The sequence below is a fragment of the Anarhichas minor genome, unplaced genomic scaffold (assembly GCF_050575085.1).
Source record: "Anarhichas minor isolate MPS153535 unplaced genomic scaffold, ASM5057508v1 ptg000027l, whole genome shotgun sequence".
Classification (NCBI taxonomy): Eukaryota; Metazoa; Chordata; class Actinopteri; order Perciformes; family Anarhichadidae; genus Anarhichas; species Anarhichas minor.
In genome coordinates, this window is record NW_027466473.1 from 5,016,978 (window position 1) to 5,161,156 (window position 144,179).

At 40.7% G+C, this 144,179-nt stretch overlaps 3 protein-coding genes across 3 annotated transcripts; 1 reads left to right on the forward strand and 2 right to left on the reverse strand.

The window, feature by feature from the left end:
• The first annotated feature begins 7,732 nt into the window (after positions 1 to 7,732).
• On the forward strand, positions 7,733 to 79,943 carry dscama (Down syndrome cell adhesion molecule a). The gene is made up of 31 exons (XM_076101710.1): positions 7,733 to 7,853; positions 44,516 to 44,662; positions 46,122 to 46,400; positions 46,609 to 46,884; positions 47,887 to 48,183; positions 49,537 to 49,812; positions 51,172 to 51,450; positions 51,794 to 51,913; positions 53,873 to 54,052; positions 62,425 to 62,621; positions 63,199 to 63,295; positions 63,467 to 63,595; positions 63,796 to 63,963; positions 64,525 to 64,595; positions 65,679 to 65,922; positions 66,289 to 66,435; positions 70,900 to 71,055; positions 71,576 to 71,709; positions 72,871 to 73,024; positions 73,786 to 73,903; positions 74,035 to 74,198; positions 74,397 to 74,495; positions 74,654 to 74,842; positions 75,655 to 75,945; positions 76,553 to 76,729; positions 76,824 to 76,854; positions 76,941 to 77,056; positions 77,171 to 77,320; positions 77,949 to 78,146; positions 78,324 to 78,626; positions 79,564 to 79,943. Exons 1-31 carry the CDS (start codon positions 7,748 to 7,750, stop codon positions 79,941 to 79,943), a joined length of 5,673 nt encoding a protein of 1,890 aa, XP_075957825.1. The 5' UTR covers positions 7,733 to 7,747.
• A 31,332-nt stretch (positions 79,944 to 111,275) lies between these two features.
• LOC142959861 (interferon-inducible GTPase 5-like) lies at positions 111,276 to 118,431 on the reverse strand. The gene is made up of 6 exons (XM_076101352.1): positions 118,350 to 118,431; positions 118,129 to 118,150; positions 114,411 to 114,856; positions 114,085 to 114,253; positions 112,218 to 112,768; positions 111,276 to 111,898 (listed from the first exon to the last, which is right to left on the reverse strand). The coding sequence occupies exons 1-6, from the start codon at positions 118,429 to 118,431 to the stop codon at positions 111,276 to 111,278; spliced, it is 1,893 nt and encodes a 630-aa protein (XP_075957467.1).
• Positions 118,432 to 134,367: 15,936 nt separating this feature from the next.
• pcp4a (Purkinje cell protein 4a) lies at positions 134,368 to 139,059 on the reverse strand. The gene is made up of 4 exons (XM_076101353.1): positions 138,892 to 139,059; positions 138,647 to 138,698; positions 135,822 to 135,854; positions 134,368 to 134,501 (listed from the first exon to the last, which is right to left on the reverse strand). Exons 1-4 carry the CDS (start codon positions 139,057 to 139,059, stop codon positions 134,368 to 134,370), a joined length of 387 nt encoding a protein of 128 aa, XP_075957468.1.
• Between the last annotated feature and the right edge of the window lie 5,120 nt (positions 139,060 to 144,179).

A 144,179-nucleotide genomic window follows, 5' to 3' on the forward strand; every position in this document is an offset into this window, starting at 1 on the left:
ACACGCCCGCGTGCACTCTCCTTGACCAAAGTGCGTCTGGTGCCCTTGAGCTCCAAACGTATCAGCAGAGGCTCCACAACCGCGGAGGATCGCATTAGGAGTCACCTGCAAAATCCACGGTTCGAGGCTTCAGCACGCCCAGCCACCAATAGGTGCTGACATGTGGGACTGTGCCAAGCATTATTTCGCACTGCAAGAAGAAGGGACCTTCACTATCCCAACATCTCCCCCCTCCCCCCTCCCCTCTTCCTTGCTCTTCTTTGCTCAGACCAAAAACACAGGAAAAAAGAGAGTGCATCTATTATACATGTATGGGATTCATAATTGAACAATATCACTTTTTCCTCTTTGTGGTTTTGGCTCATGGAAAGCTGATGTCGATTAAGACAGGCTCTGCCACAGGCAGGCATATGGTGACTGCTAGTGTGTGTGTGTGTGTGTGTGTGTGTGTGTGTGTGTGTGTGTGTGTGTGTGTGTGTGTGTGTGTGTGTGTGTGTGTGTGTGTGTGTGTGTGTGTGTGTGTGTGTGTGTGGGCATGATAGGCATGGGAGTGTGTTAGTTTTCAGCATATACTATTGTAATGTGTGCGATGCCAAAGCCGTACCAAGAAGCCTGAGATAGAATGACTCGAAGGATTTGTACAGTTTGTACATTTGTGGAATTAAATATCGAGATAAGAAAGCAGCAACTTAATCCAAAAATCTCAGGAACCAACTTTAAAGAAAATGGAGGTATAGAAACAGCCCAATCATAGTTTTTCAGTGCGCTCAATAAGCAGCCGTGACATCTTAAGAGAATACTTCATTTTTAAAGTAAGATTCAGAAAGCCAGCACTATCAACAGAGACAGAAACCCTTTGAGATGCGGACCAAAGCGTTGCAGACTGCAGCCTTAATCTGCCAACCGGGCTGACGGCTCACCGACTATCGATAGGGTCCACATAAATCTTTCATCTCCCATTTCAAGACTCAGCCTGCTCTTGTTTTGATCTCACCCAGCATTATCAATAGATCCTCAAAAGTGCGGCCTCTTCAGTCTGCAAAAACAATGCATTTCACATCTCCGAGATGCGCATTTGTATGTGTTACATTTTACTATTCTATGACAGCCGTTAATGAGATTATTATTATTTAACGGTGCCGTACACAAACAGACTTGATGACAGCTAACAGCCTCCCACATACTGTCTCCTTTGCTTGCAAGCAAGCAGGATGATAAATTGGGCCGGTTTGTCTTGGGCTATTTATTTTCAACTGAATATTCATATCATATCCTGACAAAATACAAATTCTGTTTCTGTAATTTCTGCTTTATTAAATAATTGTGAAAGGAAATGAAGTGCAAGGAGTCAGTGTCTACCATTAAACAGATTTGAATGCGCTATTGGATAAGTGGTCCAAGTCAGGTAACGTAAATATTGAGAGTGGGAGCATTTCTAGTGCCTCCACAACCTTGTGACGGTTGAGCCGGCTGCTCGCAGCTAACTGTGATAACAGCGGTAACAGTGCAAACATGCACTCAAAGCACAGACATTACTCCACTATATCTTTACATAACTAATAGTTGTTTGCTGCTATATTAACGCTCTGAATAATAAATGTAGCACATTTTAAATCAAATCACTTTACTAGACAGCGCCCTTTGCTCTTAAACCAGGACACAGCAGAGTGTATTCTCTGTTTTCCAAACATTTTAGGGCTGCACTGCTTTTTCAGTCGCAGGGACTCGTGAAGGTCCAGTGGCTGGTAGAAACAGATGAGCAGCAGAGTCGGTCAGCGGGCAGCTGAGTGCAGTGTGACTTCCTCTCTGGCATGCGTAGTTTGTTTTGCACCTGCATCCCGGTGTAAAGGTGGAGCGGGTCAGAATGTGAGAGACGGGACCAGAGGAGCGTGAAAGAGAGATGAAGGTTACTAAAGAACGCAGACAGACGAAGCAGAGCTTGGAGAGAAAGACGGTGAAGAGAAAAGGAATAAGGATCAAAAGTATTCATTTGAAGGAGGCTGTGGGACACAACTGAGTCGGAGCATGTCTTTGACCTCTTGTCATGGCATCTCTCCTATCCTCCCTTTTCTTTACATCCTCTTCCAGTCTATCTCTGTTAATAGCAGCCCACTCGTCACCGTCGGAGTGCTTTCCAGCTTTCCCGCCTCCCCACTCAAACCCCGCCCTCGCTGTTTTCCTTGGCACTGTGCTGAAAAATACAAGCACTCCCACTGTATCTATTTGAACCGTTGGGATCTGGCATGGTTTTGGCAAGGAATCAGCCACCCAGAAGTGGGTGGTGGTGGTGGTGGTGGAGTTGTAGGGGGGTCTACATTTTTTATGAGTTGGTGCAAAGCGAATCGAGACAAAAGCAGTTAGGAGGCAGCCTCTCCTCTTCGCCCAGTCACCTTTCAAACACACTCAGACCGGAGGCTGCGTGATGGTTGTTTGTTTTGGTTCACAGCCACCATCGCACTGCTAGACACTGTTAAAACCTCCTGTTCTACTTCCACCATCAACAGCTGTTAATGGTGGGGTTCAAATACAAATCATGTGTTATTATTTGATCCTTTTAGGCACAAATAGGAGCTTTGAATTTCACCGCTACCTTTTTCACTGTATTTTTTTAAACTTTAAACTAAAAGGAGAAGACCTGTTTGTGGAACAAAACAGACAATGACTTAAAGAGATGAACAATGGATGTTCAGAAAAAACATATTTAACATTACTGTAATGTGAAATTATAATACACAGGTACACAACTGACTACTGCCAACCCATAGTTTCACTGTGACACAATCATACTTCATTAAGAAAGAAATATAAAGACGTTGTTTTTCTTAGCATGCATATTTAATGAACTAAGATAAGTCTTTAGATTATACAATTTGTGACAGTGGCTTTCAAAATCAATAAAAATCAGCTACTGCATAGTATAGTATGGATGATGTAGTGTATTGCTAATTGCCTGTAACTACAAGGATTCAAACGGTGTCACAATAACAGCCGCTTGCCAGCCACTCTGTCTGTTATGGAGCAACAGTCACACGGTGGCTCCCTGCTATTCCTAACAGATGCTGAGATTTTATGATCATCTTGATGGCAGATTTTCCTACTTGAGGAAACCACTGACAAGCTGTTACTCTGTGTTTACAAGTATATTAACTCTGGATAAGCTCTTTATGTATCATTATGGGTAGTGAGCCATTTAAAATGTCCCTTTTTTTGCCCGTACTTCACGATTTATGGCGTTTTCACCGATGCTTTTTTTGTATATGTGCTGCATTAGTGCAGCTACGTTAAACACGTTAGTTTAGCAAATGCATCATTTTGAGGAAATAAGAAATAATGATCAAAGTGATTTGAAGGTTGATGCTCAGAATGGACCCACGTTTGGTCTTTGCAACACATTCTAAAGGAACCCTTCAAACTGATGATTGATCGTTGTAAGAGTAGCTCGGTTAGTAACGTGATGTCATTTAAGACTACAGTTACTTATCTGCCTGTCAACTACAACACAGGATCGACTGACACAATGTACACACAAAATACAACCTCACATGCCCACTTGGACGCAAACACACTGTTGTCAGGTTACTCATGTATTGGTAAAATGACACCTGAATGTTTAAGGTTCAGGTTCTAGCGAGGCCAAACCGGCAATCAATAATAGAACAATCCTCCAGAACTGACATGTGGCTCCTCTGCCTTATCTCACCTCCTCTTGGATACGGAGCTACGGTCTTATAGCCGTCGACAGCTACAACTGTCTGCCTCTCAACACCTCCAGGCCTGGCCCTCAGAGCACCGCATGTGTGAAGTGAGTGCCGCTAGAAATGCGCGGAAACATGTGTACTCTGCAGTGTTTGTTTGTCTTAACAGGTTGAACGACCAGTGGGTGGAAGTGGCCGGTGATTTGAGCGCGCTCATTAGGAATTTATGAAGCGCTAAAATGTTGGGTCTCTGGGGAGGGGGGATTGGCAGCTGTCGCACAGGCAGGCTGGCGACAGGAAAGGGAGCGGGCCCACAACACAGAGAGCAGAGGCTGAAGAGATACAGTAGAGATGCCTGAAATATTTACAGTCGGTTTAAACTTTAAAGGTCCACCCTGTACATATGTTTATATTATAAATATTATCATTGTTTGTTCACTGTAGAATCATCATTTTAAAATAAGCGTTTTTTCCTTTGGTTTGCCCTGCAGATGTAACTCATCTCAATCATTTGTTTATCCATGAAAGATACTTTCATATTTTCATTGCAGTACCAATCTGCCATTGCCTTATAGAGACAGAATTTAATCAGATCTAATCTTTTCAAGCACAAGATTTTAATCACCAACTTCATAGCTAAAGTAGCTTTCGTGATGGCAGTGCTGCAGTAGACAAAACTCTACATTGGGGCCCATCAGTGTGATCGCCCTGAGAGACGTCTAAAGGGAGCCCACGCAAATAGAAATAACACAAAGAAATGAAGAAAACATAACTAGCATTAAGAAAAGAAATGCTGCATAGAAATTTTAAATTAGCAAATTGACAAAAACATACACTGATTTGACGGCATGCAGTAAATGTAAAAACAGATCTAGATATGAGGGCAAATCAATGTCAACAGCAAGCACAAACATCTCATTTGCGAGGTCTCATTTGTGCAACTCAAACAGCCACACACGTATATTACTTTTACCAACACTTTCACATTACTCCGCGCAGAATATCTCTGCTCACGCGAGCAAAATTGCAGCCTGCGAGAAAACAACCGTGCTCTGAGCGCGAGGAGCTAGGTACACCTAGCTAAAACCTATGCAGTCCAATACTGTATAATCACCCTATCAATCAACCTTCATTGCTATCATTTTTCAATGAAAACTGAAATCTATAACCTTCTAGAAAGTTTTCTGGTGTATTAGACCTCATTTGTGTTAATGAGGCGTTCCGACTAAACTGGCAACTGTTTTTTTTATAGTGTACACAGGCTAACATAGCCTGTATCATGCTAAGTCATAGAGTAAGTAATGACTACAGACATGCATGTTTAAAAAAGTGCTAAAGCTATCAATTTAGTCAGTCGATAAAAAATGATTGATTGCGTTAGATACCTGTCCCCCAGAAAAGAAGCAGGTATGAGATCACTTGTTTGTGCAGTGAGGAGGGATGCAGTTTGAAGGTTAAGTGTAGAGCCATTCAAGATATTAGCTACTACAACGGTACACAAAGAATCTTCCCGATTTTTAGAAATGTGCCACAAACGGGGGGCTGCAGTTACCTCGCATTGTTTAGTTCTTTATTTTTCTCCACCAAACACAACAGAGAAAATACTGGTTGTCCTCCATCCTTCCTTGGGATCCAGCCAGTATATATATCCTGGCTCCGTGCCAACACTGTGGGTTTTCCATTACAGCAAAGAGTTGCATTGTCAGTTTTTATCCAGCACAGTAACGTACTACAGGGGAAGTGCATCGCATTACATTGACTCGCTTCATTAGTTAAGATGACTTGGAAACATCCTCTGCTGCACACTGTGTAGGTGAACATGACAAATTGACTGCATATCAGCTTTTAGGACCTTTTTTTCATTATTATTTTATTTTTTATTTTGCCAATATCCTAATTGTAATTACGGAAACTGATCCTCAGTAAGTGTTTGACACCACGGCAATATCATTGTTACAGTGATAGATTACCTGTTTAGATCCAAGATGAAACCTTTTTGGATGCCACAGAAGCTGCATGACAGCTTTTAATTCGGATGAAAGCAGAGATGCAAATGAGTTTGACAAGAGAGAATGTATGGTTGTTCGGCCGTGCGAGGGCAAACACAAAAGCAGCGGAAAAGAGGATAAATAACACCTCTAAAACACCAAAATATCTTGTGAGCATTGCTGCTTACACTATGTGACATGGCCACTTCTATTGCACATGTGTTCAGGATGCTTGCTTAAACTTGAATAGTAATGTGTTTTTCCTCCATATGTTCACCAAGAAATGCCTCTGTTAAAAAATGACCCCTGAAGCCACTGACAACAAGACCTCTGTTGGGTTGTTTGCCCTCAGAGCTTTTCGCTCTGTGCAGAAAAGGATTGTGGATATGAATATTTGTGTGTGGTATGTCGGGCTGATAAATCTGCATATTTTTTATTTTTTACAATAAATGGGGATATATCACCAACCCACAAACTGTGAAATATGACGACCCAGTCAGTTTTTTTTATGGGCTGCCTCGATCAGAAAACGTGATTCAACAAGCCAATCAGATTTGGGTCCCCTTCATAAGTCACATGCATACTCTTTAGAATATACCCCCCCCCCCCCCCATCTGAGTATCTCCACACACGGCTTGAGAACTACCTATGCAAAGGTGTGCCATTGTTTTCTCCGGAGCCAATCAGAGCAGACAAAGCTTTTTTAGGAGAGGGTCTTAAAGAGACAGACGCTAAAACGGAGCATTTCAGACAGAGGGTGAATCCAGGTATATTCAGACAGACGCTATGAGAGAAATAAAGACTTTAACATGTTCTAGTAAAGACACATAATACAAGTATAAACCTAAGAATGAGCATGATATGTCCCCTTTAATTGAATAACAGTTGACATCGTTACATGTCGTGTTTTGTTTGACCAACAGTCCATAACCCCAAAATATTCACTTTACCATGATATAAAAAAAAAAAGTAAAGCTATAAATCCTTTCATGTGAGAGAATGGCTTTTTTTTTTTGCAATGTTTTCTTGAAAAATGACTGAAACCATTAATAGATTATCAAAATAGGTGCCCGTTATTATTATTATCTTTTTGAAATCTTATCGATAAATTGATCTATTGTCTCTAGTGTTCTGTGTGGTTTTCACACATGTGCATGTTTTAGACTCGGGGAGTGTGTGACTACAGACATGCATGTTGTGAAGGCGGGTCTGGCGCTCTGCCAGCTCTGTTATTTCACATCCATCGCTGCTCTCCCAGAGCTTTGCTGCAATGTCTCTCCATAGACAACAAGAGACGCACTCCTGCAGCCTCGCTCCACTGCAGTGAGCACAAACACAATGGTCAACCAGGGAAAAACACACTCGGCCAGAGATGCAGGATAGCACAAATCTGTCAGATTATATGATAGTTATTCTGTTATGTGGTGGGGTTTAACAATAGCGGGTACAGTTTGTCAGTTTAATTATTTAAAGACCTCTGACATACAATGTTCAAGTTTGATAGGAAGCTAAAAAAAACAACCAACGTATCTAACATTTCTGTTTTCAATCTCATTTCTCTCCCTGCAGTTTTCTGTGAAGATCTACGTTCCAGCTTATATTTTGTCAATGCATCTGTGCAAGAGGTAGTGTTTGCCAGCACCACAGGGACATCGGTGGCCTGTCCCGCCGCAGGCGTGTCCCCTGTCTCACTGCGCTGGTACCTGGCCACCAGCGAGGAGATCTATGATGTGCCAGGGATCCGCCATGTGCACCCCAATGGCACCCTTCAGATCTTCCACATCCCCCCTTCCAGCTTCAGCAAACTCATCCACGACAACACCTACTATTGCACAGCGGAGAACCCCTCAGGGAGAATCAGGAGCCAAGATGTCCACATTAAGGCGGGTCAGTTTCTCTGCTCGTGAATGTCTGCACTACTGCTTTGTTGCAATCGTGGTTGTATTATGAGGAGTAGCACGTTTTACTGTAGCTCAGTATTAGTCTTATGCGCAACACCTCTTTGTCTTCTCCTCCGCAGTCCTACGAGAGCCCTACACAGTCCGGGTGGAGGACCAGAAAGCCATGAGAGGCAATGTGGCGGTCTTCAAGTGCATTATCCCTGCCTCAGTGGAGGCCTACATCACCGTTGTGTCCTGGGAGAAAGACACATTGTCAATCAACGCTGAAAGTAAGTCTGTGTTTTTTGTTCCACAGTGTTTAGTCGCCGATGAGGATCTTGTTTGCTGAGTTGTGTTGAGCACTGTGACAGCAGAGGTGTGTTTGGTCCAAGCTAACTGTACGAATCTTCTGACGTGAACCCGCACAAAGGCCCTGCTTGTACCAGCCAGCCGGGCCCATTCTGTGTGTGTGTGTGTGTGTGTGTGTGAGCGCGTCCACGTCGGTCTGACTCAATGACGGTGAGGTCCCGGTCCCGCTCCTCTTCCTCTGCCTGGTCTTCCACGGGAGCTCAGGCTGCCAGCCATGTCACTTAGTCTCAGTGTATTGACCCATTTCTCCGGTTGATAGGAAGCACCGCAGCACTCCGATCATTCAAATCACTTAAATGGAACGCTCGCCTGCGTGATTGTTTCCCAGCCCTGGGGGGCAAATTCACTTTATGTGGGGCATTTAGCAAACTCAATAGACGGGGGCTAATGTCATTTTGCTTTTGGATGGAGGGCAAATGCTGGCTAGCGACTGCTTTTTTTTGTTTTTTTTGACGTTTCACATTTGTCCGATGAGGCGAAATCGGCCATGTTGAAATCTATAGCAATCTCTTAATTGTCCTTAAATGGATTTGCCGCGAGCGTGTTTTCAGATATGGCTATTTACAGGGATGGAATGTACACTGTAGGTTTTTCTCACTTTGAATACATTTGTGTGTTTGGATGTTATGAACTTATCACTGACTTGTCAAATAGTTTTACAGTATGGCTAAGAAGTTTGAATATTTCTGGAATGCTGGATGTTACAGAAAAAAAAAAAGAAAGAGGTCTGCACTGTCAAAACAAAACATGTTTATCTAGAGCCGTAAAAATCATCACATCTGCAGCCATCAGCCATGTAAACGCTGTCAGAAAAATCAGCCAGCCACCAATCCACTGCTCTTCTCCATGCTAAATAATGGATGACGGAAGCCTATGAATCCATGAGCAAATGGTCTTTATTCACGTCTCAGTGCACGCATCCTACTGACGCACCGTCCATTCCCCTCATCCTCTTCTACACACATTTTAAGTGCACTATGTGTGTGTGTCCATGTCTGTGAGTCTATATGCACACTACAGTGACTGACAGCTCAATGCAAGATGGCCTGACCCCTTCATCTCGATGACCGGGCTTCAATATTTTAATTTTTAATGAACAAAAACAATATCAACACTTGGGCTTTAAACAACAAAAAAAAGTGAAATATAGCTTTTCTGTGTTATCTATGAATAATTGAATTCGCTTTTCAGTTGGGAAGGTGTAGCATGGTGTGCAGCGGCCGTCAGACAGGCCCTCTGTGAGTCTCACTGGACGTAGACCTTTTTGAGCTGTTGCAGGGTAGACTAACAAAGCACCACTTAAAGAACCCTGGTGTCCATTAGAAAAGAATATGAAATTATGATGAAAAATGCATTCAGTCAGGACGTCCAATAAAGGTAACAGTGCAGTATAGCTGTCTGATACAGTGTTATTATACTGGTCTGGGGTTTGATGCTCTTGACTCTTGAACTTGGAAAAAAGATAATTTCTTCCAATGAGGCAACACAGTTTCATTTTTATAATGTATTTTCTCTTGTGTTTGTATAAAGAAACATTTTACAAGTTTAATTATTTCACCGAACTGGACACATTTTTCTCATTTCCACGAATACAATACTAAACTCTATCACTTGTTAGTAAAGATGGCTATTGTTTTGTATTCTATTCTATGCAACAACTTAACCAAAGTATGTGGAAACAAGGATTAGGTTTCAGTAGCTCTGCCTGTACAGCTAAACCGAGTCTTGGACTTATGAATCACTTTGTCCAATGAAATCACTTTAAAACCGGAAACATGTCTGGATTCAAGCAGTGACCAGTTTGTCTTAGCTGTGACTAACTAACAGAGTCAGTAACCAAACTCGGGATCCGACTGCGGCCTCCTGTTGGACCGGCACAGTTGAGCAGAAGCAGTAATCAGAAGTAGAGAATTGAATGGGTTAGTGGGGGAAATGAAAGGAAACAGGCAGTCGGATGGGATGGTTTCCATTTATTTCACAACGGAATGAAAGTAGTATTTTTAAACGTGAGATGGCTATCTTTAGCTTATATTAGTAGACATCTTGTTTTAACTCTTTATCACTTTGTAGTGCAGTTAAAAGCTCAGATTGATTTTACCATCATGGTGGGCTCATGTGGTTGTGGCAAGACTTCAGATTTGTTGCTGGAAAATCAAACCTTTCAGACAAACAATGAGTGAACGTTGCTGTATGGAAACACACAATGTACATTTAAAAGCTTCCCATACGACCAAAGTGCATTGTCAATGTCAAATAAATGTATTTTTATCCCAGATTACGTTTGTTTTTGACGTATCACAAGTACGTTTCTAGTCGTAGTCCACGGAAGTTAGTGTAGAGAGGTCGCTGGGGTAGATGAACACAGTAGACTTCTGATCATGTTCGTTGTTTCATTTACAAGTGTTTAAAACTGCTCCCATAATCAGGGAGGAAATACGCTCCCTGTGAAACCTAATTGAGAATGCAGTTTAGTTGAATGGTAATGTCATTTTGTTGTAGACATGGTTGAAAGGAAAAAACAATGGGCAGCCGTGAATTTGAGATGAGAGGTAATGTGTTTTGTGGTAATTTAGGTTTTCTACATTTTGTACTTCTTGATCACATAGGGTAGAGGATGTGTAAGAACATGTAAGCACATAATTGTGTTGATTCATAATACTGGTTATGGTATGTTGAGATGATTCTGACAAACTGTGACCTATACAGTATGTGTATAGTACGCCAGAGCTGTTTTGAAATGGCTGGTGTCGGTAATGGTGGAACCAAGCGGAGGACGGGTGTGGGGACCTGTCTGGTGGATGACCCGTGTCCTAAACTACAGTTGGCTGACTTGCCTTTCAAATATTATACATCTTGTAGCACTGTCTGCTATTTAAACAGATAAGAAGGCCCAGATGTGAAGGCCCACTGTGATAATCATTTTTATTAAAAAGCCTTGTACTTTAGTTACGGACCATGTCTGGTGGAAACGCGCTTACTTCCTGCCGGGTTGCTCTTTGGGATGCGTCGTGATGGACCGTGGCTGTCTGCGGCTGTGTTGCTGTGCAGGGCCATTCCCCAGGTGCAGCCTGCGTTGCAGTCACTGAGGAGGCCTTGTAGTCGTTTGCCTTGGCCTGATGCTGGCTGCTCTGCATTCAGCACCAGCAGGGCTTAGCGGCGGCCGACCCCCCCAGAACTACTGCAGAGACTCCCACACACACACACACACACACACACACACACACACACACACACACACATACAAACACACCCACACTGGGGCTTCTTTTCATGCAGCACACGAGCTTAGCACAAGGGCCGTCGGCCATCACACAGATTCTCTTTGCTCTGCTCAGTCCTCCCTCATCTCTTAGCCGTCTTTTTGTTTCTTTCACTATCTCATACACACATATATGAACTGTTACATTGTTAAACATGCCTTAGACGCCCTTCTATTTCTTCGTCAAGAAAAATGATTACAGGTTACCCACTTAATATATTAACCATCACCAGAACTGCTGGATTTGGTTGCATGTAGAGACAGTTTGTTTATGGATATTGCAGATTGCTCCAACGCTTTCAGCCCGGCCATTTGCTGAGCCATCTTGTGCATTTCACAGTTTCTTTCATGTGTGTTGACATTTGGGGATGTGTGTTGGGAGTTATTTCTGCAGCCAGCCTCGATTGCCCGCAGCCATTGGCCAGAGGGAGAAGAGCCAGCCACACTATATAGGTTTAATTGGCTGTGCATAATTGAAGTAAATATCAAGAGTTACCATCAAAAGGCTGCTGGCTATTATCATGTGTTTCCACAGTTCCCACTGTTTCTTCTCCATTCCTTCTCCTCCATTTTAAAGGCAGCTATGAAGCCAGCTGGTATGTAGCCATTAATGCCTGTGGGGTTAGGGTCGCACAGTTGATGGCCGTTGATGTAAGCATTGTAAACATGAGTTTATGGTCTCAATCGCTTTTTTCAAGTCTTTAATACAGCATGATGTTCATTTAGTAAATGATGGTCCATTTAGAGTCAAATAGAGCATACACCAGGGTATGTTTAGGGCGGGGCTACCTTGTGATTGGCAGGTCGCTACCATGGCGTTGTCCGGTCTGGGAGTTGTCCGTGTTTTTTTCCGTCTTTGTTTCTGTTTTTGGTCCTGTAAAACTGTCTTATCAAGTGTTCGGTTGTACTTAGCTCTACCCTCGTGTCACTTCTGGTTGCAAAAAAACAAGATGGCGATGACCAAATTGCTGTACTTGAGGCTTCAAAATGGTATTCCACAAACCAATGGGTGGCGTCTCAGCGACTACGTCTATTTCTTAGAGTCCATGCTAAGGATACAGTCAACTCTGAGATGGCTTGAGGCAGGCGTGTTGGGCCACGCTGTGTTGACAGTTAAAAATGTTATCAGCTAACATAAATGCTTCATTAACATGCAGCATACATAATATAAAAGAGAGGTATGTTACATTGAAATTATTTTCCTTCCTGCATCACAGCTCAAGTGTGTTTAAGAGGAATAGTGACTTTCCAGTACCACTGTTGCCCTACTGTAAATATTTGTCTAGTGGGTAGAATGGGAGGTAATCATTCGCTATGTATATATACTGTGTGTTGTAGCCAGAGGTAGCGTGGTGTAATAAATGTCTTTTGTTGGGAGCAGCCTTGAAGCTCCCTTGCTGTCAGTTTTGCCCTTTTCTTAGCATGCTACGTAGGAAGCGCAGCCATTGGCGCTGCACAACCTTGAGCTGGGGGCTGGGCTGGGTGGGTAATGGTTTTACTGGTCCCTCTGTGGTGGAGATGTAGAGGGAGAGGAGGTAAGGAGGGGGAGAGAAGAGAGAGGATTACTAACTCTCTCTCTCTGTCTCTCTCTCTGCCTTCCTTCCTCCCTCTCTATCCCTCACTCTGTCGACAGGCAGGGTTGGGACTCTGACGTGTGACAGGCTGAATGTTGAGTCTTTTTTTCCAGCTCTTGCCATTCCTTCCTTCCATGATTGGCTGGAGTATTGTTATTCACACAGAAAAATGGGTCAGGTGGCCTGTGGAGAACGGAGTGTTTGTGCGGACGGACAGCACAAATACGTGCACATGCATACCTACACATGCATCCCACACAGAGCTAGGATTATGCTCTGCAGCAGAGCGGCGGTGGCAGATAAATGACAGATAAATGAAAATAAATCCACGTTACGTGGTAAGCGTCTCTCGCGTTGAATTCAGTGTCCTCTCACAGGCTGCGAGCTGGTTCTCTCCTCACACCCAGTGGCAGGGGCTTAGTGAGATAAATAAAGGGTTGCACTGAAGGAAAAAAAAAAAAAAAAAAAATCAATACCTGTGTGCATGAATCTGGCTGCAGCTGCCACAAAGCATTATGGGAACATGACGGGTAGATACACTTGGGCTGGGCAGGTTGCAGGCAGCATGATAAGCTAGCTGGTGAAAAACAAAAAAAGACTTGATATGCAGCGAGCAGTGCATAGATAGATGTAAGTATTTATTCGTTATAAATATTCATATTGTAAGGGTGACCACCACTGTCACAAACGTTTAACAGTAATTCTTTTAAACCTAACCTGGGCAGCTACAATAATGGTTTATAGATTTGAATATTGTCTTCATAAGGCTTGATATAAGAAATATGAAATATAATAATCATTTTATTTATTCATTTCTAGCACCACAAAATCAAAGAAAATGTATAGATAAGAATATAAAAAAATCCGATCAAATAGAATGGTTTACATGTGTGAATTTGAGTGGGTAAATTGTGTAATAACTATAACTGTCCACACCTCCACAAATATAATATGAGTGGCTTTTTGGAAGCAAAACACAAGTAATAGTTAATTTGCTTCAATGCCTCCCTGCACAAATGAATGTCTAATAAGTCATGCGTATCATGATTGTGTCAGACTTCACATTGCAGTGAAGCAATATTTGGAATGCTATATTACAGCATTACAGGTAGAAAACACGACTGTGTATGATTCTGCAGTTTTGATTACATGCTTATCCAATGTCACAAAAGTCGCTAAGTGTCCGGCAGCACTGTAAGACATCAGCATTAAATACTCTCACTCTCACCAAGTCTCCCTCCACACAGCCTGCCGCTCCAGCCCCAGACTGACACAGATATTAGTTAAATTGGCTGATGCCCTTTCCATCTCTGTACCGCACTGGCGCTGCAATGATCACACTCCCACCTCCGTACTGTGCTGTTTGCTCACCAATAACCGCAATTTGTTCTTTATTAAACTCTCGGGGCTGGGAAACAATATTAGGGTGTGTGTGTGTGTGTGTGTGTGTGTGTGTGCACGCATGCGTATATATCTGAGCACAGGCAGGAGGAGGAGGGCCGGGGGAGAGATACTAAACACTGCTTAATCTTTGATAAACAGTGAGGTCTCCTTTGTGCCGGCGCAGTTTGGCACATCTTCTCCGGGCCGCTCAGCGCTGCGCCGGGGCTACAGCTTCCGGCTGCTTCCTCCGTAGGCTCCCAGACCTGGATGGAAGCCAGGTCATGCGTGGCTCCCTGCCAAGATACAGATTAGCTATAAGCGCAACACGAGCTAATCGCGGATGGAGCCGCCAATTAATTGGCACTTAGACATTCCGTGGACTGTATGGATTTGGGGGCAGGATGTTATCAGTGGATCTGGAGTGATTGGCATGGATGTCACTGGCGGTTAGATATGCTCACATGTCATATATTTGAGGAACATTTTTTTGTTGTTGCATGTGTGATAAGGCTGCAGCTGTATGTAAAGCACAAGCCCGAAAGCTGTTGAGAGTGCTGAGTTGGGCCTGTGTGTGTGTGTGTGTGTGTGTGTGTGTGTGTGTGTGTGTGTGTGTGTGTGTGTGTGTGTGTGTGTGTGTGTGTGTGTGTGTGTGTGTGTTCACAGGGAGGGATGTTGGATCACTTCCTGTCCGGGTTGGGGGGGGGGGGGGGGGGGGGGAAGCAACATGACATGGATGATGCATTAAGGCGTAAATGTCTTTGGAATGCAAGGTGACATAATGCAAGTTGCGGTTTTGGTGCATAGACGCTGATCAGAGATAGTCAGTTAAACATCCCTCTGTCATTATGGGACAGGGATTTTTCAGGCATTTAACCAATCCCCTCTCTGATGTGACATCACCTGAGGATGCCACATATAAAACAAACAAAACAGACTAAGTGTGGTGGACAGCTAGATGAGCGTCAGTCACGTCGCTGCAGAAACGCCCGTGTCGCTGAGCGCTACGTGATTGCTCTCTGTCAGCGATTTGAAAAATAAATAAAAGAGAAAGGTGATCCCCCACCGCCCAATTCTCCGTCTCATCCATGTTCAACCCTGCTGTACTTTGACGTCACAGAAAACAGTTTGCGGGGAAGACCTTTGACTGGCGACAGAAGACTGCTTGAAATCTCAGCATCATTGTAGGAACCTGCAGAGAGGCCGGTGTACATAGATACGTGTGTATTGTAGAGAGACAGAGATGGTATTGGTGTGTAGGAGGAGGAAAAAGAGGGTGGGCGGGGGGGCTGTGAATGGTTGCTCTTATCGCGTGCATGCAGCTGCTGCAGTGTCTTTGAGAGACCGAGGGGCTGTCCATGCATGCCACTCACTCTGCCTATTCACAGCCTCCCTCCCTCTCTATGTTCCCCTCTATCTCCCTCTCTCTTTCCCTTTTCTGTCCCCGTCTGTGCTGCATTTGACGGCGACGAAGTGTTTCGAAAGAAAGTGGGGGAAAAACATCACGACTCGAGCTTTAATGCAGACTCATGACATGCGAGCCCTCCGTTTTTTTTCACATCCTCACAACAAGGGACAAGCAAGAAATTAAATATTGGTTGACGTCGCCACGACTGACGTGCGTTTGTTTGTGCGAGGGCAACGCTGGCCCGGTGCCTCCCTTTGTTGACACACGTTTTTAACATTTCAATATATCACGGCTGTTTACGTCAGCAGGCCTCAAACGTAGCTCGTGCTGCTATGACAGAGATTTCTTTTTTCAGTTAAAGCAGATTGTTTTCTCTCCACAGAATCACCTTTGTCGCAAGTATGATGAGAATAATTTGTTGCATGACAATTAAGATACAAGCAAATAAAAGCAAAACTTGCACAGAGGTTCCAACCTTAGCCGTCCCACAAGTCAGTCAGAAGATAATAGGGATGAAGATTCCTCCCCCTGCTCCGCAATGCTAATCAAAACTACAAATAATGAAGTGAATTAATTCCGCGGTGCCAGTATAAAGGTGACCTGAGGAAAAGTATAACCGAGACGAGTCGCCGTGGGAATTCACCTTGATAGATGGACATCTCAGTGCGGCGTGCTGCACGCGTTGCTTCGTCTTTGCCCTGGTGCCCTGTCATGTATCACCACACTCCTGCTGCAGTATTTCTCGAGCTGGGATGTGTAACCTTGACTCTGAAATACAGAGTGGAGGAGCAGATGGTGAGAAAGGAGTATTAAGAATCACTTTGGACCAGCAGATCTGGGAGGCCTTGAGACGAGACAGACCATCCATGGGTTTATTTTAGGGGATTCATGGGAAGATTTTCCTTCTTTTTTGTTGTCTAACATTTCTTCACCATTATGGTATTAATCTATCAACTAAAACTGATTGAACTTCATTTTTGAGTTACCACGAATTAAAAGATAAATTATAATCGGACAGGCAATACAGATTTTTGAATTAACTATCGAAATAAAAGTTTTAAAATTTGATGTTTTAATATTTCTGACAGTATTTAAATGTTTAATCAACAAAATACCAAAAGCAAATTTGTTACATATTCAAGGCCAAAAAGAAATTGCAAAGCTGCATATTTTCAGTTTTTATAAAATGTAGGATTCATCTGGTTTATTAAACCAAAAATATATATATTTTAGGAATGTACTGAATTACTAAATCTTTATTTTTCTTTTAATAAAATTAAAACGGTGTACAGTGACATTTGTGTGTATTGTTGAGCTAATTATTGTGATAAAAACAAGACTTTCCTGTTATTTAAATGCAAGATTTTAAATAATTATGCAATATTTCGTTCAAGATGTATTTATATGTTTGAGCTGAACGGCTTGAAATATTTTCACTCTACATGCAAACTCCTGGTATTTAAAACATTAGAAGAAAACTTACTCTTTACATTATTTTGTCTAAACTGAGGAAACCTAATTCTTGGGAAATGCTTGCATAATCCTTTAGTTCCACTCAGCGACTATAGAGAGAGGTACAATACGGAGGGAGTCTGTGTAAAAATACTTCTGAGGACAAAGAAATGAAACTGATAAGTGAGCGAATAAAGGCTCCTTTGCATAATCAGAGTTAATTCACAATGAAGAATACAGAGTGAGCCTTCCGAAAGCTAAGAAACATGTTTCATTTGCATGTTTGGTGCCTCTGCTCTTTTCTGCAGCCGTCAAATATAATATCACAGGGTTAGTTTTCACACAGCTTTCCCTCTAACTTACTGACAAGAAGAGTGCAGATTTTAAATGCAACCTAACGAATCAAATCAAAATATTATGTTTATTTGTAAAGACAATCGAATACAACCTTTGTGTGCATGTGGCTCGTTGGACGGGCAGTGATGAACCTGAAATAGATTTTTCTCTTGCATACAGTAAATAGTCATGTTGTTGCTGAGGGCCTGAGTTGATGCTGTGAGCTCAGCCTGATTGGCTGGAGCTTGCTATGACTCGTCGTGCGTTTGGCCAATACGGTTTGCTCGGATTCCGCTCCTCTCCTCTCCCCTTTTTTTTTTTTTTACCCCCACCCTAAATAAATTGCCTGGAGAAATTGTACAAAAAAATTAGAGAAAGGCAGAGAGCCTTTCTCTAATTGAGAAGCTCATATTAGCTGTGGTGGAAGATAAGCCTCCTCTCTCTCAGCAGCTATTAAGCTCACTGTATGTTAGCCAGCTTCTTCTATTTATTCATTTTTTTCACTTTAGCTTGATTTCTCTAAGCTAGCGAGGTCACTTATACGTGTAGTTAACGAGTGTGTGTGTGTGTGTTTTATCTTTGTGTGTCCCAGGCATGTCTTGACAGGCTGCTGTACCTGCACACATGCAAAGCACTCCAAAATGGAGACCAGATCACGTGACCTTGTGCATCCATTTAGACACACGGGGGGGGGGGGGGGGGGGGGAGAGAGACACAGACACAGTTTTCTTCAGTCCATCAGCCGCGTTTACTAATTTTGGCACCCTCCTACACATAGGAGCACAAATGTATTAGAAGCATGTGTACTGTCTCTCACCATCATATATCCTGGGAGGTGAAATTGCCTTTCACACATTCATATATTCATGCAATCAAATATATATATATATATACATTTTCAAAAAGTATTTTTAATAAAGAAATAAAAAATCTTTTAAGTGTATAAAACGATACAAATTAAAAAGTGTGCGTTGCCCTCGGCATGCATGAGCGGGCCGACTTTCAGTAAGTGTGTCGTGCCTCAATTAATGTGTCCCAACATATGTTCTAATTGACGTCGTGGATAAACCTCTGCTTGGATTTATCGTGCCGCCTGATTCTTGGGGTGTAGACGTTGTCCCTGATTACATTGTGTCCTCTAGCGCCTTGATCCCTTTAGCCCCCCCCCCCCCCCCCCCCCCCCCAAAACCAGGATTACATTTCCACAGTGTAATCCCGGTTGGGCGGCAAGGGGGTCACACTGCTGCAACCCCCCCGATATGTCGATGCTGTGGGACTATTGGAGGGTGTGTGTGTGTGTGTGGGGGGGGGGGGGGGGGAGCAATCAAGTGGTGGTGTGCTGGCAATTTGTCAATCTTCCCGCAATAAGAGTGAGGAAAGAGGGAGACCAGTAAAAGGTTTGCTGCTGCTGCTGCTGCTGCTGCTGCTGCTGCTCTGGCTCACTGCCTCTTTCAGTCCGAGGCAGCCATTTTGTGTCCGTCAGTCTGTGTTGCTAGAACAGTGCTGGCTCTCCTCAGCTAACATTGAAAAGGACGAGCTGATGAACATATAGCACAATTGTTTTTTTTCTCTTTTTTTCCTAAAATGGCTTTTTTTTTTGCTTGGAAAGAGGACATTTAGAAGAGCGTATTGTTAATGTGGTGGAGGCCCTTTAGAAAGCCTACTGTATAGTGAAAGGACAAAGTGCAGCTGAATGCTTGGCTTGTATCAGTCTTATTATATAAGCTGTTTGTTAAGGGAAAGCATCAGATACATTGAAGCAGTCGTGAGACAATTCTGCTGCCTAAAATGAGCAAATCATGAAATAAAAAATATAGCATCCACTGTGTCCTACAAAGTTTAGCTGCAATTTATTTCATGTTACAGTATTATGTCTGTGTTTTGAGCTAGAGAGGGAGAGTCCTCCACTCTACGCACACACACACACACCTATCCTCTTTAGTGGCAGGTGCACCGCTCATCAGCAGCGATCATTCTCCTGAAGCTCAAATAGTTCCTCCTCTGTGTGAAAATAGCAGCGCTGTGGTGAGCATGTGCAGGGCCTGAGCAAACACGGCGAGTGTGTACGCGATCGCTCGGCCCATTCAAAGAGGCCCCATAATGGCCGGCTTGTTCCCAGCCTTGTTTGCCCTGTGTTTTGTGGCTTTGGCGTCTGGCAGATGGGCCATCGGGGATTATACCTTCTAATGAAGAGGGGTGGAGGGGTGGGGGAAGCTTCATTAAGAGTAATGATGTGACCGAGCAGAGGACAAAACTACAGGTGCTTCTCTGAACTTTGTGAAACTGCGTGTGTTGAAAGTTGACAGTTTCTATCTTAACAGTTTATTTGGTAATTTACAGGCGGTTTGATTTATAGTTTATAGCTTCTGTGATGCAGATTGCTTTGTTGTGAAGCTCTGAAGGGAGTTGCAGAGAAATGATTATTAGCTCATTAGCTTGCGCATGGCAGCATTAGCAAATCCCAACAAATTTCCGACTAACACAACATAAAAACACAAAAATAATGCTGAATTTATTCTACGTGAGACAGAGTTTCAGAGCTTATGTGTCTATTATAACATTTTATTTAGTTAATTTTACATTTACATCTACTTTATATTCTAATATAAAGGAGTTTCTGAGATAGTGACGTGGTGTCCCGGGGCCCACGGACTTATACTGGACACAGAGATGCACAATGACCAGCCTTCCAGCATGATTACACACAGCGTATGTCCAGACATGATGGCTTAATCCCTGACACCCGCCACCCCCTATGTCCATACACGCACACACGCAACCCCCCCCCCCCCCCGCCCTCCCCACACACACTCCCTTCAACATATGGAGATGGGAATTAGCGCAGCGGAAGGAAATAAATGAGTTAAAGCGGCCAGCAGCTTAGATCCCACAATATTTGTTCCTGGGTTACGCTTCTGTGAGTTTCTTTTCTCCTTTATTTAGCTCATGTTGTTCGGCAACAAAATAAGAACAACAACAACAAAAATCACACACTCACATTTTTGTTCCCAAGCACTTGATAAGCATTTACATCAGTGATTATGGATGAGTGCATGCAGAGAGGTGTGGTGTACATTGTTTTTGAAGATTCTCAATGTCCGGTGACCACACCTCCAACAAAGCCACAGCCTGACCCCGACGCGCTCCTCGCGTGACCCCAACCAACACGCCCCACCCCAGATTCAGCCCAGATCTCTCGTTAAATAGGATTAAGCTGGCTTTCTGCCATTCAGTGGCTTGGACAGGACTTCTTATCTCCTGTCTTCAGATGGCTGCCAGGAACAACAGAATGCACAGCGACCTACATTAAACAATGCCACCGCATGCAGGGTTTCTGCACCGGGCCTGTATCTTAGCTATTGTCTTCCTCATGCTGATTTCCATGGCTAAGTGTAGGTTACCAGGTCAATTACGTGGCTAATTGGGATCTCATGACTGGCCTCTGCTAAAAGCAATTCAGGCTCAAGCCAACAAATGTTTTGGTGCCGGCCATGGCCAGTCATGTATATATCTCTGTGTGTGCCTGTGTTGTCCAGGTTCACTTCTAAGCAAGCAGAGGTGTCGCACGCTTACTTTGTAAAGCTCATCTTAATTCCCTGCCCCCGCAACCCACCCCCCCCCCACCCTTACTCTAATAATGCACAGGGTTTGTCTATGTATTTAGCAGGACGGGGCACAGATAGATACTAGAGAGAGCAGCGGAGTCCACGTCCTCCAAAGTACATGTGACGTGTCTCTAGCACCCTCCCATACTCTCCCCCTCGAGGCAGGGACACCAATTCAGCGGCGTAAGAGGCTTTGTAGCCAAATCCCCAGTTGATCTTCATAAAGTTTGTGTCTTACAATTAAGTACAGATGGTTTGCAGCTGATTGTAAGGCTAGTAAATAACTCGGGCCTCTATTTTCGCCAGGGATTTGGTGGGGTAATCCCTCTCTCTGACAGTTTACCAGATTCAAATCAGTCTGGGCTTTGCTTTCCTTCCTCCACTTCTTCGACCTTTTTTTTTTCTCTCTCCCTCCTATCCCCCTCATTCTAACAAAAGCCCCTTATCCTCATTTGAATATGAGATCATTTAGTGGGAGCACACACATGACACGACTGTATCTAAGAACAGGGACGTGTGGGATTCAAGAATCTCACTCAATTACCCCTTAAAACCTCTTTCAATCCGAAAAGCCTGTAGCGTAGGTCGGAATCAGTGTTTACGGGACTGTAGACAGAAATCCAAGGACAGCGTGGTCCTCAGGAAGATTAGCAACTATTATGGCAGATGCTAATGGAAACCCAATAAGATCAACAAACCAATAGCAACCCTTATGTTCACACAAATATATTACTTTTACTTGTCTAAAAAACGGAGGGTCTACAAAGCAAATTCCATTTTTTAAACCGCTCCATTTGTATTTGTGACATTCTTTCCTTAAAAAGTCTTTTCAACTTGTTGGTTGTCACTGTATGCGCTGACTATCTAAACACAAGATATTCCCCCCCGGAGGAAGACCTACCAGTTAGCCAGTGTTTAGAATAATAATGTAAAGAGCTACAGGTTTATTATAATGGATTAAGACAGTGAAAACCTGGCCACTGGTCAGAAACAAAACAGGTTTTATATACTGCATATTAACAGTACCAAAGTACAAAGTGACATTATCAGTATTGCTTAGAATTCCACTATATCTTCATTGCTCCTATTATGCCTGTCGGTGTGCGTGGAGGACCCCTGTTAAGCAGATCTCTCTCATGGGACGGTGAGGAAGGCCGACCCTAATGAGGACGTAGTTACAGCGCTCGCACATCCTGAGAGAGCTGTGATCATCGGATGGAAAGAAAAGAACAACAAGCTCTCCCTCGGAAACAGCTTGACCCCGCTGCTCCTTGTTTCCCCCCCGTCCTGCCATTTCTATTATTCAAATATATTTATATCATTATTTATCTGCTGTTAGCGGAAGGAGGCGGCCCAGCAACACCTCATCTGCATAAGACAGTAGCTAACTGCCCCAGTAGCGCCTCGGGATACGAACAGATGGAAGTGTTTAGCAACCTTACCCACCTACCCATCCCACCCAAAACACACACACACACACGTACCAGAACCCACACCTCTTTTCCCCCACCTCTCCTCTACCCATTTTTCTCCCCGTGCACCCCTACCACTCACCAACCCCCCGCCAAATTTTCAGTTAACCTGTCAGTTCTCATCGCCCAAATTCAAGATGCCATATGCCTCGCTCTGACTTCTAACCCTCAACCCCCCTCCCCCCCGTCTCCTTCATGGTGACATGAAAGTCCCTCCTTGAAACACGAGGACGTCTCTCCTCTGCCGTTTGATTCAGAAACGCCTGGCTGAGATCACAGCGATCGCAGGCGTGTCGCTTGTCTCGTATAATAAAAGCAGTCACTTAGTGCCACGCGACACAGTGGAGCACATTCGCCGCTGCGGCATCAACGGGACTTTTGATGATCTACCTGGGTTACACAACAAATAACTTATGATGTGCCATCCTCCGTTTGTACGACGCTGTGTGTCGTAAAAGGGAGAAACTACTGTGTGCGGCATCTAACGCAGTACTCGTGTGGTCTCATCAGCTGGTTGAAGGAGGAATTTAAACGTTTGACTGATTGTTAAAACGAGTGCACAGTAAAAAAAAAAACTATGCATGCCCAGAAGCTTGTGTTACAACATCTAATAACTGTCTCCTCTCGGAGCCCTGGCAGTCCTGTCCAGTGAATTCCAGGCCATTTGCCCTTGCACAGAGGGCAGCTCCCAGCAGGCCTGGCCACAGTGACAGTTTGTTGTTGTTTATAAGGTCATCCCCACCATAGGGGGCAGCATATTCATTACACCCACCCCATGGCTCTGTTTGTCTCTGGCAGTCTGTTTCTCTGTGGGCTCCTGTCATAAGGTCAGAGGGTACTTACTTTCATCCTCCTCTTGTCTTCACAACGGGCCAGCAAAGTCATAACGCCTCTGGAAGGAGTTTTTAAAAGACAGGTTAATTGCCCTTATCTAAGCAAAAATGGAAAGTTTACACGACAGATGGGGCAAAATCTGTAATAATCCAGTTGTCCTGCATGCGGATGTAGCAAGATTTGGGCTGAAATTAGAACCAAGGATAATACATTTTCTCCTAGATTGATAGAAAATGGATCAGCTACTTTTTTGACAATTGAATACTAATTTAACACAGCCAGGGGTTGGTGTATACCTAAAAACCGCTATTGGAATGCATTGATCTTCAAGGTACAAGGTCCTTTTATTTGTCATTGAATAACACAGGGTTGTATGACAAACTGTAGTTTCTCCATCCCACCATCTGACTCTTCTTCACTCAATGCATTGAGCAAGTCTAATTTACATGTATGAAGCTCTCTCTCTGGCTCATAGTGAAGGTTAGCCGATGACTTATGACGCGGCTCTTTTACACATAGTAGTCGACATAAGTCGCTGCCATAGCGACACAGAATGTTTATTTAAACGTGCAAAAATTAATAGCGCGAAAATGGCTACATTCTAGGGGTATATTGAAGCGTCACTTTTCCCACTTCCTACAACCCTTACTCCCGGTGCCCTTGCTGAGACCACACCCATCGTCAACTCGACCTTCATTTCAACTGCACATCTGTAAAGTTTCGTGACTGTATCTTGCCCGGTTGCAACGTTATCGCGCTGACAAAATCTGCCCACAAACCATTTATTCCACAATTGTCACTTGAAGGCCACAGCGGTTGGTGTTCAACTAAAGTCACAAACTCTTGCTGCAGAGAGAGACGACGTAACTTTTGTTAAACAGCAGTCACTGTGGTCACAAGTGATATATGTTGAATAATAGTAACTGCTAGCATACTTTAACAGTAGCACAAGTAAAAACATCTAAGTGTCATCGTTTTAGCTTATTCATCAAGGAAGAATACCAAAGGTTTGATGGTTCCAGCCTCTGGGATCATTTCCTGCTTTTCCTCGTCTGCACATTAAAGCTAACTGAATGTCTTTGGATTTTGGACTGTTGGTCAGACAAACCAAGACAATTAGTGACTCCACCTTGGGTTTTCTGATGTTTTATAGAATAAACAATTATTGGACAAAGTAGCAAATTAATCGAAAATGAAAATAAATGTTAGTTGCAACCTTAATTGAAATAATTGACTATTGAGTCAAAATGTACAAAAGTGTGAAGTTTACTTTATTCATTTTAAAGCTCAAATCCAGCAGTTAATTCCCAACAATTAACGGCTGTAATTTATCAGCGGTAGATTTCAATCTGAGAGGCACATGCAACAGACTGAGGCGTGTATAGTGTTCTGAAAGGGAAGCACAGAGAGAGAGACACAGAGTAAGGAAGTGTCTGGGAGTAGCAAGCTAAGTGAGGTTGTTAGGAGGAAGCGCTGACAGTCCAATCCAGCGCAGCGACCATTCAAAAGACAGCTCCCTTTTGTTTCTGCCTCCTTTCTTCTGCCAGGGTTAGAAAAAAAAGAGGGTGAATCTCTCTGTGCGCAGTAACCCACTGACACCTCCCTCTGATCTGCCTCCTGCACTCCACCTCCTCCACCACAAGCCCACCCCTCCCTCTACTACATCCCTTCACCAGCACTCTCCTCTCTCCCTCCACCTCTCTACCCCCCCCCCCCCCTCCATGCATATGCCATTGCAAGAGTCACTCTCCTGGTTGCCACAGTAACCAGCTCACCTCTCTCTCTCTCTCTCTCTCTCTCTCTCTCTCTCTCTCTCTCCTCTCTCTCTCCCCATCTTTCTCCCTCTCACAATTCACCTATACAGGAGAATCTGTCTTAGTCCTTAAGAGGCAGAGCGAAGGGAAATTGGGGGGGGGGGATTGTACAATTGTCTTCCTTTCTACAATCCTTATCTATGCATGCATTGCAGAGACAGAAAACAGGGGAAAAAAACGTGGGGAAACCAACCATAGGGAAAAAAAGACGTGAAATAAAAGAGAATTATGAATAAGAATATCCACGAGACCAACACGTGTATAAACCAAACGGTCCTAGACTGACAACCTTTTTTTTTTCTCTGTCACAGTTACAGCACCAGGAGCATGCCCGCTAACCAGCGTCCTCCACCTGCTCCAGCCATATTTCCCCATCCCCCTCCATATCAGGCCCACCCCCCACCTCCTTCATCCCCCCTCTCCTCTGCCTTGTCGTCTGTGAGTGGCACTCAGGTGGTGGTGGTGGAGAGTCTGCCCATACAGCGTCATCCCTTTTTAGACAAGTCATTCAGCACATCTCCCTCTCTGTCTGTCTCCAAATGTGCCCAATGCCCAATTACACTGTCATTACCTCCTAATTACCCTGGACACAACAGCAACTGGTAGCACAATCACAAAGAGAGCAGAATGTAAATCAGCTACATTCGTTCTGACATTATTTGTGGGTCTCTCTCCCCCCCCCCCCCTCCACTGGGTGGTGGCATGTTAAATGTTCCCCTGCTGATGGTGGTAATTTAGAGCAATATGGTAATAGGGGTGCTGATGGCTATTTCTCCTCTCACCAGACGCTGTTTTAGTCCTTTCACGAGCTGTTGTCGGCTAAATTATATTGAAGGTTTAATTGGCTATTTTAGATCACAGTTGATGGATTCTAAAAAATCAGCTCAGTGATCACTGATTATCACTTTTCAGAGCATGCATCATAAATTAGACCATCATTGGTTCATGCTGTTTTATTCATATACGCTAAATAAGACTAGCTGGGAGCACTTGCTCCCTGCAAGGGCAGACACCCCCTAACGAAAATATATCACTATGGACATTCCCCAGTTGATTACTTACATTAAGACAATTCTTTTTTGCATTACAAGTTCTCTGAAATGGTATGTTTAATATGCAAATGAGGCATTAACTAATGGTCACTTTTGCTGTATTTAAGTTAGAATTACAAACGCAAATAGTCAAAGTAGTGATATAAACACCCAAAGGTGTATTTTAGATGTTTTCTTTCGACTAGTCTGAAAGAAGACATCTTATAGAAATAAAATAGCCCATAATCTCTCAATGGATCAGTGCATGGAAAACTATGCTTTTGCATGGGGCCTTAAAGGCACAGTCCATGATCTGTGCGCTATCATTGTCAAGTTAAGAGATCCTCTCCACCGATCACTGTTTTATCAATTTATTTAGTTTATTAAATGGTAACACAGCTCAGAGGAAACATATACCTTAATGATGTGGCTTTTCGTACCTTGAAACAAGTCAATTCAGTTGCTTGTTTGGGATCACACTTTGCCCTACCTAGCTGATGCCCATCGGAGTAAAGAATCCACCAGCCTGAACTGCTTTACTTTCCTGCAAGGCAGGACGTGTGTCTGTGTTTCACTGAAAGATAGAAGTCTAGCAACTCTTATAAACGTATATTTATTTAGTGTGTGTGGAATAGTCTTTCGCTATTCAGCCTCCATTTAGACTCCACATCCCTCTCTTTCCAACAAGTCTTCCAAATTAAAAAAATATCTGCTCACAAGAATGACACATTGTTATCTGACGAACCTCAGCAGGACATCATCAGTGTGTTCTCAAACTATCACAAGTCGGTTACATTTAAGGTAAAAACAGACGGTATCATTGAAAATCCTGATCCATTTAGTGTCACAGCTGCTGCACCTGCCCAAGCGTGCCTTTGTCCCTCTCTTTGGCTCCCTCGCTGCGCGTTCCTGTTGTCTCAGAAGACACTTCCTGATTCGGTGAAGTTTCATTTTGAGTGTTTCCAGGGATCGGAATTTGTCATAACGCCTCTTATTTAAAGTTGCAGTTCTTTAGACGTGCTACATTAGGTTTGGAATCTCAGACGGTGAAAATACATAATCCATTTTTAGCCGCTATGATTCTAAGGAAGGCCAGTCTATTGTTGTGCCAATCAACCACTGTGGTCCAGACTGAAAGATCTAAACAGCTGTTGGTAATTTGTGTTCTTCAGAGGATGAATCCCAATGACTTAAGTTATCTTCCTGACTTTCAATCTAGCACCCCCAGCAATGTTTTTTTATAAAACAACTACTTGATAATTTGTCATGTAATTTGGTAAAAATGTCCATGGTACTTAGACTACGTATCTTATTGACTTTTATGATCCCCTGATATTCCAAGTAGTACCACCAGCACGTCACAAATTTGTACTTACCTGTACTCATTGAAGTATTTCAGGCTGGCTTCATCCTGCATTCATAGCTATGCCTACGGAATATACTCAATTACTTCGGAAGTTATCCATGTGATCATTAAAGAGGAAGTATAAAGACCGCTGAAGCCGGCACAAAGAATGGTTGGGTCCAACAACCAGGGATCTTTCAGCCAGGAGACTGCTGTTTGTTCGCCGTGTGGAAAGAGAAGTCAATGTTGATTTATTTGTCACGTTACTTGCGTAACATACTTATGGCACTTCCAAGGTTATTTGAACCCAAACGACAATCTTTTCCGAAACCTAACTAATTATTTTTGTTGCCTAAACCTAACTGAGTTGTTTCACATAAAGACAGAAGTTTATTTTGAAAAGACTGAATGCATTTCACGAGCAGGAATCAACACGTGTTGCTGGCTTTTGTAGGGAAACGCACGAAAAAATGAGGAGTAACTTTTCATAAAATATCATACAAACAGTTACAAGGGGATACGTTGAGTATTTTTTTCATCGACGAGATTGATTGGCACAGAGCGTTTTACTTTGTTTATTACTTTGGTTTATGACCAAATACCTGAACTAATGACAAAAGCACAGCTGTCAGAGCTGCTAGCCTGGCTGTAGACTTTTTTTTGTTGGCGTGATTGCATCGTAGCACCAGAGACTGGTTAATGTTACAACGCTGGTCTTAAAAGTTCTTTAAAACACCGATCCTTCTCCTGAGTGTCCATCCATCCACCCGTCTGTCCCTCCTTCCTCCGCCCATGCAGGCATGTGTCTGATGTGTATGGGCTCCGTCAGCGTGCAGGCTTGTTTAACGAGGGCAGTGGGACAGCGTGGCACTAATTGCTGTGTGTGATTTATACCAGGCTGGGACCAGGCAGGAACACAGGCAGACGACGGCACTCTGAGAGCAGCTGCTTTGCCCAATATTTACTTAACCCTCCGCTGGCGGGCCTGGCACTGGTGCCACTGACGATGGGTCTGTGGGGAGTCATTTCGCTGCTTAGTGTTATGTGTAGCAGCAGGGTTGGGGCCATGTTTGGGGACAGGCTCAGAGTGGGGAGTGTGTGCCGTATGGGAAGTAGATTGGAGCAATTAGAGGGAAGAGTGTGATTGGTCTCCTGACAGTTTGGCCATCCAGGAGGAATTGTTGCTAGGTGATGTAATCACAACCGATTTGGAAAATAGTAGGATTTGGGTTTTTTTGTTACTGGATTCCTACTAATGACCAAATGCTAAATATTTTATAAAATATAACAGAAATTTTAAAAAGTATTTTGGCACAGAGTTTTTTTTCTTCGTGGATGAACAAAGGAGTTAATTGTAATTAGTAGCGCTTTGATTGTGGTCCTATATTGAGCAGCATGATTTGTACAGTGCTCACTCCTCTGTCATGTGTTAGCAGTGATAGACACTTCCATCCCACGCCTGTCTGCCCGGCTCATCTGGAGTGATAGTCTGAGACATCGTGGGGTTCGCATCCGCAGCTCAATTAGTCACACCTCAAATAAATTAGCAGCGGGAGGTGCCAACGTATTCTGATGTAATAGATCAGCTCAAGATCTTAAATGGTATCTAGATATTCGCACCCTGCGTGAGCTCCATGATCCATTCGCAACTGTGGAGAAACAAACAAACGAAGGCTCATGCTCGGTCCACGATCAACCACATGCGAGACTAAGACGACGGAAGGAAAAAAGAGGGCTGGAAAATAAAGGAGGGGGAGCCTGATTCTGTCTCCACAGCAACATTGATTGATATTCTTCAGGTGGAGCAGCTGTCAAGCGGCCTGACCACTGCAAGCTAATGCTCTGCGGGGAGAGAGCGAGGGGGGAGGGGGAGCAGGAGGGAAGGGAAACACCAAGGGAAAAAAAAGGGAAAAGATGAAAAGCAAGGAGACAGAAGGGACGGTGACAGAGACGGAGACGGGGAGGGGAGGGGAGGGGATGAAATTGAAAAGCCATGACATGAAGGGAAGGAAAGATATTTTTGTATTGTGATTTTGAGCCATTACAGAAAAGGTGGAGGCTGCCGTGAGAATTCGATTACATGGCGGTGCAGTGGTTTTGTAAACGAGGGGCGTGTCTCCATTCTCTCCTCTGGAGATGTAAAAGAGGATAAACGGTGTGGAGTCTCATATCGCTGATGTCAGTCAGCTGATATGCGTTCAGCTTTGGCCGTCCTCTTTGAATGTAGCTAACGTAATGTAGTCGTCCTATTTGTTGTGCTCATGTACAATATCACTCTGGTTGCCTGAAGTCCTTTGGCCTCAATTTACTCTTATCAACAGGACTCAACACTATGCAGATAAATGTCAAATGTGAAACTGGCAACCCTTACTGTCAAGCCCTGATTATGACTTTTTTTACTTATTACAATACTTGACATTTTTTCATTTAATTATTATTAGATTATGAGCAAATTGAGAAACAAAATTCTGTCTTCATCTTTTATTTGTTCAAACCTACAAACCTGTCTGAATCAGCAGAACACTGACGTTCACCAGGTCTTTGTGTCTGAAGGTGAGAGTGCAGATTCCTCTAAATCTGCATAGTCGTAAATATCCAGCTGGACTAAATAAATGAATGTTGGCCTCAGAGAAACAACCTTGTAATCTAAATGTTGCTACAGAAGTTGCTCAAAAGGCCAGTGCTGCTGAGAGAGCAGTGTGTGCTCGCAGGCCTGCCAGGAACCTTCCTCAATCTCTCACGGAGAACACATTTGTATTTGCAAATTTCCAAGTACATTCGTTATGCGTTGTCTGCCAAGAATTGTTTATCAGTTTACATCTGCAACCATAATTACTCCGACATGTATATGTAATTGATGTTCCAGAGGATCCTCATAAATAATGGCTGTTTTGCAACTACAGGTTGTCATCTTCATTAACCAGAAACATGTTGAAGCAGGTAAACCAGGCAGCAGTTTGTACAAACAACATAATGAGCTTGATAATCGGTTGTTTTTGAGATGCTTGAGTCTCTCTCCTCTCTGTCTTGCTCTCTCGCTTTGCATCTTTTTTCTGAGTAATAGTGAAATAAACTTACACAGACAACTACAGGAGAAAAACATTTACACTTTGAAGCACAACATAAATTCTTCAGTCCATATTCCAGCTTTGCATTGAAAAATGCTTAAGTCTGAAATATGCTATATTTTTTAAGCTTTGGACAGAAGTCACCAGAAGGGGGAAATGGTAAATTATTATTATTTTAAGGGCTTGGTGAAAGAAAACAAATTGTATTTTAAGAGTGTGAGTCAGTCACAGGGCTTGCATTGATCATTATTTACCACTGGTGGAATGTTTATGAAGTACATTTACTCAAGTGTTGTAATTAACTCCAGTTCGGAGGTACTTGTACTTTCCTTGAGTATTTAAATGTTCTGCTACTTTATACTTTTACTCCACTCCCTTTATCCGTCAGCTATAGTTACTTTGCAAATAACCATGTGTAATCAGCATTTAAAACACAATGCGTTGTAATACAATAAATTAAACCAGCCAACAGTATATAAAACAGCTAGAATTGGCTTCACCTCATACAGTTACATTAATATGCTGCTTTCCTGTTAATGTAACAGTAATAATAACAATATAATATGTTAGACTGTTTGGCCTCCATAGTGAGTCATTTCACACAGTGTCAGCTGATTCTACAGTAAGCCATCATTTTATTTCCATTCAATTCATTTATTTTCTGTGTCTAACACACTAACGAACCCAAATTCTGGGCCGTTACCAACGCCGCCCCAAGCAAATAAGATGGTAAAGAAAGTTGCCTTCTTATGTGGCAACGCTGACTAACGTTACTAAGCTCAGTTGAGTTTTTAAGTCCCAAATCTAGAACAACATTTGTCAGTACTAACCAATGATGCGGTGCTGGAGCCTGTGGTTTTATTTCAGCCATGCTCAAAATGTTAGCAGGGTTCAATTTAGGGATAAAATGAAGCATGCTAAATATTTGAACTGCAGTTATTTCCAGAACTTTCTATGAACGATTGCACTGTACATATACGAAGGCTATTAAGAGCTACATAAAACCCAGAACAGTTAGAACTGTGTTCTGCTTTCTCCCACTCATAAACATGCTGTTCTATACACATACAGATGATTGCACACTTCTCTTTCAAACAGCAATTGTATGCTTTTAATTTACTGATGTCGGCACACGGTGTTGATTAGTGTATGATTTTTTTAATCTGGGCTCATTTCACATGAAAACAACTCTATGCACTAATTACTCATTTATTTTAAGTGCCCGCCAAAATGTTGTAAATGCCCCAATTTCCTACACGGCTTCAACATATGTAAACATGTTGAATGCAGGACCCAGATCACAAGAGTTACCTCCCCATTGGATCCTGAGCACTGCTTACTGGGGAACTGTGTGGACAGCAAATGCTTAGCAGTGACATGTACATCTGATTCTATAGTGTTAGAAAAGCTTGCTGAAAATGTGTCAGCCTTAAAGTATATTGGTACATCACTGACATCACCATAGGGGTGTGACCATTTAGCCAGAAGGCCTCTTGAAAGGATGTAACACTGCGTGCCGTCTCTCTGCGTCACTCTATGAACTGAATGACTTTTTTTCAAATTGGGTTTATATGGGATGGATAGGGAATGGTGGTGTTGGTGATGTTTTGTGTTCTCTCATTTAAAAAAAAATATTATACACAAATAAATAAAATGATCTGAAAATACAATAATTATTTATTTCTTGATTTATATTAGTATTAGATAATAATTTTAATGCAAAATATACAGTCAACTTAGATATGATACACTATTACAGATTTAAGGCCCTGCATACACCCACACAGGTGTCTTTTTTTACAATGGCTAAATGGACTGGCAGGTTGGAGTTGTGCAAAGCTGCAGTATGATGGGATTTAAATCAGGGATATGAAACTCCTTGTATAATAATGCTCAAGTTGCAACTTCTCCCGCACCAAAATAAGAGGACAGTGAGAGAGATGTCTGCACGCCCACACCGTCTGAAGAAAAGGTCTAATCAGGCAAAATAAGTGACAATACTGTGAGGCTCCCCAGCACTTTATCCAATTGTGTGACTTAGCTCCACCTCAACCAGCTCCATCATAAGTATTTTTGATAATATATATAGTTGTATGTGTTTTAATAAATTAGACGATAGTTTTAAATAATGCACTAGTATGTTAGGACCAGGATAATGTCACTCGATTCAAACTAAACTCTTTAAACAAGCTGATTTGCATATGAGGTTAGTGAAATGATTTCGCTCGCAGACTATATGATTCTAATTGTATGACATAAAAAGGGTTTAACGGACTGAATACAAGAGAAAATGTCACGTCAAGATGTAGTTTCTGTAATGTTGCGGATGGAGGCTGCAGCTCCGGGGCCACGATCAGACAGGGTGACTCATTAGAGAGCTGCACTCCGTCCCGTCACTTCCTTCTACATAATCACTATAATGTGGTTTTACAGTCTTTTCATTTGTCAACTTTCATACCCACAGCATGTCGGAGTGGTTTTAACCTGTCTGGATTTTTTTTCCATTAGTACGTAAAATAACAGTTTGATCCATTAATAGATCAGCACTGTCAGTTTAATACAGTGCAGAGATGGCTTTTTTCTCAAATTGTGAATGAAATTGTCTTTAAAAGAGACTTCGTGTTTAATTGAACTGTCTGTATCCTGTCCATGCAGAGTCCTGATTGTCATTGGTGAATTTGTTTTTGAGATGGTTCCAGCTTCCTGTTTTAGTTGGTCTGTTGCTCCGCAGCATAGTTCAGCACCACGGAGAGCTCCACTCATCATGTCTGTAAGTGGAGTCTGGTTTCACCTTTAGATTTGACACAAAAACATTTAATTTTAACCACGAATGTCGTCTTATTTTTTTTTTTTTGGTGCAATTTAACTAAAATAGTTTTAAACAACACGTTTTTTGTTGCTTTTTAGGTTTTGCTTTGTTGTTTATTGAGGTCTTGAAAGTGACAAAAAGTTAAACAAAAAAACTGTACACATAAATAAAAGTTTAATGATTTACAGTAGTATTTTTATATAACTGCGAATGTGCTTGGTTCATTTTTCTCTTTCAACCATTATGCACAGTTGCAATAGTGCTTACATGATGACATAAGTTTGATTCTGGCTTATAAAGATTCAAAGATATTCACGTTTTATTTTGTAATTGTTAAGTGGATACTTGAATTATGATTTAAAATGTACTTGTCTGTCGCCTCGTTCATGCACAACTCAAGAGATCCCTGAAGCTGATGAAATACTGAACATACTGACAGATCCACAGCAAAACCCAAAGCATTGACTGCATGTAGACCATGTGTGTTGCTGTGTCTCTGTGCTGCTGGTCAAGCTGCTGCTACCAGGATTAAGCTGATAAAATGACATTCACAAACGAATGTGTCTACTGGGAATGCTGTGGCAGACGTTGCATATAGATAATGTCCATGTCGAAATAATTCATAAATCCTGATCCACACTTGAACAAGGGGAGGAGAGGGAGATGGCGTTTAATACACATGATGGCTACACATGTTGATGTCAAATTAACCCACGCTGTTTCTTCCACTTTGGCTCTTCTTAAAACAAGGACCTAATGTCCTCCATCTTTTGCTTCTTTTGGAACATTTAATCCCAATGAAGAAGTGGGTTGATGTTAAAATGAACAAGGATTTGCTAATGCACAATTATATCCAACAGAGTGATTATTTAAAGTTCTATGATATTGATACATTTTAACTGTAAAGTTTACCATTGTTCATCTCACAGACATGCTCCCAGTGTTGCAGCTAGCTAACAGCCCGTTCGGCCTGAGGGCTACCAGGTCATTGATGTGGTATTCCTCGCTCTGTTGCTCTTTATTAAAGTAGCCTTTACAGGAAACGGACAAACCTGGCAACAGTTAAAATGACGCCATCCTACGGTTCAGTAGCACCTTGACACTGTCCCAAAATCTGTCCAAATCTACACCGACGATGTGAAGACATCCAGTCATTATCTGCAAAAAAACATCCCCTGTTCAGGCTTCCTAAATAAATAAAACAGGGGTCTTTCTTCACAGTGTGGATCAAAGTAAATCTCTGTCTGAATCTTCGTCAAGCAGTGCACACAGGCCTCGTCTCGCCGCAACTTCCTCCCACTCTCTTTCTCTCGCTCCTCTCCGGCTTCATCCTTCTCCCTCCGTTCCCTCCCCTTCCTCAGCGTGGCTGCTGAATATTTAATAAGCCTGAATTACCGAGGCCCTCAACCGTAATGACGGGGAAATCAGACAATTAAATCAGAAGGGCTCCGGCTTTAAGTCTCACCTCCCCCAGAGGAGCCAGAGATTATTTAAAGTGGCACACTGTTTGATTATCTAATCCTCCTCTTGCCCCCTCTGCTTTACTCACAGAGCGCCATCGCCCGCTCCACTTGCCAGCACAAATTACCATGAAACACCAATGAGCACTGTATTTAAGTCCCTTTCCATAATGCGGGAATGTGGTGCCATGAAGTTCCCATGGGAATGGCGCTATGGGAGGAAACTCCTTTACACTCAGGTTATCACAGTTTAGCGAGGGGCTCGAAGGCTCGCCGCGTTCTCGCGCAGGGAACGTAATTAACGACCACAGTGAGACTGTGCGGTTTTCACGTTTGCTTGAAAAACGCATGTCTTTGCGTTGAAAATGCCCCTCGTCGTTTCTGAGCTTGTGCCGCTGTTGGATGCGGTCAACGCTTCTCTTTCCCAGGTGGTATTCAAGTTATTTTTTTTTTTTTTTTAAATTTAATCATGAGCTTTCATCAAGCATGAGTGAAAGGGGGAAGCAGTAAGGGTGTGTGTGTGTTATCAAACAAAATATTGAGAACAGACTGTAGGGGATCCACCAAGATAACCCTGACCTGCCACGGTGCTCTTTTGAAGTGAAAAGCTGCAGGACTGGATACAGGCTTCGCTCCCAAATCAAAGGCTGTTTTGTTTGGGTTTTGGCGATAAGAAGAATTGTTGTCAGCTTGACTTATCATCCAGACAAAGTGATGGATTGTGATTGAGTAGATAGTAATAGCTTCCTTAATGCCTGCCGGTGCAGCACTCACACACACACACACACACACACACACACACACACACAGAGGTTCTCATAGACAGAGAGATGAATATTCATGATTATACAGCTGAGGCTCAACACTGCTTCATTTAGTGTTGGCCAGAGAGAGGCCAATGATAGCATTGTAAACACACAACCATCGGGGGTTTAATAGCTTGACTCCAGTACTGGCTAATTACAGCGCACATGCAGCCACACACACACACACACTTCTGATAGAAACACACACAGGCGCAGATTTGAAAGCTATTGCAGGTGGAGATTTCCCTCATTTTTGACTTCAGCAGACAAACATTTGTCTGGTAAAAATAAAAATAAAAGTGCTCAAACAGCTGCCTCGAAACCGTCTGGTGGAGAATAGAGACATCCTGTCATAGTATGTCAAATAAGTCCTGTACAAATAAACCCCATTCTTCCAGCGTCCATTGTTTGAGTCTGTTTGATGAGATAGAGTTCCAGTCAGGAGCCGTCACACATGAAGCTGCTGACAATGACTTTAAAGCGGAACCGATATTACACATCCAGGTTTATGGGTGTCGGGGAGTACTTCTGCATAGTGGAAACTTGAGGCGCGTCGGTTGGGTGCAAAAAACTACAAATTTGAAAATGTGGGTGTAGGAGTGTGGAGCAGTGAGCTTACCAGTAGCTCCTCATCTCTGCCTAAAGCTAGCTGCTGATTAGCAGCGACTAGCATAACACACCCGGTCTGTCAGCCGCCAAGCGTGGAATAAAAAGGATGATATCTCTGGGTCTGCTGCACCGATTTTGATCCTTGGTTTAAGAACCGTCTACTGTGGCTCTCATATTGGATTGACATTGCAGGTGTCCCTGGTTCGTCCAATATCTAGTCTCAAGCAAGACCTGACCTGAAAAGGACTCTGATACTTCTGCCCTTTAAATGTTAAACCTTAAACGGATCAACAGTTGTCGTCCAAAACTACAACACAAACACAGGACTTTGGTGCAAAACTAAATGTTAACATTTTGTCACGTCAGTCAAGTTGATGCCAAACGCGCTCTTTTCCTAAACCTGAGTGGTTTTGTTGCCTAAACCTGACTTTCTGTGGAGACGGAAGTTCATTTTGAAAAGACACTGTGTAACGAGTGCAAACTGACACACTGTCCCTGACACGTCCACAACTGAGGGGGACATAGAACGTCATAGTTTGAAGCTTAAGACCACTGACCAGACAAGAGGGAGAATGTGTTGTCAAGACGCGTTCATTCAGTTCTTAAATGATTTTAAAAACTTGCATCTCTATAAAATAATCCAGTTTAAAATGTCTCTGTAGCTCACTCCAAGATGAGGGTCCAAAAATCTTTAAAAGCACTTCCACCAAGGAGTGACGCACGTAATATGTTGTTTGGAGGTTGCAGCTTTTGGCGTTCATAAAGAGCACAGATGAGGAAGCAGTTTGTGTAAAATGGTCTAATATAGAAAACATGTACCGATGCTCCATAACATCTACCATGAATCATTACTTCTGGTATCGTTTCGCAGTGATCTGGGATGTCTCGTAGAACATCACTCCGGAGACTGACAGTATCTAAAATCTCTCTTCCTTTTAACACGACAGAGGAATGTGGGGCAATGTCGAGACCAAGCGCCTCAGGGTTTAAGCTTCCCTGTTGCCTCCCGATTTGAATATCGTTCAGCGTCCATTTGCATCTAGTTTTAATAGCGGTTTATTCAGTCAAGCAGAAGATGACATCTTTATCTGTGGTTGACATATGAGGCCGTTAGCCTCAGGCTAGCGTGTGTCTAGTTAATGAGCAGAGGGATGCTGCCGCTGATTGGAACAAATTCTCAGCCTTCTTCTCTGACTCAACTCCGTAGCGAGCAGATAGGGTCCGGACCCCAGATAGGCTGCTTCCAGTTTGTAGTCCAGGTGTGATGAGAAATTAGGGCAGGCGCTTGGTTTGTGTGTGTGTTTCTGAATTTGCTTGTAGGGGTGTACTGCAAATGTACTGCAGACGTGCAGTAGATGTCAAATAACATGAGTACAGACAATATCATGGATGTAAATTGCAAATATAAATGAAGAATAAGTAGGATAATTGATAGAATTCCTACAGAACGCATTTTTGCAAACAAGGTAGCATTTTTACGGTGAGACTTACAGTTATGAAGATCAAAATTATAATCATATAATAATCAAAAATGTCTTTATACATGTACAGTATTTATTGCATGTGTAAGCATTGACACATTTGACTGGACAGTATACCTGTGAGTGTGTGTGTGTGTGTTGTTCTACCTCTCCACCATTTACAGTATACTGGGAATATTGCTTGGTAAGCGAATGGTGGCCCGTGCGTTGCCATGCCAACCCTCAGCAGCTGTCAGTGTGCCTCCTATAAGAATGACAAATGGTTTTTATTAGAGGGGCTCTAAATTGGTGGGATCCCCCTCTCCATGGAGATGCTTATCCCAGCCCGATCCGAGCGGAGTCACTCTGCCAATAACTCTGAGCGGGCCTAATTACCACACGGGATCCTCCCGGGCTCATCATACACTGATTATTACTCACTGCCGGTGAATTAAATTTGACGGCGCATTTCACAAATTCATGTGGTACATTTGTAACTGTTACGAAACAGAAAACAGTCATCATCAGCCAGTTTGTTATTTTTATATATTTGTTCCCTTTGTGATCATATTAATAGATCAAAATGCAGATGCTCCTCTCTCTATTGAACTGATGCTGTATCACCTCAAGTCAAAAATGTATTCTACATACAGATAGGTGTTTCTTTGTTAATGTGCAACTGCACTGTATGAGCAGCATGCGTTATCTTTATTTATTAATTTTCTGTCAAGCTGTTTGCCTTTGACCGTTCCAAGGTTACGGTGACACCGTAGGCCCCGGCTGTCTCCAGGGGACCACTCTCCTCTCACTAATACACTCCAAGACAGTCGCACAGCGGGGACACTGCCAGCAGAGTGATGAGGAAGCACATTTTTTTTATTTTTTTTATCAGCATTGTTTAGCTGACTCCGTGGGTTTCCTGTAAGTGGCGTCCAGACCGTCGGCGTTGACTCAGAGCTCCTCAGGTTGAGGTGTTCAAGGTCCCAGGGGGAAATAATTTGTCTCATCTGTACTATGTGTCCCAACGTTTGCCTGTTTTTAACAGCATAATGTTAGAATATTATACTTCGAGGATTGTGCCGCATGCAGAGATGCGAAGATATACAGGTTTGGTTTGAGTACACTCTCGTTAGTCATCGTATGTTTGATTTGAAGAAGACAGCAGACAGAGCTAACGGGTTCCTGTTGAGATCTGTCAGACAGACAGGGCTGACAGGTTTTCCTTTGATAATTACTCTGCCTAGCCATGATCTGAATTAGCATATGAAAGTTGTCTTCTTTTTTTTTTGCCTTCACTGGGAGCGCATAGCTGTAAGCTAATTTGTAAGTCATTTCAGATGACAGAGAGTGGTTGTATCCCAGAGGTGCTCTTTCCCTCTTGATCCTTTATTTTTGTTCTCTCTCTCTCTCTGCTGCCTGCTTTCTCTCTCATCTCTCCCATCTCTCCCTCCTCCCATCTCATCTTTCCACCGCTCATGTCTCAATTATAAGAATATTGAAATGACTCAGGCCAACCGAGTTAACTCTCTCAGCCCGTTTTGGGGCAGATGGTCGACCGGCGAGCGCCGGTCAAAGTGCTCAATGTCACCGCGTGTCGTGTTCGACCTTATCGGGAATCCTTCTCTCTTAGTCCTTGTCACAGGATAACCTGTGTGTCCAGTGGCAGCACGTCCACACCAGTGCAAACTAGAATAATACAATAGTATTGTAATACGGATATGATTCTGCGTTTTCTCTGTGTTTCCATTATGTCTCAGAGGTTTCCGTAAAAAAAACTTCTGAGCCGATCCCCATTTGAATATACAAAGAGACCACTAGCAGGCTCAGTGTGGCTTATGTGGGGATTAATTGTAGCTATTGAGTGTGGTGGAGCCACAGAAAGGGACTTGTGTTTGTGGCACAGTCGATGCCAAAGCAGCTGGGCGGGCCCGAGGAAGGGAAGAGGAGACGACCCACAGTCCAGTGAGGCCACCTGGGATGAAGTGAAGCCATAGTTTCAGAAATATACACTAATACCCTTATCCCACCCAAATGTGCTTGCGTATGCCGTGTTTTAAACACGGGAACACTCGCTCTAAATAGGCGAAAGACTCCTTTTCCATTGCGAGTATGCCGAGCTGTTGCACTCGTCTTTCTGGGTTTTTTTTCCTGCTGTGTCTCATTTGAAGCCACTGACGCAGGGTTAGTAAACAATGAACATGTAACGGCAGTTATTTCTTCTTCTTCTTCTGTTACTGATTTAGTCTCTGTTTCAAACTTTCAAACCAGAGCTGGGGATTGTTTGAACAGTGGAAAGACGAACAGACAAAGACGGTTTTGATAAGTTTTGTTTGTATTCAACTTTATTTCAGAATACATCAGTCCATATAAAAGAGAAAGAAAAAACAAACGCATACAACAACAAATAAATACAATACAATACAAGGACACCAAGACACAGGTATAATCATTGCAGTTCAAAGGTTACTCGTGGTTAAAGACCATGGAGGCAATACCTTGTATCACCTTGTGTTGGCTCAGTTAAGGCCTTTAGGATTTTTGATTCAGTCAATCGACATTTAAATTTATACATAAAATTCCTCAACACACACGGTTTGAATGAAGCATGTTCGATGGGTGAAATGACTGCGTTCTGACGAGTCTGGTGGCTTTAAGGAGAGCATATCAAATGTACGCTTTCTACGTTAATAGAGTATAATAATTGTCCAAATCCCTGTTGATTTTATTCATTATATTCATTTATATAGTCATTGAATGCCGATTGTCACCTTTCCTACTGAAGTCAAAAAGCAGATGTGTTCGTGGGCTCTTTGTCCTGTGGGAAAGGGGCTTACTGCATCCAGGTGTGGACACAAACGCCTGCTCATGTGTCTAGCATGTTAACACACATACCCACCAACGCTTTGCAAGAACAGCGGAGGCTGTGTCTCAGGCGGTGCTAGTATGCAGTAGGTGGAGCAGAGAGGAGCAGGGAAAAGCCTTCGATCGTTATTATTGACCATTCCTCCATGCAGCAGCGTGCTGCATGAACACACTCACACTCACTCGCATGCACGCTCAGAGACACACATGTTCGCTCACACAAAGACTTTAATATACAGATGCACAAGCCAGTGGGATTCGAGATAACTGCAGTAGTCCGAGCATACGCAGAAAATGCCCTCAGCTTACTGTACAAGGACATGCAAATACAATACAGCTCTGTAGGCCTGTATCTCTGTGCAAAGCAATCAATTGTGTTTGTTTGGGAGGGAGCGAGAGCTGGCTCTGGGAAGAAAGAAATCTCATCCAGAATCAATAATCAATTACAAGAGTTGTGGGTATTTTTTAGATTTTTAATTAACACTAACCACCAGCACCTTCTGTTCTCATTGCAATGGTCTTAATACAGAAACATGTTTTACTCACATGTCAATTCACCTCCTGCTGAAAAGATGCACAGCAGTGATTTTAAACTGTAAGGTGCAAAATCTACGAACCGTTTTTGAAACGGGGCCGTTTAACATTTCCGATTTTTAGCATTGTAAACACAAGAGTCTCTGCTAAATTTCTAGATGTGTCCGCCGCTACAGTGGACAGCAGACAGCACCCAGAAGCTGTACAAGATTTCTTGAGATCAGGTTGTGGCAATCATCAAGGTTCAAACGCTTGAGGATGATGTACTGTATTTTCACAGTGAAGGAAGAATAACAAACAGTACCGAGATGCTACTTCACTTGGGCTTAGAACAAGTGTAAGGGTCAAACTCTATTCTAAGGAGCTGAGTAGTTACTCTGAACAAACAGACTGATGTTCGACACTGTTGCGAATTTGTGTAAACATACACGTTGTCTTTCTTGCTGAGTTAGAAGATAAGATTGATACCTCTCTCATGTTTTCACACTAAATAGGAAGCTGACACCAAGAGTCAGATCGATTAGCTTAGCATAAAGACTGGAAATCAGAGGAAACAGCTAGCATCGGCAAAAGTAAATAGTCCACCGCTAAAGCTCACAAATTCATAAATTACATCCCAGAAAACAAAGTGTAAAAACAACAATTTGTGGTTTGAGCTGTAGAGGTGCTTGTAGGCAGATTATTTTACCTTTGGACTGAGCCCCCCTATCCAGTATTAATGCGAAGCTAACTGTCTCCCGGTCCCAACTCTAAAAGTAGCGTAAATACTTCTCATTTTATTCTTCAAAAGAAAGCAAATACAACCTATTGTCTACTATTCCTTTAAAGCATATTACACAGTTATTATAGTGAAAATTACCATTTTAATATCAATATATGCCTACCTGTCATCCTCTGACCAGATCCAGTTTGATTTGCTCGGTAGACAAGAGACAAACACACATACGGTATGCATGTAAACGCGTGAGCTTGTGTGTCTGTTTTAACATGCATTTAAAGCACAGGCGTACTGCCCTCTCCCAGCCCTGGTCTTTTGTCACAGTGACAGCCAGACTGTTCTAATGAAAGATGCTCTCGTTCATAAGCCGGCCTTGTCAACGTCTGATGCCGGACAACTTTCAGAGGGAGAAGAAGGGGGAAGAAGATGGGGGGGGAAGGAAAAAGACAGCCTGCTTTTCTTTTCCCTTAGATATCTGCTTTCTCTGAATTTCTTCCTCGCCTCAAAATGAACTGCATGTGCAACCAACAAAATAAAAAATGTGGTAATGTTCTTGCTTGTCTGTGGTTATATGGTGGTAGGTCATACACTCGAGTACCTCGACCTCAAGCTGAGAAAAAACCCTTCAGGATATCAAATCCATGGTCTCTCATTTCTAACTAGGTCATCACTTGCTCACAATAGCATCCTCACCACCCTCCGCTGTGTATTCCTCCCTCTCCTTCTCTGTTTTCTCCCCGCGCTCTCATTCATCCTTTCTTATTGCACCATTGCTGGGATCTGTAAACATGTTGGAAGTCGTTTTCTGTCGTTCGCTTTATCCGCTGTTTGTAGCTCAAAGCTGTGCAAATGCTATCACAACTATAGATGGTTTTGCGTCGATGTGCAGAACAGATTTCTTGTGATAGTCAAAGCATAAATGTAGAGGCGAATAGTCACCAAATATCATTTTGATCGTGTTTGCAGTAATTTGTTTATTGTTGAGATGTTGCAGGTAAACACAAAGATCATAGATTGCAATTAACACCTTTTTTCATTATGTTCCGGCTGGAGACGATATGTTTTTGGGTTATCCGTCCTGTCTCCTAAAGGAGATATCTCAGGAACTCCTGGAGGGAATTTCTTCAAATTTGGCATAAAACGTCCACCTGGACTCGAATTGAGTGGTCAAAGGTCACCAAATTTGTGTTTACTCACAGCATAAGTAAACATTCTTATGCTAATTATGACAATTTCACACAAATGCCCAATAGGTTAAAATGATAAAGTGATGACATTAGCGACAGAGATGGATGTAAACTGCAGCATGACTGGTTTGGTGGAGACTTACAACCATGAGATGGTAATTCCGTTTCTAGCATGCACTGTGCAAGGGCCTGTACCAGCACTGTTAAACTGTCATGACGGGACTAAATGAGAGTAATTCAACAACCCATAAAGTGTGCATGATGATATCTCTACCAGAATCCCCCACCGTACGGCTGCCCCGTTTGATCCCCGTCTCAGATTGGCTTCTCCATCATCTGTGACATAAAAATACCCCTGGCAGCCACCGGCTACAGCGCACATCACTCCTCATAAACACCGACTACCTCTCTCTACCTCCATGTGTTCACACAAATTAGCATAACATTAGCATGACATTAGCACATCCAACCTGCGCTGCCGTGCCTTATCAAAGCGCTCTGTGATCCCTGGCTCCCTGCACTTTTTGATGGAGCAGGGGAAGGGGGAAGAGAGAGAGAGAGACAGACAGACAGTTTCCCCCGAGACAGAGAGAGGAGAGAGAGAGAGAGAGAGAGAGAGGGGAGAGAGCGATGAGCTACATGATAACGAGCTGTGTTACACTGCTACACAACACACAGCCGTCACTGAGCCTCAAAGCCGCGCTGAGCTAAATGGGCTGCAGCAGATGTTTGGTGACTACAACCACACAGAGCTACGTACCTCACTTGACTTGCAAATATTTGCTAAGAGACTTCAAAATTGGATTTTTCTGTATCGTCTTTTGGAATGCGTAAGGTAGTGATTCCAGTTAGAATGAATACACACAGTGTGATTGTAGAATATTATTTGTTGTAAAAACGTCTCCTGGGATGAAACTGGCAACTGATCCTTTTGTTTGTTCCTTTCATGAGTCACACGCGCAGGGTTTCAGACGCTACTTTTGGTAAAAACATGGAGACACAAGCGGGCATGTTCAGGACTACATTTACTGATTGTGGGGGTTAGGTTACAGGTCAGGACAAGGTGACGTTTGAGTTACTGTTCGGTCCAGAGTGGTCTGCCTTCATCAGTGGGAAGACGTATGTTTTTTTAGTGGAAATTCTTTTATATGAAAGTAAATATGCACACAACACTAAAGTCTTGTTGCACCAGACAATTAAGATGAGCGTGTCGTCTGTGGGGACTAATTAAATGAGAACAAATGATGGATCCTGCACTCTGTTCAAGAAGGTTCCGTCTGCAGGCAGTAGACGCTCTCAAAGACATCTGTCTGGTAGAGAATCTGCAAGCTACAGATAGCTTTTCCAAAATGTTCAACACTACACTGATTGACCAGAGGCAATATACAGGTCACATAAAGGTGACATATTTGGTGCCGATTGGCCCACAGGCAGTAACAACGTTCAGGGGAGCTGTCATTGTCAAATGTTGCTTTGGTTTTATTAAGACCCGTTTAAATTGCACAATACATCGATAATGTGCAGCGACTTGATATGTTTTATTTATTTACTTATTTGCAGTGTCACGGTTTCTCATCACATCCACGGGAGCCCTGTATATCCTCGATGTGCAAATGGAGGACGGGCTGTACAACTACAGGTGTATGACACGCCACCGGTACACAGGAGAGACCCGACAGAGCAATAGTGCCCGCCTCATTGTCTCAGGTAAGAAGAACAGCAGTCTATGCAAACGTTCAAGTTGTGCATCAGCAACAATATCACGTCCTGACATGTAGTTAAATCTATCTGCTTATCAAGTTCTTTATTTTATTCTCTTTTCTTTTGTTTCATTTAGCTTTTAGTTCAACTGTTGATTTTGTTTGGCTTCAAAGTGACCGAGGACCATATGGAAATAAATCTGTGCTTGTGAAAAACCAATGTAGATATAGTGAATAGGATGGAGAGTGACAGGAAAAGCACATGAATTAAAGAGGAGATGACATGTGATAAAGGTCATCAGAACTGTGCCAACACAGTTTGTGGGGACGGCTTGAGGACAGAAGATCGCCCTCCTTACCCCGAACATAAAGGGACAGATTTTACACATGAACATCAGTTCACTTGTCGCGAGGGGTACTATTCAACCTGTGACAATGTGATGTCATCTCGACTATTCAGTTGCATTATGTGAATTGTAGGATCCAGTGTTTTTGGAGCTTTTAATCAGAACTAAAAGTTAACATAATAATCTTCAATTTTGACCATGCATCTCTGTAGGACATCCCACCAAGTGAAATGAAAGATTTTGATCAAAATAACGATTGAAACAACGATTTTAAAGTGACTTTTAGCTCTTCGTATATTCTGGGGATACCATCCCTGAACACATTGAAACTCACAATATGACAAGAGTTCGTTCCCCTTTACCCACTCCGCCACCATGATAACCATAAAACATTAGACACACACAATAGATACTTTCGACATATTAGCTTTTAGCCATAAACCTGTGTTATATGGGTAAATAAAAACACAGAAACAGGGCTCAACAATAAGGATTGCCCAGGGCAAGTAAAAGGCCACATCAGCCTACTAAATCTAGATACTCACCAGATCGGTCAAGTGGGAAAACATGATGACATTGATTGTTTTTTCTGCAGCTGGTGATGAAGGTAGCCAAGCAATGAGCCAATCTTGTTCCTTCTCATCTCTGTTGAGCATTGAACATGCACAGTACCGATCGGGCCCTCGCGAGAAAATGGCGGCGATGCGCAAGCAAGCACATCAATTAACCAAGAAACAGGAGTTTAGTTGGGTCGTGTTAGAGAGGATGTGGGCAAAACTCCAACAATGTTTTACGCAGTTTGCCGCAAGTTTGAGAGAATTGAATTCAATAAAGATTTAACATGCCAATTACTGTAACTTTAGTCTTTGTTATTTGTTAACCACTGATAAATAAAGCAATTTTTATAGGGGAAAGAAAAAATGTACTTTGGGGAAGATTTCAGACCCACTTGCCCAACATGACAAGTGAAAAGAAAATATGAGTGTGTCACTCTGACAATGATCCCATTCTCAACTCCACATATAACTTGATAGGCAACAGAACTAGGGTTTGGAAATTGGTCAGAAGTGACAGCAAAAATAACTCAAACCTCTACTACACCCTATTTACCCCATGCAGACCCCATCAACTCAGCACCACACATCCTGGACAGCTTTGAGCGGCGCGAGGTGATGGCGTCTCATCGAGTGGAGTTGCCCTGCAAGGCCTCCGGTCACCCCGCACCCAAATACCGCTGGCTGAAGGACAACCGGCCGCTGGAGCCCGACACTCGCTTCAGACAGAGTGTGACAGGCCTGTTGATAGAGAGAGCGCAGTCCAGCGACACAGGGACGTATGTGTGTGAGGTGTGGAATGGCTACGGCAATGCTGAGGTGGTCGGCAGGCTGCTGGTAAAAGGTCAGTATCATGGGCTGGTGATACGTCATTTGGGTTGATTTGTATCAGTGGTATAATGCCTCAAAACACTGACAAGCTAGGACGCTAAAGATGCTGCTTCAGATTTTTATGGTTCTACACGTAGCATTTTGAATCTTTCACTGGCAAACTAATGACATCTTGTTTAAACTACAGAAAACAAATAATACCAAAAGTTCCTAACCTACAGAGCCCCTGAAGGTCGTGGTGAACCCGCGGAAGGTGAAGGGCAGCGTGGGAAGCCAGGTTTCACTGTCGTGCAGTATAACCGGCTCCGAGGAGTACCAGTTATCCTGGTACCGCAACGGAGAGCTCATCTACCCCAGTAACAGCGTTCGCATGACAGGCCAAAACAGGGAGAACCTGGTCATGGCTGGTATGGCCAAAAGCGATGGAGGAGCCTATCAGTGTTTCGCCAGACACGGCAAGATATCTGCCCAGGACTTTGTCCAAGTCATACTGGAAGGTCAGAATTCACAGTGATCTTACTGGAGATGTGAGGGTGGGAGCAGTAATCATACAGTACTTTATATGTATAATGTCTTTTTGTTGCATGTACATGTATTTGTGTATGAACGTGTGAATCCAAACTGTGTGTTCATGTTCAAATCCAGACAGTGTACGTGGTGCTGCCGTGTAGTGCTGCAGTACAGCTCAGCTTTATTAGATTTTCTGAAAGAGGCCTGCATATTGTTACACAATCCGGGTTGCTGCAGTGTCTGCCTCCCATGACCACACCAATGTAAGGAGAATATTGATAATCAATGAAGCTGTGGAGCCAGAGAAAGGAGCTCTATTAATCTGCTTTACACTCTGATTTAGCTTTTTATGCAGCGGACATGAATGTATTGCAATGAAAAAAAATTCTGAATAGATTCTCATTTATAAAAGGATCTATTGTTAGGGCTGTGCCCAATATCTTTCCTTTCGAAATTTGAATCTTCTGTTGAGGTTTTCTGATGAAGCTTTGAATGTCTGCCGTCGTGTGTTATGACGTCATCACCCTAAAAAAATGGGGGGAAATAAAATATATATAATTAATGGTGCTGTTAGATTGCTGTTAGACCACACTGTTAATACATGTGCTGGCTCCCTTTGTGTGCAGCAAGCAGGGGGAACAAACACATTTTTGACTGCAGTGAAAGAAATAATTTACTTTTGGACTTTAAAACTCTCTGGAGTTATTAGAAACGTTTGGCTCACTCAAGTCAGAAACGATACTTACTCAGCCCCCATTGGAATCTAATTCTACAAATAGTACAATTCTAATAATCTTAGTTTAGCCTGATATTTATTTGAAACTGTGCAGAAATACTGGATTTAAACAGAATGAATGGACAGTTCTGCAGCATTTTAATTTGTATTTAGAAGTTGAATGTCAACATTATGAAGTATTCAGTACAGCCCTATCTATTAAATAAGTCCTATAAATTTCACATTGCCATGTGTGTCTCCTTCCACTACCCAGATGGCACCCCCAAGATTCTGGCTTCATTCAGCGAGAAGGTCTACAACATCAATGAGTTTGTGTCGCTGTCGTGCACTGTGAAGGGCACGCCGGAGCCCCGGGTAACGTGGACCCTGGACGACGAACCCGTTGTGCGGGACAGCCGCCACCGCATCTCCCACTACACCAACCCCGAGGGCCACGTGGTCAGCCACCTCAACATCAGCCAGACCCAGGTGCCTGACGGAGGGGTGTATCGCTGCATCTGCAACAACTCGGCCGGGACAGTTTCCTACCAGGCGCGAATAAACGTAAGAGGTGCTTGTCAGATCAACTCTTCCAACACACCATCACATATACACATCAACGTGTCTTGATTTATTTCCTTTTGAATTGGCTATGTTTAAAGTGCCTGGGATGTGCAGATGTTGCAAGAAGGCCTGACTAAATCTGTCAATTAGTTTTTATTTTTAGTCATCGGATGTGCTGCTAGTTTTTCCATTTAGAAACTTGATATCGTAGCTTCAGTGCTCAGAATACAGCAGATACTGTTACAGCCTCCTGCACTGGCTCCTCTTATCATCAGTCACTGCTGTCAGCATTAACTTTTCTAATGCCCCGCATCCTACCCAACACCTGCTGATAGCTTTATATTGGGACGCCATTAGGGTGATTTAGTGTTAGCTCCAGTGTATGACTGTAGTGCTATCTGCTCTCTACAGGGACATGGTTGGCTGGGTTGCTTGTTGTCATGTAGCGGTAATACCGGGACGCTCAAGCTTTCTGTACTTGCTTCAAGGCTATTAGTATTTCTATATTGCAGAGAGGGAATGACACTTTCTGTGCACTGATTGGTTTAATTTGATTGTGCTCACTCTTGCATGTTGTAAGGCTAAATAGGGCGATCCTCCAGCCCTTAAGCAAGGGTCCGTGGATGCCGAATGCAGCCAAGCAATGAAGATAAATCTCCACAGGTGCCATTGCAGAGAAAGTGTAATGACTGTTTCTCACATCGTTGGCTCCTTAATCGTGCTAAAGAGAGTAGCAACCCAGGATATGCTTGTGCTCAAAGTACACTACAGAGCCTAGTTAAACTGTCTTCTATAGTGCTTTAAAGAGAAGCCTAATAGTCCATTTCCCTGATAGACGCTGAGCTATGGAAGCCCATTGGTTATTCTGTTGGTTTTTCACAAGTGTGTGCGGAAACTGGCAACATGAGTAATGGTTTTGATAATAGCTTCATGAGTGGAGAGAGGGACCATTCCACTCTAATGCTTGTCAGAGGCAATCACAGCCGGCACCGAAGAGGTGGCAGCGCAAGGTAATATTCACTATAGGCTCAAATAGAAGGGTACACGAGCCCCTGGTTCTCACAAGGCAAAAAGCACAAGTGATATGAAGGAAAACAGAGCAGAGCCGAACGGGTCCACTGGGGATGATTTCCTTTTTCTTTGACTTACCATGAGGAATTTTTCAGTCAGGCGGTCTGGATCTCCTAAATAAATCCAGGCAATGTTTTGATTTCTTGCTGTCGGAATGAATCAAGGCATGTTAGCGGCATGTTTTGTGGTGTCGTGAAAACACACACAACACAGCACATCTGTCTTTTTGAGCACCCCCCCTGCCTCAAAATCATTTTAAGAGAGTTGTCTCTCCAATGTGTCCTTCAAGGGCCTGCCAGCATCAGACCAATGAAAAACCTCACTGCCATCGCTGGGCGGGACATGTACATCCACTGCCGCGTCATTGGCTACCCATACTACTCCATCAAGTGGTACAAGGACTCCAATTTGCTGCCATACAACCACCGCCAGCGGGCCTTCGAGAACAACGGCACCCTGAAGCTGTTTGACGTGCAGAAGGATGTGGATGAAGGCGAATACACATGCAACGTGCTGGTGCAGCCACAGCTCTCCACACACCAGAGCGTCTATGTTACTGTGAAAGGTATGAACCTCAGTCTGATCTGTCTTCAGCTACAGTTCATGACTCAACACTGGATATTAAGCCGGGACTTTATTTTAAGAAAAATAGCACAAGATTTAGGCGCCGTAGCTGTGTGTAATCATGGGTACTCCATCAGGATTATTATCAACCTGAAGTGTCAAGTAAGCAGCTTAGGCCATTTATTTGAGATGTAAATACGGAATCATACGGCAGTACGTTCATGTTTACTCCATCATTAATCTCTTGGATGCTAAGACGGAATCTCTTCATCAGTCTGCACACTGACCCTGTGTCTTTCCATCTGGCGTACATGCAGCTCATCGCATTTAAAAGATACATTAAAGCATCACCTTAGTATCTAAACATTTCCTTGTCGCAGACAACACAGATATGCAAAGGGATATTTGTATACCACGACCTGTAATGAAAACACACTCACATCACTGATAGCGAAGCACCATCTCCATCATCCTGGCCAGTTTATCTGGGGCTCATCTGAATATGCAGCAGCGCTGAGCTGAGCCTGGACGATGATAACCTCAGATGGCTTTCTTTCTTCAATGATTTCTTCAATGCATGATTTGAAATGTCGGGATGGGCAACACCCCCCCCCCCCCCCCACCCTCTCTCTCTGGTGGGTCTTGACGTGCTAACAAGTGTGCGAGGGAGAGGGGGAGGGGGGGGGGGCACACAGCGTAGACAAAGCTATACCTCCATTCTGCCTCGGCTAATTTGCCTCTCGGCTGCTTAGCATTCCAGCGCTGCCGAGAGGGAATCCCCAGGAGCCTATTATGCCTATTTTGTTGTGAATTAAATAAGCGCTGAAGTGCAGCTTATTCCAATGTTATTTTAAATCATTAATTTTCCAAAGCATCTGGTTCTCACGATGGCTACGGTGTCCCCAGAGAGCGAGAGAGAATGTTACATGCATGTTGTTTGAGTGAGAATTCAGCCGTTTGTGGAGGTAATAAAAAAAATGTTCTCGTTCCTGCTAAATCACAGCATGGTGTTTGAATATTGGGAACTAACTCGGTAATAAAGAGAGAATTGTGACTAATGAGTTGCTATGACAGTGCTTTATTAGGTAGTTTAGCCATGCCGTGTACATATTTAGACATCGTCTTTTTTTATGTACGTATGACATAAGTAGCAAAGTGCTTAACAATGGCACTATACCATACAAGAAAGAAATCATTGAAGATGCAGTGACCACATCGGTCACGTTTTTAAAAACTAAAAGATCAATAGAAACAAAATACACAAGAAATTCTGTTGTTAAACCTAAATTGTAGGTATGTAACCGACAGGCCTGAGGTCAAACTCCTGCGACGCAATTGAATTTGAATGTCTCATCCCCAGTTCCACCTACCATCCACCCATTTGAGTTCCCTCGGTTTTCCATCGGCCAGCGAGTCTTCATCCCCTGCGTGGTCATGTCCGGCGACCAACCTGTCTTCATCACCTGGCAGAAGGACGGTCGGCCCATCCCGGTCAGCCTGGGTGTCACCATCGACAACATAGACTTTACCAGCTCCCTGCGTGTCTCCAACCTCACGCTGATGCACAACGGCAACTACACCTGCGTCGCGCGCAACCAGGCCGCCGCCGTGGAGCACCAGAGCCAGCTCATCGTCCGAGGTGAGTAAGGGGAAGGCGGGTAAGAGAAGCGGGTTGGTTACGAGATACAAACAAGGAGCCTTGTGTCTTTTACTCTTAAAAGTTTTCTGCTGGCGACAGAAAACATAGTGCTGGGTGTCAGTATCAGATCCAAATGACCAGTTTTTCACCCAACTATTATCTGTAAGGTTTATATTGGTCCTTGATCTTTCTCCCCGAATTCAATGAAAAACACTCTTAAGACTGAGGATTGGTTAGTGAAAGACCTCGAGAGATTTCTTTCAAAGTGAGCTGTTATTGATCAGTAGACATATATTGCATGTTGGGATGAATAAGTATAATGTAATGTCTACTTGTCTTGCAGTTCCTCCCAAATTTGTGGTGCAACCGAAGGACCAGGACGGCATCTATGGGAAGGCAGTGATACTGAACTGCTCAGCTGAAGGCTATCCTGTTCCTACCATCCAGTGGGAGTACTCTAAAGGTACAGCAGAACACACGCTTTAATATACGCATTACTATACAAGTGCCTTTTCGCTACACACTCACACATATATTACATGTAGTAACACACAGCTGTCCCTTCCAGGTTCGTTGAAAGTGTTGGACGTGTTTTCAAAGACTTTTAACTGGATAACTTGCCTGTCTTCTCTTTTAACAATCACGCTGAGTTGTATGTTAAGACTTTTTTTCTGTCCTACGGCAAGCGTATTCTCTGTGGTAGATGATCTTTTTTTGAAAGCCAACTCAACAAATATAATGTCCACAGCCTTGAGGTTGAACGCATAACAACACCCACCTCAAGTCCACACAAGCACTGTGAGCTAAGAAGCAAGAGCTTTTCCATTCCCCGGGAGAGAGATGATGTAAATAGTAAACTAACATGATCCCATCCTGGCTGGACACAACAACAGTGACTCTTGAAAACAAAAAGGATCTTTATGACATTGCTTACTTACTATGATTCATGACCGAGGCTCATTCGCTGTTACTGTAAGGCAAAGCTTATCTAAAGCTAAACTTGATGACTTTGGTGAACCTTTTGGCTTTCCCTCTAGCGCCACCATCAGGCTCACATTTTTGGTTTTGAATGAAGTATCTCAACTAGCACTGTTGGAAGAACTGACATGACGTTTGATACACACATTCAGTAATCCTGAATTGTAATAACTTTGGTGATCCTCTGACGTTTCATGTAGCACCATCATCAGGTCAATACTTTGGTTTATGACCAAATACTTGCTAAACTATTAAAAATCTCACCAGCCTCAAATGTTTGAATGCTAAAAATGCTCAACGAAGATGGTGACCAACATTATACCTGCTAAACATCAGCATGTAAGCATTCTGCTTTGTGCATGTCAGCTTGCTCACAATAGCATTTGGTTCTAAGCAGCACTGTGTCTTAACTACAGCCTCACAAAGCCACAGGCGTGGATGTAGACATCCATTACCCCCTCATCTCATCCACAGACCCCTATATCTCCACTAATGAATACATTGTAATAATATACGGTGCTACAATACAGTTTACAAGGTTGTCAGCAATTAAAAAATGTTGTTATTTGGTGAATATCTACAGTAGCTTTAACCATAAACAACTATGGATATACAAAGCAACTGTGTTTTATCAGTGAGGTACAGTGAGTACACATGCTGAGGATGATACTAAAGAAGTTCACTTGGTGAAACACGAGGATATTTATGATGATGTGAAATTTTAGCAGTGCAGAATGAATATGGGGGAAACACTGATAAGTATTTTACTATTTGTAAAATTAGATTCCAGTGGTGACCGCGTAGGATGGTTTCGGACTACATTTTTCCATAACTCCAGAGCATTATGAAGTCCAAAGGACAAAATTGATTGAAAAAAAGATAGATTTAAATGAAATATTCTGCTTCAGTCCATATATGTTGTTGTTTAGAGTTGTATTCATGAAAGAAAGTTTATTTCAAAAAGACAAACTCATTTAATCCGATTAATCACTTTATGAATCCTTTATATTAAGAATTTTGTCCGAGGTTTTTACATTTTTTGGGGGGTAATGATATCATAAAATATGACAGAAAAGCTTCATTCAAAAACCTTAATAGAATTCGGTACAATTATAATAAATAGTATTAGAATATCAGAGGTATGTCAACATGATATGGCCTTATTCAATTGTTGCTCTTCAATAACTCCTCACAATGTATTTTTCCCCATGCTAATTTAGCTGTTTTGGGTGTGTTAGCATATCTGATAGTCTAAATTGATCCACCATTATTTTTATAGCAGAAATGTTGTTGTAGGGTTTGAATGTATTTCAGTGATTGTGTTTGGGCTAGCTCTAAATCCTTAGACATGTCTGAGATAAAGGGGTACAATAGTAACTAGTTTTCCTGTATTTAGGACTAATCCTCACACTAACACTAACACTCACTCTGTCCCCTCTGACAGGCGCCGGGGTCCCTCAGTTCAAACCCATCGCCCTCAACTCAGGCTTTCGGATCGAGGTGCGGGTCAACGGCTCTCTGTTCATCAAGCATGTGCTGGAAGAAGACAGTGGCTTCTACCTGTGTAGAGTCAGCAATGACGTTGGAGCTGATGTCAGCAAGTCCATGTATCTCAATGTCAAAAGTAAGTCTCATGGGAAAACACCACCTAAAACCTAAGAATGTAAAAGTTGCATCTAAGAATGCTGCAGGCGGTGAGGCCTGCATTATCTTTGTATGTAGTGTATTCTTAAAGCTAGCTTTCCACCAATACGTTTCTCTTTTTCCATGCTCTGGCTGTTTATGCTCAATGCTGCCGGTGACATTAAAGTAAAAAGTAAACACTAAAGCACAAAGGTTAAGTGAGTTGAACTGGAGTCGGCTTTGTCCGCGACAGTCAGGCCACCAGCAAGATGCCGTCATGGTGCCCGCTCTGTGCTTTCTGCCTGAATGAATCCCACGAAAGCAACGCGCATAGCCAGCGCCAGCGCATCTCTCGGAGAAAGTACAGCATTTACCCGCTGTGTGGCCAAGGAGTTAGCTCCCCTCCATTAAGCCTTGAATTCTGCATGGAGGCAGGAGCTGCCATGTGGAAAAGCGGGCTGAGGGATGGAGGGAAAAAAGGGCTAGAGGAGGAATGGGTTATCCATGTACATCTCGTTCCCTACGTCTCCTCTTTTCTTTAGTTCCTTTAAAAATGCTTACAGTATGTATATTTATTTTGTGCCTGAGCAATGTTGTATTTGTCATGTTCTTATTATCACCCACATTATCAAAGGATTTGAGCTAACACCCATCACGCTCACACATACATACAGCACAGCTATGGATTTACTCTTTTCAAGTTTTAACCAATAACAGATCATGACCAGGAACAACAAATTACTTTTAAGGTAATATTATTGAGCTCTGTACTGTACAATCACAATCATGAAACATGAATCATGTGCTTTCTTTTGAAGAGTAGCTTTTAAAGTCATGCAATTCTCAGACATTTAAATGTTTGCTTACTTCAAAGTGTTTTTGTCATAAGATAAGTCAGCATGAATACTGCCCTCCTCAGGTTGAAAGAGCACTTAATAAACCATGGGAGTCTAATACATAATTCTCCATATGTTCCCAAAGAGAGAGACACTAAAAGCATAGATTTGACAGTCTACATACTTCTTCTGTGACGAACGACTGTGTCGCAAGTATTTCTGAGTCTGAGCTTGTGCACGTGATTGTGGATTTGCATGTGCAAGTGTGATCTCGAGCCAGTCCGCCGTGGCTCGGCGCTCATTTTGATCAGTCGCTGCTAGATGAGGCTTAGGCCCCCGTGGCTCTTATCAAGCCAGAGCAGAGTTCTGCTCCCCTGCTGAGTGTCTCAGTGTCTGCCAGCCTCAGCCAAAATAGGCTACCACTCCTCCATGACCCCTCCTGTCTGACTATCATGCTCCCTCACAGACAAACACATGCACAGAGACTCTCAGTACAGTCTCTTCAGCCAATCAAGTGGGATTTACAATAAAATATCTTTGAAGGTTCCCAGTGTAGGATGCTACCGGTGATTAGTCCTCCATAGTCTGGTCTGATGTTTTTGTAAATCCTTTGCTTTAATGGAAGAAAGAGGTTTTTACTCTTTAAGTCCTTGGATTTCCAGCTGATTAGCAAGCTACTCAATTGTATTTCTTCCTTTCACTTCCATTAAAAACATAATATAGCTGATTGTAGATTGTTTTTTGAAAGGAAAAGGTAATGCTGGAGACTACCCTGCACCAGTTCCAAAGCATTTGGTGATGAAATATGACCTTGAGTTTATTAAATGCGGATTAATGGCAGGCAGTGATGGGTGAGGCTAAGCAGAGTATTTGATTTGGTCATTACAGCTTTAAATGTTTACAGCCCAGGTTATTCTTTTCTCCTTTTGTCTTCATGTTATGTTCTTCTGTCCTTTATTTGGAAAGGTGTTCCTCGGAAAACAATCAGAAGGTTGAGAACACCTGGTATAGACTACTGCAGGCGAACAGTCACATGTAGTATTTCATGGTTGATAGAACCACAGAACAGGTGGAGAGGCACTTCATGGCAAAAAACCTGCTCAGAATAATTAGCATGAATTGGTTTATAGAGCACGCTGCAGCCAGCAAAGTCAAAATCTTGTGGTGACATTTTAATTTCTTTGTTTATTCTTCAGTGTGAGGATTCACTGCTTTCCTGTGTTTTATGTCATTGTAATCTGATTACCCTTTGGTCAGACAAAACAAGCCACACATTACATGTTTACTTAATTGGGGCATACAGTATTTGGCAAACGTTTTTCACAGTCTGACTAGTTAGTTTTGGAACTAGTTTCACTGTTGTGGCAGACTTCTACATTAACCAGATCCCTGTGTGATATATGATCCTGGAAAAACAAATACACTGCAAGTTTTTTTGTTGTTGTTTTTTGTTATGCACGCATTATTGATCTTTGTCTTTTTATGTGTTAGGGGCTTTGTGTTTGTGCGTGTCAGCAGTCCCTAAGCTGCGTGCTCTGCTCCTGAAGTGTCAGGCTGTTGTTGTGATAGTTGTGCTGTCCTGATTTGTGTCTCTTTGCTCTCTGTGGTAACCCGAATCTCCCCGGGTGCCAGAGGAGCCACACCTCATCCTACCTCGTGTGTGTGTGTGTGTGTGTGTGTGTGCGTGTGTGTGTGCGTGTGTGTGTGTGTGTGTGTGTGTGTGTGTGTGTGTGTGTGTGTGCGTGTGTGTGTGTGTGTGTGTGTGTGTGTCTGGGAGTAGGTGTAGTGCGTGCGCAGACAACGAGCTCAGGATCCCTTAAAGCCTCTCCATGTACTTAACAGGCACAGCGCTGAGCCTGTGCGGTCCACTAGTACATCCGAGGCCGTAATGCTCGGTAATGTTGGACACTGATGTTCTGTACACTCTGTGCTGGTTTTTCCGTTGTTTATCCAGGCCAGCCTACACCACTTGAGCAGCAGCAGCTACTTAAGAGGCTTAGGAGCCAATTAGGGAGGCACACGAGCTGACGCACGCTGAAGTCCTCACGTGATGGATAGTATGATCTTCGCTGTGTATTATTGGCTGTCCAAGTGTGGCTTGATGTATCAGTAAACAAACAGTGGGGGGAAAAAAATCAATAGATTCAATCAGGAGCTCTGAGATGTCTGGTATAGACGCATGCATGGAGAAGCAGCTGTTAGGTCATATGTGTGACACAGGTGAGCAGGCGAGCCCGTACGCACACACAGACAAAGCACCGCACGCGTCGATGCAAGAGACGTAATGTAAAGGCACAGATACAGTGCGGCCCATTACAAAAGAGTAATGGACCGCACGGCTAATGCAGCGCTTTAGATAGATCCCTCTCCGCCAGGCTATTGTGGCAGACTCCCTGGGAAATGAATTGCTGCTATTGTGATGTCCTAGCTTGGCACTTTCATTGTTATGAGCGTCTGTGCATAGGCTAATGCTTCGTCATAATACAACATGCATCATTCCGCCAGTAGAAATTGCTTGCACTCACCGCACCAGGATTAAGTTGCACGTCTGCCTGTATGCGCAGATGCACTTGTGTTCATATTATATTCCCTACGCTTCTTTATAGGAGTTGTAATCAGTTTTCTTTTTACTGTCGTGACACTGGTTGCAGGTGGAGGCTTAAACAAATGATTTTTTTGGTGCAATTTCCAGTCCAGCAGCCCCACCGCCAAAACAGACGCACTTCAGTCAATTCATTACCAATCCACAACGGATACTATCAGAGTCAGTCAACAGCCACTCAATGTTTATCAGGGCCAATTAAGACCAATCAAGCCTATTAGACATCATAATGTTGGCAGACACAGGTGATGAGGGCAGAGCATCTAATGAGGCTTCACTGAAGAGAAGGGTTAAAGGGCCTTGTGGTCGCCGAGCGGCCTCCGGAGCGCGACGTCCTTCAGACGAGCATAAGGAAGTCCCCTCTTCTTGTGATCTCCGTTTCTTTCATCCTATTTACTCATCTGCATCCAAGCCCCCCTCCCTCCCTCCCTCCCACCTCTCCACAGAAGCCCGTCCAGTCTGCGAGCATACATTAGTTCATGCTCCACGTCCAAGCCAATTGTGCAGCTAAGAGAATTATTTCAGTACATTGCAGGCGGCCAGTGAACCAGTCATCTTTGTGCTATCGCCACAGAGCTGCTCCCCCCCACCCCCACCCCCTACCCCACCCGCATCCCATCCACACCGTCTCCTCCCCAGCCCACTTACAGTGGGCCTCCAGGGCAGGGAGCTATACGCATCTCAGCTCGTCGTCTCTCGTCCGGCCCCTCGTGGCCCCATCGAGCCGGGGTGCCCTGCGGCTAACACTGGCCAGCCAGGCAGTCAGTGACACAGTGTGGGATGAAATGTAGGCTTGCATCCCAGCGCTCTCAACGTGGGCGATGCTGTCATGACTCCGGCTCATCAGGAGAGAAGATGGCACACCAGAGGTTTTTTTTTTGTTTTAATTAAATATTTTCAGCACTTAAAGAATGTTAGAAAAATAATCATTTATAGGGTTCAACTTTGACAATCAGATACAGATGATCAAGAAAATAGTGCGCTCCTAGAGAAATTCATACTTCATCAAGAGAAAAAACCCAACTCATACAGTTTAGTGCATTACTAACATCAGACACCTCATAATCTCATCTGTAGACCGAGTGGACTTCCAAAATGGAGCTTGATGAAGTCCTTTCCTTTTGGTCTTTAATAACTATCAAGCTGCCTCAAATGATGCTTCTAAAAAAACAATGTAATCCCTTTTCATCCCATCTCATTGAACCTGAGATGGTCTCAGTTCTCTCTTCCTTTGATCACAGATGAATAGCCCCACACTAGTAGTGTAGCCGTTCTGCTATAATTATGTGTTATTATTATTCCCCTGACTCCTCCATTTGACTAATTCTGTTTCCCACATCACTAACACCACCAGTTACAAACACTACAAACATTTTCTTTTTGTATCTTTTTTTTTTTTGGCCCTGCATTGCGACATTCAGGGCGTGATTGTGTAATCATCATCATACTCCTGTGAAAATCAATGGCAGGTCCATGTTCTATTCCTGGCTACTAGAAATGGCCCTTTTTCCGAAGAGTGGAGACTGGGGAGAGAGGGAGAGAGGCAGGAGGAGAGGGAGGAGGGAGGCGAGGTAGAGAGAGGAGAGGAGAGACTGTCCGATGCTGGTTGGCATGGTAACCTGGCCAGGTGAAAGGGAGCCTGGGAGAAGGGAGGGAGGAGGGGTGCTTTTGTCTCACGGGAGTAGCCTATCAGCAGCCAGCCTATCCCCCACAATCCCCTGCAGGCTTAAGCGTATCATCACTGCCCTCTGGGTTGCTGTGGAGGAACAGGGCTCTCCTCACCTCCACATCAAAGACACATTGTGCCGTGCAGTAAACACACACCACTCACTCTGCTTATTATTCTTAGGTTTTCCAAATGCTGTATTACGGATGTTTTCTTTTCTCTTTGCCAACACAAGCTACAGATACAGCACCACATTTTACAGGAATGATCTTAGTACGAAAAATGATCCTGTTTGGAGCAGTGCTTTCCCTGTGTCTGTGGCAGCACTCCATTAGTCTATTACAGCGCTCGCCATTTCTGCTTCATTTGAGCGTGTCAATATGTCTTATGGAGTAGTATTTTCCCAGACGTATGCATACAGCAAGTTATTAATAATACAGTGCGAGACATATAAACAAAGATTTCAATGGTAAGATGAAGGCAGGATGATTTAAAGTGGCTCACAGTGATGAGATTAATGATGAAATCACCCTTTTCTGTCCGGCAGCTCCACCCTGTGTGTTTGCTGCGCGCTTTGCCCCATGTGTTGTGTTCAAGGCTGAATTAGATGTCAGGGGAGCTGATGCCTAATGAGACAGGGGACTCCCTCTTTCCTCCTTCACCTCCTCTCTGCCTCTTTATTTCTTTCCTTTCTCCTTCTCTCGTCACTTCTCCCCGTCGTCCCGTTCCCATAATTCCACTGGATATTAAAGAAATACATCAACACAACAATTACAGGGCCACAAAGTGTGCCTCAGGGCTGGCTCAGCTGGGCTGCTTGCACACACAAACACGCACACACAGACACACACATACACGTTTGTACACACATGCATATACGTAGACACGAGCTAAACACAGTCTAAACACACGGAGACTCTGACGTACAAACTGCATGCGCCTCACCTCTGAGCCCTCTTCATGTTGCATAGACACTCCTGTTGTTTGCATTTGTGCCTCTGCCTTCCTACACATTAATCTCAAATCAAGATGTTGAATGATAAAATAGATTTGGTTCGATGTTTGCGGCACATTAAACTGCAGAGCGGCTCACATATTAACATAAATGTGACTTCAGAAGTCAGAGAAGCACATCAGATGATATACAAATCTGCAAATTGATTTTCTGTATGCTGATGTCAGTAACTGATTCAGAGAAATAAATGAACAGTGGTGATGATCAATGATTCAGATCAACATTAAATTAACATTTTCTTCATTGCTTGAATGAAGGATGGACAGCTCTTTAGAAAGTCGGCTTTGTCAGTATAACAATTTCAAACAATTTTGGTTTTTACATTTTATTTTTCAACTCTAATTTATCAGATTAATTAATTTGTCCCCTCAAAAACATGAAAAAAACCAGTATCGCTGCTGTGTGTTCATCTATAGTCATCACATCTTTTTTCTAGCCATATAGATTTCATATAGCTGCCTGCAATGCTTGTGTCACATTTCAATCAATGAGATCTTTTTTCTCTATTGTCCCTGTCCCAACGAAAGAGCTCTATTCAGGCGTGACTAGCAGCTAGGAAGACCCACCGCTTTGATTGGCTGTGAAATCAAAAGCCAACCCCCCTGAATCCCCCTTAACACACACAAAACCTAAGCTGATTGGTCGACACCAGTTGGTTCAAATCACATTTGTTTTTATTATTTTGAGCAAAGAATACATTAAATATCACACTACCTATTTCTAGATATGTTCCTTTGAAAACGTTTTAATAAGTGCAGTATTTTTTTCAATGTTAGTAACCCGTTCTATTAACGCGTTGTATATGCAATAACAGTATTTGTTGGGATGTGATATAAGAAAAGAGAGGAAACTGTAAAAGCAAGCACAATTGTATGGTAGCTTTCCCCTCCAGAGCCTGGATGCTGTACAGACATCCTCTACACAAGGCGTAGCCGTCTTGATCTTCTCCGTCTTTGCTTTTTGTCACCTAGCACTGTGTCCCACTCTGCGAGAAGTGTCAACAACATCGCCCCGTGCCACCTCTGAGCCGCTCACGCTGCAAAAATGAAAGCAGCCGTGCACTAAAACGATAACGTTTAAATAAAGCCTGAGCTTTTTTTTCCTCCCCGCTCACTTTTCCAAATGTGTCTCACAAAAAATTCATACTTGTCATGCAAAATAAATCAGCGTTCTTTTCCATAGCCGAGCCCCAAATGGCTGCCGAGTGAATAAGAGATGAGGCTTAAATGTTTGCAACCTCTTGCCTGACACTTCCCATCACATCACTGAAGTCACGCTTTGTGTGTTTGTGTTTGTGTGTGTGTGTGTGTGTGTGTGTGTGTGTGTGTATGCGAGAGCTCACACACACATTTGTGTGCTTGCATAAGCTTGAGTGTGTGTGTGTGTACGTGGGTGTGAGTGTGTGTGTGATCATCTGGGAGCATGGGGTTGTTATACACTGTGCTGTGGGTGTAATGAGGCATGTATGTCGTTAGTGTGCGTTTAGTGTGATGTCTTCAGAGTGTTGTTAGAGCATCACTGTACCATTTAGGGCCCTCAGATACAAGATGCACGCCGAGGCAGGCTAGTCTTCAACGCACCTTTAAAGGAAAGCTGTACGTTCAGTGACGGTACATTCACAATGCTGGGAATACTCTATGGGGTTTTTTTCACGCAGCTGCTATAAAACAAAATGTTTACTTTTATGTAACAAAGGACAATAAGTAAGCTTCTTGTTTTTGCATTACAAGACTCAACACCAACTTTTAAAATTGATTGCCAGGTTGGCAACCAGGCACCTTTTGGTTGCCAAAACTGAAAATATGGTCGTCATTTTTAGTAACCTTATATTTTGAGTATGTTCACCTCAAAGATGCCGCTATACTTCGCCTCCCAAGACTTAAACAACAACTTAGATTTTCCTTCAGGTTCATCTGGTTCTTTGTCAGTTTAATCAATTTGCACATTAATGTCCCAATGACACTTTTATTTCACAATGTCACTATTTGTGACTATTATGTTCTTCACCAGTCACTTACCCCTTCACCTTTCAGCCAATCACATTGACTATATATTTATATGAATATTTATTTTGTAATGTCTAATTTATTTATTTAATATGGACCACTTTGGGGATCTGGCATAATCAAAAAATACTTGAACTAGAGAAATGGGTCCTCTGCTAGTGTTTATAACACATGTACCAATGTGATTCATCCAGATAATCTAACGAGATGTCTTCTGCTCTTCCTCTCCACCTTACTTCTCGCACCAGTCCCTGCCATGATCACGTCCTACCCCAACACCACGCTGGCCACGCAGGGTGAAGAGAAGAAGATGAGCTGCACGGCCCACGGTGAGAAACCCATCATGGTACGCTGGGAGAAGGAGGAACGCATCATCAACCCCGAGACCAGCCGTTACGTGGTTTCTGTCAAGGAGGTGGGCGACGAAGTCATCTCCACCCTGCAGGTAGGAGGCTGTGACACTTGGAAGTGTAAAATTCAATTTAGGACTATATATTGTTTTGTTGCTGTTTTTTATATATATATATATATATATATGAAGCCACAGCATGCTCAAAGATTTTATCTCAATTTATTCTGACTTTTCTCTTCTTTTTTCTTATTAAATGCTGAAACTTTTACTATTCATGACTGTGAAATCCTTCTTAAACGTAGTTTGATAGACTCTTTGGTTAAACTGTTCACTACTCGTGTCTACCATGATGTGTTATGATGGGTCACAAATCAAAAGTTGGACAGAAAACATCTCTTGTAAAATAAAGATATCTAAATAAAGATACCTTTACTACGGCATGCTCCTTTTTACACATAATAAATATATATATATATTTATATTATATTATATTATATATTTACTTTTAGAATTTGTAGAATGTGTTTACTGCTCATTTTATTGTTTTTCCTTATTATTTGTTACATGATTAAAAATAAAATATATCAGTCTTAACTGCCAGTGACCAGTGGACACCACCTGCTTAGTATTTTTTTAATTTAAACTCCTCTCATTCATCTGCATCCATCAGATAATGCCCACAGTGAGGGAGGACTCCGGCTTCTTCTCCTGCCACGCCATCAACTCATTTGGTGAAGACAGAGGAATCATACAGCTCACAGTGCAAGGTATGACTTCACCTTCCTCAGCTGAAAAACAGAAAATGCTCTGGCGGAACTTTTCAGCCTACGCAACAATTGCAGACAATGCTGTTTTGCCATTCTGCCTGCCTTTACCTGCCATTTTGAAGTTCCTTACCACTGAAATAACAAGGTGTCGGTCACCGTTGTGCCCTGTAGAGCCCCCGGACCCCCCAGAGGTGGAGATCAGAGAAGTGAAGGACAGAACCATTGCACTGCGTTGGACTATGGGTTTTGATGGCAACAGCCCAATCACAGGCTTCGACATTGAGAGCAAGAACAAATCAGGTACTAGAAAAGACATTTATAAAAACAATTAGACGGTATGATCATACAATGCATTAGGTTCAAATGTGTTTTGGTTGATTATCCCTGCATTCACTTTGTCTCGGTGATGTGACTTAATATCGCCCAGTCTAATGCACTTAGCTCCAACATCTCCCTTGACTTCAGCGACCCCAATAAACCTGGTCCTCTCCCCTCTACAGCCTCCTGGGATACCGCTCAAAAGACCAAAGATGTCTCACCTCAACTCAACCAGGCCACCATCATCGACCTGCACCCCTCCTCCACCTACAACATCCGCATGTTCGCCAAGAACCTAATCGGCAAGAGCGAGGCCAGCAACGAGCTCACTATCACCACGGACGAAGCAGGTGAGAAATAACTGACGTGTGGTATTCTGCAGTATAACGATCACGCACACGTTTCAGACACTCGCTTTTCACTCTTATTTTGAAGGACATAAATCATAAAGAGTTACAGTAATGAGAGTAAGTCTAATTTGGCACTGTGACACAACAAATCAGAGCAACAAAAGCACCTGAGTGAAGGGCAAAAGGAGGGCCAGCTGAGTCAATTCATTACCAGCCTGGTGACATCAGCCCCGTTGGCTCTGTTGCATTATTGAACACACGCTGACCAGACATTAAAAGCAGAAATTTTCAATTAGCGGCCTCAGTAGTAAATGTCACACCACGGTCAATAGACTGAGGCTGGACCCCCATCTGCAAATACACCCCCCCCCCCACCCCCCACCCCTCCCCACCCACAGAGCACTTCTCCTCACCCTCAGCACCCACCTATAAATACAACCATCAGTTTTGGTAAAATAGCCAGACTCTGACTTCTGGACATTTGTTTATTTCAGAACAATGTTGAAATTGTGGAATGTGTACAGTTTTATAATGTGTACATGTTGGCGAATCTGATCTTAGCTCCTGATGGACCACCTCAGGAGGTGCAGCTGGAAGCCCTCTCCTCTCAGAGCATCCGAGTCTCTTGGCGGGTAAGTTAATCAAAACTACGTGTGTTAAAAATATGTGTACATTTCCATGAGGTGTAGCTGTGTCCAGAAAGGTACGATCGGGGGTATTTGTTGCCCTTATCACTCCTTATTCTCAGGTCTGGTGGTTTAGGTGAGGTGACGCCTCGTCTGTAGATCCAAGGGAGACATACTCATTCCACACGTGGCATCAGAATGCGTCTAAATATACAGTTTGCCTCAAATAAAGACTTGTAATCACATTTTACTTCCTCCCGCTCACTCTGTTTGTACGTGAAAAAAAACGTCACTGTTTCTTAAAAGAAAAAAAGTTGACAATTTGTCCTCAACCATGCAGCGAGAGAATAGGATTGTGTTGGTTGCCTTTTGGATTATTACAATTTTTGGGGGGTATATGAAGCTTTCCTTATGTCATCCCATTAACTAAGAGGCATTTTATTGCCAGATGCTGTCAGGGGCTTGAGTGACAAACAAAAGAGGGCGCCTAACCTGGACCTTGAAGGTCTCGGGTAGACAAGGACTCAGGGGAACTCAGGGGGAGATTACAAATTGGTATCTTTTAAAGCATTCCCTCTTTAGTCTCTGTAGTATAAAATGACTAACGTTTGTATGAAAATGACTGAATCATCTCTTTAATTACTTAAAGGGGTATTGAGACCTTTATGCACCCTTTGACATGAAAGTGGTTCCAGATTATAATGCCTTGGGGTGTCTCATTTCTTACGGGAAACTGGCCTTGTCTGGTTTTGTTGACAAGAGAGCTAAGAACAGGGTCTTGTTCCTCTAACAGTCTCTGTGGGTATATCTAGGTGAGTGTGGGGAGTGATCACAAGCTACACCATACCGTATTTGTGCATTAGGTGTGGCTTTATGATACCAGAACGTAATAAAATGCATTCATAAAAGTACTACGCTTTCTTTATTCATGAAAATAGAGACTGTCCTGCTACTTTATTCATCTTTCTCTTCGTCAAATGTTTTAATTTGTCTTCTGATACTTTTGCACTCAAGTAAAGAAAATTATTAAATTAAGCAAGGAACGTTCAACCCCATTGTCTCAAAAAACCTGTGTCATTCCCTCATCAGGCCCCTAAGAGGCACCTCCAGAACGGAGCCATCAAAGGCTACCAGGTGGGCTACAGGGAGTACAGCTCTGGTGGAAACTACCAGTTCAGTGTGATCAGCTTGGAGACCACAGGGGACAATGCAGAGAGCCTGGTGCTGGACAACCTCAAGAAGTTCACCCAGTACGGAGTCGTGGTGCAAGCCAGCAACAGCGCCGGGACCGGGCCCTCCTCCACAGAGGTGGCTGCCACCACGCTCGAAGACGGTAAGACAGGAATACGATATCACACCCAGAGAAGATGTGACATGCAGAATATTCTAAACAAACAAGATAACTTTAAAGTAAAGCAAGTCAGAAACAACATATATATTTGCTAAAAGTGAACACAAGTATTCTAGATTTTAGATGTGTTCAATATATTTGGATTTATTTTCATGATGCCAGCACAACACAGCTGTGAATTCACTGTTCTCAAAGAGACAGGCAGCATGGTTTATTTTGGAAGAGATTAGTGAGGATCTATCACAGCCTAGTGGAGATCAGAGGGAGCTACCACATGTTGTCAGTCCTGAGGTTTCGACTGAGAGTCCACTGTTTTTAACGGTCTGTGTTCTGGTTCTCCTCGCTCAGTGCCCAGTCGTCCTCCAGAGAACGTCCAGGCCACTGCAACGTCTCCGGAGGTCATCTCTCTGTCCTGGCTCACCCCTCCCAAAGACGCTCTCAACGGCAACCTGCTGGGCTTCAGAGTCATCTACTGGGCCAACCTGCCCGATGGAGGTACACATTTACATCTGTTCACTTATTAAAAACATTAACTGTTGTGTAAATTGTCCTTGGGCATCTGCATATATATACTGTATATACAGTGGGTACAGAAAGTATTCAGACCTCTTTAAATTTTTCACTCTTTGTTTCATTGCAGCCATTTGCTAAAATCAAAAAAGTTCATTTTATTTCCCATTAATGTACACTCAGCACCCCATCTTGACAGAAAAAAACAGAAATGTAGAAATTTTTGCAAATTTATTAAAAAAGAAAAACTGACATATCACATGGTCATAAGTATTCAGACCCTTTGCTGTGACACTCATATTTAACTCACATGCTGTCCATTTCTTCTGATCCTCCTTGAGATGGTTCTACTCCTTCATTGGAGTCCAGCTGTGTTTAATTAAACTGATTGGACTTGATTAGGAAAGGCACACACCTGTCTATATAAGACCTTACAGCTCACAATGCATGTCAGAGCAAATGAGAATCATGAGGTCGAAGGAACTGCCCAAGGAGCTCAGAGACAGAATTGTGGCAAGGCACAGATCTGGCCAAGGTTACAAAAGAATTTCTGCAGCACTCAAGGTTCCTAAGAGCACAGTGGCCTCCATAATCCTTAAATGGAAGAAGTTTAGGACGACCAGAACTCTTCCTAGACCTGGCCGTCCAGCCAAACTGAGCAATCGTGGAAGAAGAGCCTTGGTGAGAGAGGTAAAGAAGAACCCAAAGATCACTGTGGCTGAGCTCCAGAGATGCAGTCGGGAGATGGGAGAAAGTTCCACAAAGTCAACTATCACTGCAGCCCTCCACCAGTCGGGGCTTTATGGCAGAGTGGCCCGACGGAAGCCTCTCCTCAGTGCAAGACATATGAAAGCCTGCATAGAGTTTGCCAAAAAACACATGAAGGACTCCCAGACTATGAGAAATAAGATTCTCTGGTCTGATGAGACCAAGATTGAACTTTTTGGCGTTAATTCGATGTGTGGAGAAAACCAGGCACTGCTCATCACCTGCCCAATACAATCCCAACAGTGAAACATGGTGGTGGCAGCATCATGCTATGGGGGTGTTTTTCAGCTGCAGGGACAGGACGACAACAGGACGATGACAGGACGGTTGCAATTGAAGGAAAGATGAATGCGGCCAAGTACAGAGATATCCTGGAAGAAAACCTCTTCCAGAGTGCTCTGGACCTCAGACTGGGCCGAAGGTTCACCTTCCAACAAGACAATGACCCTAAGCACACAGCTAAAATAACAAAGGAGTGGCTTCGGAACAACTCTGTGACGATTCTTGACTGGCCCAGCCAGAGCCCTGACCTAAACCCAATTGAGCATCTCTGGAGAGACCTGAAATGGCTGTCCACCAACGTTCACCATCCAACCTGACGGAACTGGAGAGGATCTGCAAGGAAGAATGGCAGAGGATCCCCAAATCCAGGTGTGAAAAACTTGTTGCATCATTCCCAAGAAGACTCATGGCTGTACTAGCTCAAAAGGGTGCTTCTACTCAATACTGAGCAAAGGGTCTGAATACTTATGACCATGTGATATTTCAGTTTTTCTTTTTAATAAATTTGCAAAAATTTCTACATTTCTGTTTTTTTTCTGTCAAGATGGGGTGCTGAGTGTACATTAATGAGAAATAAAATTAACTTTTTTGATTTTAGCAAAAGGCTGCAATGAAACAAAGAGTGAAAAATTTAAAGGGGTCTGAATACTTTCCGTACCCACTGTATGTTGTCATCAACATATTTAGAATAAAGTAAAGAGCTGCTTTATTGTATTTTTAATAAGGAACTGGAAGTGTTCTTGAAATGCAACAACCAAACAACAACAAACAAGCAATATATTAAATGTTAAAAGAGGAAATGCTACGGCTTCATATGGCGTCAAACCATTGGGGTTCAACACATGCGCAGTAAACTCTGGTCTGCACTTGCGGAGAGGCTCACTCACTGGCACATGATCGTAGAACATGAGGATGATTGATTTGTTTAACTGAGGCGTCAGCAGAGAGGGTGTCATAGTCTCATACCTAATGGGTGAGAATGACAATTCTGCAATTATTGAAAAAAAATATGTAATAAAAGACCATAAACAAATTCTTTCAGTTTGAAAACGTTCTATTGTCTATCTGCAGCCATCCATTCGAGCGTACGCAAAAAGTTCTGTGAGGCCGAGTTCACCTAAAGAGCATCTGAGGAAACACAATCCCTTTATTTCTACTGCCATCTGCAGTAAAACCTCCAACATCGCAACTCCAGTTACACTGCACATGTGCCATATCCCCGAGCCTTCATTCTCGTCTTGTCATAAACAATGCTGGACTTAAAATACTTAAAGAAAAAAAAACTGCTTTGCAAATGTTCTCTGAGAAAGGAAATGCCCGCGACACATTTTTTAGACATACACAATGCATTTTGGTAAATAACACTGAATGTAAACATAACTTTTCTTTGTTTACAAGAAAACTCCATAGGGCCCCTTTAAGAGTCAGCTCTCAGACTGGACCAATCAGAGCAGAGCTCCATTAACACTGTCTGATACTCCTTTACAGGATACACACCACATATGGAGAGGAATAAAATAGAAGAAAAAAACTATTATACAAGAACATATTGATTTAAAATATCTCACGGAAATTCTGTAAAATACAAAAAAAAGAGAGCAACTCAAACTCAAACTGAAACATAAATACATTAGATGTGTTTGTTTGCTGACGGTCCAGTCTTGATGTGAGTCAGTATTTATTTATCTCTGCTAAATCCAAAACTTAAGAGCTAAAAACTGTGAGTGCTGTGTTTATATAAGGAATAAATGAATAAGGACTGCTAATAGTTACCAGGATGTATCTTGTTGTATCTGGGTAACCTCCACGACTGGCTTAAAGTCTGCATGGTCGTGTTGAAGTCAGACAGCATGTCATGCCATTGTCACATGCCGGGTTTGTGTCCGTGGGATTGGTTGTGACAGCACGATTACCTTTGACCTCTGCACTGTCACATCATGTTGGCCTGCCTATAGAGCATGAACGCTCCAGACTTGACAGCCAGGACTAGTTTGCATGGTAACAGTCCGTAGCTCCGTGGGCGAGCGCTGAAAGTTAGATTTCAGTGTTATTATTTATAAATGATTTGGATTATATTGCATGTAAATATGACATATGTAATTACGGCCTCTTTACACTCAATATATATCTTTTGTGGTCAAACTTTTCACTATTCTATGGAAGCCACTCAATTTCAGACAAGAGCTGTTCATCAGTGTGAGAGAAGGTACTGTCATTGACCAGAAGAGGGAGACACAAGCCCTTTCTAACAAACAGTGCTGCAGGTTGTACCAGTTGCACCAGTGCTGCTGGAATTAGCTCCATGTCACACTGGTTGATGTGACTTTTTTAGACAGTAACAGTTCAGGGTTTATGGTAATGTTAATAACGGAATAATTTCCTGTGAATGGACCTGCTACACAGGTGTGCTACTTGCATTCATTAAAATGACGTGAATTTAAAAAACACCATAAAATACTTCATTTTTTTAGTCTCGATTCAATATAATACTAATGAGCTCCACAAAACTCCAACAACAGCCATGACAACAGTTTACAGGTCTGTTTTGTATCGACTTCTGGTTGAAATTTGCGCTGCACACAAATCTTTCTTGTCACTTGAAATAAGATATGTGAAGTTTTATCTAAATGTACATGTTTCACCTGTAATAGTCCTACACTGTCCAGCAGTGGAGCAGTCACCGCCCGTCAACTCTAATTGGACGTGTGACTGTCCGTCACACGTCCGATGAGACACCCAAGTGGAGCAGTGTTCCCTGTTTAAATATGTTTTTCTCCGTTACCAAACAGACACAAACGGGCTTAAAGCTAAGTCTCTGAAGCAGGAAATAAAGATAACAAAGTCAGGTAAAGAAACAACACAGGAGCAATTTAAGTGTTGTTTTCATTTTTGTATCTGGCCAGAATAAGTGGATATCAAGACACTGTAGGCAAACACACAGTCATGCATGAAAGCATTTACTGTGCGATAGGTATTCCAGGCATTTAATTGCTCATTAAAAGCATTAAAAGCAGGGAGAGGAAACATTGTTTAGAAGTGATATGGACAGAGATTGACACAATAATTCAAACCCTAACAGCTGAGGGCAGCAGGTTGCCAGTCAAGGCCGGCCACTGCAGCAGACCTTGGGCGCATGGTTGCTTAAACTTTGTGATTAAATATGGCATTATGTCCAAGGCTGTGCTATGACACCCTTGGGCCTGACATCTGTATTTATGAATGTGATCTGCTGTATAATATAGATGAGTCACATGGCTGGACCAGCTTGTCATATCGCTGGGTTTATTTACAATAAGACACCTGCATTGTTTAAAAAGGCCTTTGACCTGAGGTGTCCTCGCTAAATTTTTACTTTTACTCCCCCCATCTCTCTTCTGTCCTCTGTTTTCTGTCCACCAGAGCTCGGAGAGATCAGGAATGTGACAACCTCTAAGCCCTCTCTGGATCTGGACGGACTGGAGAAGTACACCAACTACAGCATCCAGGTGTTGACCTTCACCAGAGCTGGAGACGGCGTTCGCAGTGAACAGATTTACACCCGCACCAAGGAGGACGGTAGGAAGATTAAGTCACCTCTCGGAATACAATCACAAGGGCAGCAGCCACATTGCACTTGTTAAAGCAAGCTTGTGCTCAGACTTTTGCCGAAGGGTGAGTTAGTCTCGCTGCTGCGGGGCCTCAAGGTATTACAGTATGTCTGATCCTAACATTAAATGGAGAAATGTCAGCTTTGCCAAATTGAGAATATTTTTTAGAAATGAGGCAAGCGAGCGACGGGCCCTTCAATTAATTAATTAATTTTACCTTTATTTATTTATCCACGTAAGTCAATTGAGAACCAGTTCTCATTAACAATGACGACCTGGCCAAAAAGACAGCAACATGCTCACTAAGAGGAGAGCTGTAAGTGTGACTTACACGTATTAAGAAGTTATGTAGAATATCATATTTGGCCATCTGGTTATCTGGTTATCTTGCTTTATAATCAGTGTAAAAAGCACCATAAAAATCCTCCTGAGTAACAATATGAGCTTAATGTGGGAAATATACCAACCAGATCATCTTTTCCTTTTAGTTCCCGGGCCTCCGGCAGGCGTGAAGGCAGCAGCTGCATCAAACTCAGTGGTGTTTGTGTCCTGGCTGCCTCCTCTCAAAGTGAATGGCATCATCAGGAAATACACCGTGTTCTGCTCCAACCCACACCCCACGGTACGAACAGCTGTGAGCAATTTAGCATCTTGAGTCGACTGAATTTCAAATGAACCGATCATTCAGGCCATTGATCATTGAGCCATTTAACTTAACTAGCATAACTGAAAGGCTAAGGCTGGCCTTATTCCTTATTTCTATTGTCGACAAATCCCATGAAAAGACCAAAACCAACCATGTGCTATTCTGTCTGTGGCTCTCAGCTTCGAGCTGTTTGTTCCTAAAGTAAAGTATTTTCCTCAAACAGGTGGACAGTGTAGTTTTTAACACACTTTGGTTCAAAAGCTAAAAACTCAAAGCAGCTATAACTAATATTTCCATCGTGTATTGATTGGCTTTGTAGATTCAAGGATCATTTATTGTCAGAATTATCTCAGAGTCTGCAGTTCCCCTCAGCTCTACTGAGCTTCATAGTGTCTCACAAGTCATTGTTTTGGTATTCTGGCCCCTCCTACCTTCCCAGCACCAAACAGCAGACAGGCTGCGTTAGTGACTCGCCAGTGATCATAGTGGAGCATTTAGCAGCCAAAGTTGCCAAACAAACGCGATATTAATCGGTAACGACATTTTCAGTTGTTGAGACACCAGCTGAAAATCTTGTCTTTGCTGACCCCCAGTGGTTTAACATCTACCTTGCTTCAGTAATGTAGACGCGTATTCAAGGGTGTGTCAGTATAATGTGACATCACATCTGGGTATGGGTACAGGTGCATCACAGCTGGAACCTTCAACCAGAGAGTAATCGGGCTGAAAGGTCTGGTCGGTGTCTGCGGGATCCACAAACAGAACTATATAGCTCATTGATTTGTTGTTAATAGTATTTGGGGTGGAGCTCTATCACACAGAGGAAAAAGATATATCTGGTGTTGGATACACACACACAATAGGATACATTCATTGTTGGTTTTTATTTTTTTATTGGGATTTGTTGAAAATAAGAATAATATATAACATCACCAGACTTATCCTTTAACTTTACTTACTTAGGCCTTTGTATTCCCGGCGGAACATTGGTCCATTGATTAAAAAGGTTCCATCCCTGTCTGTCTTGAGCCATTTTACTCCAGCCGCTGCCATGAAGTCAGCATTTAATGACTTTGTAAAATATGTTTGATCTGCAGCAGCATGTTCTGACCATCCTGAATGTCTTCCCTCGTCCAGGTGAGCAGTGAGTTTGAGGCGGCCCCAGACGTGTTCTTCTACCGCATCCCCAACCTGAGCAGGAACCGTCAGTACAGCATCTGGGTGGTGGCCGTCACCGCTGCAGGCCGTGGAAACGCCAGTGAAATCATTACCGTCAAACCCATGGCCGAGGGTAGGTGGAGCCCATCTTTTGGTGCAGTTTGATAGTCAGCGCTGAATAAAACCAAAACTTTGTTCCACATTTGATCTAAAGGCAGATTGCCTATGTCTGCCTGTTAAAGGCAAATGGTGTCTTCGTCTACATGCCTGATGGGACTATACTATGCAAGATGGGATGCATCATTTTGGGACTTCAGGTTGAAACACAAGTGTGGAGGGAAATCACAGCATTTGGCAGCATAAAGTATAAAGTATACCATGTTAATGCAGTAGGACCAATTAGTAACTTTTTCTGCCATGAGATTTTTCAAGCTTCGTGCAGCAAGTAAGTTCAAATTCATCAGGATCCCTTGTTGGATACTACTCTGCTTCCCCCTTATTCTTAGAAGAAGACAGGGAGGGAGCATCGGCTGAATGTAAATAACACAATTGACCGTTTCAACACTTAACGTGCTTCATGGAAGCCGATAAGCTGATTGCATATGCTGATAGACCCCCGTGGTGTCTGGAGTTCTAGAGCTCCTATCAGGACTTTCACATCCTGTCTGAGGTCTAGGTGATGGATGTCCCCCCCTCCCCTCCGCTCCACTGCTCAGATGTAGAAGGAAAACACCATTAGACCTGTATCCCTAAAGGGCTAAAGGGTTAGAGTGAAGGAAAGGACAACAAATGTGAAGAAAAACCTCTTTCTGAAGTCATTTACAAAACAACAACACGTGTGTTTGTTACTGCGTGTCGTCTGTGGGCTGATGAAACATGTGTGGGTTTCTGCAGCTCCAGCTCGGATCCTGACCTTCAACAGGACTGTAACGACCCCCTGGATGAGGGACATTGTGCTGCCTTGTAAAGCAGTGGGTGATCCATCCCCAACCATTAAGTGGCTGAAGGAGATGTGAGTACACTGGAAGGTGTTGTAATAGATAAATACGGGTGAATACGGTCTCAAACAGTAGTTGAACCCTGTCTCAAAGTGACCGTGCGACACAGGAAACATAACGCTGATTCTAAACGTGTCTGTTTCAGCAATGGAACACCAGCACCTGTTGCGATTGACAGCCGGCGCAGCGTCCATGGCAACGGCAGCCTTGTTATTCGCACAGTGAAAGCAGAGGATTCTGGGAACTACACTTGTGTGGCCAGCAACAGCTTTGGGTCGGACAAGATCGTCCTCAACCTGCAGGTTCAAGGTAAGACATAAAACATGTTCAAAAAAATCTGCATTTCTGTCTCAACCCTTAACAACTAGAGCCCATCAGAGCTTATAACGGCTGCACACAGGGCATGTTTAGATCCTGTGGATTGGTGTTAATGCTTTCAGTAAACGCTCTTTGTGGGACACATTTATTTCTCCTGAATCAGTCATTTGTCTGTTCTGTTTGCTTCAGTTCCACCTGACCAGCCTCGCCTCACAGTGACCAAGACGACCACCACCTCAATAACCCTCTCCTGGATCCCTGGAGACAACGGAGGCAGCTCCATAAGAGGTCAGGCAGACACAACCCTACTTGTCTTTTTAAGTGTTTTTGAATTTTTAGGTTTTAAAGTATTAAACTGCAGCTACCCCTGATCGCCATAGGTGCAGCCAACGGAGATCTTCAAGATTGTAACTTTAACATTTATTTCCCCACGTGTTCTTTTCCAGGCTACATTCTGCAGTACTCGGAGGATAACAGCGAGCAGTGGGGCAACTTCGCCATCAGTCCCAGTGAGCGCTCCTATCGGCTGGAGAACCTCAAGTGTGGCACCTGGTACAAGTTCACACTCACAGCCCAGAATGCAGTGGGGCCGGGACGCATCAGTGAGATCATTGAGGCAAAGACCCATGGGAAAGGTATAAACAAACATATAATAGTAGAGTTGATTCTACAGATTTTGAGACATTACACTATCAAAGTATTTTGTTATTATTTTTATAAGTTATTATTCACATATGTAGTGGAAGCAAACTTCAAAAGTTGACAAAGTTGTGTTTATTTATCATTAACACTTTCCAGAGGCTTTATTTAGTGCCATTTAGATTTGTTTTCTCAGTAACCTTGTAGTCATGTGATAAACACAGCATAGTTTTCCAATTATTTAAAACATATTATATAACGTCCTTCTAAATGAGAAGAAAAACACCTGTTATGAGAATTTATTATGATATGATAAAATAATTTCTTTCCACACATGTTGCTTTTTTCTTTCCCAATTATGTAATTGATTATTAGATGAACCAGGATACTGCAAAATATAATGTAACTTGTTAAAATCACATGGTACATTTTATAAGAACTGAATGATTGGAAATAATAGGCAACTTAGAATGAATAGGCAACTATTTTGATTATCGATTTATTGCTATCTGCACTTTTATTAAAAAGTTAAATAGTGTTCTTAGTCTTCTACAATAATGGATCGTGTATAACATTTTTGGTCTGACAAAGAAAAACTCAGACAATTGTTTTTGGACCAAATGATTAATTGAGTAAATAATTGGGACATTAATTGATAATGAAAATATGTGTTAGTTGGAGCCCAACATTTATTCTTGTTAAGTTTCTGTCCACACTAAGCACTGCCTGGTTAGCAGGTTTTTACTTTCTCCAGGGTTCATTCTTACTATCTTCACACACTGAGGCTTTCCTTCTCCGCTCTGTGCAGAACCTCAGTACTCTAAAGAACAGGAGCTGTTCACCAGCATCAACGTCACCCGGGTCAAGCTCAACCTGAACGGCTGGAATAACGGCGGATGCCCCATCACCTCCTTCACCTTGGAGTATCGGGCCGTCGAGGCGCCCACGTGGATCACGGCACAGCGCACCTCCCTCACCAAGAGCTACATCCTGTACGACCTGCAGGAGGCCACCTGGTACGAGCTGCAGATGAAAGTCTACAACAGCGCCGGCTACGCCGAGAAGAGAGTCAAGTTCGCGACACTCAGCTATGATGGAAGTGAGTTAACACACCGATACCGTTTCCGACTCATTTATTCACAGGGAACGGAGCCACGGAAATATCTGTCACGGCCTGCTGAAAGTGGCAGGGAAGTGTATGATTCACTGTCTGCTCCAGAGGTAGTATAATAGTAACACTGGCACTCTGACGGTTGAGCAAGCAGAGAATCTGTGACAAAACACCTATGTTTCCAGGAACTGTAGCACAGTGAGTCTGACTAACAATAGAAGTTTAAGGCAAAGAGGAATAAATCCCTTTTTCTGTTAATGGCAGAACTCAACGTGAGTGATAAATTGGACAATATAAAAGCCATTTCATGCTGACTCCAGTGGCTGTTTGTGTGTTGCTGATTATGATACCTCCATCACAAGCCTACTGAATGCCACCGTGAGTGAAATAGTTTGTAAAAGGATTGCAATGGATAAACCTCAACATGATAGCTGTCATTCAGCAGCGATCATTAGATCACACAAATCAAATGGTTTTGTTTTTTGGAATTTCTACAACAATGCTGATCTCTTTCATGGGAATAATGTCATAAAGCCCTTGTGGGCGGAGCGCCGGTCATCTGTCATAACTCACACACCGTATGACTTCCCTCCAGGTACCATCGCACCGTTGGTGAAGGCGCCCAATGTGAGCGAGGACCACTCCGGGGGTGGCGAGGGTTTGAAGATGATGGTGACCATTTCCTGCGTGTTGGTGGGCATCGTCGCCATCTTCATCGGGCTGCTGGTGCTCAGGAGGAGGAGGAGGGAGCAGAGGCTCAAGAGGCTCCGTGGTGAGACGAGAGTACATCTAACAGGACGGATCTTGGCCTCTTTTTTCTCAGGTTCAACAAATAAAATGATGTTTTTCTCCGTTTGTTTTCCCAGATGCAAAAAGTTTGGCTGAGATGCTTATGAGGTAAGAATGGTCAACAACTATCTGACATTAATAAATAACGACAGGAGATTCCGTGATTAAGTGTTTTTTTTGTTTGTGCTCCCCAGTAAAAACACACGTCCAGCAGAGCCAATTAACAAACAGCAACAGACGCTCCGCATGCACATTGACATCCCCAGAGCCCAGCTCCTGATCGAGGAGAGAGACACCATGGAAACTGTTGGTAAGCTCACCGCTCGTGTGCACCGCTGTCATATAAGAAACTCCAGAGTAATTCATACAGAAAATAAACCGGGTTATCGTAGTGCTGAGCTTGTTTTATGTCGCTGTCCCACAGATGACAGGTCCACTGTGTTACTGACTGATAACGACTTCGGGGAGACCCAGAAACAGAAGTCGTCCACAGTCACCCACACAGTCCACTACCAGTCCCTGTCCCAGGCCACCGGTCCACTGGTGGATGTGTCCGATGCCAGACCAGGAACCAGTAAGTCCAGTACGGACGTTTTTTTTGGGGGTTTTTTCAACACAAAAATGTACATGAGTTTTGTTTGTGTCTGTTGTTTTCCCAGATATGTTTCCAAGCAGTGTTTTCTTTACCTTTCTATTTGTCCTCCGTTGACACTGCCTTTGCTGGCACATGGTTGCATTTTTGGAGCATTAATACCACCTGCATATAAGATATTATCTTCACTGTGGGGAGTGATGAAGTCAGGCCTAGTTGCGTTCACATAATAATAATAATGACACAAGTTAACTGACTGAGCTGTTGCACATTAGCTACACATTAGCTACTACATTGAATTCATCATTTCTAATCGAAAGATTGGACTCATGGTCATGATGGTTAACATTCTGGCAGGTATGATATTGAAGGAAGTCTGAGTCAGTAGTGCTTTAGATTTTTATTTTGTTGTTTTACGTTTGTCAGTTTCTATTGTTCCTGTATTTCTCTCATGATGACATGACTGCAAGGTGTGACTTCTGGTTGATAACGTCAGTCAATAGCTCCATGTGTGTCCAGATTGTCGTGGCTGCTGATATCCGATGATTCATTGAGTTTAGTCTCTCCCATGAGCCGCATAAACACTCCTCCTTCTCCTCCTCACTCTCAGACCCCACCGCCCGCCGCACAGCCAAAGCCGGACCAGCCGCTCGCAACCGCTACGCCAGCCAGTGGACCCTGAACCGCCCGCACCCCCCTGTCTCCTCCCACACTCTCAGCACCGACTGGAGGCTGCCCACCCCCAGAGTTGCAGGCTCCGTCGACAAGGAAAGCGACAGCTACAGCGTCAGCCCATCTCAGGACACAGGTAAGCAACACATCAGGACACAGTCCTTTGAAACGTAGCTTACCAGTATCACGCTACTCGTCATCTCTAACAGCAAATCCGTATCCGTTGTCTGACAACTTTAACAAAGTGACATCCCAACAATTCTGCCACTAACTCTCGACACTAATCCCCCACTAACCCCGGCCCCATGTCCAGACCGAGCGCGGAGCAGCATGGTGTCGACAGAGAGCGCGTCCTCCACCTACGAGGAGCTCGCCAGAGCCTACGAGCACGCCAAGATGGAGGAGCAGCTGCGCCACGCCAAGTTCACCATCACCGAATGCTTCATCTCTGACACTTCCTCAGAGCAGATGACGGCGGGCACCAACGACTACACGGACAGCCTGACCTCCAGCACACCGTCCGAATCGGGCATCTGCCGCTTCACTGCTTCCCCGCCAAAGCCTCAGGACGTCAGCCGGGTCATGAACATGGCCGTGCCCAAGGCCCACAGACCGGGTGAGGCCACAGATCCGTCTCTGCCTGAACCCCCCGCAGCATGCTAACCTTTAATTGCAACTGGCCTCATTATGACACTAATCCCTAAACTTCAACTTCCTGTCTAATATTAATATCCAACCCTTAACTGATACCGACAGTGAATCCAGATGAAGTGAATCTACTGATTGTCTCAGTTACACTGGCCTCAAAGTCTTTAAGAAAGAAACTGGGGAGCCATAAAATCGAAAATTCAAACCGAGTTAAATAAAATTGGTCATCCCAGATTATAAGTAGATGAATATTTCACACCGCTGACTAAAATATTCATGAGAGCTCAATTCAAATCTTGCAAATCTAAGGTTGGAAACTGTGGATGCTTTGTTAAAACTCAATGTGAAAGTCAATTTAATTTCTTTTACCAACATCGATTGATTGAGGTTTTAACACCTAAATAGAGATGCTAATGAGACGCTGCATCCAGATAATCTTTTGAGATTTAGATTTGTATCCTGCCTATAGTCATATAATAGTAATATTGTAATAGTAAGTCAACAGTGACAGGGGATGAAGGTTGAGGGTAAGATCTTACAATTAAATTAGATGAGGTCTGTCTCAGAGCAAGGACACAAGAGGACAGCTTTAATGTGTGTGTGGTCATACTGAATAAACACTTGATTTATTGCTTAATACGATGATGACAAAGCTGTATTTCCATCACCTATGAAGGTGAGTAAAAAGATGGACTCTTCTGAGGACCAAATTATGAACAAAGTCTTCCAAAACAAACGCATGGAGTCAGCTCCAAGTGGAATGTTAGCTTGCTACAGCTACTTGATATTTTTTAACAGCTTTTTGATGCTATTTGGATTCTTACATTTAAGATTGAAGTCAATAAATATCATACAGGAATGTTTTCTCTTATACCTAAATCTAATCTGTGTGTGTTGTCCTGCAGGTGGCGAGTTGGTTCACCTTCCTCCCTACCTGCGCATGGACTTCCTGTTAAACCGAGGCATGACCTGCTCTGGGTCATCCAGGGGGACAGCTAGCGGGGAGAGAGCGGCCATGGGTCAGGCCTGCCTGGAGCCCCAGAAGAGTCGCTCGCTGAAGCGGCCCTCGCGCATGGCGCCCCCGACGCCCACAGAGGCCCCTCAGGCCAACAGGGACCAAGTGGCCCAGTGGCAGCCTGGCTCCGCAGCCACACTGCCCCACAGAGAGGGCTCGGAGCTGGCCCAGGCCGCCAAGCTCAGCACCTCCCAGGAGTCCCTGCTGGACTCGCGAGGACATCTCAAACCGACCAGCAACCCCTACGCAAAGTCCTACACGCTGGTATAACAGCAGGGGCACCTAGGGCGGGACTAGAACTCACTCTAACACTGGACTTAACACTCAAGTGCAGTAAACTGACTTTCACCACGCAGTTCTGTATATACACCCCCCCTCCCCCTCTCTCCAAGGGCGGGGTCACTTTTACTAATCTCCTTTTATTTATTTTTGAGCTTTCTTTTATCTCTTCTTTGTATTTCTTATTTTTTGTTTCACTTGAGAAAAAATTCACTCATCGGAAACGACTAGCCAGAGTTTTGCCAAACTAATTGAGTAACGAGGGAGCGTTATTTATTCTTGATTATTGTTAATTCTTTATAATTAATCAGTGATTATTAATTGTTAGTTGTCAGCTATTAATGATCATTAATTATTGATTACCAAATGATCTATTATCACCATTACTACAATGTTTTCATCAGAACCCGGACATCCTTTCTTTTCTGGAGTGGAAGATGACGCTTTGGAGTCATTTTTTTCCTATGGAATATCCTTCTGAAACATTGAATGAAACTCGGGAGAAATCTTGGAATGAAAGCAATTGACACCAGTCCAAACTTTTCAGCTGCTCTCAAATTGTTACTTTTTTTGAAGAAAAAAAAAATCTATTTCCTATGGACGCATGGGGACTGACCAATTAAAAGACAATGAGGATTACGATCGAGGCTGGACAGCCCAGTCGAGCATTTTGTCACACTATGAAATGATCCAATGTGAAGATTTATTATTCTTATTACTATAAATATATATATAAAAAGAGAAATCACTTTTATTTGTGGATATTACAGGGAAGAATTGATTTGGTTAATAAAGTCCTTAGTCATGTTTGCACATATCTCGTTTTAATTAGGAAATGGAGTCTCTGTTGATCTTTCTCTGTGTCCCATTCTCTGATGGTGCAATATGAAAAAAGATATGAAAAGTATATGAAAACTATTGCTCTATACTGTACTGTAATGATGAAAAATAACTATGTTGTGAGTATACTTACAGGGCCGGTCACACTCCAGCTATGTATTCAGGTGTAGTTTGCCACTGCTTGTTTGCCAGGGTGGTAAATGATGTTAGCTAGAATAGGGAGGGTTTAGAGAACTAACGGTTTGCACTTCACAACACCCCGACTCAAGTGTGTCCAGATAGATCCCCTTACTCTCAGTGCACTAGGTAGAGTCTTCAGGGCTCTCACTCTCCTCAGTAGATTTACTGTCGCTGCATTGCAGTGATGCTCCTCTACAGGGAAAAAAAAAAATCGTGAGACAATCCAGCAGAATCCCCCCTTCAAACCAAACCTATAATGTCTATGGGAAATATCTAAAAAAAAAAAAAAAATGTGGATATACGTAAGAAGCTGTTTTTTTTTTTTGTTCCTGTCTACCCTGGCCCATTTCTGTTCTTTCTGTTTCTTTGAGTTAGCCTGAAGGGAGAAGAGTTTGATCCAAAATGCTGTGAGGTCATTATGTCAGTTTATATGATTAGTTTCTATGATTAACTGTCTTCATTATGATTATACATTTTAACGAGAAAAAAAAAAAAAAGATGTCACTTTTTATTTTTAACATGAGTGTTCACCATGGTGGCACTGGAATAAAGAGAAACTAACACAAAAGTTCAAATTTGATTAATAAAATGGCTGTTCCCCAAAGTGTCCTCCACGGGTTTGACATGAGTGACTGATGTTGGTGTGGAGGAGAAGCAGGCGCTGCTCTCTGGCTGTTCGGTTCGAGATCTCATCGAGAGACCCTGAATCCTCGCCCGTAGTGTCATCATAACAGCAGTGAGACGTCCCAAACGTAGTCAGCAATGAGATGTTAATAATGCTGGTCAGTCAAATCATCCTCTGGGATTCTGTAGCGGTGTTGTAAAGAGTTACGGTGCTCATTAATCCATCTCCTTCCATTCATTTTCATCCCAAATCTTTGCAGCCAACATAAGCCTGCTGTGTGATGTGTGCAATCTGAAAACTGCCACTTTGTGATGTTACAGCAGCCTGACATCTTTAAAGGACACAGGCAGTCTAAAGTGAACAAATTCAAAGTAAACACTTTTTTATAAAATGATGATGCAGTTTGCATTTCTTGTGCATGTTGGGATAAGCTCCAGCCTTCTTAACCCAGAAGAAGCAGGTGAGGAAAATTAAGGAATGGCTGAGTAAGTGTGGACAACCTGAGAAATCAGTTTCCCCTCCAACTAAGCCTCAGAGGACAAGAATGTAATGCAGCTAGACTTGTTAAAGCCATGACCCCTTCAAGCAGTTGGTCACCAACATTTATGATGTAGAGCTGTCAAGAGGCATTCTAAGTTATAAACTGTGCTGAGCATTAAAACCCATCAGTGTCTCATTTAAATGTCACACAAATGACACCAATATCTTATGAAAATTACTCTAAATCTTACCAAAGTGTGCAGTCATATCATTTTGAGCATTATAAAGAATTTCCTTCTTAAACTGGTTTATTAATTGATGGATTTCCAACCTGCAACCCTGAAGCTTCTGCCTGACATCACATGGTCTTAAATTAGAAGACAGGGGGGATGCATTACTCAGCATCATGTCTGCCACAGGTATCATATGCAGACGTTGTAAAGAGAGGACAACACAGTGATGACTCATGTGAGGCTGGACCTTCTAATGTGAAGCAGGTAAACCACAGAGGTCAAAGTTATGCGTCATGTGTACCACAGGCCTTTGCAGCAGGACCTTCTCATGCAGACTTTGTAAACCTGGGAGATGAACAACATGTCCGTGCGTCCCGCAGCCAGGCTTCTGTTAAACGGCAAATCCAGAAATCAGCAGTGTACCTGTAACTCACTAACCTTTCTTGCATTCCTTCATGAGAATGAAAACATCACCAAAGCAGACCTCAACCTTGTGTTGGATAAAGGTAACACGATGTATAGAGAGACCAGGAAAAGGGTCACTAATCACATCTATCTGACTACCGATGAGCTCCCTGATGAAGTTCCTGCACGCAGGTTGACGACACATGTGGACATGACACAACTTTCAAGGTACGGCACATTAGGAGAACCTTTACCTGGAGCTGTTGATAGCTTTCTGGACCTGGAGTCAGGACTGAGCTGCTTGTTGTCAGATGTGAAGTACGCTTTGCTGTTGATGAGACTGTTATGTATTGCAGTATTCAGAACCAGGTCAGGCAGATATGGTTTCTTTGACCCACACTCCAGAACAGCCAGAGGTTTACCCCTACCACCCGGTTCACGTACTCCTGGTACCACTGTCATGGTGACATTCACACGTCTCAGTGATATGATTGACAGGCTCAAGAAGTCCTACAGAATGATGGGCACACAGTCCTCCTGTAACTATGAGTTAAAGCCTGTGGAGTTTTACAATGTGAACACAGTCAACCTGAATGATGCTATCCCAAACACAGACTGCAGACCTACAGCTGTCACTGAGGATGAACCTACTCTGTTGGATGAAGCTGTTGATGAATCAAACTCACCGACTCTAAAGACAAACACAGCCACCGATCGTCCTGAGAACATTTTACCTGAAATGTCTCCTCACACCACAGCTGTGAAACAACCAGAGGTCCTCATCCCGTCATTCCAACCACATGATGCTCCTCACAGTGAATCAGAATTGACTGCTGAAGTGATAAACCCTGTTCTCAGTGATCCCTCTGATAACATATTGACAGAAGTGTCCAGTGACATCACTTTTACATCATCTGTGAGACAACAAGAGGTCATCTTCCCTGATACCCAAACTGAACCAGAACCCTCAAGTGAATTCAGTTTCCTTCCATCACATGATGCTGCTCTCAATGAATCAAACATTTCTTCTTCAATAATAAATACTGTTGCCAGTGAACTCTCTGATACTGTTTTGCAGGAAACCATCTGTAGATTGTCAAAGTTTAGTAAACACCAAAGGAGTAAAATGAGGAGAAAACTATTGGTCTCAGAAAAAACTCCACAAAGAAAAGAGAATCAGAAAAGGAAATAAAGGGAAACGTATGCTTCAAATATAGCATATAAAACAAATAAAAAATCTCACGCAAGCAGGAAATATCAAAACAATCCTGAATTTAGACAAAAGAAAATAAATAATACAAGAGACAATGTTGACTTACAGCAAAAACGGAAAGAGTACATTTCCTCTCAATACAGAGAAAATGCTGATTTTAGACGGAAACAAAAACAGTACATGCTCTCTCGTTACAAATGACAATCTTGATTTTAGACAGAAACTTAAACAGAAGCGTATAGCCCGGTACCGAGACGATACTGATTTTAGACTGAAAAAAAAACAGTGCTTCACTGCTCGATATAAAGAAAGCGTAGAGTTTAGACAGAAGAAGAGATCTCAAATCACTCAGCGTTATACTCATGACCAAGCATTCAGGGTAAGACACAGACAACTAATGAAAAAAATAATGCAAGACAGATATAAAAACAATCCTACATATAGGAGAATGCATAAGGTGAGATGTGCCATAAGAATAAAAAGGAAATACAGACGGATAAATAGACAAACAGAAGAAAGTGACAACAGTTTGATCAAAGAGGCCATATCTGTTTTCAGGTCACAAATAAAGGCTGGTCCCACTTATGTGTGCACCGTCTGTCATAAAGCTTCATTTCCAAACCAAGTGAGACCCTGTAAAAGGTTAAACTATGTAAAAAATCCAGACATGGTTGCAGCATGCCTGACAGGAAAGTACATCCATGTTTGTGATGATGAGTGCAGAGATGAACAACAGTGCCAAGTGCCTGATGAGAGAAAGGAAGAGTGGATTTGTCACACCTGTCATAATCATCTTAAAGATGGAGCCATGCCAACACTCGCTGTAGCTAACAACTTGGAGCTCGCTGACATTCCACCTGAACTGTGTGATCTCAACATATTGGAGAGACATCTCATAGCTAAATGCATAGCCTTTGCTAAAATTATTCCTCTTCCCAAAGGAAGACAGAGATCAATACATGGTAACGTGGTTTGTGTCCCGTCGGAGGTGCAGGAAACAGTGGAAGCGTTACCCAGACTGAGAAGTGAGTCCCAGGTCATGAGAGTGAAACTGAAGAGACGATTGTGTTACAGAGGTCATCAGCTGTTCCAGACTGTCACCTGGTCTAAACTAGTGCAGGCGCTGCATAAACTCAAACACATTCACCCACAATACCAGGACATAACTATCAGAGATGAGCCTGAGCTATGTGACCCAACACTTCCTGATGATGACGATGATGATGATGAGGATGAAACAATGGATGAGAATGTTTATGATGAAGCTGATTTAAATGACATTGACATGTGTGAGAAACGTGCACTGTGTGAGGCAGAAACTGAGGCTGAAGGTGAGCAGGATATTGACATGTTGTCATGTGATGGTGAACAACCAAATGAGCAGAGAGATGATGCAGAACAGGAAGGTGACATGGCTAACGGTGGTTTTGCTCTAGAATCATGTCTTCAGCCATGTGATGTTTCAGAGGAGATTTTATGTTTCAGTGAAGGAATCTACTCTGTTGCTCCTGCAGAAAGAAACAGTCCTGTTGGCTTTTTCAGAACACCTAAACTGGAGGCGATGGCGTTCCCGGTACAGTTCCCTACAGGTCAAAACACACTGGATGAGATGAGACGTATTAAAGTAACACCGAGCAGTTATTTCAAAGCAAGGCTTTTCTGTACTGATGATCGTTTTGCCAGAGACACAAATTATTTGTTTTTTGCACAGTTTGTGACTGAAATACATTTGGCTACCTCCAGCATGACAATACAGTTGAGGAAAGGGAAGCCTCTGACTAGAGATGGACGAAGAATAACTTCTGGTATGCTGCAAAATAAACGAGAGGTCGAGAGACTGGTGAGGAATAAAGATGCAGTCAGATTCATGCAGCCGCTGAGAGGAACACCAGCTTATTGGGAGAAAACTACAAGAGATCTTTTTGCCATGATCAGACAGTTGGGAACCCCCACATTCTTTTGTACGTTTTCTGCAGCTGAGATGCGTTGGCCTGAAGTGATTGAGGCAATAAAAAGACAGCAAGGTGAAGAGGTCAAAGTTGAAGGGCTCGACTGGTCAGCAAAGTGTGACATACTGAGAAGCAATCCAGTGACAACAATGCGCATGTTTGATAAGCGTGTTGAGGCGTTATTCAGAGATTTGCTCTTATCTCCTGTACAGCCTCTTGGCAAAGTTGTTGACAATTTTTACCGAGTTGAGTTTCAGCACAGAGGAAGCCCACACATTCACTGTCTCATATGGGTAGAAGGTGCACCTGTGTTTGAGAAGGATGATGATCAGATTGTGTCGGATTTTGTGTCCAAATACATTACAGCTCAGCTGCCTGACCCACATTCACAACCTGAACTGTACAAGAAGGTCACAGAAGTGCAAATACACAGCAAAAAACACTCAAGGACATGTTTCAGAAGTCCCAGCTCTGGTTGCAGATTTGGATTTCCCAAACCACCTGCCAGAAACACAATCATAACGAGACCTGGTGAGAACGTTGATCCACTGCAAGTGCAAATGGCAAAATCAAAGCTCCAACCACTGAACTTGTTGCTGAATGAACCTGAAACTGCCTCACTCAGTTTGCAGCAGCTCCTAGCTCGATGCGACTTAACACTCCATGAGTATGAACGATGCCTCAATATCATCAACAAATCGAATGCGGTGATACTGAAACGTGAGCCAAAAGACTGCTGGGTAAATGGATATAATCCACATCTACTTGAAGCCTGGGATGCCAATATTGATGTAAGTTATATTCTCAATGCATATTCATGCATCATGTATCTCACCAGCTACATAACCAAAAAGGAATCTGGACTTTCTGAGTACCTTAAAACAGTCATTGAAAACTCCACCAGAGACAACGTCAATGAATGTGATGAAATGAGGGAAATCATGCAAGCTTACTCTAAAAAGAGAGAGGTTAGTGCTCAGGAGTGTGTGACTCGTGCCTGTGGCATTAACATGAAGAAGTGTTCACGTGGTGTTATATTCATACCGACGGATGACAACGCACTGAAAATGAGTCGCCCCATGTCTTACCTAGAGAACACAACATCAGAAAGTGAAAATGTGTGGATGACATCTTTGACTGACAAATACAAAGCCAGACCTGAAACACCAGATTTTGAGGAGATGTGTTTGGCTGATTTTGCAGCTACTTGCAGAATTGTCTATGGACAGCAGAAAAAAGGTAAAGATGTGTTGCCACTCCTCAATGAGATGGGATTTGTGCAAAAGAGGAAAAACGATAAACCTGCTATCATCAGATTTTACCGCTGCTCACAGGAAAATTATCCTGAGAAGTTCTATGGCACATTAGTGAAACTGTACCTTCCTCACCGATCAGACCAGGAACTGAAAAGACTGTATTTCCCCACGTACGAGTCCTTCTACAACAGTTGTCTTGTTCAACTACGAGGTTCTGACCATCCTGAGTATGTCAAACACATTGTGAAACGAAACAGAGACAAATATGAGAAAAACACTGAGGAGATTGAGAATGCAGTCGAAGAATTTGAACAGAACAGAGGCGTGATTGATGAATGGTGTAATCTGGCGCCAGAATCTGAAGTGGTCAGGATGGAATGTATAGAAGAACTGGACGCACGAGAGCCAGATCATGAAAATATACAAGAGAATGTCCCAGAATACAGTAATCAGGATAATGCTGTAACAGAAGTCAGAGCTGTCAGAGAGCCCCCTGTCTTAGACCCCACACTGTTACGACAGATGTATCAGAACCTGAACCAGAAACAAGCATGTGTATTCTATGCAGTTAGAGACTGGTGCATAAAGCGTGTCTGTGGCCTAAATTCTGAGCAGTTTTTCTATTACATCAATGGTGGTGCTGGAACAGGAAAGTCACATCTCATTAAATGCATCTACTCTGAGGCATCTAAGATACTGTGCAAACTTCCGAGACATTCTGAGGAGGCTGACATATCAAACCCCACTGTCCTGTTGACTGCTTTCACTGGAACTGCAGCATTTAATATATCAGGTACAACACTGCACTCTCTGCTCAAGCTACCACGAAGTCTAAAACCTCCATTTCAAGGACTTGGCAACAAACTGGATGAAGTCCGATCAGAACTTTTAAATGCTGAAATCCTCATCATTGATGAAGTGTCCATGGTGTCAAAGCCCCTGTTTGCTTATGTGGATGCGAGACTGAAACAGATCAAAGGCAGTCACAGACCCTTTGGAGGAATGTCAGTAATAGCTGTAGGAGACTTTTATCAGCTACCACCAGTGCGACAGTCCAAGACCCTCTGTATATATGAGCCATGTGAGATTGACCTATGGCAGGAAAACTTTCAGATGATAACGCTAACTGAGATAATGCGTCAGAAGGATGATGTTAAATTTGCAGAGATGTTGAACCGGATCCATGTGAAAGGAAAGTCAGATAAGTTGTCTGAAGCAGACAGAGCTTTGTTGTCACAGACCATCACTGAACCAGCACTTTGTCCAACTGATGTCCTGCACATCTTTGCAACTAATAAACAGGTTGATTCACACAACTCAGTAACATTAGCTCTGCTCCATTCTCATATCACCAAGATCGATACAGATGACTACAAAAAGGACCCACGAACTGGAAGAATGGCCCGACAAAGCAAACCATACAAAGGAAACAGAAATGAGTTACCAGATACACTGAATGTAGCTGAAGGTGCTCGAGTCATGCTCACCAGAAACATAGACGTGTCTCAAGGATTGGTGAATGGATCGTTTGCTACACTAGTCAGGGTAATAACCTCAGAACAAAGTGGTGTTGCACATGTCACTATGCTTGGGCTCAAGATGGATGATGAAACCGCTGGAATGAATTACCGTAATAGAGCACCAGGCAGACCTGATGATCTAGTGTACGTAGAGAGAGCAGAGGACAATCTGAAACAGAAAGGAGTGGTACGCAGACAGTTTCCTGTTCGACTTGCCTTTGCTTGTACAATACACAAGGTTCAAGGTATGACAAGGACATCAGCTGTAGTCTCACTAAAACACATTTTTGAACCTGGCATGGCTTATGTAGCTGTCAGTAGAGTGACCTCTCTCAGTGGACTGCACATGCTGGATCTGGATGAGAGTAAAATATATGCCAACCCAGCAATCACTGGACCCTACAGACCATGAGACAAGTCAGATTGGACGACATGATGCCTCTTCTTCAAATCCAACAGACATCGAGCAGACATGACACTCTGACCATTGTTCACCACAATACAGAAGGTTTGCCATCTCATGTCAATGACATCAGGAGCCATCATGAACTGTGTCTTGCAGATGTTTTGTGTCTCACAGAAACTCACCTTCAAGGCTCCTTTGTTGCAGACAGTCTCCATATAGAGGGCTACAATATGTTCAAACGCAACAGACACCTGTCCTACACAAATGTCCCAGAAATGGCCAACAGACGTGGTGGTGGAGTTGCTGTTTATGTGAAAAGCCACATTCAAGTGCGTGAAAAACAGTACATCCATAATGTAACTGATCTTGAGTTTGTGGCTCTGAAGGTTGAAGCCCCAGTGAGTGCACTGATTGCAGCTGTATACAGACCACCAGACTACAGTGTGAGATTATTCCTGTCAAACCTGGGAAGCCTTCTGGACTCATTGGAGATCATGGACTGTCAGCCCATCATTGTCTGTGGGGATTTCAACGAGAATCTCTTATCCAACACAAGTAAGCTAATACTTGAGCTCTTTCAGTCCAGGGGATATGCACAAGTCATCACGACTACAACCACAGAGAAGAACACACTGCTGGACCTCATTTTCATCTCTCAACCACAACATTGTCTCCACTCTGGTGTGATGAAAACCTATTACAGTTATCACAACCCTGTCTACTGTGTCATGTCCTCTAACAGTCCATAAAGGTATCAGCTGAGTTTTAAAGATCAAGAAAAATCAAAGTACCTGTAGCTAAACTTAAACTAATATTTTCAGTGCAGAGATTAAGAAAATAGTTTATTATAATGTGGTGTATAAATAATACAGCACAACAGTGTGTTGATAAAACATAACTCAATGAAGTATGGACTAATCGAAATGAACAAAAGTTAGTGATATATGTATTAATGACACATTCTGATTACAAAATTATTGAAAGATAAATTCAAAAGGAGTATATTGTGATGACTATGTTTACTGAGAATGATGTATAGAATATAACAGACTTGCAGAGATTTAATTCATCAAGAGTAATGTTCACGTAAAGGAAACCTAATTATGCGGTCAAAAGACATGTTGGACTTTATTTAGTAAGTTGATTGGAATTTTGTTTGGTAATCATCTTTTCACATTATTGGACAATATTATGGGTAATATTCTTTCCAGGTAACCATATTGTTTTCAGCTATATTTCCAACACATTTTGGCCTGTGCATTTATCAGGGTGGGTTTGGGTTAGGGTTGATAAATGCACAGGCCAAAACCCTTTCAGCAGCTGTATACAGCATTGTACACAGCTGCTAACATTTAGCGTAGCAGACATACATCAGAAAGTAAGTGTTCTAGATGTAACACATACTCTGGTGTAATGATACCTACCAGCTGAAACCCCACATTTCCATCCCAATAAATTTCACACTTATTGTATTCATACTAGTTTGTTGCACTAATTGTATTCATATTAGTTTGTTGCACTTATTGTATTCATACTAGTTTGTTGCACTTATTGTATTCATATTAGTTTGTTGCACTTATTGTATTCATACTAGTTTGTTGCACTTATTGTATTCATATTAGTTTGTTGCACTTATTGTATTCATACTAGTTTGTTGCACTTATTGTATTCATATTAGTTTGTTGCACTTACTGGATTCATCCTAGTTTGTTGCACGTATTGTATTCATGTTAGTTTCTTGCACTTATTGTATTCATATTAGTTTGTTGCACTAATTGTATTCATATTAGTTTGTTGCACTTATTGTATTCATACTAGTTTGTTGCACTTATTGTATTCATATTAGTTTGTTGCACTTATTGTATTCATACTAGTTTGTTGCACTTATTGTATTCATACTAGTTTGTTGCACTTATTGTATTTATACTAGTTTGTTGTACTTCTTTTATTCGTATCAGTTTGTTGCACTTCTTGTATTCATACTAGTTTGTTGCACTTATTGTATTCATATCAGTCTGTGACACTTATTATATTCATACTAGTTTGTTGCACTTATTGTATTCATACTAGTTTGTTACACTTATTGTATTCATACTAGTTTGTTGCACTTATTGTATTCATATTAGTTTGTTGCACTTATTGGATTCATCCTAGTTTGTTGCACGTATTGTATTCATACTAGTTTGTTGCACTTATTGTATTCATGTTAGTTTGTTACACTTATTGTATTCATACTAGTTTGTTGCACTTATTGTATTCATATCAGTTTGTTGCACTTATTGTATTCATCCTAGTTTGTTGCACTTATTGGATTCATGTTAGTTTGTTACACTTATTGTATTCAAACTAGTTTGTTGCACTTATTGTATTCATATTAGTTTGTTGCACTTCTTGTATTCATACTAGTTTGTTGCACTTGTATTCATACTAGTTTGCTGCACTTATTGTATTTATACTAGTTTGTTGTACTTCTTTTATTCGTATCAGTTTGTTGCACTCCTTGTATTCATACTAGTTTGTTGCACTTATTGTATTCGTATCAGTTTGTTGCACTTATTGTATTCATATCAGTCTGTGACACTTATTATATTCATACTAGTTTGTTGCACTTATTGTATTCATACTAGTGTGTTGCACTTATTGTATTCATATTAGTTTGTTGCACTTATTGGATTCATCCTAGTTTGTTGCACGTATTGTATTAATGTTAGTTTGTTGCACTTATTGTATTCATATTAGTTTGTTGCACTAATTGTATTCATATTAGTTTGTTGCACTTATTGTATTCATACTAGTTTGTTGCACTTATTGTATTCATATTAGTTTGTTGCACTTATTGTATTCATACTAGTTTGTTGCACTTATTGTATTTATACTAGTTTGTTGTACTTCTTTTATTCGTATCAGTTTGTTGCACTTCTTGTATTCATACTAGTTTGTTGCACTTATTGTATTCGTATCAGTTTGTTGCACTTCTTGTATTCATACTAGTTTGTTGCACTTATTGTATTCATATCAGTTTGTTGCACTTATTGTATTCATCCTAGTTTGTTGCACTTATTGGATTCATGTTAGTTTGTTACACTTATTGTATTCAAACTAGTTTGTTGCACTTCTTGTATTCATACTAGTTTGTTGCACTTGTATTCATACTAGTTTGTTGCACTTCTTGTATTCATACTAGTTTGCACTTATTGTATTCATATTAGTTTGTTGCACTTCTTGTATTCATACTAGTTTGTTGCACTTGTATTCATACTAGTTTGTTGCACTTCTTGTATTCATACTAGTTTGTTGCACTTATTGTATTCATATCAGTTTGTTGCACGTATTGTATTCATGTTAGTTTGTTGCACTTCTTGTATTCATACTAGTTTGTTGCACTTGTATTCATACTAGTTTGTTGCACTTCTTGTATTCATATAAGTTTGTTGCACTTATTGGATTCATCCTAGTTTGTTGCACGTATTATATTCATGTTAGTTTGTTGCACTTATTGTATTCATATTAGTTTGTTGCACTAATTGTATTCATATTACTTTGTTGCACTTATTGTATTCATACTAGTTTGTTGCACTTGTTGTATTCATATTAGTTTGTTGCACTTATTGTATTCATACTAGTTTGTTGCACTTATTGTATTCATACTAGTTTGTTGCACTTATTGTATTTATACTAGTTTGTTGTACTTCTTTTATTCGTATCAGTTTGTTGCACTTATTGTATTCATATCAGTCTGTGACACTTATTATATTCATACTAGTTTGTTGCACTTATTGTATTCATACTAGTTTGTTGCACTTATTGTATTCAAATTAGTTTGTTACACTTATTGTATTCATACTAGTTTGTTGCACTTATTGTATTCATATTAGTTTGTTGCACTTATTGGATTCATCCTAGTTTGTTGCACTTATTGTATTCATATTAGTTTGTTGCACTTATTGTATTCATACTAGTTTGTTGCACTTATTGTATTCATACTAGTTTGTTGCACTTATTGTATTCATATTAGTTTGTTGCACTTATTGTATTCATACTAGTTTGTTGCACTTATTGTATTCATATCAGTTTGTTGCACGTATTGTATTCATGTTAGTTTGTTGCACTTATTGTATTCATATTAGTTTGTTGCACTAATTGTATTCATATTAGTTTGTTGCACTTATTGTATTCATACTAGTTTGTTGCACTTATTGTATTCATATTAGTTTGTTGCACTTATTGTATTCATACTAGTTTGTTGCACTTATTGTATTCATACTAGTTTGTTGCACTTATTGTATTTATACTAGTTTGTTGTACTTCTTTTATTCGTATCAGTTTATTGCACTTCTTGTATTCATACTAGTTTGCACTTATTGTATTCGTATCAGTTTGTTGCACTTATTGTATTCGTATCAGTTTTTTACACTTATTGTATTCATATTAGTTTGTTGCACTTATTGTATTCATATTAGTTTGTTGCACTTACTGGATTCATCCTAGTTTGTTGCACGTATTGTATTCATGTTAGTTTCTTGCACTTATTGTATTCATATTAGTTTGTTGCACTAATTGTATTCATATTAGTTTGTTGCACTTATTGTATTCATACTAGTTTGTTGCACTTATTGTATTCATATTAGTTTGTTGCACTTATTGTATTCATACTAGTTTGTTGCACTTATTGTATTCATACTAGTTTGTTGCACTTATTGTATTTATACTAGTTTGTTGTACTTCTTTTATTCGTATCAGTTTGTTGCACTTCTTGTATTCATACTAGTTTGTTGCACTTATTGTATTCATATCAGTCTGTGACACTTATTATATTCATACTAGTTTGTTGCACTTATTGTATTCATACTAGTTTGTTACACTTATTGTATTCATACTAGTTTGTTGCACTTATTGTATTCATATTAGTTTGTTGCACTTATTGGATTCATCCTAGTTTGTTGCACGTATTGTATTCATACTAGTTTGTTGCACTTATTGTATTCATGTTAGTTTGTTACACTTATTGTATTCATACTAGTTTGTTGCACTTATTGTATTCATATCAGTTTGTTGCACTTATTGTATTCATCCTAGTTTGTTGCACTTATTGGATTCATGTTAGTTTGTTACACTTATTGTATTCAAACTAGTTTGTTGCACTTATTGTATTCATATTAGTTTGTTGCACTTCTTGTATTCATACTAGTTTGTTGCACTTGTATTCATACTAGTTTGCTGCACTTATTGTATTTATACTAGTTTGTTGTACTTCTTTTATTCGTATCAGTTTGTTGCACTCCTTGTATTCATACTAGTTTGTTGCACTTATTGTATTCGTATCAGTTTGTTGCACTTATTGTATTCATATCAGTCTGTGACACTTATTATATTCATACTAGTTTGTTGCACTTATTGTATTCATACTAGTGTGTTGCACTTATTGTATTCATATTAGTTTGTTGCACTTATTGGATTCATCCTAGTTTGTTGCACGTATTGTATTAATGTTAGTTTGTTGCACTTATTGTATTCATATTAGTTTGTTGCACTAATTGTATTCATATTAGTTTGTTGCACTTATTGTATTCATACTAGTTTGTTGCACTTATTGTATTCATATTAGTTTGTTGCACTTATTGTATTCATACTAGTTTGTTGCACTTATTGTATTTATACTAGTTTGTTGTACTTCTTTTATTCGTATCAGTTTGTTGCACTTCTTGTATTCATACTAGTTTGTTGCACTTATTGTATTCGTATCAGTTTGTTGCACTTCTTGTATTCATACTAGTTTGTTGCACTTATTGTATTCATATCAGTTTGTTGCACTTATTGTATTCATCCTAGTTTGTTGCACTTATTGGATTCATGTTAGTTTGTTACACTTATTGTATTCAAACTAGTTTGTTGCACTTATTGTATTCATATTAGTTTGTTGCACTTCTTGTATTCATACTAGTTTGTTGCACTTGTATTCATACTAGTTTGTTGCACTTCTTGTATTCATACTAGTTTGCACTTATTGTATTCATATTAGTTTGTTGCACTTCTTGTATTCATACTAGTTTGTTGCACTTGTATTCATATTAGTTTGTTGCACTTACTGGATTCATCCTAGTTTGTTGCACGTATTGTATTCATGTTAGTTTCTTGCACTTATTGTATTCATATTAGTTTGTTGCACTAATTGTATTCATATTAGTTTGTTGCACTTATTGTATTCATACTAGTTTGTTGCACTTATTGTATTCATATTAGTTTGTTGCACTTATTGTATTCATACTAGTTTGTTGCACTTATTGTATTCATACTAGTTTGTTGCACTTATTGTATTTATACTAGTTTGTTGTACTTCTTTTATTCGTATCAGTTTGTTGCACTTCTTGTATTCATACTAGTTTGTTGCACTTATTGTATTCATATCAGTCTGTGACACTTATTATATTCATACTAGTTTGTTGCACTTATTGTATTCATACTAGTTTGTTACACTTATTGTATTCATACTAGTTTGTTGCACTTATTGTATTCATATTAGTTTGTTGCACTTATTGGATTCATCCTAGTTTGTTGCACGTATTGTATTCATACTAGTTTGTTGCACTTATTGTATTCATGTTAGTTTGTTACACTTATTGTATTCATACTAGTTTGTTGCACTTATTGTATTCATATCAGTTTGTTGCACTTATTGTATTCATCCTAGTTTGTTGCACTTATTGGATTCATGTTAGTTTGTTACACTTATTGTATTCAAACTAGTTTGTTGCACTTATTGTATTCATATTAGTTTGTTGCACTTCTTGTATTCATACTAGTTTGTTGCACTTGTATTCATACTAGTTTGCTGCACTTATTGTATTTATACTAGTTTGTTGTACTTCTTTTATTCGTATCAGTTTGTTGCACTCCTTGTATTCATACTAGTTTGTTGCACTTATTGTATTCGTATCAGTTTGTTGCACTTATTGTATTCATATCAGTCTGTGACACTTATTATATTCATACTAGTTTGTTGCACTTATTGTATTCATACTAGTGTGTTGCACTTATTGTATTCATATTAGTTTGTTGCACTTATTGGATTCATCCTAGTTTGTTGCACGTATTGTATTAATGTTAGTTTGTTGCACTTATTGTATTCATATTAGTTTGTTGCACTAATTGTATTCATATTAGTTTGTTGCACTTATTGTATTCATACTAGTTTGTTGCACTTATTGTATTCATATTAGTTTGTTGCACTTATTGTATTCATACTAGTTTGTTGCACTTATTGTATTTATACTAGTTTGTTGTACTTCTTTTATTCGTATCAGTTTGTTGCACTTCTTGTATTCATACTAGTTTGTTGCACTTATTGTATTCGTATCAGTTTGTTGCACTTCTTGTATTCATACTAGTTTGTTGCACTTATTGTATTCATATCAGTTTGTTGCACTTATTGTATTCATCCTAGTTTGTTGCACTTATTGGATTCATGTTAGTTTGTTACACTTATTGTATTCAAACTAGTTTGTTGCACTTATTGTATTCATATTAGTTTGTTGCACTTCTTGTATTCATACTAGTTTGTTGCACTTGTATTCATACTAGTTTGTTGCACTTCTTGTATTCATACTAGTTTGCACTTATTGTATTCATATTAGTTTGTTGCACTTCTTGTATTCATACTAGTTTGTTGCACTTGTATTCATACTAGTTTGTTGCACTTCTTGTATTCATACTAGTTTGTTGCACTTATTGTATTCATATCAGTTTGTTGCACGTATTGTATTCATGTTAGTTTGTTGCACTTCTTGTATTCATACTAGTTTGTTGCACTTGTATTCATACTAGTTTGTTGCACTTCTTGTATTCATACTAGTTTGCACTTATTGTATTCGTATCAGTTTTTTACACTTATTGTATTCAAATTAGTTTGTTACACTTATTGTATTCATACTAGTTTGTTGCACTTATTGTATTCATATTAGTTTGTTGCACTTATTGGATTCATCCTAGTTTGTTGCACGTATTGTATTCATGTTAGTTTGTTGCACTTATTGTATTCATATTAGTTTGTTGCACTAATTGTATTCATATTACTTTGTTGCACTTATTGTATTCATACTAGTTTGTTGCACTTATTGTATTCATATTAGTTTGTTGCACTTATTGTATTCATACTAGTTTGTTGCACTTATTGTATTCATACTAGTTTGTTGCACTTATTGTATTTATACTAGTTTGTTGTACTTCTTTTATTCGTATCAGTTTGTTGCACTTATTGTATTCATATCAGTCTGTGACACTTATTATATTCATACTAGTTTGTTGCACTTATTGTATTCATACTAGTTTGTTGCACTTATTGTATTCAAATTAGTTTGTTACACTTATTGTATTCATACTAGTTTGTTGCACTTATTGTATTCATATTAGTTTGTTGCACTTATTGGATTCATCCTAGTTTGTTGCACTTATTGTATTCATATTAGTTTGTTGCACTTATTGTATTCATACTAGTTTGTTGCACTTATTGTATTCATACTAGTTTGTTGCACTTATTGTATTCATATTAGTTTGTTGCACTTATTGTATTCATACTAGTTTGTTGCACTTATTGTATTCATATCAGTTTGTTGCACGTATTGTATTCATGTTAGTTTGTTGCACTTATTGTATTCATATTAGTTTGTTGCACTAATTGTATTCATATTAGTTTGTTGCACTTATTGTATTCATACTAGTTTGTTGCACTTATTGTATTCATATTAGTTTGTTGCACTAATTGTATTCATATTAGTTTGTTGCACTTATTGTATTCATACTAGTTTGTTGCACTTATTGTATTTATACTAGTTTGTTGTACATCTTTTATTCGTATCAGTTTATTGCACTTCTTGTATTCATACTAGTTTGCACTTATTGTATTCGTATCAGTTTGTTGCACTTATTGTATTCGTATCAGTTTTTTACACTTATTGTATTCATATTAGTTTGTTGCACTTATTGTATTCATATTAGTTTGTTGCACTTACTGGATTCATCCTAGTTTGTTGCACGTATTGTATTCATGTTAGTTTCTTGCACTTATTGTATTCATATTAGTTTGTTGCACTAATTGTATTCATATTAGTTTGTTGCACTTATTGTATTCATACTAGTTTGTTGCACTTATTGTATTCATATTAGTTTGTTGCACTTATTGTATTCATACTAGTTTGTTGCACTTATTGTATTCATACTAGTTTGTTGCACTTATTGTATTTATACTAGTTTGTTGTACTTCTTTTATTCGTATCAGTTTGTTGCACTTCTTGTATTCATACTAGTTTGTTGCACTTATTGTATTCATATCAGTCTGTGACACTTATTATATTCATACTAGTTTGTTGCACTTATTGTATTCATACTAGTTTGTTACACTTATTGTATTCATACTAGTTTGTTGCACTTATTGTATTCATATTAGTTTGTTGCACTTATTGGATTCATCCTAGTTTGTTGCACGTATTGTATTCATACTAGTTTGTTGCACTTATTGTATTCATGTTAGTTTGTTACACTTATTGTATTCATACTAGTTTGTTGCACTTATTGTATTCATATCAGTTTGTTGCACTTATTGTATTCATCCTAGTTTGTTGCACTTATTGGATTCATGTTAGTTTGTTACACTTATTGTATTCAAACTAGTTTGTTGCACTTATTGTATTCATATTAGTTTGTTGCACTTCTTGTATTCATACTAGTTTGTTGCACTTGTATTCATACTAGTTTGCTGCACTTATTGTATTTATACTAGTTTGTTGCACTTATTGTATTCATACTAGTGTGTTGCACTTATTGTATTCATATTAGTTTGTTGCACTTATTGGATTCATCCTAGTTTGTTGCACGTATTGTATTAATGTTAGTTTGTTGCACTTATTGTATTCATATTAGTTTGTTGCACTAATTGTATTCATATTAGTTTGTTGCACTTATTGTATTCATATTAGTTTGTTGCACTTATTGTATTCATATTAGTTTGTTGCACTTATTGTATTCATACTAGTTTGTTGCACTTATTGTATTTATACTAGTTTGTTGTACTTCTTTTATTCGTATCAGTTTGTTGCACTTCTTGTATTCATACTAGTTTGTTGCACTTATTGTATTCGTATCAGTTTGTTGCACTTCTTGTATTCATACTAGTTTGTTGCACTTATTGTATTCATATCAGTTTGTTGCACTTATTGTATTCATCCTAGTTTGTTGCACTTATTGGATTCATGTTAGTTTGTTACACTTATTGTATTCAAACTAGTTTGTTGCACTTATTGTATTCATATTAGTTTGTTGCACTTCTTGTATTCATACTAGTTTGTTGCACTTGTATTCATACTAGTTTGTTGCACTTCTTGTATTCATACTAGTTTGCACTTATTGTATTCATATTAGTTTGTTGCACTTCTTGTATTCATACTAGTTTGTTGCACTTGTATTCATACTAGTTTGTTGCACTTCTTGTATTCATACTAGTTTGTTGCACTTATTGTATTCATATCAGTTTGTTGCACGTATTGTATTCATGTTAGTTTGTTGCACTTCTTGTATTCATACTAGTTTGCACTTATTGTATTCGTATCAGTTTTTTACACTTATTGTATTCAAATTAGTTTGTTACACTTATTGTATTCATACTAGTTTGTTGCACTTATTGTATTCATATTAGTTTGTTGCACTTATTGGATTCATCCTAGTTTGTTGCACGTATTGTATTCATGTTAGTTTGTTGCACTTATTGTATTCATATTAGTTTGTTGCACTAATTGTATTCATATTACTTTGTTGCACTTATTGTATTCATACTAGTTTGTTGCACTTATTGTATTCATATTAGTTTGTTGCACTTATTGTATTCATACTAGTTTGTTGCACTTATTGTATTCATACTAGTTTGTTGCACTTATTGTATTGATACTAGTTTGTTGTACTTCTTTTATTCGTATCAGTTTGTTGCACTTATTGTATTCATATCAGTCTGTGACACTTATTATATTCATACTAGTTTGTTGCACTTATTGTATTCATACTAGTTTGTTGCACTTATTGTATTCAAATTAGTTTGTTACACTTATTGTATTCATACTAGTTTGTTGCACTTATTGTATTCATATTAGTTTGTTGCACTTATTGGATTCATCCTAGTTTGTTGCACTTATTGTATTCATATTAGTTTGTTGCACTTATTGTATTCATACTAGTTTGTTGCACTTATTGTATTCATACTAGTTTGTTGCACTTATTGTATTCATATTAGTTTGTTGCACTTATTGTATTCATACTAGTTTGTTGCACTTATTGTATTCATATCAGTTTGTTGCACGTATTGTATTCATGTTAGTTTGTTGCACTTATTGTATTCATATTAGTTTGTTGCACTAATTGTATTCATATTAGTTTGTTGCACTTATTGTATTCATACTAGTTTGTTGCACTTATTGTATTCATATTAGTTTGTTGCACTTATTGTATTCATACTAGTTTGTTGCACTTATTGTATTCATACTAGTTTGTTGCACTTATTGTATTTATACTAGTTTGTTGTACTTCTTTTATTCGTATCAGTTTATTGCACTTCTTGTATTCATACTAGTTTGCACTTATTGTATTCGTATCAGTTTGTTGCACTTATTGTATTCGTATCAGTTTTTTACACTTATTGTATTCATATTAGTTTGTTGCACTTATTGTATTCATATTAGTTTGTTGCACTTATTGTATTCATACTAGTTTGTTGCACTTATTGTATTCATCCTAGTTTGTTGCACTTATTGTATTCATATTAGTTTGTTGCACTTATTGGATTCATCCTAGTTTGTTGCACTTATTGTATTCATACTAGTTTGTTGCACTTATTGTATTAATATTAGTTTGTTGCACTTATTGTATTTATACTAGTTTGTTGCACTTCTTGTATTTATACTAGTTTGTTGCACTTCTTGTATTCATACTAGTTTGTTGCACTTCTTGTATTCATACTAGTTTGTTGCACTTATTGTATTCATATCAGTTTGTTGCACTTATTGTATTTATACTAGTTTGTTGCACTTCTTGTATTTATACTAGTTTGTTGCACTTCTTGTATTCATACTAGTTTGTTGCACTTCTTGTATTCATATCAGTTTGTTGCACTTATTGGATTCATGTTCGTTTGTTACACATATTGTATTCAAACTAGTTTGTTGCACTTCTTGTATTCATATCAGTTTGTTGCACTTATTGTATTTATATTAGTTTGTTGCACTTATTGTATTCATACTAGTTTGTTGCACTTATTGGATTCATATTAGTTTGTTACACTCATTGTATTCGTATCAGTTTGTTGCACTTCTTGTATTCGTATCAGTTTGTTGCACTTCTTGTATTCATACTAGTTTGTTGCACTTATTGTATTCGTATCAGTTTGTTGCACTTATTGTATTCGTATCAGTTTGTTACACTTATTGTATTCGTATTAGTTTGTTGCACTTATTGTATTCATCCTAGTTTGTTGCACTTATTGGATTCATGTTCGTTTGTTACACTTATTGTATTTATATCAGTTTGTTGCACTTATTGTATTCATATCAGTTTGTTGCACGTATTGTATTCATGTTAGTTTGTTGCACTTATTGTATTCATATTAGTTTGTTGCACTAATTGTATTCATATTAGTTTGTTGCACTTATTGTATTCATACTAGTTTGTTGCACTTATTGTATTCATATTAGTTTGTTGCACTTATTGTATTCATACTAGTTTGTTGCACTTATTGTATTCATACTAGTTTGTTGCACTTATTGTATTTATACTAGTTTGTTGTACTTCTTTTATTCGTATCAGTTTATTGCACTTCTTGTATTCATACTAGTTTGCACTTATTGTATTCGTATCAGTTTGTTGCACTTATTGTATTCGTATCAGTTTTTTACACTTATTGTATTCATATTAGTTTGTTGCACTTATTGTATTCATATTAGTTTGTTGCACTTATTGTATTCATACTAGTTTGTTGCACTTATTGTATTCATCCTAGTTTGTTGCACTTATTGTATTCATATTAGTTTGTTGCACTTATTGGATTCATCCTAGTTTGTTGCACTTATTGTATTCATACTAGTTTGTTGCACTTATTGTATTAATATTAGTTTGTTGCACTTATTGTATTTATACTAGTTTGTTGCACTTCTTGTATTTATACTAGTTTGTTGCACTTCTTGTATTCATACTAGTTTGTTGCACTTCTTGTATTCATACTAGTTTGTTGCACTTATTGTATTCATATCAGTTTGTTGCACTTATTGTATTTATACTAGTTTGTTGCACTTCTTGTATTTATACTAGTTTGTTGCACTTCTTGTATTCATACTAGTTTGTTGCACTTCTTGTATTCATATCAGTTTGTTGCACTTATTGGATTCATGTTCGTTTGTTACACATATTGTATTCAAACTAGTTTGTTGCACTTCTTGTATTCATATCAGTTTGTTGCACTTATTGTATTTATATTAGTTTGTTGCACTTATTGTATTCATACTAGTTTGTTGCACTTATTGGATTCATATTAGTTTGTTACACTCATTGTATTCGTATCAGTTTGTTGCACTTCTTGTATTCGTATCAGTTTGTTGCACTTCTTGTATTCATACTAGTTTGTTGCACTTATTGTATTCGTATCAGTTTGTTGCACTTATTGTATTCGTATCAGTTTGTTACACTTATTGTATTCGTATTAGTTTGTTGCACTTATTGTATTCATCCTAGTTTGTTGCACTTATTGGATTCATGTTCGTTTGTTACACTTATTGTATTTATATCAGTTTGTTGCACTTATTGTATTCGTATCAGTTTTTTACACTTATTGTATTCATATTAGTTTGTTACACTTATTGTATTCATACTAGTTTGTTGCACTTATTGTATTCATCCTAGTTTGTTGCACTTATTGTATTCATATTAGTTTGTTGCACTTACTGGATTCATCCTAGTTTGTTGCATGTATTGTATTCATGTTAGTTTGTTGCACTTATTGTATTCATATTAGTTTGTTGCACTAATTGTATTCATATTACTTTGTTGCACTTATTGTATTCATACTAGTTTGTTGCACTTATTGTATTCATATTAGTTTGTTGCACTTATTGTATTCATACTAGTTTGTTGCACTTATTGTATTCATACTAGTTTGTTGCACTTATTGTATTTATACTAGTTTGTTGTACTTCTTTTATTCGTATCAGTTTGTTGCACTTATTGTATTCATATCAGTCTGTGACACTTATTATATTCATACTAGTTTGTTGCACTTATTGTATTCATACTAGTTTGTTGCACTTATTGTATTCAAATTAGTTTGTTACACTTATTGTATTCATACTAGTTTGTTGCACTTATTGTATTCATATTAGTTTGTTGCACTTATTGGATTCATCCTAGTTTGTTGCACTTATTGTATTCATATTAGTTTGTTGCACTTATTGTATTCATACTAGTTTGTTGCACTTATTGTATTCATACTAGTTTGTTGCACTTATTGTATTCATATTAGTTTGTTGCACTTATTGTATTCATACTAGTTTGTTGCACTTATTGTATTCATATCAGTTTGTTGCACATATTGTATTCATGTTAGTTTGTTGCACTTATTGTATTCATATTAGTTTGTTGCACTAATTGTATTCATATTAGTTTGTTGCACTTATTGTATTCATACTAGTTTGTTGCACTTATTGTATTCATATTAGTTTGTTGCACTTATTGTATTCATACTAGTTTGTTGCACTTCTTGTATTCATACTAGTTTGTTGCACTTATTGTATTCATATCAGTTTGTTGCACGTATTGTATTCATGTTAGTTTGTTGCACTTCTTGTATTCATACTAGTTTGTTGCACTTGTATTCATACTAGTTTGTTGCACTTCTTGTATTCATACTAGTTTGCACTTATTGTATTCGTATCAGTTTTTTACACTTATTGTATTCAAATTAGTTTGTTACACTTATTGTATTCATACTAGTTTGTTGCACTTATTGTATTCATATTAGTTTGTTGCACTTATTGGATTCATCCTAGTTTGTTGCACGTATTGTATTCATGTTAGTTTGTTGCACTTATTGTATTCATATTAGTTTGTTGCACTAATTGTATTCATATTACTTTGTTGCACTTATTGTATTCATACTAGTTTGTTGCACTTATTGTATTCATATTAGTTTGTTGCACTTATTGTATTCATACTAGTTTGTTGCACTTATTGTATTCATACTAGTTTGTTGCACTTATTGTATTTATACTAGTTTGTTGTACTTCTTTTATTCGTATCAGTTTGTTGCACTTATTGTATTCATATCAGTCTGTGACACTTATTATATTCATACTAGTTTGTTGCACTTATTGTATTCATACTAGTTTGTTGCACTTATTGTATTCAAATTAGTTTGTTACACTTATTGTATTCATACTAGTTTGTTGCACTTATTGTATTCATATTAGTTTGTTGCACTTATTGGATTCATCCTAGTTTGTTGCACTTATTGTATTCATATTAGTTTGTTGCACTTATTGTATTCATACTAGTTTGTTGCACTTATTGTATTCATATTAGTTTGTTGCACTTATTGTATTCATACTAGTTTGTTGCACTTATTGTATTCATACTAGTTTGTTGCACTTATTGTATTTATACTAGTTTGTTGTACTTCTTTTATTCGTATCAGTTTGTTGCACTTATTGTATTCATATCAGTCTGTGACACTTATTATATTCATACTAGTTTGTTGCACTTATTGTATTCATACTAGTTTGTTGCACTTATTGTATTCAAATTAGTTTGTTACACTTATTGTATTCATACTAGTTTGTTGCACTTATTGTATTCATATTAGTTTGTTGCACTTATTGGATTCATCCTAGTTTGTTGCACTTATTGTATTCATATTAGTTTGTTGCACTTATTGTATTCATACTAGTTTGTTGCACTTATTGTATTCATACTAGTTTGTTGCACTTATTGTATTCATATTAGTTTGTTGCACTTATTGTATTCATACTAGTTTGTTGCACTTATTGTATTCATATCAGTTTGTTGCACGTATTGTATTCATGTTAGTTTGTTGCACTTATTGTATTCATATTAGTTTGTTGCACTAATTGTATTCATATTAGTTTGTTGCACTTATTGTATTCATACTAGTTTGTTGCACTTATTGTATTCATATTAGTTTGTTGCACTTATTGTATTCATACTAGTTTGTTGCACTTATTGTATTCATACTAGTTTGTTGCACTTATTGTATTTATACTAGTTTGTTGTACTTCTTTTATTCGTATCAGTTTATTGCACTTCTTGTATTCATACTAGTTTGCACTTATTGTATTCGTATCAGTTTGTTGCACTTATTGTATTCGTATCAGTTTTTTACACTTATTGTATTCATATTAGTTTGTTGCACTTATTGTATTCATATTAGTTTGTTGCACTTATTGTATTCATACTAGTTTGTTGCACTTATTGTATTCATCCTAGTTTGTTGCACTTATTGTATTCATATTAGTTTGTTGCACTTATTGGATTCATCCTAGTTTGTTGCACTTATTGTATTCATACTAGTTTGTTGCACTTATTGTATTAATATTAGTTTGTTGCACTTATTGTATTTATACTAGTTTGTTGCACTTCTTGTATTTATACTAGTTTGTTGCACTTCCTGTATTCATACTAGTTTGTTGCACTTCTTGTATTCATACTAGTTTGTTGCACTTATTGTATTCATATCAGTTTGTTGCACTTATTGTATTTATACTAGTTTGTTGCACTTCTTGTATTTATACTAGTTTGTTGCACTTCTTGTATTCATACTAGTTTGTTGCACTTCTTGTATTCATATCAGTTTGTTGCACTTATTGGATTCATGTTCGTTTGTTACACATATTGTATTCAAACTAGTTTGTTGCACTTCTTGTATTCATATCAGTTTGTTGCACTTATTGTATTCGTATCAGTTTTTTACACTTATTGTATTCATATTAGTTTGTTACACTTATTGTATTCATACTAGTTTGTTGCACTTATTGTATTCATCCTAGTTTGTTGCACTTATTGTATTCATATTAGTTTGTTGCACTTACTGGATTCATCCTAGTTTGTTGCATGTATTGTATTCATGTTAGTTTGTTGCACTTATTGTATTCATATTAGTTTGTTGCACTAATTGTATTCATATTACTTTGTTGCACTTATTGTATTCATACTAGTTTGTTGCACTTATTGTATTCATATTAGTTTGTTGCACTTATTGTATTCATACTAGTTTGTTGCACTTATTGTATTCATACTAGTTTGTTGCACTTATTGTATTTATACTAGTTTGTTGTACTTCTTTTATTCGTATCAGTTTATTGCACTTCTTGTATTCATACTAGTTTGCACTTATTGTATTCGTATCAGTTTGTTGCACTTATTGTATTCGTATCAGTTTTTTACACTTATTGTATTCATATTAGTTTGTTGCACTTATTGTATTCATATTAGTTTGTTGCACTTATTGTATTCATACTAGTTTGTTGCACTTATTGTATTCATCCTAGTTTGTTGCACTTATTGTATTCATATTAGTTTGTTGCACTTATTGGATTCATCCTAGTTTGTTGCACTTATTGTATTCATACTAGTTTGTTGCACTTATTGTATTAATATTAGTTTGTTGCACTTATTGTATTTATACTAGTTTGTTGCACTTCTTGTATTTATACTAGTTTGTTGCACTTCCTGTATTCATACTAGTTTGTTGCACTTCTTGTATTCATACTAGTTTGTTGCACTTATTGTATTCATATCAGTTTGTTGCACTTATTGTATTTATACTAGTTTGTTGCACTTCTTGTATTTATACTAGTTTGTTGCACTTCTTGTATTCATACTAGTTTGTTGCACTTCTTGTATTCATATCAGTTTGTTGCACTTATTGGATTCATGTTCGTTTGTTACACATATTGTATTCAAACTAGTTTGTTGCACTTCTTGTATTCATATCAGTTTGTTGCACTTATTGTATTCGTATCAGTTTTTTACACTTATTGTATTCATATTAGTTTGTTACACTTATTGTATTCATACTAGTTTGTTGCACTTATTGTATTCATCCTAGTTTGTTGCACTTATTGTATTCATATTAGTTTGTTGCACTTACTGGATTCATCCTAGTTTGTTGCATGTATTGTATTCATGTTAGTTTGTTGCACTTATTGTATTCATATTAGTTTGTTGCACTAATTGTATTCATATTACTTTGTTGCACTTATTGTATTCATACTAGTTTGTTGCACTTATTGTATTCATATTAGTTTGTTGCACTTATTGTATTCATACTAGTTTGTTGCACTTATTGTATTCATACTAGTTTGTTGCACTTATTGTATTTATACTAGTTTGTTGTACTTCTTTTATTCGTATCAGTTTGTTGCACTTATTGTATTCATATCAGTCTGTGACACTTATTATATTCATACTAGTTTGTTGCACTTATTGTATTCATACTAGTTTGTTGCACTTATTGTATTCAAATTAGTTTGTTACACTTATTGTATTCATACTAGTTTGTTGCACTTATTGTATTCATATTAGTTTGTTGCACTTATTGGATTCATCCTAGTTTGTTGCACTTATTGTATTCATATTAGTTTGTTGCACTTATTGTATTCATACTAGTTTGTTGCACTTATTGTATTCATACTAGTTTGTTGCACTTATTGTATTCATATTAGTTTGTTGCACTTATTGTATTCATACTAGTTTGTTGCACTTATTGTATTCATATCAGTTTGTTGCACGTATTGTATTCATGTTAGTTTGTTGCACTTATTGTATTCATATTAGTTTGTTGCACTAATTGTATTCATATTAGTTTGTTGCACTTATTGTATTCATACTAGTTTGTTGCACTTATTGTATTCATATTAGTTTGTTGCACTTATTGTATTCATACTAGTTTGTTGCACTTATTGTATTCATACTAGTTTGTTGCACTTATTGTATTTATACTAGTTTGTTGTACTTCTTTTATTCGTATCAGTTTATTGCACTTCTTGTATTCATACTAGTTTGCACTTATTGTATTCGTATCAGTTTGTTGCACTTATTGTATTCGTATCAGTTTTTTACACTTATTGTATTCATATTAGTTTGTTGCACTTATTGTATTCATATTAGTTTGTTGCACTTATTGTATTCATACTAGTTTGTTGCACTTATTGTATTCATCCTAGTTTGTTGCACTTATTGTATTCATATTAGTTTGTTGCACTTATTGGATTCATCCTAGTTTGTTGCACTTATTGTATTCATACTAGTTTGTTGCACTTATTGTATTAATATTAGTTTGTTGCACTTATTGTATTTATACTAGTTTGTTGCACTTCTTGTATTTATACTAGTTTGTTGCACTTCTTGTATTCATACTAGTTTGTTGCACTTCTTGTATTCATACTAGTTTGTTGCACTTATTGTATTCATATCAGTTTGTTGCACTTATTGTATTTATACTAGTTTGTTGCACTTCTTGTATTTATACTAGTTTGTTGCACTTCTTGTATTCATACTAGTTTGTTGCACTTCTTGTATTCATATCAGTTTGTTGCACTTATTGGATTCATGTTCGTTTGTTACACATATTGTATTCAAACTAGTTTGTTGCACTTCTTGTATTCATATCAGTTTGTTGCACTTATTGTATTTATATTAGTTTGTTGCACTTATTGTATTCATACTAGTTTGTTGCACTTATTGGATTCATGTTAGTTTGTTACACTCATTGTATTCGTATCAGTTTGTTGCACTTCTTGTATTCGTATCAGTTTGTTGCACTTCTTGTATTCATACTAGTTTGTTGCACTTATTGTATTCGTATCAGTTTGTTGCACTTATTGTATTCGTATCAGTTTGTTACACTTATTGTATTCGTATTAGTTTGTTGCACTTATTGTATTCATCCTAGTTTGTTGCACTTATTGGATTCATGTTCGTTTGTTACACTTATTGTATTTATATCAGTTTGTTGCACTTATTGTATTCGTATCAGTTTTTTACACTTATTGTATTCATATTAGTTTGTTACACTTATTGTATTCATACTAGTTTGTTGCACTTATTGTATTCATCCTAGTTTGTTGCACTTATTGTATTCATATTAGTTTGTTGCACTTATTGGATTCATACTAGTTTGTTGCACTTATTGTATTCGTATTAGTTTGTTGCATTTATTGTATTCATATTAGTTTGCTGCACTTCTTGTATTAGTATTAGTACTAGTATTAGTTTATGCTCTTAGATGCTTGTTTGAAGAAAGGAGATGCACTTATGACTTCTGGTGACGAGTAGTTCTCTTGAATACCGATGTTGAATACACTTATTGTAAGTCGCTTTGGATAAAAGCGTCTGCTAAATGACTGTAATGTAATGTAATATGTATGTGTGTAATGTAATGTAATATGTATGTGTGTATATATATATATGTGTGTGTATATATATATATATATTTATATAGATATGGCATACCACTATGATTTAATTAATGGTATATACCAGTGATATGAATGTCCTGTAATAGAAGCACCAGCAAGTTTCCACAGCAGACCAGGCCCTCTGCTGGTGAATTAGAGGTACTTCTTAACTCTGTCCGCATCACCAAAAGTGTGAATACTAATTGGAGCTTCCCCTGGTTGAGATGATAATGTTTAAGATATTTAGGTGCACTTTGCATGTTAACCAGAAGCAGAATACTAAGAGTATGGCATAGTGTGTCAAAAGTGATTCAAATGTCTATGTGGGGCTGTGGGGTGCTATTGGTCCAATAAGCAATGTTATGTCATAAATCAATACATCGGTTCCACAGATGTGTGATTTACTGGAGCTGAGGTTTTGAAACGTGTTTCATTGTCGCAGTTAAAATGAGTCTGGTGAGCAAGCGTACTGTTCTGACTGTCGGCCTCCTCCATCTCCTTCTCCTCACTGATACACTCTGCTTCTCCTCACCAGTTGGGTGGCTTTATGTAACCATTTCAAACAATGCCAGGTGGTGTTCCTGTGCCGGCTGCTTCCTCCAGAATCTGATGCTTCAACTAGATGTGCAGTCAGTGTTGCTGTTTATACTACAGTTGGGAAGGTTAAGGTGTAATGTACTTCTTTGCTGTAAGAAGTTTGTCGAGACAGATATTTCCACACGATGCAGTAAATGAAACACCCGTAGAGTCCACTTTCATTGAGATTTATTGATAGACAACAGATGGTGGGGCAGGTGAGGACGGCACAAACAGTGCAGGTTTTATCTAAATGAAAATATACATTATCATCATACACTAAATGTAATACATCGGGAGAAAATATCTGATAAACTTATAACTGAGGAGGATTAACACAATGTTCGTCATTCTAACTGAACATAAATAACTCAAGCATCAACGTACTGCAAACATAAATGTACTCAGAGCAAGGAAACTGACATTTACATACAATTGTTGGCAGAACTCATTCCCCTATATATGCTCTGATCAAGCCAGGCCACTCCCACTTCCTGCTCCTCCTCACACTGTTTGCCAACACAAGATGTGTACCATCTGTCACATACCATGTCCGCATGTTGTTGAGCATTAAAACCACGGGTGGTTATTGCCACTGTAACAGACGATGTCTGTCACATTCAAATGTTGATGAGGTTTGAATCAGGTTCTTTGCAAAGTAGAGGGAACCAGTGGATTATTCAGCAAAATGCAATGACAGTCAGAACAGCCCAGTCCTTTGTGGATAGAAGAATAACTTATATCCATGAGAACAAACATTTAATAATTATTCAAACGTACCTTTTCACAGAGGCTGTCATTTAGAAAAACCTTATGGTAATGTAAGGGATATGTCCACTAGATGGTAGTGAACGACAAGGATGTTCTGTGTGTTTGTACAAACTTCTGGAACTCGACACGGAGAACTCATTATGAAAAAACTGGGTTTCCATCATTAAGAAATCACAAATTTCAGCTCATTAAGCGAAAGTAAGCGTCACAATTTCTGATTTGTGTTTTGGTTAAATGTGCGACACGGTTAAAAAACTGATTTGTATGCAGTACTTTTACTATAGTAATATTATAGTGCACTCTCAAAAATAATTCAGAAGCTCATTTGCATTGTACACCGACAGTTTTACAGGTTTCATATTTCCATTCCCATGGTATCAGACTGAGGTGTTCAAACCCAGGGCCTTTGTAAACACGCTCTGTGCATCCTCAGCAAGCATGGTGAGGAAAGTATTCAAAGCATTGTAGGTGCAGATAAAAGAGAGGCCCATTGCTGCTGGGATTCCTATTAATGGAATCAATCTAGACCCTTCCTCTGCTGCCAGTAATGCAGCGCCAGCCACAGATGTGCTCAGTAGCTTAATGATAAGATCTTTGCTGATTTCATTTCCAGCCAAAGGGGATGTCATCACTGCTTTGATATCATTCAAAGGCACATCTGCACTACGAGCAAGATTCTCCAGTGAAGAGCTGTCAAGACCAAAACTAACTTGGTACTGTCTGATGACAGTAACCATCATGGTTAAATCAGCAGCAAAAGAGACCCCAGGAACTGGTACAGCTGCTATGCCTGCAGACAATAAAGCCTGCCACTTTATTTGTGACTGAAAAGCCTCTTTCTTCTTTCGGATGATCCCAAGACTTACGTTGGGTAGAGCCAACAGTAGAGCATGTCTCTTGTGTGCAGGAAGTTCTTTCCTCAGGGTCTCCTCCAACAGACGGAAATCGTACAGGTGGAGCTCAACGCTGGACATCAAGAAGACTTGTTGAGACTTAACACCTTGTTAGTCCAGACAAAGAGAATAGAGAAGTTTATTTCAGATGATATCATAATAAAATTAGAAAAAGCCCCAGCAACCCTCTCCAGGCCCAACACAGAGACAGGTAGCCTATGTTTTTTTAGATCTGAGGAGATGAGCAGTCAGGCCAACAGACCCTCATTAGTGGCTCTGCCAGTATCACATGACTCAATGTACTACCCGTTAGCTCTCCTTAGTTCTTTCTGCCCTTTAAATGAGGCAGTGTCTGCTTGTAACCATTGTTGCATAAACCTTAAAGTTGTAGGCATTGGTGATCTTCCCCTTTAACCTCAGACTTACCTTGAATGCAGTTTTCCCTGATTTTGTCCAGAGTCTGTTCTTCGTTGAACGCTGACTTGTGACGTCTTTTGTCGTCACGTACGTCATTGTCAATCTTTGAGCGAACGAAGTAGAACTTTTTCTCCATTCTTTGAATCTCTTTAGCGAGCTTCGCATCATTTTCTGTGAAGCGACTGGCTGAGATGATGATGAAGAAGTCAAACTTTTCAAATCCAACAAGCTCCAGGTAGTTGTCAGCTGGAAAGTTGGTGGTGCCAATACCAGGAAGATCCCATAATACAACATTGGGATGGTGTGGATGGGGGTATGGTGTAACCACTGTGGTGGTTTCTACAACATCAGTGAGGGCGGCTCCCTCATCCCCGTCAGCTAAGCCTCTAAAGGCATTAACAAAGGTGGATTTACCAGAGCCGGTCTCGCCTGTGATGCCAATATTTACTAGAATATTCTTCTGCTCATCCAAATAAGTCTTGATCTTTGCAGCTGCCTCGGCAGGTCCCCTGGTTTGGATAAGTTCTTTAACTTCTTCTTCAAACTTCTCCATAGCTCTCCTAGAAAAATAAAGAAATAATTGTACTATTTTGTTTTGGGGAATTGCAGTAAATATACACTCACCCTAATCTAATCATGCACACAAAAAGTAAATATTATTATAATACCCAAAGTTAAGAGATTGCATTGAGATAAATGTATTTTCTAAATAAAAAACATTCCCTCAATAGCCATTGTGATTTCATAGCATGAGACTACAATCACAAGTAGGACAAAGCTGCAGTGATAAGCAAAGAGAAGTCACCAATGTCGACTGAATATTGAACAAATCTAACTTCAACAGTCTTAAACAATACACAGTAATACACAATAAAGTGCGTTGTGTAACTGTGGATGTATGCGTTACACCCCCTGAAAAAGGGGGATAAATAATCACGAGAGTGATGTGATGGTTTTTCCTCAGCAAGAACTTTGCTGCAATCGTTAAAAATACAATCATTGACACAGGAAGAGCTTTACAAGAGAGTTTGATACCCTCTTTATGTGAAACACTCATAAAGTTATTATTTGAGATATTTCCTGAGCTCAAAATAGCTTAAACTCTTCAGAACTCTGTTAAAGTGCATAAAACGTATTAAACAGATGAAACAAACAGAATATGACTACTAAATATTGCTGTCTGTGGCTACACTTGATACAGATACGATTACACCGTCTACACGCGGGAACTCACGCACAGACACACACACACACACACACTCTCGGATTTTGACAGTGATTTGCCTTCATACAAAACAACTACAAAGAGAAAGAAATCAACAACAAAGAGAATCATGACTCGTGAATATATATCTATTCATCAATAATAATAATAATAATATATCAATTTTCTATAGCGCTTTTCAAGATACCCAAAGACGCTTTACAAGGCAGAGACAAACAGAACAAACAAACAAAAAAAAAGAAAACAAAAAAAAGTGACTGGAGAGGTGCAGCAGCTGAGAAGGCCCTGTCACCCCAGGTCCGGCGCTTGGTCCTGATGGTCTTCAGAATGTTTGCACCGGCGGACCTGAGGCAACGGGTTGGGGCGTGGAGGTCTGAAAGGTAGGGAGGGGCCAGGTTGTTTAGGGCTTTGTAGGTGGTGAGTAGTATTTTGAAGTCTATTCTGTATTTGACCGGGAGCCAGTGGAGGTTGTGAAGGACCGGGGTGATGTGTTCATAGCGGCGGGTGGAAGTGAGCAGTCGAGCGGCAGAGTTCTGAACATATTGGAGTTTATTGAGGATTTTGTTGGGAGAACCATAGAGGATGCTGTTGCAGTAGTCGAGTCTGGATGTTATGAGGGCATGGATGAGAATTTCGGTGGTGGCAGAGGACAGGGAGGGTCGGAGGCGTGCAATGTTCCTGAGGTAAAAGAAGGCAGTCTTGGTGATGTGGTTGGCGTGGGGTAGGAAAGAGAGGGTGGGGTCGAGGATGATACCGAGGTTGCGGACCTGGGTGGAGGGGGTGACGATGGAGCCATCAATGTTGAAGGAGAAGGGCTGGGCTGAACGGGTGAGGGAGTTAGGGCCGATGATGAGTATTTCAGATTTGTTGCAGTTGAGTTTGAGAAAGTTCTGTTGCATCCATGATTTTATATCAGTCCTGTTGGTTTTGCCATGTTTCGGTTAATAAGTCCAGATTATTGTCAGTTATGAATTCACTCAGTAAGAGGCCCTTGTTGTTTAGGGATCGGGTGTTAAACAGAGCAATTTTGAGATGTGGATGAATTTGGGCAGGCTGGGGTGCTCTGGTAAGGGGGCGGAGGCAGGCAACTCGCTCGTGCAGATTGTTGTGGTGATGAGTTGTGGCGGTGCGCTCGGCTGACCAGAGGGAGGGGATGGAAAGAGTGGAGCGATCAGGCCAGGAGTAAACAAACTTTCTGCGGGAGGCTCTGTGGATGTACCGGGGTCGACGGAGGAGTCCAAGTGTTTTGATGGCTGAGATAAACGGAGGAGCAGAGAAGTTGTTGAGTTGGAGGAGTTGCGAGGTGGAGTATTGCAGAACCATGCCAGCCTGAGGTCTTTTGTCGGTAGCCACGGACTTGATGACCGGAGTTGGAGAAGTGACAGGCACGCCAGGATAGTCCACAGCAGGCAGGTCATCGGAGCTGAGTGAAAAAAAGTGGTGATGGATGAGGCGAGGAAACGGAGGAGGCAGTTCAGTCAGCTGCCAACGTTAGCTACACGCTGACTGGAGGGCGGCTAGCTAACAGCTGGCTGAAGAAGCAGCAGTCAGACTGACCGCACCAGGACAGTTGAGAGGCTATCCAGGCCACCCGCCTCAGGGCAGTAGCAAGGAGTATGGACAAGGGTATCCAACAGGGAGCCGGCTGGCTCGTCGGTAGCCGCCGGCTAGCGAGAGACCGCCAGCTAGCCAGCTAGTTGTCCAGGGAGTAGACGGGAGCAGTGGAGAGCAGGTGCAACAGGTAAGCAAACAAATCCAAATCCAAGACGAAGCGTTGCAGTAGAGTTAAAAACAGAGAACAATGGCTATTTACGATGATTAAACTTAACTACACTTTTAAATAAAACCAAAATATAGGTTAAATTGTGATTACGGTAGGAAAATCAAACAAAACTAAAACTGCCAGACGGAGCGGCGTTAGACTCGCCAGCGCCCCCGTCAATGTCAGTCAAGAGACTATTCCATGTATTCCACACACTCTTACTCTACACTACTAACCAGACTACAACCTCTATACATGTTGTCCTCATCAAATCAACATGTATAGATTGTGTGAGTTTCTTGTCTAGTTGTTGTTTATTACCACGTGTCTCTGGTAAATATCTCCATGCTGTTCTGCTGTATCTTTGTTGTATTTATATCCATATTAATATACAGACAGCTGCTGCTGTCAGGGTGTAAACCTGTACAATGCTTCTCTCTAGTGGCTGCTCAACACACTGCTTCAAACACTTCCTTCTTCTACAACTATTGCTGCTTCTTCTACTGCTTTAAGTAAAGTCAAACCAACTCTATTAGTACAGCTTATTATCTCAAACAGTAGATATAAAGACTTTAAGAGTCCAAAACCTGGAACAAGAACTCTCCAACAAGTCTAGAAAAACATCCCAAAATATATAAAGTATTGTAAATCTGTCACTGTTTTGTATCGTATTGACATGTGATTAATGTTTGACACAATGTGACCCTAATCTTCAATCCTTTAGATATAAATTAAATTCACCTCAGTGGAGACGGTTCAATCTGAGATCCTCCTCTAAGTTCAGTTCATCGCATCACAAACAAATGTTGTTTGGACTTGTTACGACCACACCTTGGTGAAGTGAACAGGACAGACAGGAAGGACAACATTCAACACAACAGACATAAGAACATACAATAATACATCAGTAAGAGTTTTAGTCATTTCTAACAATGTTCAGTGAATATATCCCATAAGGACCCACGGTGTCCCAGACACTTTATATATCCTGGAAAGTTCCTTATACAGTTTTATCCTTGATTTTAACTCTTGAAGTCCCAAAGTGACACATACGGAACATCCTGTTGGATGAGGGCAGTGTAGAGGGCACTACGGCACCCCCCCCCCCCCCCCCCCCACCTTGAGCCACAGAAAATAAAAATAAAAATAATAAATTATACAAATTGTCAATATGTGTGTTTTTGAAATATCTACCCAGTAATATGTGTAAAATATGATATCTGCGGTAAAGATATGCTTTTCCTGCACGTCCTCTCCGCGTGTCTTCATGTCTCAGCAGCTCCCACAGGAGGCGGGTCTATGAAGCAGTTTAACCAATTGATGATTAAATATATGAATGTGTGACATACAATTTAGCCAATCAGCGTCCTCAAAAAGATTCAACTCGGGCAGAATTTGTATCACCCTGAGCTGCGCGTCCTCGTCAGGACTAGTCTCTACAGGCGAGCGCGGGCACTACTCCTCCAAGACCTGTTTGAGAGGAGAAACTACAGCTGAACGAGCTGATCCCAGATCAGCTGAATATTATCATATGATATATATATTATTATTAGTGCTGGGCAACGATCAAAATGTTTAATTGTTATGCGAAAAGTTCAATTATGAATTAAAAAGTAGTGTATTGCGCACTTTTATTTTGAAAGTACTGCTATAGGAACAAAAGGTCAATAACATTTGGTTTGCAAACACTTTAAACACATCAGGTTCTTGTTAGCAGCAGTATTCCCTTTACACAGCAGCAGTTATAACACAGTTATAATGATTCTGATCATAGATATTCAGCCGGTGTTCACAACTTTATCTTCATGTGTGTAAGAGATGATATTTAAATATACACCTTGAAAACTGAAACCTATCTACGTCATGTTCTTATGTTAGTTAAATTCTCAGTAGTGATAACTAAATGATGATTATTATACATATTACAAACAAAACACTTTAAAAACTCTAAAAAAATAATTTAAATGAATCATTTCTTTTTTGGTATTTTGGTCAGACACACATGCAACGCTGATTACCGTAATATGTGTGGTATTTGTTATAAATGTACGTTGGTACATAGAGGGTGATAAGTAGCTGTACATGGAGGGACTTAGGACCCAGGGGAATGTAGGTGAAGCCTGGAACCTGTAGTCTGTACCGTGGCAGTAACCTGCATGAGGAAGTTATGCTACTAAAGAGTTGCAGTTAAGAGCAGTTTGTTCTCTCGTGCTTATATCTTTATTTTAAAACACGACAATATGTACTTTGATATTGTCATGGTTGATCCTGTGAAGGTGACTAAAATAAGATGTCCTGACGTGTTTATCAAAGTGTTATTTACTGCTTTTTTCGTGTTGGAATAAAGGTACATTTTTAACTGTAAAGTAGTAATACGTGTTTAATACCTTAATGTTTTTGCATTAAATCATTCTGGGATGTTTGCTGATATTGATTGGATGGACCTACCTAGAACATGTTCCACCAGCCACCACTGTTTGGACTCGTTATGACCACACCTTGGTGAAGTGAACAGGACAGACAGGAAGGACAAGATTCAACACAACAGACATAAGAACATACAATAATACATCAGTAACAGTTTTAGTCGTTTCTAACAATGTTCAGTGAGTATATTTATATATATCTTGGGTCCCTTTATTGACCTTTAATTAAACGTAACACCACTATTATTAGTCCATGTTTACTCGACCCTTCTACCAAATCTCTGAGGTAAATACATCAGTTCTTCAACAAACTACCGCCAACCTTCAACACGTTGATATGAATATCAGAGGAAATAAAACATCACAGTGAATCAGTTTTAGAAAGAATACATTTATAATTTACTTTGAAACTTTTAAATTAACAATCCAGTTTCCTCTAAAATCTCACCTTCTCTTTGTCCTCAATAACTGAAGAGTTGCAGCAATAACTTCACTTCTAGTTCTCACCAAACTCCCATAAACCAGCAGACTAACATAAAGAAGAGAAAAGGTGGAGTTACCTCAAGAGTTCAGAGTCCGCTGCTCGTTGACTTGTGGCTCAAACTGATGAATCGCAATAAGAAGAGAATGAGGAACGTCTTCTGAAGAAGACTGAGTAGATGATCTCACACATCTTCTACTCACATACTAGCATCAACCAGGCAGCCCCACTGGACTCAGGATCCTACCTTGGGTCTTTCTCAGTTCACGGTTTTGTGCCTCCTCGACTCCTTTCCACGCCTCCTCACCTTGCGTCTTAGTCCCGCCCATATAGGCCGTAAGGTGAACCCTGTTATCGTTTCATCCCGCTCCACAGTCGTGCATCTACACAATCTTTAGTTCATAAAAAAGAACGAGTCATGTAAAGCTACCAAAAAAAAGTTCGTCGCTGAATTTTCAGTCGATTCTCGATGCGTCTATGTTTTATGCAGAACTAGTTTCTTCAGAGCGTAATCGGATCTTGGTCGCGAGTGGCGGCACGGTTCGACACGTGATCGTTCTACACCAATGAGGTAGCTGCTTTTTGTCAACAGAATGGCAAGATGGCGGCTCCCATGGTTAGATACAACGTTACCGAAAAAGAGGAAAACATCCGAACATCCCCAAAAGTGTGCTAAATGGATTCTAAACAGTGCTGTATACATCGCCGCGTCCAAGAAGAACAATGAGGCAAATATACGATAATGTTATGTTTGTGTTAAGTCATTTAGATCAACTTTGAAATACCTGGGAATGCACCTTACTGACGATCTTACATGGACTGTACACACACTGCACTTTATACTCCCTCTTGCTATTCATGAAAAATATTTCTTGATGTTTCTTTCTTCACACTATTTCTATGTATGTGACAAATAAACCTCCTTCCTTGTATCAATAAAAGGCAGTAATTGTACTTATACCAAAGACCATTTGTTTGTTCATTCATTCATTCATTCATTCATTCTTCCACAAATGAAAACACTGATCAACCATAAAAACAATCTTTATGAAAAATATGAAATATGATATATAAAACTGTACAAAACAGAATAATGAATAACAGATTAAGTACACTCAGTCCTCACTGTCAGTGTCAGGACAGTTATCTTCCAGTTCCTCAGTTTCTTTTGTGTTGGCACAATTACAACAACGACATAAGTCTGTGCAACACAGTCCTGCAGAAAACAGGAACATCTGCCTGTCTCACAGGCACTTTTGCAGCCGCAGTGTATCACATGCAAAACACTGTCAGGGGCCGGATTTCTGGTCATCCAGGTGACGTGCAAGGTCCCATCCTCTATTTGCCAATATCCAGCAGGTGATGGAGCACTTATATTTTCTTTGAGACAGGACCTCATTATTGCAGCCTGGTAGTTTGCCCTTTTGCAGTGCTGATGGAGGGCATCAGCAGTAGGGGGAATGCATAATTCTGGCAAGGCCGATGATGCCATACAGAAAGCCTTGTACCTAGCTTCATTTACATTTTCGGCAGATGGCTGATCATACAAGTGGCATACATACTGGCAAAGAAGTGCAAATGTTGACTGCTCCAAGTTAAAGTTGGTACCTAAACTTTTAAAAGCCTTAAGGTACTCATCTTTTTCACATGCAACAGAAAATGTCTTTCTTTTTCCTTTGCCATAAAAGGCACTTGTGGAGTCACACCCAGAGAATGTGTGAATTCCAATCAAGGCTGAACACACACTGGTTCCGAGAGCTGATGACACCTTGGTAATGTCAATGATACGTGTCCTGTTGCCAGTCCCTGTGAAAACATATAAGCTGCATCCCAAATCTGTCTGCACACTTACAGCAATGACTGCCACATCAGTGTCAGAGCTCTTGATAATGACAGCTTTATGCTCCCGTGCAGCATGTTGTGCATGTAAAAACACCCTTGTGTCACATTCTTCATGATCACACTGCAGGTCTTCAACAACACGAACAGTCTGTACACCCTCCTTAACAGTCACACAGTGACATTGATCTTTATGTGTGATGCACAAGCAGAGGTTTTTGCCCACTCTTGTAAGGTCTGCATTTTTCCATGCAATATACAGGAATTCGGCAAGTGCTTCCTTATTTGTTCCTTCAGAGAGAAACTTTTTCCATTGGGTTGGGGTCCTCTGATCCGGGGCAAAGATTTGGATGCGTTGTGACCCTGCATCAGCTCTACGTGACCGTTCTAGGTTTTTGATACTGATGAGTGGATACTGGTCAATGACAAAGTCAATGCGTGTACACTTGTGCTGCAAAGCGAGTTGGAGTATGTTCCACAGTATGGTCTCTGCAAGCTCTCCAAATGTACCTGGTCTGGATCGCATGGCCTGTATGACTGCCATACCATCAAAAAGAATGGCACCATCCACTGGAACTTGGTCAACCAAGCAGTCTCCACCTTTGTTCTCCAATAGATCCATGAGAGCTGATTTATTTGTTTTGGCAAGTAAACCATCAGCACTTGCTAATGGATATGACACAGTTCCCAAGGAATATGACAGAATTTCCCTCATTTCAATTTTTCTGCTCTGACCAAGGATGAGGAGCCTGGAAAATAACTTCTTGTCAGCACGCAAAATCACTTCCTTGCCTGCTGCAGATTTCTTTTTTGGCTTTACCTGATCACTGAAAGTCTTGAGTTTTTGTGATTTTATGGGGGCAAATATGTCAACTGAATTGGATAACAGTCTCTGGTCCATAAATTATTTTACGGCATTTTCACCCTTTTCTGAGGCAACAAGCAAATCCTTCATGATTTCTTCTGTTGCTACTCTTCCAGAGCTAAGACACACAATGCTGTCTTGGTATACATCAAAAGGGTTGAGCATGGAATCAATGGTGGAAATGATTCTGCTCACAGCCTTTTCATCAGCATCGATGCGTGTGTTGTCAAGGTATTTTCGTGTCCGTAGCTCAGGAGATATCCCTGCCATTGATTCACACTGTCTTGCTATAGCGGCTCTTTCATGCTGTGACAGTATCCAGCGATACACTGCAGACCGATTTTGTGTGATCCCTGTCCAACCACCTTTTGTCTTGGCGTCTCTGTTAAGTGTTTGCTCAATAGCCTGGTCGCAAGCAATGGAGGCAAATCCATGAACACTTTGTCGCTGGACAGTCCACTGGCCTTTCACATTCATCTCACTGTGGCAAGAGGGATGTGTGATGGGCAAATTCACCATTTCCAGCCAGTACGCAGGTAAATATCGAGCATAATTTACTCGATCGTAGGCAAAAAACCATGGCATCATTAATCGGACTGTTGACAGGTGAAGTTGCCAGTTTGACTCTCGCGTTGCTCTCACAAACAGGAGGAGTAGCTGCATCATGTCAATGTATGAGCTCCAGAAAGCAAATGTTGCATTCTCTGTACTTTTCCTCTGCACAAAGTCAGCATATTTGGAACACATACTATCAAACCTCTGATCTGCACTCAAAACATCCATCAATCTGTCTGGAAAGTCACATTTCATGTCAGTGATGACATCCATGCACACAGCTCTCTCTTGTGGTGGCAAGGAGTCCAAGAAGCTGATAAACCTGATGCGCTGCAGACTCTCATAGAGAAGTTTATGAGCCCTCATGCTGCGATTGTAGTGATGACCATTTATTACCCCATTGATGGATCCTGGGGCAACAACTTCTGATTCAATGAGGATGTCTTGCAGTCCTGCATCTCCAAACCTTTTGCCTAAAATACTCAGGTAGGACATGCATGTATGGAACTCGCCTAATCTAATCACTAAATGTTGTGTAAAGTCATCATTCTTCCAGCGTATTTGCTGTGCCTTGGCATATATAGCCTGGTCAAACACTAAAACTATATGATCCAGTTCTAGCTGTTCAGCAATCTGGACACTTCGCTTCAGGATAGTGTTCACTGTTGACATCTCTGTTGGTGAGGCCTCAATTACTGGAAGATAATACAATGCTGGCTTCTGCAGAGTATTTTCACCTTGAAGCAGTGTATGGAACCCTGTCCAGCTTGGGATTGCACATCTATCCGTACATGTGGACTTCACAAAAACATATGCAAATTCAGCTTGTGCAGCAAAGTGGGTGTCCATTCTGCATGTCGCTGCCTGCACTGCTTGATGCAAGTTCTGTGGCCCTTGCCTTTTGGACTGATGGTACGGTTCTATAGGCATTGGGGTGGGGGCTTTGAATGAGGAAACTCCCTTCCTTAGTGGCTGTCTGATTGCTGTGGACATAGGCTCGATGGCGAAACTCTGGAGCATAATTCCATTTGTATGGTGAGTAGTTCCACGACCTGATAGAGTCTCCTCCCCAAAGTCAATGTTATCCCACACAAGTGTTGTGGGTGCCCTCTTTGAGAATCCCTTTGGTATTTTGTCTCCGCCTTCTACTAGTGTCAGTTGGGCAAGGCTAGTGTCTAGACTCAAAACTGTGTCCCATGATGCACAATGTCCCAGTCTGTTGAGCAGTGACACAATGCGTGATGATCCTGTTAAATGTCGAATGGTTAAGCCTAAAGTCAAGGACTTAGGTGTCTGCTTACGGCCCTTGGAAGCAAGGTACACAATGTCTTGACAAACAGACAACACTTTCAAATGCAAGTCATCAGCAATGTTGACATAATGATCCAGTGTTGGCTCGTCAGTGGCGCCTATAATCCAGCTAACTAGATTGTATAGTGCAAGGGGAACAACAGTTTGTGCTTCAGTGACATTCAAATATTCAGAAGTTGGAGGCCATGGGCATGACATGCCAGGAGTGTCACTAAGATGTCTTTTTAAGAACAACGCTGCTGTATATAGTGTCCTTGCGTCCTCTTGTGTTGTTTGACACTTTGTTGTCCCTTTTTCAGTCTCGCTGTCTGTCTGGCCCAACTCACTAGACTGTGTGGTTTCCGCACCTGATGGATAAGGTAGCATGTCCACGAGTGTATCTGTTGACAGAGTCTCTGCAAAAACCAGCTCGCAGATGTTGCGAGCTCTTAAAGTTCTTCAACTTTCAAATCCTTCTACTTCCTCATACTTTCAGCTACAGACACCATTTCAACTTTAAAATGTTGAGAAACCCCTGAACTATTGCTGCATAATTCATCCATCCATCCATTTTCCTGCGCTTATCCGGGGTCGGGTCGCGGTGGCAACAGGCCAAGCAGGCTGACCCAGACTTCCCTCTCACCGGCAACATGTTCCAGCTCATTCTGGGGGATCCCGAGGCGTTCCCAGGCCAGCTGGGAGATGTAATCCCTCCAACGTGTTCTGGGTCTTCCCCGGGGTCTCTTCCCAGTTGGACGTGCCTGGAAAACCTCCAGTGGGAGGCGTCCAGGAGGCATCCTAATTAGATGCCCGAACCACCTCAGCTGACTCCTTTCGATGCGAAGGAGTAGCGGCTCGACTCCAAGCTCCCTCCTGATGACCGAGCTCCTTACCCTATCTCTAAGGCTGAGCCCGGCCACCCTACGGAGGAAGCTCATTTCGGCCGCTTGTAGCCGCGACCTTGTCCTTTCGGTCACGACCCAGAGTTCGTGACCATAGGTGAGGGTAGGAACGTAGACCGACTGGTAAATTGAGAGCTTTGCCTTCCGGCTCAGCTCCCTCTTCACCAAGACGGTCCGGTACAGAGCCTGCTTTACTGCTGCAGCCGCACCGATCCGTCTGTCGATCTCCCGCTCCATCTTACCCTCACTCGTGAACAAGACCCCGAGATACTTGAACTCCTTCGCTTGAGGTAGGCACTCTGTCCCCACCTGGAGGGAGCAATCCACCGGTTTCCGGCAGAGCACCATGGCCTCAGATTTGGAGGTGCTAACTCTCATCCCCGCCGCTTCACACTCGGCTGCAAACCGCCCCAGTGAATGCTGGAGGTCACGATCCGAGGAGGCTAACAGGACCACATCATCTGCAAACAGCAGAGAGGCGATCCCGAGACCCCCGAACCTGACGTTCTCCACCCCCCGGCTGCGCCTAGATATCCTGTCCATGAAAGTCACGAACAGGACCGGAAACAAAGGGCAGCCCTGGCGGAGGACAACACCCACCGGGAACGTGTCTGACTTATTGCCGAGAATGCGGACACAGCTCCTACTGCAGTCGTACAGAGACCGGATCGCCCATTGTAATAGGTCCGGCACCCCATACTCCCGCAGCACCCCCCACAGGAACCCCCGAGGGACCCGGTCGAAAGCCTTCTCCAAATCCACAAAGCACATGTAGACTGGTTGGGCAAACTCCCAGAACCCCTCCAGTAGTCTTGCGAGGGTAAAGAGCTGGTCCACTGTTCCACGGCCGGGACGGAATCTGCATTGCTCCTCTTGAATCTGAGGTTCGACAAACGGTCGGAGCCTCCTTTCCAGCACCCTGGCATAAGCCTTCCCCGGGAGGCTGAGTAGTGTGATACCCCGGTAATTCGAGCACACTCTCCGGTCCTCCTTTTTGAAAATGGGAACCACCACCCCGGTCTGCCAGTCCATGGGCACTGATCCCGACCCCCATGCGACATTGAAGAGGCGTAATTCAGCTTTTTGATATCTTTTATACTTTTTGAACTACAGCAGTTTAACTTTTATGATTTTTTCAGCCCTTTTCTGCTTTTATAATGGGTGTGTATTGCGCAGCTTAGAGTGCGTGATGTCACCGCTAGAGTGAAGAGCAGCTTGAGATTCTTGTGAAAAAAAGATTTGTCTTTTGCCACTGTGTCCACAATCTTCACTCTTCATGCATCATTTCTGGATGTAGAAGTAGCTAATCTTGTCCTTGTCGTAGACAAATGACTGTGGAATCCCACAGATTTACACATTTGACACAGAAGCCTGTAATTGAGAGGAAAACCAACTTTCTGCTCCATAGAGACCAATGTTAAATTTTGCTTCAAAAACATCTTCCACAGAACACGGTACCCCATTTCTAAATCGCCAGTTCAGCCACATTTTTTACACTACAGACACAATTTTTACAGGATCTGTTCTTCAACTCATCCTTCCTCTCATTTATTAATATCGGAGCTACGGTTATGGGAGTTTTGAGGATTTGTTTGAGAGGTGTTTCCCTGTTTAATCTCCATGAAAAGGCTGCAAGGACACAGGTGTTTCTGATTAAGCTCATTAGTGATGTTGATAAACACAGACTCACAGACACACACGCACTCCTCTCTCTCTCTGTCTCTCTGTCTCTGTCTCTCTCTCTCTCTCTCTCTCTCTCTCTGTGTCTCTCTCATACAGTCATTCAGGTTCTTAGAGATCTTTAGAGGATCCCCCCCCCCCACACACACCCCATTTTAAAATAAAAGCCCCACAGAATGAATTCTAACTGAAATGCTTGTGATGAAGCCTGTCATTTAATAACCTGTTTGTGTTAATCTAACAATATGAGTCCATCTCCTCTCCCCTTCTCCCCCCCACACCCCATTTCAAAATAAAAGCCCCACAGAGTGAAATATAACTGAAATGCTTGTGATGAAGCCTGTCATTTAATAACCTCTGTTTATGTGTCAAATATTATGATTATGTCTCCTCTCCCCCCCACCCAGCCCCACCCTTTCAAAATAAAAGCCCCATGGATTAACTGTATGTAAACATTAAGCTCAAAATTAGACTTTTTCAAATACTGCCATTACTATTACTACTACTACTACTGTTATATTATATACTACGACCACTACTACAGCTATTACTACTACTACTTCTACTACTTCTTCTAAATACTAATACTTCTACTACTAATGATACTTCTACTACAACTTCTACTACTACTATTACAAATATCACTACTGCTACTACTTATTATAATGCTACTAATACTTCTACTACTAATAATACTTCTACTACAACTACAACTTCTAGTACTACTACTACAAATATCACTACTGCTGACATTTTTTAAGCCACAGAAACCGTTCAAATATCTAAATGTTCAGCTCTTTCAGGAGAGGGGTGATATGACTTTTCATATTTGTAATCTTTTAACTTTTTGAAATATTAAGCTATTTGCAATTTTCTTTTGAATGGGATCTCTATGGAGAAAATCTTCAAATCCTGTTAAACTTCTTCAACTTTCAAAGCCTTCTTCTCATACTTTCAGCTACATATGACTTCATATTTGTAATCTTTCAACTTTTTGAATTATTAAGCTTTTTGCAATTTTTTTTAAATTGGATATCTATTTTCAGCAATGTTTTTGAGATTCATTTCAGCTTTCAGCATTCCAACGCATTTTCAGCAGGAAATGCATTTTCTAGTTTTATTTTTATTTTAATCCTCTTAAAGTTCTTCAACTTTCAAATCCTTCTACTTCCTCATACTTTCAGCTACAGACACCATTTCAACTTTAAAATGTTGAGAAACCCCTGAACTATTGCCGCATAATTCAGCTTTCTGACATATTTTAAACTTTTTGAACTGCAGCAATTTAACTTTTCTGATTTTTTCAGCCCTTTTCTGACTTTATAATGGGTGTGTATTGCGCAGCTTAGAGTGCGTGATGTCACCGCTAGAGTGAAGAGCAGCTTGAGATTCTTGTGAAAAAAAGATTTGTGTTTTGCCACTGTGTCCACAATCTTCACTCTTCATGCATAATTTCTGGATGTAGAAGTAGCTAATCTTGTCCTTGTTGTAGACAAATGACTGTGGAATCCCACAGATTTACACATTTGGCACAGAAGCCTGTAATTGAGAGGAAAACCAACTTTCTGCTCCATAGAGACCAATGTTAAATTTTGCTTCAAAAACATCTTCCACAGAACACTGTACCCCATTTCTAGATCGCCAGTTCAGCCACATTTTTTACACTACAGACACAATTTTTACAGGATCTGTTCTTCAACTCATCCTTCCTCTCATTTATTAATATCGGAGCAATAGGAGCTACGGTTATGGGCATTTTGAGGATTTGTTTGAAAGGTGTTTCCCTGTTTTATCTCCATGAAAAGGCTGCAAGGACACAGGTGTTTCTGATCAAGCTAATTAGTGATGTTGATAAACACACAGACTCACAGACGCTCCTCTATCTCTCTCTCTGTGTGTGTCTCTCATACAGTCATTCAGGTCTTAGAGACTTTTAGAGGACCCCCCCATTTTGAAATAAAAGCCGCACACACATGATTTAGAGATATATACGTGATGCAGCTCAGCCAATCAAATATGGGTATTCTGATAAGTTTCCTGATTCGAGTGACATTTACACACACACCACGACACAAGAGGGAGAGACGAGGAAAGACATGGCAGAGCAGGACAATAGTCATGTAAGCTGTAAATGATAAAACAGGACAATCTCCAAATGAGAAAGATTGCCAGAGAGATCAAAGTGAGTGTCTCTCTCTCTCTCTCTCTCTCTCTCTCTCTCTCTCTCTCTCTCTCTCTCTCTCTCTCTCTCTCTCTCTCTCTCTCTCTCACACAGTCATTCAGGTCTTAGAGATTTTAAGAGGACTCCCCCCCCCCCCCCCCCCCCCCACACACACACACACCCCATTTTAAAGTAAAGGCCCCACAAAATGAATTCTAACTTAAATGCTTGTGATGAAGCCTGTCATTTAATAACCTGTTTATGTTTATCTAACATTATGATTATGTCTCCTCTCCCCCCCCGGCCACACCCCGTTTCAAAATAAAAGCCCCAAAGAGTGAATTCTAACTGAAATGCTTGTGATGAAGCCTGTCATTTAATAAACTCTGTTTATGTGTGTCAAACATTAAGATTATGTCTCCTCTCCCCCTCTCTCCCCCACCCAGTCCCACCCTTTCAAAATAAAAGCCTCATGGATTAACTGTATTTAAACGTTACGCTCAAAATTAGGCTTTTTTGTTGAAATAATGAATGCTCTTACTAATACTGCGACAACTACTACTACTGCTACTAATATTTCTAGTATCACTACTACTACTGCTACTACTGCAACTTTTGCTGTTGCTACTATTACTGCTACTACTACTACTGCTATTACTGATACCATCAATATTATTACTACCACTACTGATATTACTACCACTACTATTATTACATATACCACAACTGCTACTACTGCTATTCCTGCTACTACCAGTACTAATACTACTACAGCTATTAGTACGACTGCTACTAGTACTACTACTACTGCTACTACTTCTTCTACTACTACTACTGTTATATTAAATACTACGACCACTACTATTACTACGACTACTGATACTACTACTTCTACTACTTCTTCTAATTACTAATACTTCGACTACAACTTCTACTACTACTGCTACTACAAATATCACTACTGCTACAACTAGTACTTATTCAAATGCTACTAATACTTCTACTGCTAATAATACTTCTACTACAACTACAACTTCTACTACTACTACAACAAATATCACTACTGCTGAAATTTTCTTAAGCTACAGAAACCATTCGAATATCAAAATGTTCAGCTCTTTCAGGAGAGGGTGCTTTGACTTTTCATATTTGTAATCTTTCAACTTTTTGAATTATTAAGCTTTTTGCAATTTTCTTTTGAATGGGATCTCTATGGAGAAAATCTTCAAATCCTGTTAAACTTCTTCAACTTTCAAAGCCTTCTTCTTCTCATACTTTCAGCTACAGACACCATAGTTAGACATTTCAACTAGAAGGGTTTTCAGCAGTGCAGTTTAAATGCTTTCAAGCTTCAACATTTTTCAGACGGGTAGTCTCCCATTTCTTAATTTTCAGCAATTTTTTGACAATTAATTTCAGCTTTCAGCATTCCAACGCATTTTCAGCAGGAAATGCATTTTCTAGTTTCAAGATACTATACTGTGTCATCTGTTCTGACCTTTTTTGGACATACTATACGATGACTTTTTTGACCTATTATACTATTACATCTTTTAGCATTTGGTTCAACACAATGCTTTGGCTTTCTTTACTTTTTTCGGCAAACTACACTATGACGTTTTTAGTATTATTTTTAACCTACTATATTATGAGTTTTTTTGACACACTAAACCAACTTTTTCTGACAAAGATGGATGAAATGAGCGGGGGGGTCGGTGACTGTTGAGCCCTCATCTTCACAGAGACCTGCCTCCATCACTCATCTCGGATCAAGCGGCACTTGGCGGGCGGACAGCAGGACAGAGCGCAGGGCTCCTGTGGGACGGGAGGAGGTGGACTCTGTGTTTACGTCATGATGCATCTTGATGGACAATGTTTTCCTCATGTTGAATTTTTAATGTGAAGATGTCGGCCATATTATCTGTCCAGAGAATTGTTTGGGCTACAACTGAATTTCGGTGAATTCCTGTATTGCATAATGACAATAACTTATTCTTGATACCATGAATTACTTTTTTCGACTTGCTATACTATGAGTTGTTTTTTTTACTATTTGCTACATGCTATACTTTGACTTTTCTGGAAATACTATACTACGGCTACTATGACTTTTTTTAATACTTTTTTCGACAAACTGTACTATGACTTTTTTAGCATTATTTTTAACCTGCTGTACTATGACTTTCTTTACCTTTTCGACATACTGTACTATGCCATCTTTTATGACTTATTTTTAATATTGTTTTATCTCTGTAGAAGGAAAGAAAGGACAAAGATATTATGTTCTATGTACAGTTAATTATATTTTTAGTAAACTTCCACATTCACAAGAAGAGATAGACTCCAAACCAAACTTTGAGCATAATTATCAAGAACTGGGTCAATATGGCACCACAATAACAAATTAAGAATGTTATGAATGAGTTGGAAACACAGCAACGAAGACTCACATATTACTATAAATACAGTATATTTCCTAGAACAGAGAGGATGAATAGCATACTTATATATATATGTACGCTATTATTATATATATTAATATTTAATAGCATATGTATATTTATATTCTTATATATACTCATATTTTATTTATTTACATGTTTACCTTTGATCATGTACCCCTGCATCAGTTTTATACAAATTGGTAATGTTATGTTTTCTTGAATAAAGGGACAAAAGTGAAGGTATCCCGATATCAATAAAGATTTTCAACTTGAATATTTCGTTGATGGATATGTGTGAGTGAAGTGTTCCCTTATTCTTTGGAGCATTTACCTGCTTTGAAAGGAGTTGTTGTCATTAGCCGCAGTCACTGCTGAAGCCTCCTGGTGGCGAGATGATCCGTGATGCATTCGCTGTAGTCTGTCCACAATCAGAGGCTGTGTTGCTGACTGGGCACGTACGCATTTGTGCAGGTTGTGTTGCACGCGGACACGGGCGGATGATGGCGTTGACAAAACGCGGAGCATTGCGGACCGCAGCGGACACGGTGCTGATCTCAGAGGACACGCACAATGAAATAACACAGCATTCACTACTCACTCCATTCAGTCTGTGCGCCATTTCCTCTTCCTCTTCCTCTTCCTCTTCCCTCTTCCTCCTTCCTCCTCTTCTTCTTCCTCTACCAATGTTTAGCTGCATACTGCCACCTGCCTGCCGTGTATGCAGAACGGGATCTAGTTTTCCTGTAAAAGTAACATGATCTAAACAATTTAAAAACAAAACCTATATTCTATTAATTCTGTGTTGGTTAACCCTCCTGTTATGTTCGTGTCTTAGGTGCAGCAATGATGTTCCCACATGTTTAATCATCCAAAAGTTGTCAGAAACCAAAAAAATCCTAATAACTATAGTTTGTCAAATTGACCCGAACATCATCTGTGTAATATAAACCTGCAGGGGGGGGGGGGTTGCAAATAAATGATATGAACCATTTATTTTAATGTTCATTACACTAATTAAAGCAAGCAGAAGAAGTTTCATACAGAAAAAGCACTTTAAAATATTTTTTCTAGATTTTCAAACTTTGAAACGGGTCAGTTTGACCCGGAACATAACAGGAGGGTTCATTAAGAAAGGATTTACCCCTCTCTGAGTTTCCCACACCGTATCTCCATTTGTTCCTTGTATGCCTTACAAATCCCATTCACGTCCGGCCTCTCTCACCCTTTGTTGTAAACTTACCCTTTCATCAATACATTTGACACGGTGCATGAATATGTGTTCAGTATTATAAACTATGACAATGTGCACGTACATGTGTATTTGCTTTTCTCCATAGAAATAGTGTCTTATTCAAACCATAACCTGATAGAACCACCTCCTCTCTACTTCTTCTTCTTCCTCTCTGTGTTCTAAATGTCTTTTCAACTTCATGGTATGTTCTGCCTTTAGTGTCCTCATCATACATTTTTAGCCAAAGTTCAGATATTTTCTTTTAGACCCGTGCTTTACCTTCCCCTTCACTAAATGCCTCTATGACTGATGTTGAGTAATCTTTTAGTGATCTCTGAACTCTAATCAAACACTGACAAATGTCTAACAGTACATCTTACCCAATCGGCTTCATAGTCCGTAAACTTAGAAGAACTGCTGCAGATTCAATACAAAGCACATCCTCTGGTCTCACTTCTTCAACAATCGCTGCCATCGTCTCATCATACAGACCGATGGTGTATCTGTAACTCTGTTCCTGCACGATCATTTTGGTCTTTTGAGCAGTCAGTAAATATCTATAAGTAATTATAAAAACAATTCCTTATATACTGGTTTGCACAGTGTCCTATTTCACTTTCCACCCAATCTGTCTTCAGCTCCATGATAATAAGATCAACCTTAGCCTGAGGAGAACGTTAGTAACACCGGGTTCTTCTGATTTTAGTGCTGTTTTCATCCCCACATCCTTTAAGAGCAATCCAGAAAGCCGATGCAAGTTTGTCCCTTCTGAGCTCTAGTGGGATTTCTCCCAATTCTACCACTACAGCGCTGCTTAGAGGTGATCTCACTGCCACAATGCTGGTCTAAACACTTTGTTTTGAACTCTGTCAGAATCTTTTGAGAGAGATTTAGCTGCTACTTAGATTACTTTTTAAACATTTTGTTTCTGCTTTTAGTTCAGCATGTACTTTAAATGTACATCTTTTTGTCAAGCCAAATTCCCAAGTAGTTCAATTCCTTTAATTTTCCATCGGTTGCCCTCATGAATGGAGCTTTTGCTCATCAACCTATCTCCTTTAGTTTAAATCTTCTATTCTATTATCATTGTACCGTTAGAATAGCCTCCCTAATCTTTCTCAGCACACTGGTGTCATCTCTCCCATGATCCACAGAGCTCCGCCATCGGCATATAGTGATGAGCATATCCTTCTATCTATAGATTCATAAAAATATCATTGACCATGATGTTAAATAACGCTGGACTAATGACACATTGAAGGATTCCATTAACTGTTTCAAACAAATCACATAGCTCTGGCCCCACTTCCACCTTCCACCTATGCCCATCTCATTCATGAGCAGTCCTTAGAGTCATTGGCTTATTAAAGGATTTCTCTATTTCATTACTTCCTCGGACAACAGCAAACATAGATCTTCATTTCCTAAACCCATTCTGACGCTATTCATCTTCTCTGTTCTAAGAAGTATGTGAGTCTTCGTTGCTGTGTTTCTAGTTCTGTTTATTTCTATCTCGTTCATAGTCTGCTCTGCATCACGGGTTAAGTCTTAATTATCCGTTTCCTTAATTACATCAAGGTTTTCAATTAGCACCCCCTTTTTGCTCTTTTGTTGCAGATCGTCCAATTCCACTGTGTCTATTGGCAAAGCTTTTACCAACACATGAGCCGTGTCTTCCTGTTACAGATACTGTCTCTCCACCCTCTGACGCTGGAATCTTACTGTACTATCTTTTGCCACTCATTTTCTTTAACGTTGGCATTTTGAGGAAAGTGTGTCTGTCTTCAGAAGTTTATATATTTAAAAAATAAAAATGTGTGACTGCTCTCATTGAATAGATTCAGTAAAGTGCCTAACACTAACAGTGTATTCTGCTGCAGTATTTGAGATTATTTTTAGCTAGTTAACAGCTGTTCTGGATGTAGGTCAAGGGGGTCCAGCCAGCCTTTATGACAGGGCGTGCTGCAGTGTTTGCCACCTTCTTCTATCTCCAACCTGCACTATCAGGATGAGGTGACTCGGACACTGGGACTCATTCAGGCTGGTGGGATATATTTCTGTAATGGAATCCCAACACCGCTGAACAGTTCTCTTTTGAAAGTAGTTGTTGATATATTCCAGGTCTGTGTATCATCTGTTTATTTGATTATTTTATTCAATCTTACAAACAAAAGATTGAGTTCATTGCAAGGTCAAAGGGATAATTGGTAAAGAAATGAATAAATCTAGTTTAATAGGATCTACAGCACATACTGTGTATAGTATAATATAATATTTATTTGATATGTTTTTACTTTTCATATAGAGCAGGTCTAGACCACCATTCCCCCGGCAACAAGTCACATCTGCTAACCGGAACAATTTGGTTGAAAGTAAATCAACTTGCACTCCGTTACAATATCTTTATTTATTTCTCAGCATGTGTGTGTGTGTGAGTGTGTATCTGTGCAGGGTTGCATGCATACATGTGTGTGTGTGTGTACAGTTTCACATGTGTGAGGCAACTGAACAATGACATGGTTTAAATCACATTGGAACAAGAACAATGGAAACCAAACACAAGTGGAATCAATTCACAAGCACAACATCTAGCGTCTCAACAAAGACACACAGCTCAGAGGTTCATGTCATCAGATGAAAAGAAGTGATGGAGGGGAGACCTCCGACGTCCCAATACAAATTAGACCTTGATTTGATTTTAAAAGCATCACTCATACGACGTGAAAGCACTGGCAACTGTATGGGATCATTTTACCCAGCCGGAGGGAAATGCCATGAACAGACCTCCAGTGGAGCTGAAACATCCTTTGATTAAGACTCTTTGCTGAGACAGTCGATGGAATCGTGACCCAAGTTAAAGTCTCAATCACAGCAATGCATGTGGCTTTATATTCCCCCCTGATTTAATCAGTGTTTGATCATTTATGAGAAGACTCATTTTACCTTGTTGTTCACATGGGTATATTACACTGATTGTGACATAAGAAAAACTATTAAACTTTAAGCTCCACTGTGTCATTGAAGTAAAAAACAAAAACAGCTAAATTATAGCAAAGATTTAAATACACACACCCAGAATTTGATAATGTATCATTTTTGAATATCATAGTCATTATAAGTTTGTAATTACACAGACTTTCACGAAGTTACTATTTAGCCCCAGACCACCCCACCACCCGACCCTCCACCTTCAGGAACCCTACCCCCACCCTTCCTTTTCAGTTCATGACGGTGCAGTTTGAATGACATGCAAGACCAGGCCCACATCGAGTGACGACTCAGTGGACGGCACTCCACTCTACGACTTCACATCCTGCTTCTTTTTCTGGAATCTCCTGAACTGGGACTGGATGGCCACGGCGGCCTTCTCCGTCTCCGGGTTGTCCATGTCGATGTCAAAGTCCTGGGGCAGGTTGTTCTTGTTCTTCTCATCTGTGGAGAAAGGGGGGGGGGGGGGGGGATTCACAAATCTCTTGATCATACTCGAACTTCAGCCAACCCTCCATTAGCTATCCCTGCTTATCCTTTAGAGGGTCGTGGGGGGGCTGGAGCCGATCCCAGCTGACATTGGGCCAGAGGTGGGTGCACCCTGGACAGGTTGCCAGTCAGTCACAGGGCTGACATACAAAGACACATTCCCATTGGCAATGTAGAGTCTCCAATTAACCCAACTTGCATATCTTCCAACTCAAACTTGTTTTATGTTATTTATGATGACAACATTCTTAGCAGACTGCAGATGTCCCTCACATTGCCTATCAGGCACTACTACTCTATGGGTGATGGTCAAATATTTCCCAGTACTGTACTTTGTGTTTAGTGCTAACCAGTAAATATTAGCGTGCTAACACATTGAGAAGGTGAACATGATACATTTTCATTCAATTTCCGGCGAAACATCAGCATATTAGCATTCTGACATTAGCATTTAGCTCAAAGCAGTACAGAAGTACAGAATTTGGTCTGCGCTCTCTCTAATGTTTTGTCGTCAATATACTTCCATATTAAAAAAAATGTTTTTGCATTTACAAGAGAAAAGACTTGACGGATGAAGAGGAACTGCTTGGTTTGGCAAATGCGCATCCCCGCCTAGCTTATATTATTGTTTATTCAAAGAGAGGGAACACGCATAAAACATGCAGAGAAAACAGGTTTTATGGGCATTTTTTCTGTTCATTCGTTGGGTGACCTCATCATATCAGATGTAAATGTCATTACAGATGTCTGACATTCAATAAAAGGACAGCACAGAAGCCCACATATCAACGAAGAAGGTTACCTGCTCTCCACAGTCTGAGAGAGAACACATTGGTCTTTTATGACAGGAGACAGACTAATCATCCATTTATAAATAGCAGCAGACTTGTAGTCAAGCTTCTACATATTGATACTGTATAACTGTGTGAAGATGGCGAGACAAGCCTCGTTGAAAGGAGAGGAAAAATAACTGCAGATTTAAAGGTTCAATATTACAAAAAAAACATTATCATATACAGCAAAAAACAACAACACATCCTTAAGTGCCCAAATAATAAGTGTACAATGAAGACTGAAGCCAAGTCAGTGCAAACACACAAGCAGATTAAAACAAGTGAAACGGTTTTGGTTTATGCGATGTGTTTACCCAGTGAGGTATTTATTCGAGCAACTCAGTTGTCATGCAGCACAGCGCTCCGTGCATGACTGTGCTGACCTCCTGTGTGACGTGAGCGCTGCAGCATAAACAGGGATTTTTCCAAATGGCCTACTTACATTTGGATGGAACCTTTTGTTGACCTTGAGGCCCTTGGATGACACGTGTGGCAATGAAAATAAATTCATATTTCATGATTGCAGAAGCCACACAAACTCTCTCTGTCTCTCGTACACACACACACACACACACACACACATTCCTTCTCTAAAATTACACCTGCTCCTCAGCGTCGATGACCTTTACACCACAGAGGGCACATCACAGTTTCAGTAATGTGTCGTGCTGCTGCATGAATGAATCATATTTCCCCAATGAATGATGGAAGTATTTCCATAAGAGGTTTGTGAAAGGTCACGGTCAAATTGGTTCCTGTGGGACTTAAAGCCTCCTAAGATTGTATGGACTGTGATTGATGACGGCCCAGTCTAAAGAGCACTGAGCAACTAAACGGTGAAGTCAAGCAATAAAAAGTGAACCACGGGTTCGACTATGATATATTAACAAACGATGGAAAAATAACAGATTTATTCCCTCAAACTAAGCAATTGTGTCCAACGGAAAAGGGTGAAAAAGTTATTGTTTTTTATACACACATGATGTCCTTTCAGTCAATCCCAACAGGTCATCACAGCTTGACATTAAGAAAAAAGCAACTTTCCATTGAAAAACTTGTGAAACCGATGTGAAGAAAATATTCTCAATATTCATGATGAAGATGTTTGAGGGAAACGTGCGTCCTGTTCTCTTTCTCTTAATAAATTCAAATTCAAAGAGATAAAATATAATATTCTGTGAATTTGCCGGTAAACACAAGTAACTGAGGGTGTATGTATGTAAATGTATGTATGTGTTCAACGTCTTCACTGACAAGGGATCATCATCTCTTTATTTCTTTCCATCTCTCTTTCATAATTTAGGTCTCCGATGTTTAATATCGTGATAATGTGTTGAATAAATATGATATAAATGATGGAAGAAACTTATACAAAGCTTTACAACACTGTTCATTTATTGGAGTGAATTAGAGTTCAGTAACCTTCCTAAACCAAAGAGCAATATAAAGAGTGAAAAAGTGTGGAAATGGGCAAATGTCAAATGAATGCAATTCATGCCTCTATGAAATTCAATTAAGCTGCCTGAAATCCCTCCTGATCACTGTTGAGATGTTTCCCTGCGGACTGAGCCTGAGCTGCAAGACACTTCATCGTCCCAGAAGTTGGGACAGAAATCCATTTCAACACGGGGTCCTAACAGTGTTATCAGCAGCCCCAGAGAGGAGAGGTGACACATGGTCTCCAGGTACACAGGGCTGCTTTATGTGCCGGATGGGGCCACGGAGCCATTTAGCAGGGAATGGGCTGCTATTCACCTGCCGCATCCATTGTGTTAGGAGAAGGTTCACTTCAAGGAGTGGAGGAGATTACATTCAGTGATTCCTTCGTGTATTGTATCATATGCTGCCCTGAAACCTAATTTTGTGGATGTGCAGGCTGCAGAAAGCACTTACAAGATATACAGTATCCTCCAGCATGGCTGAAACTAGGAGACCAAGTAACAGGACACAACCTGGTAAATGTATATTCATCATAATATTAGTTTTGTTTTTTTTTAAAGCTAAGTTAACTACCGGTAATTCAAGCCAGACAGGAAATGTCCGGCTGATTCAGATTCATCTCATTATAGAAACAGGACTCCAACTTTGCCAGCATGACAGTTCTGCACTTAACACCATTTATGAAATTCAAAGAATCCTGCCAAGTATTTTACCGTTTATAACTCACAGGGTTGGAATTACATTATGATGCAATACTATGGCCATGGCCGAGTGTTTCTCTGTCCTTTATCATAACTCGTGGTTTGTTGTTTCTTATATAAAAAACACAACAGAGATATTCAAATCAATTTCTCTGGCAAATTATCTCTGGTCACACTATGAAATACAGCACATTTAGGAATATTGAGACATTTTAGAAAAAATATGTGTGATACTAACTGAACTAACTGAACAAATGTATTGTTCACAAAATAAGCCGTTCAAGATGCATCACCTCTTCAAGAGTGACAAGTCATTGCAGTAGTCGAGTTTCAGTTTAATTGTCAAGTGTTTCTTAAATGAACACAAAATAAATAGTGAATGAGGTGCGCTTCCATCCACTGGTTTGGAGCGAATAAACTGGTGTAGTTTGGTTAGAAGTTAGCCGTAGGCTAGGCTAGGCTTTACACATGGTTGCAGTAGAAGAAGTAGAGGTTGTTGACATGTGCTTTGCATAAACTTACAATGCCGATGAACATTTGTGGCGACTGGGTTGGAGATTTTAATGTATACATAATTGTGTCATCTGCGAACAGATGAGTTCTACCATCATCGAGGACTGATGGAAGATGATTTATGATTATAAAAAATAAGTGATTCAAGGATTGTCTCTTACCTTTGAATACTGTCTCTATATCAACTAATGCATGCAATTTATACTGTGATTGATTGTGCTTGTGTAAGATAAAGTTGTATATTCCTACATATAATTCTACTAGTATGAAATATATATATATATATATATATACTGTATATATTATATTTCATCTATTCTATCCATACATTCTTATCCATTTCCTCAATATACTTTGTTATTCAAATCAAATTACAATCAGATGAACTGTAGAATTAGAGTTTTCATTTGAGTTTGTGGGGTTTTGTATTTTATTGCATGATAATCAAAATCATATTTTCCTTAAGAACAAAAGGGCAAAACTAGCCAAAGCTTTGTTCTCTTACTATATGTAATCGAGAAGCTGCTTATGCACCTTACAATAAATTGGTAAAAACGAAACATTAGTAATATTCTGTATTTCTGCATACTTGATGAGCATGGTTATAAAATACCTTGGCCAGCAGATGGTTTGCTGTTTCCAGTCATTGTTCCAGATGCTTGTCTCTGCAAAGAAAACACAAAACAAATACCCTGTGTCAATAGTGGAATACGAATAACTTTTTTTCTATTAGATATTGTTCATTTTGATAATATTCCACAAAATGCTCATTTGCAGTAAGTTAAACATTTAGATTCGAAGACATTTCTTATGTTCCCCACAGAGAGAACATCATAGGAAGTCATCCTCTCACTAAACCCAGTCACAGTGAACATATTGCAGGTCGGCCTCTGCTCTGTCTGAGGGGAGCTGGGACGAGATATGCTGATCTATAATCCATGTTTCTGCTGTAGGGGCACGCTCACTCTGGTGCTGCTTATACAGCTCCCCAATGCTCCCTGACAGCCCGCTGCTGCTCTGCAACATTACAAGATACACTCAGCTTCCAAATGCAGAGACAAGTGTGTGTGAGAAGGTTTGCTGCAGTTTCACAATTCAGATCTTTCCATTTTTATTTACAAAAATAAAACTGGCATGAGAAACCCGACATCTTCCTCCTGTTTGTCCCCGTGTGCCATCACGAGAGCCGGTGGAAGAGAAACTATAGTTGGACAGTGTGGCCATCTGTTTTTCTGTTTACGCACGGAACTCAAAGTGAGTCAATGCCGTCGGGATTCCCAGCGCCACACAGACTCTCATCCGCTTGATTGTGCTCTGGTATTCAGTGCCACGCACCATACATCATACCTCCACCCACTAGGACACCAGCAAAGGAATCCAGGCTCCCGGGAGCAGAGCGGCAGTCGCATTTGAGTGATTGTCTCGGCGCAGTCAAAAGATGCGGCGCAATATCGAGAAATGAAGACAAATGCGATATAAACTGAGATCAATAACCAGCTGCAACTTTTTGTGATTTTTTTTGTTTCTTTAGCTTCATAGCCTTCTCACACTATGAGCATAGGGACCATGGCGGTAGGCACCAACAGATACAGTATGAGGGGAGCTTATTTCATTTCAAAGAGTTCGACTTCTTTTAAACTATGAAATATTTGCAGAGTTCTTAAAGGGGCTAAAATATCTCCTTGATCACACCATGATGACAAGTGTGTGCTATTTGTGTCTGGTGTTGTTTATAAAAGTATCCTGAGAAGGATGAATTTAGTCTCTAACAGTCTTTCTATCAGTCATACCACACTGTTTCCACAAACCTCAAAAGTTATGACTTAAAAGCAACAATAATGTATATATTTTCATACTGAGGGAGTGAATCCTTTTCTGCTCTTCTTTTCGCAGCAGAACAGTACTTAGATCATCATCATCATTATTGCAACAACCTCCACCCCTCTCTCTCTCGCTCTCTCTCTCTCTTCTCTTTCTGCCTGGATACAGTCGGGGCTTACATAACGGCTCCAGTCCTAATGTGCAATGGGATAACTCTCCGCACATTAGCACATTTCCCCCCACACTATTCCCTTTTTTCTGCTCAACCGCTCCACTCCGGTGAAGGTTCTATCTCTCTCATGCTTTGCTTTAATGTGCCTGATGAACACAAAGGGAGAACAGTGAGAAGAAAAGCCCATTTGCATGAAACTCATTTGATTGTTTTCAGAAGCAGTGAGTGAATTTTAAATGAGATGTTTGTCGTGGCTCATCTCGGTCTTTGCTCGAGCTTGGCACCGCTTGATTCCCATAACTTATTCACTTCTAGCAGCTGAGGTATCGTCGCTCAGTTTGCCAGCAGCATTGTTAACAAAGGACTCAAAACCTCATGAGAAAATTGTAGTTGAGTGAGTGGGTACAGCCGTGCTAATGTTTGCCCCTCTTTTGGGGGTGATTTTAAATCAAATAACCTGTACGACATCACAGCTAAATTATGTTTCCTCTTACCAAACACGCACAGCTTCTGAGCCTGAACTCATCACAAACTATCAAAGTAAAAGCTTCGCCGTGTTTGAGGTATTTCCTCCATCGCAGGACGTTTTTTCTTCATACGTTATCTTTGTCTTGTTTTTAAGGCAAGATTATGTAACTTTTCTAAGACCACAGTCTTCTTAAAATAAACCTGGACTTACCGCCTTGTGGTTGTACGCCCCCACTAACCAGTCAAGTTGAAGCTGTATATCAATTCTTGAGTTATGGCGAAATAAAATAGATTTTGTGAGGTCACAGTGACCTTTGACCTTTGAGTGTAAAGGGAATACTGCTGTTAAAACGCACCTTATTTGTTTAAAGTGTTTGCAAACCAAATGTTATTGCACTTTTGTTCATATAGCAGTACTTTTAAAATAAAACATAACAATTGCACATAACAATGCGTTTAATCGCAATTAATCGCAGAAAAATCATGCGATTAATCGCGATTACAGATTGTAATCGTTGCCCAGCACTAATATATATATATATATATATATATATATGAATGTCAATAATAAAAATAGAATATAACAAATCCCAAAGGGGTTTTGCTGTTTAAGCAGTACTTGGTATGTTAGTTATACTGAATCATCATTGTCAGTTATGGGATCAGTTTGGCAGTGGAGTTTCCTTCAGTGGTGACTGATAGCAACACTGTCAGCTCAGCCAGAATGCACAGTACATTGGTTCCTCGCTAAAAGCCTATTAAAAAACCCCAGAAACAATCATAATCTGATAACTAATGCTAACAGCTATTGACCTTGCCAACAGTGCTTGAAAAAGGCCAAAGTTTGTACTGAATCAAACATTACAGCCTGGACAAGCAACAGACTGAACTCATCACTGGACTCAAGAATCAGAATCAGCACTGAATGTCGTGGCCATTTGAACAGTGATGCGTTTGCTTACTGTTGATGCGAGGGAATGCTGAAGTGCCTTTGAACGGTGAAGAGTTAACTGACTGACATGCACACTCAGGTGCATATGAGCAGTAATGCGACTGCTTACCTTACTACATAGTCAGTGTGTATAATGATTCATATCAGCAAAGGGATTCGTAATCTAGTATTTTTTGTATCAAATCCTTCTTTCTCTTCCTGTGATACATACATAAATGCATCCAACTAAATGTGAACTGCGCTAGCTAACCTCTCTTATATAAAACCACACATGACCGTTAGCTCGTAGAAGCCAGCAGAGTGATGATTTAGGTCTAATAATTCATTTCTGCCTTGTCTTACTCCTCCTGATCTTAAGGTGTTAGTGGAGACCAACGGTCCTCTACAGCAGGGGTTCTTAACCTTTTTGACCTCGGGGCCCAACTTTTCAAGTACAAAGTGTCCCGGGGCCCATTCAAATATTAACACTATTAGTTTAACTAATTGATCTCACTCTTGGTTTGATTTGTATTCAATAACTATATTGTTACCTGTTCAACTCCACCCCTATTTTGGAGCAAAACCGCCTAAAATGACATACCCAAATTAAAATGGCTGTAGCTTCTGAACCACTGTGACTATATGCATCAAAAGTGTCAGAAAACCTGTAGGTCATATAGAAACAGAGCAGTGGGCCTTTGGAGTCAGTAACAATTGAAGATTTTTGTCCGCATAAAATAAAAAGAATCCTTCAGTATAAATAACTGCCCGTGGCTGTATCTGTACAGGTAGAGGACAGTATAGGGCTGTAACTACACTATCAGTGAACAGCTGCCTCAAATTTGAAGAAGATTGGACAAAGTATGACGATTCTACAGTGTTTCTTCCATGAAGAGATCCAGGCGGAGCTCTAAAAGGATATTTGGAGACCCAAATGGACACATGGTAACCAAATGATATTCTGACACACTAAAGGTGTTTCTCCCTTTATATTTTGATATTATATTATTTTCCTTTTATTTTTAGCCTTTGCAAATTGCAAAAACTATGTTGCAAAAACTATCGCGGCCCATCATCGTGTGTGAGTAGCGGACTTGCTGTGCGTAATGGCTGCGACCGAGCGCACGATCGAGTATGCGGTAACTCAGTTACGCAAGGTTATACGTTGGTTGACGGCTTATAGAAGAGGAAGATAAGGTTTGTACTATAAGGACTAGCGTTTTCTGAAGCTACTAGCTCCATGGTAACATCCGCTAGCACATTGTCGGGTCTGTAATGTGTCTCTTTCCGTCGAAATGCTGCAAGATCCGACTTGCAGCGGTTATGGCGACTTTGGACAGTGTGTGTTTGGGCTCCTTTTGTGAAAAATCCATAAGAAATGAAAGAAAATCGATGATTTCTTTGCAAAGATGAGTGAATGGTGATTTGGAAGATGAGATTTGGCCAGGCTAAGCCTCTCAGGCAGGCCGCTGTGAACTGTCAGAGTGCTGATGGCAGAAGACTCCATTTTTTAATCTACATTTGGGAGCAGTCAGATGGGAGAGACCTACATACTTTTAATCTAGGCTTTGGAGCAGCCAGTAGGAACCTGCCGGGTTCACACAGGGTTAAAGGGTATGTGTGTAATGACATGCCTGAGCTATCCATGCGCTAAAGCTGCTCAAAGCAGCATGTTGTGAAAAAATACCGACATTGTATCGGCCTAAATCCCCCAGTGGAACCACAATACAACTGTGTCCCATTACAGTACCCTGGAGGTTCCCTCCAAATTAATTGCAGGGGTGACTGGCAGAAAAGCACCTCATTGCTGCGGATGTGATGAATTGATACCCGACTGTCCGAGTGAGTGATTACTATCTCAAAACAAGTTAGGTCCACTGGGAAGCCACCACATAGTCCAGTATTCAGTGAGTGTTAAAATAAATACCATGTTGTTTAGATTTAAGGTCCATATATCAGTCTCCTTCTTAGCTAGAGCAGTGGAGACACGTCAACGCACCAACAATCTAAAACATTCACCATCTACACTTTCATCTGACATTAAGAATAATACATTTCATTTGTCCTCACACCTCTTGCTGTTATTTGGGATCACCAAAATGTTCAAACCGTTCATCCATCCTAGCATCCGTTCCTTTCAATACCAGCTTTTGCTGTGCAGTATTAGTACAATCCTAATTCTGCTAACAGGTAACCCATATGAACACGCTACATGAAACCAATACTGATTTGACTCAGGGTTGAGCTCACTGGACACATCCAGACTACAGTTTACTCTCTGCATTCATCGTAATAGTGATCATACTATCATGCTTATTAATACTAGACCAGACTGCTACACAAGCACACAAACATCAGCACCAATCCAAAGCAACAGACACTCTTTCGGGCCAGCCAAACAGCACGGCTCCTCATTAGGAAGCTGGACGAGGGATGGCAAGTCTCTCATGCCGTCAGTGCCAATAATGTGGCGAGCTACACTGAGCCTCACCCCGGTGTTGCCGGCTGGTTTTTGAGCAGGGCTTGTGCGATGCCGTGTCGTCCCCGAGGACGAACCGCCGTGTGTGCTTGCTCCCGTTCCCATATGCCGGAGACAGCGGGAGCTTGACAAATGGATGGCAATGACGATAATTACATTGCTAATGATGATGTCCTTCTGCACAGTGTATGTGCCACATATGGCTCTGTCTGCCGCGGTTGACTGACGATGTGCAAAGCTTGATAAACACTAGAAATTATGATTTTGTTCTCCCT

Bases quoted from the DNA above. Each gene is read 5' to 3' on its own strand.
- pcp4a (XM_076101353.1), bottom strand. From the start codon at position 139,059: ATGTTGCAGAGCAGCAGCGGGCTGTCAGGGAGCATTGGGGAGCTGTAT. The intron at 135,855-138,646 runs GTATTTTATAAC...GTGTCATCCAAG, and splicing joins CAAACCATCTGCTGGCCAAG to GGCCTCAAGGTCAACAAAAG. The intron at 134,502-135,821 runs GTAAGTAGGCCA...CTTTCTCCACAG, and splicing joins ACAAAAGGTTCCATCCAAAT to ATGAGAAGAACAAGAACAAC.
- dscama (XM_076101710.1), top strand. From the start codon at position 7,748: ATGAGAGGCAATGTGGCGGTCTTCAAGTGCATTATCCCTGCCTCAGTG. The intron at 46,401-46,608 runs GTCAGTATCATG...CCTAACCTACAG, and splicing joins CGGCAGGCTGCTGGTAAAAG to AGCCCCTGAAGGTCGTGGTG. The intron at 62,622-63,198 runs GTAGGAGGCTGT...TGCATCCATCAG, and splicing joins AAGTCATCTCCACCCTGCAG to ATAATGCCCACAGTGAGGGA.
- LOC142959861 (XM_076101352.1), bottom strand. From the start codon at position 118,431: ATGGGCGGGACTAAGACGCAAGGTGAGGAGGCGTGGAAAGGAGTCGAG. The intron at 118,151-118,349 runs GTAGGATCCTGA...TCTTTATGTTAG, and splicing joins TGAACTGAGAAAGACCCAAG to TCTGCTGGTTTATGGGAGTT. The intron at 114,254-114,410 runs GTGAATTCATAA...TCACCCGTTCAG, and splicing joins CAACAAGGGCCTCTTACTGA to CCCAGCCCTTCTCCTTCAAC.